Source organism: Microcebus murinus, chromosome X (assembly GCF_040939455.1).
Source record: "Microcebus murinus isolate Inina chromosome X, M.murinus_Inina_mat1.0, whole genome shotgun sequence".
NCBI lineage: Eukaryota > Metazoa > Chordata > Mammalia > Primates > Cheirogaleidae > Microcebus > Microcebus murinus.
Window position 1 is genome coordinate 121,060,467 of NC_134136.1, and position 140,417 is coordinate 121,200,883.

Below are 140,417 nucleotides of genomic sequence, written 5' to 3' on the forward strand. Positions count from 1 at the left end.
CCATCTTCATACTTATGTACAGATAATAATTGTTGATTCCCAGCTGCCTGGCCTGGATCCTGGCCGTTCAATTGGCCCTGAATTCACCCCTCTGACTCACAACTGCATGTACATAAGTATGAAGAAACAGGCAAAAATTCCAGCTCTCTTGGAGCTGATTTCCAGTGTAGGAGGAGAAGCAAGATGGCGGACGAGAAACACCGCCAGACAGAGTGTCTCTGCAAAAAAGACAGATTCTAGCAAAAATTAGAAGAAAGAAGCAAGAAGACAAGCAAACATCAGAAAATGGTCGCCTGAGACCATGGGAGAGCTTGTGGAGGAGAACTGGAAGCAGAGACCTCTGGAGCAGCCCGGAGACCAGTGACAAGGGTAGGTGAGGTGATTAACTTTCTCCCAACTCCCACAGGGCACTTCCCTGTGCATAGACCCGAGCCGCGCAGCAGGCACCATATTGCCTCATTCTCCCCCCCGCCCATCCATGGCTGAAAGAGACAATATAGCCACCAGCCAGAGGCACCTCCAGGGAATGGGACCTTCCCTTTTGGGGCCCTACAGCTGACTGAGAGGAACTCAGATGGTGAGCTCCCTACCCGCCAGCCCTCCCAGGAGCTGCTGGCTCAGTGATCCCAGGAGAATGGGGCAGACCCTGAGGCTGAGAGACATATACCCAGCTTGGGCTCCCCATGGGAGAATTGGGACTGGCACTCCTCTCCCTGGTGGGGATATATTTTGAACTCTGGGACCCAGAGTTCAGACCTGCAGACCAGATCCCGTGCACCCAGGTCTCACATTGCCCGGGACACAGAAGGGATAGATGCTAACAGCCTACTGAGGTGCGTGTGCCTTCAGAGGCAGATCAGCGTCCTAGAGGGCAACCCTCCCCCCAAAGGGAGGCCGTGCGCCCAACCCAGGTGGCTTTCCTGCATAGGGAACCTCCCGGCTGGCATCACAACCAGGGGAGGCCCAGTGGTGTGAGGTCTGGCCTGCTGGCAGAGGCCCAGGAGTAGCCACGGAGTTGGGAGGGTGGAAAGAAGTGAGGCCCGCTCCAGACTGTGGGTCTCAGACAGCCCCACCCCCACACGCAGACTCTCTGACTGAACGGGGCCATTCCAGCCCCTCCTTGGCAACTTTTCCCGGAAGCAGAAAACAGAACTTTGACCCCTGCTAACGACATTGGTGGTGCCCGAGGGCAGGCTTACCCAACCCAGCTCTGCCCAGACTCACTCCCAGACCAGCCCTAACTGAGGGGGAGAAAAGGACACACCTGCAAGTCCCAGGGCCCCACCCACCACCTGAGGCACTAGAGTGCCTCTCCAGAGGAACAAGAGCTGGTCACAGGCCACAAAAACAACAGCATAGCCTGTTCCTCCAAGCAAGCGCCACCTACTGACAGGGAGGACATACTGCACACCCTCTTCAGGGCACCTACTGACTCATCATACAGGGAGTGGTCGAACCTCACCTACAGACACCACCTACCGGCTCAGAAACTAAATAAGGCATGTGAATACCCAAACAAAAACCTAAAGGAAAGAAGCAATAGTTGATCAACATGAGAAGAAATCGGCAAAGGAACTCCGGAAATATGAAGAACCAAACAGAAACTACACCCCCAAAGAGGAGCACCAGCCCCTTAGAAACGGATACCAACCAAAATCAAGGCAACCAAAATGACAGAAGAGGAATTCCGAATGTGGACCATAAGAAAATTCAACGACCTGCAAGAACAACTCAATAACCAACACAAAGAAACCACAAAAAGCCTCCAGGACCTGGAACGAAAGTTCACTAAAGAAACCGATACAATGAAGAAAAGTTTAACCAAACTCCTGGAAATGAAGAATCGATTCAGGGAACGACAAAATACAGTGGAAAGCCTCAAGAACAGGATAGATCAAACAGAAGAAAGGATCTCAGAGATTGAGGATAACACCTTCCAATTAAATAAATCAGTGACAGAGATAGAGCAGAGAAACCAGAGAAAAGAGCAAAGCCTACAAGAGATATGGGATTATGTGAAGAAACCTAATGTGAGGGTCATAGGGTTGCCAGAAGGGGAAGAAGACAACACTCAAGGGTTGGACAAGCTATTTGAAGATATAATAGAGGAAAATTTCCCAGGCCTTGCTAAAAATCTCGATATACAAGTTCAAGAAGCTCAGAGGACCCCTGGGAGATTCAATGCGAACAGGAAGACTTCACGACATGCAGTCATCAGACTGACCAAATATCATCTAAAGAGGCCCTTATAAGAGCTGTAAGATGAAAGAAGCAAGTAACATACAAAGGAAAGCCAATCCAAATAACACTAGACTTCTCCACTGAGACTCTACAAGCAAGGAGATACTGGGGCCCCATTCTTACTCTCCTGAAACAAAGCAATGCCCAGCCTAGAATCTTATTCCCTGTAAAACTAAGTTTTGTATATGAAGGAGAAATCAAGACATTCTCGGATAAGCAAAGACTGAGTGAATTCACCAAGACAAGACAGCCCTTCAAGAAGTACTCAAAACAGTGTTACCCACAGATCAGCACAATAAACACTCACGAATGTAAATCTACTCAAAGCTAAAGATCAAAGCCCAGACTCTACAATGGCTCAAGAGAGAAAACAAAGCAACAACGTTCAACCCAACATAATGAACAGAAATCTTCTTCACCTATCAGTTATCTCAGTAAATGCAATGGCTTGAACTCCCCACTCAAGAGACATAGGCTGGCTGAATGGATAGAAAAACACAAGCCAAGTATCTGCTGCCTTCAAGAAACACATCTAGGCCGGGCGTGGTGGCTCACGCCTGTAATCCTAGCTCTAGGGAGGCCGAGGTGGGCGGATTGCTCAAGGTCAGGAGTTCAAAACCAGCCTGAGCAAGAGCGAGACCCTGTCTCTACTATAAATAGAAAGAAATTAATTGGCCAACTGATATATATATAAAAAATTAGCCGGGCATGGTGGCTCATGCCTGTAGTCCCAGCTACTCGGGAGGCTGAGGCAGAAGGATCGCTCGAGCCCAGGAGTTTGAGGTTGCTGTGAGCTAGGCTGACGCCACGGCACTCACTCTAGCCTGGACAACAAAGCGAGACTCTGTCTCAAAAAAAAAAAAAGAAAGAAAGAAACACATCTAACCTGCAAGGGTATTGGCCTAGGCAAAGAATTTCAGAAGAAGACCCCAAAGGCAATCACAACAGCAACAAAAATAAACAAATGGGACCTAATGAAATTAAAAAGCTTCTGCACAGCCAAGGAAACTGTCAAGAGAGCAAACAGACAACCCACAGAATGGGAGAAAATTTTTGCAAGCTACATATCTGATAAAGGGCTGATAACTAGAATGTATTTAGAACTCAGGAAAATTGGCAAGAAAAAATCAAACAACCCTATCAAAAAATGGGCAAAGGACATGAACAGAAACTTCTCAAAAGAAGACAGAATAATGGCCAACAAACATATGAAAAAATGTTCAACATCTCTAATCACCAGGGAAATGCAAATAAAAACCACAATGAGATATCACTTAACTCCAGTGGTAATGGCCTTTATCAAAAAGTCCCCAAACAACAAATGCTGGCGTGGATGCATAGAGAGAGGAACACTGCTACACTGCTGGTGGGACTGCAAACTAGTTCAACCTCTGTGGAAAGCAATATGGGAATAACTCAAAGGGTAACAAAATGAGACTCTGTCTCAAAAAAAAAATGGCTTTTATCAAAAAGGCAATAACAAGGCCGGGCGCTGTGGCTCACGCCTGTAATCCTAGCTCTTGGGAGGCCGAGGCGGGCGGATTGCTCAAGGTCAGGAGTTCAAAACCAGCCTGAGCAAGAGCGAGACCCCGTCTCTACTATAAATAGAAAGAAATTAATTGGCCAACTGATATATATTTAAAAAATTAGCCAGGCATGGTGGCGCATGCCTGTAGTCCCAGCTACTCGGGAGGCTGAGGCAGAAGGATCACTCAAGTCCAGGAGTTTGAGGTTGCTGTGAGCTAGGCTGACGCCACGGCACTCACTCTAGCCTGGACAACAAAGTGAGACTCTGTCTCAAAAAAAAAAAAAAAAAGGCAATAACAAATGCTAGAAAGGATGTGGAGAAAGGGGAGCCCTTGTACACTGTTGGTGGAATGTAAATTAGTGCAACCACTATGAAAAACAGTATGGATGTTCCTCAAAAAAGTAAAAGTCATCAGTCCACTGAGGCGCAAACAGGGCTGCAGTGAGGGCTGCAAGAGAGGAGGGTTAGCCATGTCATCCTTGATCAGAAGGGTGATCAGCACTGTGAAAGCCCCAGGGGCCTTCTGCCCCTGTAGTCAAGCCGTATTAGTTGATAGGACCATTTCAGGACAGATAGGCATGGACGTGTCAAGTGGACAGCTTGTGCCAGGAGGGGTAGCAGAAGCAGCTAAACAAGCTCTTAAAAACATGGGTGAAAGTCTGAAAGCTGCAGGCTGTGACTTCACTAATGGGGTAAAAACAACTGTTTTGCTGGCTGACATAAATGACTTCAATACTGTCAATGAAATCTACAAACAGTATTTCAAGAGTAGTAGCCCAAAGGAGGCAGAATTGAAATTGAAACAGTTGCTGTCCAAGGATGTCTCACAACATAAATGGGTCCAGTGTTTAGTCTGGAAATTTTAACGTCTTAAATTTTACAATTGATGAAAGTGTAATCTTGATTAAAATATCTGAAGTTATTATGGAACTACCACATAATCAGGGTAGTTGAATATGAATTGAAGATTAGATAATGAATCCAGTTGCTGATGTAAACTACAGTTATGTACACCCATATTACTGAATGTGGGAGGTACTTATTATATAGTCAAATATATAAATTAATATATATAAACATATATGTTAATATATAATAAATTATATAATCAAATAAAAGTAAAGGGAAATAACAAGTAGGAAAAATGAGTTATCGTTCCTGAGAAATAATCAAAAGCACACCTAATTCAACCTAATTTAATGACGTGAAATATTTAGTTCTCATGTCACATTTGTGATTCTGCTTTTATTTGAGTAAAATTAAAGTATTTAAATTTGAATGGTAGAGATCTAGGAGACGGAAGTGCACCAAAATTTTATATAGATAATATTTTTCTAATGGTAATAAAACGTACATGCAGGTTAAAAAAATAAAAAACTAGAATTATCATATGACCCAGCAATCCCACTGTTGTTTAGATATCCAAAGGAGGGGAATTCAGTATATTGAAAAGGCATCTGCATTCCCGTGTTTGTTGCAGCACTATTCACAATAGCCAAGATTTGGAATCAACCTAAATGTCCATCAATGGATGAATGGATAAAGAAATTATGGTACATACACACAATGGAATATTATATAGCCACAAAAAGAATGAAACTCTGCCATTTGCAACAACATGGATGGAACTGGAGAACGTTATGTTCAGTGAAATAAGCCAAGCACAGAGAGACAAATCTCACATTTTCACTCTTATATGGGAGCTAAATATTACAATCGATTCATCTCATGGAGACAGAGAGAAGAATGATGGTTACCACAGTGGAGAAGGATAGCGGGGAATGGTAGCAGGGAAGGGGAGATAAAGTGGGGATGGTTAATGGGTGCAAAAATACAGTTAGAAGGCAGGGCGAGGTGGTTCATGCCTGTAATCCCAGAACTTTGACAGGCTGTGGTGGGGGGTATCACTTGAGGCCATGAGTTCAAGACCAGCCTGAGCAACAGTGAGATCCCATCTCTACTAAAAATAGAAAAATTATCTGGGCGTAGTGGCGTGCATCTGTAGTCCCAGCTACTCAGAAGGCTGAGGCAGGATGATGTCTTGAGCCCAGGAGTTTGTTGCAGTGAGCTATGATGATGCCACTGCACTCTAGTGGAGGCAACAGAGCAAGACCCTGTCTCCAAAAAAAATAATAATAATATTACAGTTAGATAGTTAGAATGAAAAATATTTAATAGCACAACAAAGTGACTATAATCAACAGTAAGTTAGGGTATGCCTTTGTATGTTTTTTTCGAGACAGAGTCTCGCTTTGTTGCCCAGGCTAGAGTGAGTGCTGTGGCGTCAGCCTAGCTCACAGCAGCCTCAAACTCCTGGGCTCAAGAGGCAGCTCAATCCTGCTGCCTCAGCTTCCCGAGTAGCTGGGACTACAGGCATGTGCCATCATGCCCGGCTAATTTTTTCTATATATATTAGTTGCCAATTAATTTCTTTCTATTTTTAGTAGAGACTGGGTCTCACCCTTGCTCAGGCTGGTTTCGAACTCCTGACCTCGAGCAATCCGCCCGCCTCGGTCTCCCAGAGTGCTAGGATTATAAGCGTGAGCCACCGCACCCGACCTAGGGTATGCTTTAAAATAACTAGAAGAAAGAAAGAAAGAAAAGAAAGGAAGGAAGGAAGGAAGGAAGGAAGGAAGGAAGGAAGGAAGGAAGGAAGGAAGGAAGGAAGGAAGGAAGGAAGGAAGGAAGGAAGGAAGGAAGGAAGGAAGGGAATTCGAATGTTCCTAATGCAAAGAAATGATGTGTCTGACATGATGGATACCCCAATTACCCTGATTTGATTAATTCACATTGTATGCCTGTATCAAAACATCATATGTACCCTATAAAGATATACAAGTCTTCTGTACCCATAATAATTAAAAATAAAATAAAATTGGAATTAGATCAACTCAGGTGAATTTCTATTGAGAATGTTTGCCCTGATGTGAATTCTCCTGAGCCAATTTAATTCCTTGATCAATGCCATACAGTGGTGCAGTTAACCAAAGCCAATTTTTGCCATTTTCATTTTTATGAAATTTTTTTCAGTGGGATTAATCATTTTCTGGTTAATTTTTATAGTGATGGGGCCAGGCGTGGTGGCTCACGCCTATAATCCTGGTACCCTGGGAGGCAGGAGGATCGCTCAAGGTCAGGAGTTCAAAACCAGCTTGAGCAAGAGTGATACATCGTCTCTACTAAAAATAGAAAGAAATTAATTGGCCAACTAAAAATATATAGAACAAATTAGCTGGGCACGGCGGCACATGCCTGTAGTCCCAGCTACTTGGGAGGCTGAGGCAGGAGGATCGCTCGAGCCCAGGAGTTTGAGGTTGCTGTGAGCTAGGCTGATGCCACGGCACTGTAGCCCGGGCAACAGAGTGAGACTCTGTCTCAAAAAAAATATATAAATTTTATAGTGATGATTCAATCCACACATCACTTTCCTTATCTGTGTCAAATTTAAATAATAATAGCTTCCTCTAGATATTTCCTTGGCCTCAGGCTGTTCCTTGAATATCTCAGGCACATTTTTTTTAATATATATTTTTTAAGAGATAATTTCTCTCTATGTTGCTCAGGCTAGCCTCGAACTCCTGGGCTCAAGCAATCCTCCCCCTTCAGTCTTCCAGTCCCTCCCCCCGGGACTACAGGCATATAACGCCATGCTGGGCATCAGACACATCCTTGCTTCAGGGACACTGTACTGGTTATTCCTTCTGCATCTGTGTAGCTCATCTCTCACATCCTTCACATTTTTTCCCCTCAAATAATCACCTTTTCAACAAGGTCAAGGTGACTACCCTATTTATTTATTTTTTATTGAGTTTCATTGATTGCTTTTATCTTGGTATATTTAGAAGATTATATTGATTTTTCTCTTTTTTAAAACCTGTTAGTACAGTACATTTCTTTTTTTTTTTTTTTTTTTTTTTTTTCACTCCTGTGACAGCAGGAATGTACAGTACATTTCATTGAAAGTTTTATATTGACCATCTTTGCATTCATGAGAGAAACTTTACTTGATTATGATACATTGTTTTGTGTATACATACATACATTTATACTATACTTGTTACCGAAAGCTCAGCACTTGTCCCCGAGGCTATGTTGAAGTAGATAAAGAAGACTCCTGTAGATCTAAAATGGAGCCAGTCTTGCTCTAACTATTAGTAAAAGGTCCCAACTGTGTAGGAAAGTTCCCAGAGGAAGTTCCCAGAGGAGGGAGGAGGGAGTCTATGAGGCGTGTTCTCAAAAAGAATAGAGCGGTCCTGTTCCCTGAAAGTCCCTTGTCCCTTAATGTGCCTTTCCATTGTTCACTTAACTAACGGCTAACCCCAAAGTTCTGCTTCTGTGATTGCTTGCTTGCATAGCTGCCAGCCCCCAGGGTATAAGAAAACCTGCAAAGGCTTTGTTTGGGGCAGCTTCTCCCTCCTTGCACGGAGTGGTGACAGCCCCTGCGCAAGTAAAAATAAATTAATTTGGGTGATTGGATTCTGGTGGAGTCTCCTTGATCTGCTGGTTTACAACAATGTCAGAATAATAAGGACAAGTGGTTTGAGGAGAAGGAAAGAGAACTTTATTAATTTTCCAGCAAATTAGGAGGTTGGCAGACTCCCATCTTAAAGTAGCAACATCCTTGTGACTACCCTATTTAAATTTAAGCTCCCCACCCCAACTGCCTGACCTCCCTCTTACTGGATTTTAGTTTAATGCATTCCTTTATTTATTTTTTCTTAATTTTTTTAAAAAAATTTATTTATTTTGAGACAGTCTCAGCCTCCCCAGTAGCTAGAGCTATAGATGTGCACCACCACGCCAGGCTAAATTTTTCTATTTTTTTGTAGAGGTGGGGTCTTGCTATATTGTCCAGGCTGATCTCAAACTCTCAGGCTCTAGTGATCCTCCTGCCTCAGTCTCCCAAAGTTTTGGGATTATAGGCCCTCCTTATTTTCAGTCTGTGAACAGCTATGTATTAGTTCTTGTATTTGAGGGGTTCATCCCCAGTATTGGGTAGGGGGTGTCAGTGTGACCTGGAACATACCTGGCCTAGGTATGTTCTCTGCAGGCCCCAGGGCAGGGTGGGGGTCTCAAGGCTTAGTCCCTCCACCTTGCCTGTCCTCCCCAGCGAGCAGCTGATGCAGCTGTACAGTGCACACCAGTGGAGGTGGCTGAACTGCCTAATGCATTCTTTTAACTTTAATTCACAGCCGGGTATGGTGGCTCTGGGCAACATAGTGAGACTCCATCTCTACAAAAATTTTTTCCAGGCCGGGCATGGTGGCTCACACCTGTAATCCTAGCACTCTGGGAGGCGGAGGCGGGCGGATTGCTCGAGGTCAGGAGTTCGAAACCAGCCTGAGCAAGAGCGAGACCCCATCTCTACTATAAATAGAAAGAAATTAATTGGCCAACTAATATATATAGAAAATATCAGCCGGGCATGGTGGTGCCTGCCTGTAGTCCCAGCTACTCAGAAGACTGAGGCAGGAGGATTGCTTGAGCCCAGGAGTTTGAGGTTGCTGTGAGCTAGGCTGACGCCACGGCACTCACTCTAGCCTGGGCAACAAAGCAAGACTCAGTCTCAAAAAAAAAAAAAAAATTTTCAAAAATGAGCACACATCCTAGCTACTAGGGAGGCTGAAGCAGGACTGCTCGAGGTCAGGAGTTCCAGGCTGCAGTGAGCTATGATCATGCCACTGTACTCCAGCCTGGGCAACAGAGTGAGACCCTATCTTTAGTAAATGAATACATACATTTTTAAAAAATGTGCCACCTCCTAACATACATACAATGTACTAATTGATTGTGTTGTTTCTTTTTTAGAAATCAGGCAGCCCCCAGAACCAGAGTAAGTTCAGAGTGACTCCCTGTGTTATTTTATGTCTCTCCTTGCCAGCATATAAGCTCCAAGAAGCAGAAATTTTTAAATCTTTTGTTCCCTGCTGTATCTCACTTCCTGTAACAGTGCCTGGCACCTAGTAGGCACTGCAATAAATATTTGGCGAATTAATAGCTCTTGCCATTCTGAGCTTTATTTGTGGCCAGTTCCCATCAAGTCTAATATTTCAGGATCGAAATTTGCAGGTCCACGTTTTGTTGAGAACATTGGATTCTTCCATCAATTTTCCCTCGATACATTTTTAAGTTCACAGTTTTAGCTGCTGTCAATGTATTCTGTGGTGCTTATGGCTATTAGTAATAGTTGTGAACCTGGTAAGATATTTTGTTTTTATATCCTGAGAAATCCATGAGACAAACTGTGAGCAATCCCCCCTAGACACTCCAGAATTGCTTGGGATGGGCTTTGCTGAGTTTTCAGTAAGCTTCTGGTCAACTTTGTGGAGTGTGTGAAATCAAAACTCTTTCTAATCATGCCCATGGGGCCCTGTGGATCTGGCCCCTAACAACTTTGAGAAACTCATCTCTAGCCACTCTTTCCTCACAAAATCCCAGCCACCCTGGCCTTCCAGTGGGACTTAGCTCATCTGTCGATTTATGTTCACCCTCTCTTGCCCACCACCCTGTGAACACCTTGAGGACAGAGACTGTCTTAGTTTTCCTCGCTCCCCCCAAAGCAGACCCTAGACAAGGATTGAAGTAGTTTATTTAGGAAGTGATTCCAGGAAGCACCTGTAGGCCAGTGGGGAAGTGAGGAAGTGAGACAAACAAGAGAAGGCAGCTGATGAAGAATGTTATGGAGTGACTATCCCCTGTGGGCAACTGGAGTGTATTCCTGTTCTGGGCCATACGGAGTTGGTCTGTCTGAAGGGTAAGGGGTGTGGAAGGGTATTTACCTATCAGCGCTCATCAGTCAGAGGTTGACAGCTGCTTCCGGCGCGGGGGGGGGGGGGTTCATTTCCAGCAAAAAGATACAGACTGGGGGTCCAGGCTACCATTTGACCCTAAGGTCAACTGGAAATTGGCCAACACACACTGAAGAAGTGAGGCCTAAAAGCTATGGGCAGGGAACTGACAATGGCTGCTACAGGGACTGTATCTGTCTTGTTCACTGACTGGGCTTTGCACAGAAGAAATGTTCTATTAGATTGAAGGATGAAGGAGGTTGGTATCTGTTATGTTGGTGGAGCAAAGCTGCGTCCAAATGTACAAATGTCCCTGGGGTCCCTGTCACCCAACAGCAGGGTGACAACATCTCGTTTAAGTTCTCTGACCACTCACACCAGCCCCCATTCCCACCCTGGGAAATTCCTGTGGGCAGAGATCCTGGTATCTGTCTGGAAAATTGGCATGATTTACTAAAGCCAATCACATGTCTACCCCATGACTTAGATTCCGTTCCTAGGTATATGCCCAAGAGAAATGAATGTGTAGGTTCATTAAATGATGTGTCCAAGAATGTTCGTAGAATTATTCTTAATAGCCCCAGATAGAAAGCTATCCAAATGCCCAGCAACATCAGAATGGATAAAGTATGGTCTATTCATAGCATGAAATAGAAAACAGCAATGAGGATGCACAAACTACTAATATACATGACATTGTGGAGCAGTCTCACTAACATTGTGCTGAATGAAAAGACTGATACAAAAATGTATGGCCAGGCTTAGTGGCTCACACCTGTAGTCCCAGCTACTTGGGAGGCTGAGGCAGGAGGATCACTTGAACCCAGGAGTTGGAGGCTGCAGTGAGCTATGATCACACCACCGCACTCCAGCTTGGGCAACAGAGCAAGACCCATGTCACACACACACAAAAAAAAAATTGTATGATTACACTGAAAAGAAGTTCAAAACCAGACCATAGTAACCTAATGTTGTTAGAAGTCAGGAACCACCTTTGAGGGGGAAGGAGGACCTGAAGGGAGCTTCTGGGGCTTGTTCATGTTGTTTCTTTTTGTTTGTTTGTTTTTGTGTGTGTGTGTGTTTTTTGTTGTTGTTGTTGTTTTGTGACAGGGTCTCACTTTGTTGCCCAGGCTAGAGTGAGTGCCGTGGCATCAGCTTAGCTCACAGCAACCTCAAACTCCTGGGCTCAAGCAATCCTGCTGCCTCAGCCTTCCGAGTAGCTGGGACTACAGGCATGTGCCACCATGCCCGGCTAATTTTTTCTATATATATTAGTTGGCCAATTGATTTCTTTCTATTTATGGTAGAGACGGGGTCTCGCTCTTGCTCAGGCTGGTTTTGAACTCCTCACCTCGAGCAGACCGCCCGCCTCGGCCTCCCAGAGTGCTAGGATTACAGGCGTGAGCCACCCCGCCTAGCCTCATGTTGTTTCTTGACCTGGGTGCTGATAACGGGTGTGTCTAGTTTGTAAAAAAGTAAATGCGCTTTGTATATTTTTCTGTATGCATATTTTAATTCAACAACCAAAAAAAAGAAAAGGCAGGCTGGGAGCGGTGGCTCACATCTGTAGTCCCAGCACTTTAGAACCGCCGTCCCCAACCTTTTTGGCATCAGGGACCGGTTTCATGGAAGACAAATTTTCCATGGACGGAGAGGGAGGGCGGCGAGGGACAGGCAGGCAGGGTAGGGGGCAGGACAGGAGGCGGAGCTCAGGCAGTGATGCGTTGCCCTGTTTCCCTAAAAGGCCACGGACCAGTACCGCCCCTGCCCATGGGTTGGGGACCGCAGCTTTAGGTGGGGGCGTTCCTAACATTCTGGGAGGCCAAGGCAGAAGGATCGTGAGCTTTGCTTTAGCTCAGGAGTTGGATACCAGCCTGAGCAGGACCGACACCCGTCTCTACTAAAAATAGAAAAAATTAGCCGTGTGTGGTGGTGTTTACCTGTAATCCCAGCTATTAGGGAGGCTGAGGCGGGAGGATTGCTTGAGCCACCGCACTCCAGCCTGCCTGACAGAGTAAGACCCTGTCTCAAAAACAACAAAAAAAAGAGGCAGCCTGTGTGGCTAGGCCACAATGAGGGAGGGAAAGGTAGTATTGCTGCAGTCAGAATGGGGGCCAGGGCATGGATTTTAGGATTTGGTCTAAGTGCAGCCTGGTTTTGTTTTGTTTGACCAGAACAGAGCTTCTTGAGAGCCTGAGAGCTTGATAAGGCAGAGCTAGGGGAATGGGAAGTGTTTGTCATCAGGAGCAAGACCCCCTCTCTTAAAAAAAAACAACGTATGCCTGAAGGCATAGATGGGCAGGGGATATCACCTTCACCAGCGGTATCGATATCAAATGTTTATCAAGCACATGCTGTACCAATCATTGCTCTAAGTGAACATACCTGAATACCTGCCCTTCTGGAGTTTACATCTTGGTGAGGGGTAAGTGAAAGAAATGTGTTCTCTGCGCCACAGGCTGCCTGCCATTCATTATAGGGGGTTTTACTCCAATATACTCAGGTACTTAGTGGCTGGGATAGCATGCCCCTTTCACTTCCATAGTTCCGGCGACTGCAGGTTGGTGGATGGAGAGTGCTCCCTTTCCACGTTGTTATTCTCTGCTTTGAGGCCAACCCTTGAGTTGGGAAACTGGCCCACAGGAAGCACTGGAGGGAAGCACTCAGGGTTCTTCTCACAGGAAGGCACTTGTGGATATGGCTCCTGCTTCAGCCACACCCAGGTAGACCCAGGCTCCCCTGGGACTCAGCAGCTAAGAGCAGAGCATCAACCCTGGTGGCGAGTCCAGCAGGCCAGAATTCTTCCGGTAGCCAGTGGCTGGTGACGCCTACACCCTCTGAAGCCCCAGGTAGGGACAAGTGCAGAGATGGTAGCAATGAGTACATGAGGTGGGGATCTGAATCTGTGTGAGCTGTGGAAGCAGAGCCACCAGGGAGAGGGCAGAGGTGCCAGGAGCACGAAGGGCTAAAGCCAGGACTCAACAGAGATGCCTTAGAAACAAAGACAGTCAGAGCCAGAGCCAGTCCCTACTCCACCTGCCAGACTGAGAGTGACGAGACCCTGATGCAAGCAGACAGCCTATTTCCAGAGACAAAGTAAGTGAGGGTGGAAAGACTTCTTACTGAGAGACACAGGAAGACAAAGAGGGAAGAGTCAGGGAGAGAACGAGACACACATGCACACACACAGAGATGTGTATCTTGAGTCAGACCATCTAGATTTGGGGCAGAAGGGAACAGAGGCATCCAGACTCACCAAGACACAAGACAGAGGCAGAAACCCCAAAGCCTAGAGAGAAGCAGAGAAGGCAAGGAGGGAGGCAAACACCCACCATCAGCAATAGAAAAGCCCTGCTCTGACCCTCCACCCTCAATCCCTGGTCACCCTGGCCCCTCTTCAAATGTAGGTCCCAGTGAGGTGGTTTGGCTCTAAAGATGGCTGCCACTAATTTCTTCCTACATGCTATATCCCCATCCAGAGGAGCCCTGAGCCACCATATTAAGAAGTGAAGGCTATTCTGCTGGACAGAGGCCATCTGGAAGACGACTAAAGTGCTAGACATGTGAGTGAAGAAGCCATCTTGGACGTCCAGCCCTAGCCACCATGCAACTACAACTACCTGAGATCCCAAGAAGAACCACCTCACTTAGCCCAGTCAACCCACAAGACCATGAAAGATAATAATGAACTGTGGTTTTAAGCCACTAAGTTTTAGGGTATTTTGTTACACCACAATAGACAACCAGAACATACAAGACAGGCTGCAGTGGCTCTTTTAAGGCTTCACCCCCACCCCCAAAGCCCCTTCACAACAACCAAAATCAATACTAGCCAATTAGACGTTCAATCCCTTTAATTAGGTGCTCTGAGGAGAGGACAAAGTGGCAGGCAGGGGTGAGGAAGGTGGTGCTTCTTGAGCCCCACTCAGCAACTGGTCAGTCCTCATCCTCTGGAAGCTGGATCTTGCTGGGGTCGAAACAGTTGGATTCCATGATAGGGAGGCCATTAGCTTCTCGGTATTTCACAAGCCTCTCTGCTTCCCGGCGGGACCACTCCTGCATCCTGGAGGCAGTAGCAGCAGGGGAAGATGTTGAGGGAGTCTCACTGGACACCAATCCCCCATTTCAGGTCCCCATTCCCCAACGGTGCAAGGACAAGATTCCTGGCAAAGTCCCCCTCAAACTCCATCCCCACCTCCACCCCCTACCCATCCTACTCTCTGGGACACCCCACGAACTTGTAGTCAGGCAGATAGGCCACAAAGGTGCTGCCAAGGACCATGACAATGGAGAAGCCAAAGAAGAAGACAACCCGCATGTTCCAGACGTCCAAAACAGGGTCCTTGTCATAACCGTGGAAGTCTGGGTTCTGTGGAGGAGGAGAGGTCAGTGAGGGCTTCCTACTGCTCCACAAAGCCTTATGCAGGCTCTGTAGAACTTGGTCTCCAAACTCCCCTCCCTCAATAAATTCCTCTTTCTATTCTTAGGATGTGTCAAGCTACCTCCCACCACAGGGCCTTTGCACTTGCTGTTCCCTCTGCCTGAAAAGCCTTTCTTCCTGATCTAGTCATGGCTGGGTCTGTCTCATCTTGAAAGTTTTAGCTTCATCACCACTTCCTTTAGCAAGGCATTCCTGAGTCACTCTATTAAGTTGAACCACAGGAAACTGCTATTTTTATAGGTCAAAAATGGTTGCATATTGGCAATTTCTTATGATGTAACCTGATAAAATAGCCCCCTACACCCAAGTCACTCTCCATCCACTTATGCTGCTTAACTTTCTTTTTAGCATTTGTTTACCAAAGTAGCACCCCATACCTTCTGTACCACATTATCTTACATTATTATTTATATTATTCTACATTATTATTATTATTATTATTTTGGTAGAGACAGGGCCTCGCTATGTTGCCCAGGCTGGTCTCGAATTCCTGGCCTCAAGTGATACTCCCCCCTCAGCCTACCAGAGCACTGGAATTACAAGTGTGAGCCACTGCACCCAGCCTATATTACTCTATATGTTTATTTTCTGTCTTCCCCACAATCATGTAGGCTCTATGACAGCACAGGCCTTATATGATTTCCACATTGCTGTACCCCTAGGTCCCTGAACTGCACCTGGAATACAGCAGCCCTCAATACATATCTATAGAATGAACAAATAAATGAATAAGCATCCTATATATCCAAGCCCCTTAACCAGAGGTTAGTATTGATTAAGTACTTACTATGTGCCAGGCCTTTTCACATACACAAACCTCACAATACCTCAGTGAGGTGGAACATGACAATAATAGACACCTTCTAATGCTGAGTGCTTATGAAGTGCCAGCTGCTGTTCTGACCATTTTGACTCATTTAATTACATGAGGCAGGTGTGTAGTATTTTATTTTTTAGAAGCTGTCCTAGGCCGGGCGCGGTGGCTCAGGCCTGTAATCCTAGCACTCTGGAAGGCTGAGGAGGGCGGACCACTCAAGGTCAGGAGTTCGAAACCAGCCTGAGCAAGAGCGAGATCCCATCTCTACTAAAAATAGAAAGAAATTAATTGGTCAACTAATATATATAGAAAAAATTAGCCGGGCATGGTGGCACATGCCTGTAGTCCCAGGTACTCAGGAGGCTGAGGCAGCAGGATTGCTTGAGCCCAGGAGTTCGAGGTTGCTGTGAGCTAGGCTGCAGCCACGGCAATCACTCTAGCCTGGGCAACAAAACGAGACTCTGTCTCAAAAAAAAAAAGAAAAAAAAGAAGCTGTCCTATTACTTTTCCCATTTTACAGACAAGGAAACTGAGGCACTTTCTGTGTGACTGGTACACAAGTTAAAAGAAAAAAAGAAACTGAGGCACCAAAGGGTTAAGCTATTTACTCAAGGTCACACAGGTGGGTAACTGTCAGTGCTTGAATTCCAACCCGGGCTGCCTGACTTCACAGCCTTTGCTATTAATACAGCACAGCAGACCTGGTAGCCCTAAGTTCAAATACCGGTTCTACCACATATTCAGTTATGTGAGCCTGGGCAATCCACTTAACATCGCTGTGCTTCAGTTTCCTCAACTGTAGAATGGGTATAATAAATAATAGTGCCTACCTCAAAATCGAGTTGTTTTGAGGATGAGTTAATGTACTTGAAGTGTTTAGAACACAGACAGCACCAAGCAACTGCCTTATCAGTATTTAGTATTATCGTTGTCCTGCTATATTGCTTCTCATGTGTTTTGATCGCTGCTCACTTCAAGTTTGATTTCTGTCTGCAAAATAAGGCCAATCCCACCTCTGGCCATGGACCGAAATCAGGGGACAAAGGAGGAAAACAAGCTATGCAAAATTCCCAGGTCTTCGAAGATTTCGCCAGTTGAGCAATCCTAGGCCGCCTAAGAACGTCCTCTACTGCAGCCCGTCTGCCGGGCCCCATTTGACCCTTCCGGCGTTCCGTTACCCCTCCCTCTCACCTTCTCGTAGGGGTTTTCGTCCTCGGTATCTGGGTCCTCCTGCCAGCGCATGGTCGGTTCTGGCGGCCGCTTTCCCGCCACAGGGGACGGGGCGACCACAGCCCTGGAGGAACCGGATTCCCAGCGAATGCGGGCAGCCGGGAGCCCTCGCGTCGCCACTGCCACCAAAAGGCGGCGAGCGCACAAACCTAACAGCCCGCCCGCCATGACAGATCGTGCTGCAGGGTTTGAGGGGCGGGGACGGAAATGCGACTGTGCGCAGCTGCAGTTGGACCGAGCGCGATAATTATCGCTCCGCCTCCGCCACACTAAATAGGTCCCGGGTCTGATTTTATTTTCAAATGAGGCGGGGCGTTTAGGAACCCACTCTCCCTCCCGTTGTCATGGTCTCGCGGGACGAACCATTCTCTTATCCTCTCGGTCAGGCTGAGAAATCTCTTATTGATAGGTCTCCTCATTTCCTTGCTAGGAAGAAATTGGTGACATTTCGGTGGATAAAATTCCCAGCCAATGGCCCAGAGATTTCCCTTGCCCTTTGGGGAGAGAGGTGGAGCTTCCTCTAGTCTTTCATCTTCAAAGGAAGTCAAGCTTCTAAAAAGCGGGCCTTGCCGGATTGGCCAATAGCTCCTCTTTTTCTCTACTTGCGGGGCGTTTGCTCGGGCAGTGGGGAGGTGGCAAATGCTTGCCAATCAGAGCAGGCCAGGGCTGGCCAACGGCGGCCAGCGACCAATCGACGAAGCCGGCCAGAGCGCGCTCCCTTAGTAGGTGGATGGTGGTCGGAGCGCCGGCTCCCTTCTCCTCGTCGCCATTTTGTGCTGGTGACTGCGGCCGGCTGGAAGTAGGTGGCAGAGGGTTTCCCTGGGAGGGCAGCGCGCTTGGCGCTTCTCCCCTCTCCCTTCCTCCCTTCTGCCTCCAGCCTCGGACTTGGTTGTTCCGCGCACCGGCACCGGCTGAGCTGGGAGAGTTCAGGAGGTGGCAGCGGGCCGAGGTGATGTCTGGGAGCCCTCCCTTGACAGCCCGGGCCGAGAAGGTGAGCGTCGACGCTGGTCGTGGGGGCGGAGGTAAGGGGCCTGGGGCGGGGGGGAGGTGCATAGAGGAGGTGCGAGGGCTGACTGTGGGCCGCTGGTGTGCGCGGAACAGAGAGATACGTGTGCACCGTCTAAATCTGGGATGGGGGGGGTGTCTTTTTTTTTTTTTCCTTTTTTGCGAGAGCAAAGGCGCGTGCGCGATTGGGACACGGGATGGGTGCACGCGGATTGGGGGAAGGGAGGCTACTGTGTCCGCTATACCGAACTTTATCCATGTATCCATGCAGAGTCAGGTTTCTGCGACTTTGGTGTGCTGGCAACTCTGTTACTTTGGTGGTTATCTATACACTGGGAAACGTTCTGTGGTTCTGGTCCCTATTCATGGGAAGGGGCGGCAGAAGAAGAATGTGTGACTCTAGTCTGGGGGGGTGTCTATGACTCTGGTCCTTACCCATGGGTGGGGTGGAGGGCGGCTGTCTCGTTACTGGCCCTAACTTACTGGGTGGGAAGGGGAATGCAAGGAATGTGTGTGTGACTTATTGCACTTTCTTTTGAGGAGTTCTTATGTGTGATATTGGTGCTCATCCATTGAAAGGGGGCTCAGTGTGTGATTATGGCCCTTACTATGTGTTCCTTCTGTGATTTTGGCCCGTAGTCATTTGGGGCTTGTGTCTGTGACTCTGACTGCTTTGGCAGAGTCTGTTGAGGGTTTTGTATCTGGCTCTCAGCCACTGGGGCCCCTGGTTGTGATTATAACTCTTATCCATCTGGGAGCAGGTAACTCTGGTTCCCTGTGCCTTGAGGAGGAAGAGAAAATTGGTGTGTGTGTGTGTGTGTGTGTGTGTACGGAGGAAAGGTGTGGTGGCAACCTAGGGTTGGGCAGGTCCTGTTACCGGCTGGCTTTACCTGATTCCCGTTCAGAAGGCGGGGCATGAAGATTGTGAGATTCATCCTGACCCCTGGCTGTGGTCACAGGGCTCTCGAGACTCCCTTAGTTCTCAGTGCAGCCCTGAGGGTTGGATGAGGTGGCTGCCCCTCCATCCCAGAAGAAGAGCACAGTGGTTCAGAAGAACCTCCAAAAGGGCCCCTTCTGCCTCTGGAAAACTTGGGCTCAGAGCCCTAGGGGAAAAGCCACCTTGGGACCTGGCTGTACATAAGAGACAGGGCTCAGGGCTGAGCCAGTTGCCATGTGAGAGCCAAGGCTGTGTTGGCCAGGAGCCCAGGGAGGACACACACCCCCAAGAACCCTTCAGCATCTTTTGCTGCCTTGTAGGGGGCAGCCAGCATTTTGTTGGGAGGATGAAATGGTATCTTGGGGCCCATGGAAGGAACCTACTGGGTGCCGGGGACTCCCACCGTTGTGAAGTCTTACCTAATGTGCCTAATCTCAGGCAAGTCATTCAGCACTGAGAGCTCTCCTGGGCATTCGGCCTCAGGCTTGAACTTGTCTACCAGTCTCTAGTGGCAAAGCTCTGATCACACAGTGGGTGGCCCCACCAGGTCTCTCTGCAAGATTTCCCCTGTCTGATGAAGGCCTTGCTGTTTTCTAGGGCAGTGGGCTCTAGCCTCATGTTTGTGTGGAAAGGAAGGGCTTCTTCCCACTGTGATCCACAGGAGGACTGGGAGTTGGAAAACAACATCCCTGGGCTGAGGAACAGCAGAGAGCCACAACAACAAGGGTTGCTCAGGGAGTGCCTCTCTGCCCCAACTCCCTTGACCCCTTTCTTCCTTCTGCTCTCCCCAGAGTCCCTGCAGGAGGCATCACCCAGGCTGGCTGATCATGGTGGCAACAGCGGGGGTGGCTGGGAAGTGAAACGGAGCCAGCGGCTGAGGAGGGGCCCCAGCAGCCCCCGCAGGCCCTATCAGGACATGGAGTATGAAAGACGGTGAGTTATCTGCTCCCACCCCTCCCAAACAGCCTAGGCTTGTCTCTGTGTGAGAATTGATCCAGGAAGGTGCTAGTAGGAGGCTTCTGAGCAGAGGAAATAGCGTCACAGATGATTGGTTCCTTTTTAGCCAACTTGTATTTGGCACCTGTTGTGACCCAGGACCTGTGCTAGGCTCTGGGAGTGCAGTGATGAATGAGACAGATAAGATTACAGCCTCCTAGGTACTCAGGGTCTCACAAGGAAGACCATGCAGTTTATAGGTGATTACAAAACAGCTTTCTGGGTACCATGGTTGGATGTGAGGGTGAGAAAGGATCGAAGGGGAGGAGTCAAGGCTGATGCCCAGGTTTCCAGCTTTGGTGACCCTGATAGGTGTGTGGTGCTATTCACCCTGAAAGCAGCCACTGGAGGAGCAGTAGGAAGAGGAGAGGCAGAGGTCAAGGTTGGGGCTGTAGCCAGGTGTGAGTGATGGTAGGGAGTGGTGCCTTCAGAGTCATAGTCAGGAATTTGCCCAGGACGGGTATGGGACAAGCCAGGTCAGATAGTGAGAGATGCCCCATACACGATGGGCTGTAGTCAGCCTGATACTTGTCTTGAAATTGATACTCTTGTACAGTTATTTTTTCAACTCTGGTATGAACAAGAAACAGTTGGGACACCGAGTAAAATGTAGAGATCCTAATTAGAATTTGTTGCTCCCTCACCATCCTTGTAGGTCACCCCAGGTGATCCTGAGGCAAGTGATCTAGCTGTGACATTTTAAGGTTGCCAAGGAAAGCAGGCCTAACTCTCCCAGAAAGCCTCTATTAAGGGTCAATAGATTTAAGGCTGGGTGGGGTGGCTCACGCCTGTAATCCTAGCACTTTGGGAAGCAGAAGCTGGAGGATCACTTGAAGACAGGAGTTTGAAACAAGCCTGGGCAACATAGCGAGACCCTGTCTCTACAAAAAATAAAGAATTAGCTGGGCATGGTGGCACATGCCTGTAATTCTAGCTACTTGGGAAGCTGAGACAAGAGGATCACTCGAGCCCTGGAGTTGGAGGCTGCAGTGAACTATGATCACACCACTGCACTCCAGCCTGGTTGACAGAGAAAGACCTTATCTCTTTAAAAAAAAAATGAACAGGGAGAAAATAATTTTTAAATGTCTGACAAAGGGTTTCTTCTACCACCACACCTTTTAAAAATATAGAATTATAACATTTTGTTTTCTGAAAAGTGAGCCCAAATTTGAGATGTAGTCATCATCTACTGTTACTCAGTCTTGAAAATGTCTTTTGAAAGGCATTTGATTTTGGACAGTATTCATTAGCAGTGCTCTGTGGCCATTTCTGAATTTGAGTAAGTGACATATGTACTTTGTTCAGATTTTATTACCAAAGCCACTGGCTTTCTTTTGGCTTTTGAAAATCTTCAAGTGCAGAGGTTTGAGTTACTAATACTTTCCAGCTCAGAGTAGGTTTTTATCATAGGTCAGCATAAGGCCTCCTCTTGCCCTGTTTATTTTTTCATTTTTATTCTCAATTCCCACCTCTATGAGCAGCTGCTCTGTCCTGTTTGATATATATCCTAAAATATGTAGTGTTGTTTTAAGTGTCTGTGTTTTCAATTTACACAAATGACATAGTGCTAAAGTCTTTGTTCTACTTCCTGAACTTTTTACTACTCAGTGCTGTGTTTTTAAGATGTCTATATTGCCACGTGTATTTTAGTGCTTTGCTTCCAGTTGCCACCAAGGGCACCATGGCGTGTGCTTATTGCCTTTTACTTAACAATTCCCCCAAGGATGGGTACTTGTTCTTAATTTTGATGTGCTAAAGTCGTCTCTCTTTTTTACCTTGTAATTTGTGCTTTCAGAATCTTCTTTTTTCCTATCCCAAGTCATAAAGATTCTTTAAATCTAAAGTTTTACCTTTTACATTCAGGTCTTTAATACATCTAGAGTCTATTTTTTAAAAATTTATAAGGACATTTATTTCTCATAGTTTTGAAGGCTGGGAAGTCCAATACCAAGGTGCCAGCATTTAGTGGGGGCCTTCTTGCTGCCTTGCTGTATCATCCCATGGCAGAATGCAGGAGAGTGAGAGAAGGAAAGAGAGAGGGAGAGGGAAGTGAGACAGAAGTGGAAGAGGAGGGAGGGGGAGACAGAGAGACATATTAGGTTCTGGTTTTATTTTCCTCCGTAGAGTGGGCAGTTTTTCCAGTACCACCTCTTAAATCATCCATTTCTTCTCTTGTTTTATGGTACCTCTTCTGACTTTAAGTTCCCTAATGTACATGGCTTCATCTTGAGCGATATAATTTGTTCCATTGGTCTATTTGCTTATTCTTGTGCCAGAACCTTATTTTTACTATTAGGGCTTTATAGAATATCTTAATAGCTCCCTCTTTACTCTTATTTTTCAAAGTTGATTTAACCTTTTGTGGAGCTTTATTCTATATAAAAATTTTATCAAGTACCTCAAAAAACACTTAAGAATTTTGATCTATATTTCATTGAATTTATTAATTTGGGAAAGGTTGTCATCTTTGTGAGTAATCATCTCATCCAAGACCTGTGGAGAATATTTTAAAATTTGTGTTAAGGGCATAAAATTCTGAATAAATGAAAATACAGGTCTTGCGTATTCTTTGTTAAAGTATCCCTAGGTACTTCAGTGGTTTTCATTGACATCTTTTTTTTTTTTCTTTTTTTTTCATGCTGGTATTTATTGGGGTAGAGGAAAGCTGTTGATTTCTGTAAGTTATCTTATCCCTGCTGTACTCTCTTGTTATTTCTAATAGTTCATTGTTGATTCTGATGTTCTAAGTAGTTGGCCATGTTGTATGCAAATCCATCCTGTCACTTATTTTTTTCTTCACTTATAGCATTATCCAGGACTTTTAGTACCGTGTTAAATAATATCAGTAGTGGCCGGGCGTGGTGGCTCACGCCTGTAATCCTAGCACTCTGGGAGGCTGAGGCGGGTGGATTGCTTGAGGTCAGGAGTTCAAAACCAGCCTGAGCAAGAGCAAGACTCCATCTCTATTATAAATAGAAATTAATTGGCTAACTAATATACATAGAAAAAAAAATTAGCCGGGCATGGTGGCACGTGCCTGTAGTCCCAGCTATTCGGGAGGCTGAGGCAGGAGGATTGCTTGAGCCCAGGAGTTTGAGGTTGCTGTGAGCTAGGCTGATGCCATGGCACTCACTCTAGCCTGGGCAACAAAGCGAGACTCTGTCTCAAAAAAATAAAATAATGATAATATCAGTAGTACTGGGTGCACAAATTAAGATTCACTTTGGCTGGTTGTGGCTGAAAATCCAAAGAATAATGGCTTAAACAAGATAGTTTGCTTTTCTTTCACATAAAATAAAGGCAATCTGCAGATAGGCTTTTAGTCCAGGGCTGATAGGCCCCTTCTGTGTAGCCATCCTCAACACATGGTACTCGATGCAACAAGAAGGAAGCAAAATAAAAGGGAATGTGTTTAAAGTTTCTTCATTAAGTATGACATGTGCAATAAGTTTTTAGAACATAGCCTTTAATAAGTCAAGAAAGTTCTCTAATCTGAGTTTGCTAAGCGTGATCCTAAATGAGTATTAAACTTCAAAGCCATGTGCTTTTTTTCCCTCTTTTGTGCATTAATTTCGTAATTTGTATTAAATTATATTCTTGGCATTCTTGAGCTATACCCTGCTTAATCGTGGTGTATATGTATATTTTTATTATAATATAACTTATTTGGAAAATTTAAATCTATGGAAAAATTGCAAAAAAGAATATAATGAACTCCCATATATCTTCCACCCAGAATCACTAATTGTATTTTGCCACATTTGCACATTTACTTTATCTAACTATACTGTTACATAGAAACACACAGTTTTTTCTGAATCATCTGAGTTAGTGGCAGACATGACCCTTTAAGTCCAGCAACACATATGTCCTAAGAACAAGGACTTTATCTTCCATAATCATAGTACACTTTTAATATCAGGAAATTTAACGATGATACGATACTTTATCTTGTATAAAGCCCATATTCAGATGTCATCTCTTGTCTCAATAATGTCCTTTCTTTTTTATTATTGTTTTTTAGAGATGGGGTTTTAGACAGTTTTAGATCTTAATGGTTTTTAGAGATGGGGGTCTCACTCTGTCACTCAGGCTGGAGTGCAGTAGCACAATCATAGCTCACTGCAGACTCCAAATTCTGGGCTCAAGTGATCTCCTGCCTCAGCCTTCCTAGTAGCTAGGACTACAGGCATGCCACCACCATGCCCAGCTAATTTTTTTTTTTTTTATAGATGGGGTCTTGCTGTGTTGCCCAGGCTGGTCTTAAACTCCTGGCCTCAAGCGATCCTCCCACTTCAGCCTCACAAAGTGCTGGGGTTAATAGGCATTAGCCACAGCGCCCAGCCAATAATGTCCCTTATAGCTGGGTTTCCCAGATACAATCTCCAATCCAAGATCAGGTATTACATTGTACTACTTTGTATTTTTAGTCTTTAATCTGTAACAGTTATTTAGTCTTTAATCTGTAACAGTTATTTAGTCTTTAATCTGTAACAGTTATTCAGTCTTTCTTACTTTTTTATGACCTTGACATGTTTTAAGGTCAGTTGTTTTATAGAATGTTTCTCAATTTGGATTTTCCTAATGCTTACTCATGAATTTTTGGCAGAAAAGTTATTTAAGTGGTTTATGTATATTTTTTAAACACAATCAGATTAAATTAGCTATTAGATTTAGGATATTTACATCTGTGGTTATTAGCAAAGTGCTCCTATGGTTTTCTTTCCTGTATTTATCTGACATTGGAAGCAAGGTAGCCCCATGACATGAATTGGGCAGCCTTTGCTATTTCTCTTTCTCTTTCCCTCCCTCCCTCAATATAGGGTCTTGCTCTGTTTACCAGAGTAGAGTGCAGTGGCACGATCATAGCTCACTACAACCTCAAATTCCTGGGCTCAAGTGATCTTCCTGAGTAGCTAGGACTACAAGCACACACCACCACACCTGACTAATGTTATTTGATGTAAGAAGTGAGGTAGATAAACAACTCTATTTTCTTAGGGGTCAACACATTTTTTCAAGGGCCAGGTAGTAAATATTTTTGACATTGCAGACTATACTGTCCCTGTTGCATCTGAAAGCAGTCATAGACAATATGTAAATGAATGGGTATAGCTGTGTCCAATACAACTTTATTTAAGGAGACTGGATTTGGCCCACTGGCTGTAGTTTGATGATTCCTGCCAGATAGTTATCGCATCTATTATTTATTGACTAATCCATTTTCCCCTTGTTGATTTGAAATAATAACCTTTGGTTTATACTAAATGTCCATGTGAGTTTTTGAGTGCTACTGACTCTATTCTGTTTCACTGATCTGTCCATTCATGTTTTAATTGGTCTACTTTTATAATATGTTTTAATATTTGATAGAGGAGCTCTCTCCTTGTTAAGTTGTGTTTTTTTTTTAAAAAAAAAAACAATTTTCTCAACTCTCAAGTTGTTTCTTGTCCTTTGTTTTTTAAAACAATGCCACAATAAATAACATTTCTGTACATGTGCAAGTATATCTGTACATTAAGTTCCCAGAAGTAGAATTGTGGGTCAGAGGATATATAGATTTTTAGTTTTACCAGCTATTGCCAAATTCCCCTCCATAGAGATTGTTCCATTTTTTACTGCTACCAGCAGTGAGAGTGCCTATTCCCATATAGCCTTGCCAAGGAAGTTTGTTGTCAAACATTTGGACTTTTACAAATCTGTTAGGTTAAAAAATGTTCTATCACAAATCTTCCTTACAGAAGAATTCTAAATAATAATTATTATTTAGTGATAATTATGATTATAAAATCATTTATAATTATAAATATAATAATTATAAATAATAATGCCAAATAATGTAGATACTCCTCCCTCCAGGAGGTAGAGCTTAAGTCCTCTCATCTTGGGTATGGGCTGGTCTTAGGGACTCGCTTCCAAAGAATATAGCATGGAAAGGGGAAAATAGACATTTTACAAGGCAAAAACCTGGCAGACACTGCCTTAACCAGATAATCAAGGGTTATATCACCGTAAGTCACATTGTTATCATATACTCCCTGCTATGATATGATCAGAAGGGTATCTAGCTTCTGTTGTATGCTACTCAAAACAAAATAAGAATACCCCTATAACCTCAAATCTAATCACAGGAACACATTAGACAAAACCAAGTTGAGGGGCATTCTATAAAATACCTGACCAGAAGTATTCTTCAAAACCATTAAGGTAGGCCAGGCATGGTGGCTCACGCCTGTAATCCTAGTACTCTGGGAGGCCGAGGCGGGCAGATTGCTCGAGGTCAGGAGTTCAAAACCAGCCTGAGCAAGAGCGAGACCCCATCTCTACTATAAATAGAAAGAAATTAATTGGCCAACTAATATATATATAGAAAAAATTAGCCGGGCATGGTGGCGCATGCCTGTAGTCCCAGCTACTCGGGAGGCTGAGGCAGAAGGATCACTTGAGCCCAGGAGTTTGAGGTTGCTGTGAGCTAGGCTGATGCCATGGCACTCACTCTAGCCTAGGCAACAAAGTGAGACTCTGTCTCAAAAAAAAAAAACAACAAAAAAAAAAACAAAAAACCATTAAGGTCATCAAAACAAAACAGGCAAGGAAAGACTGGAAAACTTTCACAGGCCAGGGAAGACTCAGGGGGCATGACAACTAAATGGTATCCTGGAATGGAAAAAGGATATTAGGCCGGGCGTGGTGGCTCATGCCTATAATCCTAGCACTCTGGGAGGCCAAGGTGGGAGGATCACTTGAGCTCAGGAGTTCAAGACCAGCTTGAGCAAGAGTGAGACCACGTCTCTACCAAAAACAGAAAAAATTAGGCAGGCATGGTGGCGCACACCTGTGGTCCCAGCTACTCTGGAGGCTGAGGCAGAAGAAAGAGAGTGTCTTTTTACTCTCTTGAGTAAAAAGACACCCCACAGAATGAGAGAGCATATTTACAAATCATATATCTGATAAGGGATTAATATCCAGAATATATGTAGAACTCTTACAACAACATAACCCAATTCAAAAATGGACAAAGGCCTTGAATAGACATTTCTCCAAGGAAGATATACAAGTGGTCACTAAGCGTATGAAAAGATGCAAGATAATAAGTGTTGGTGAGGATGTGGAGAAATTGGAACCCTGTGCATTACCAGTAGGTGGGGATGTAAAATGGTGCCACTGCTGTGAAAAACAGTTTGGCAGTTCCATAAAAAGTTAAACATAAAATTACCATATGATTCAGCAGTTCCACTCCTAGGTATATACCCCAAAGAATCAAAAGCAGGGACTCATACAGATACTTATACACCAGCATTCATAGCAGCATTATTCACAATATCCAAATAAAAAGTTTTAAAGAACCTAACCTTTCAGAAAGGGCAACCCCTAATCCCTCTCTTTCCTTCTTCCCTTAGAGGTGGTCGTGGTGACAGGACCGGCCGTTATGGAGCCACCGACCGCTCACAGGATGACAGTGGGGAGAACCGCAGCCGAGACCACGACTACCGGGACATGGACTACCGTTCGTATCCCCGAGAGTATGGTAGCCAGGAGGGCAAGCACGACTACGATGACTCATCTGAGGAGCAGAGTGCAGAGGTGAGGGCAGGGCTCCTGAAGGGCCTCTGTGTCTGGCTGCAGCACCACGTGCAGGCAGCTCTCTGCTCCTGTGCCTCTTCAGACTATGCTCGGTGGCTTTGCATCACCTGAAGGGGCTGTCCCTATTCCCCTCTCTGAGGGCTCCTCTCCCAACCTGGGTCTCCCTGGCTTCCACATGCTTGGCTCTATACTTCTGAAGGCCCCTGGCCACCACCTCTTTCCCTTTTTTTCTGTTGTTCAGTTTGGGCCCATGGTCACTGTGAGCCCTGTACTGCCTGCTCCAGCTGACTTGGGGCAATCAAAGAGCCTCTTCTGTGGGACCCGACGTCTGGGGTTGGCAGGGCAGCCAGGGCCCTGGATAGCACCAAGCTGAGCAGTTGTGGGGGGCCAACTATAGGCATTCCCAATGGTGACAGAGCCCCTAGAAAGAAGGGAAGGACCCTTTAGGGGAGCCATTGCCATGTTTGGTAGTTACCCTTACACTGAGGGGTGACGCATGATGTTTGCCATCAAGGAGCCCCCATTGGAGGGGAAGAAACAGCCTTGCCTTAGGGGAACCCCAGTTGGAGAGTGTAGTCACGGTCATGGTACAAGCAAGCAAGCAGCTCTCCTGTCCAGCAGGGTGGGAGCTGCTGCCCTCTGGAGGGTCCAGTGCAAAGACCTCTAAAGTGAGCCACCAGCTTCAGTGGGGGACGAGGGGCTGAGGGCAGCCAGGCTTCCCCAGTGGTAGCTATAAGCTGTGCCTGGATATCTTTGGGAGCACTGGGTGGGCCCTGGCCCTCTCTGCACGGGCAGGGTGTGGCCCCAGGGTTTGCCTGCTTAGTCCTGGGATGGATGGGTTTGCAACAACCAAAAGCCCAGCAACCACACCCTGTTTTGAAGTGGGGACTGATGGAGGAATGGCTGGGGCTGGGGCTCTGGCCAAGATCTAAAGCTATTCCTATGCCCCTAGCTTGGTTGCAGGGCCCAGATCCAGGCTGGGAACCATAGGAAATGTGTGGCCTTTGGTGGCACAGGGAACAATTGTGCACATACCAGCTAAGCTGATGAAGGAGGACAGAAATCAAGGGTGGGGTCTGGTGTGCTGACTCCAGGCCATTTTGCTTCAGGCCCTTTTGCCCCAAGGAGGCTTAAGCTGTGTCTTGTCACCTACCTTTGGGAGTTCCCCCACACTAGTACTGCTACCTACTTCTCCCCACCCTCGAAGGCAGCCCCAAAAATATCCCGTGGAGCAGGGGTCCTCAAACTATGGCCCGTGGGCCACATGTGGCCTGAGGACATTTATCCGGCCCCCCTGGGTGTTTTTGCTGCCGGTGCCTGTCCTGCTTAGCAGCCGACTCATCCCCGGCCCACAGTGCGCATGTGTGGAATGTGCGCCACACTCTCCAATGGCCCTCCAACGGTCTGAGGGACAGTGAACTGGCCCCCTGTTTAAAAAGTTTGAGGACTCCTGCTGTGGAGAATTTCCAGCTCCAGAAGGGTTGCAGTCCAGGGCCTACCCACCTTGCCTGTCTGAGCCTTTAGCCGGAGCCCGCTCACCCCTGGCTTTCAGAGCCTGCTTGCCTCAGAGAGCCAGTGGCCAGCCCCTAGGCCCGCCCAGGCTGATTGCCCGTCTGGTGTCTCTCATCTCATTCTGTCGGCCAGGATTCCTACGAGGCCTCCCCGGGCTCCGAGACTCAGCGTAGGCGGCGGCGGCGGCACAGGCACAGCCCCACCGGCCCACCAGGCTTCCCCCGAGACGGCGACTATCGGGACCAGGACTATCGGACCGAGCAAGGGGAGGAGGAGGAGGAGGATGAGGAGGAGGAGGAGGAGGAGAAGGCCAGTAACATCGTCATGCTGAGGATGCTGCCACAGGCAGCCACTGAGGATGACGTACGTGCCCCCCCCATGGCCCTGGGCAGGAGGCCAGGCTGGGTCTCCTCCAGGGCCCTCAACTTCTCCCCACCCCTCCCTCACCCCCAACCTCAGCACCTTTCATCCCTTCTCCCTCACTGGCTCCTGTTCCCCAGCACTGATAGTCCTTTGTGGACAGGCCCCATCGGCTCCTGGTCTGGAGGAAGGAGTTCCAGATAAGCCAGCTTGGCCAAGGGGTGACAGCCGTGGGTGTGGGAGGGAGAAGAGCAGTCCTGCATGTTCCACTGGTCACCCAGCCATTCTGCATGTATGCATCGAGGGCCAGCTGCTCACCAGTCCCAACGCTGGCTATTGCCAGTGGCAGAGATGACGCTGGGACCCTGCAACCATTGGCCGAGGGCATGGGATTTCTGAAATTTTATTCTCATTCTTCCCCATCCCCTTTTGTTAGCAGCATCAAATCTCATCACTGGCCTGGCCACAGAGCCTTGGGTGGCTGCTAATAGCTTCCCCACACTCTTTGCCTTTGTGACATTTTCTCCCTTCCATCTTCCTCCCTTTATTTTCTTTTTCTTTTTAAAATGTTTTAGCTGTTTCTTTCTTCCCAAATGGGTCACTGGGAATGACCATCTTCTCCGTTTTCTCCTGTTTCCTTTTCATACGGACTTCTCGTAAGGAGCCACATTAAAACCCCAAGAGGACCATTAGAATAGCGTCCCTACCGGCCTCCCTGACTCTAGTCCTTCTTAGTCCACTCCCCCATGAATTCTCTGATCAGCTCCCGTCTGTAATCTTCCGGCTGCCTGTTTTGTAGCAGAGAAAAGCCCACGTGTGTATTTGAGGGCTTCTAATGTCTGGCCCACCTGCCCTGTTCAGGGTGAGACAGTAGCTGATTGCTGACATTGGTTGAGGATATATCACAAGGTGGCCACATGCTGGGTCTGATTTAATCCTCACAGTGGCCCTATAGGGAATGTACTCTTTGTATTCCATCCTATGGGTGAGGAAACCAAGTGCTGAGCAGTGAAGTAACTTGCCCCAGGTCCCACAGCCAGTGGGTGGCAGAGTGAGTGGAGGCTGGTGTCTGACCCTGGGCATCTGGACCCAAGAGCCTACTTGCCTGCCACTTCCTGAGCCTTCCCTTAGTATTTGGAATCCTGATAAGCTCTTCTGTGTATTTTTCCTTTTTATCCGTGTGTGTGTGTGTGTGTGTGTGTGTGTGTGTGTGTGTACGTACGTGTGCATGTGTAAGGCTTATCTCCTATTTATTTAACCTGATGAGGAAACTGAGGCCCACAGGCATGAAGACTCCTTCCCGAGAGTGCCTGGCATAGACTCCCAGTCCTCCATAAGAGGCCCCACTGGCCTAGAGATCTTGCTTTACCTGGTCCAAATCCTCTGCAGCTTCCCTCTGGCCTACTTCATCCAGGAAGCTTTCCAAACCCCACGACTATGCCTTTTTGTCTCCACCCTAAGTTACTGCTAGACTCATGGTCTAGGGCACACAGCTGGAATTTGCTCAAACTCCTGTCCTCCCCAATTGGTGTTTGTGTCATGGGTCTCTTTTGATGCAAGCTGGGGGGTGGGGTGGGCAGTAATCCCCTTGCAAAGGACAAATTGCATCCCAGCCTTCCTTGCTTTGTGGCTGCCACCAAGCCTTTTGTCAGATCACCCTGCCCGCCCTTCTTGAGTTGCTGGCTCTCTGGCTCTCCTACTGTTCTCTGTGCCCCCAACAGTCATCTCGCTGCCATTCTTTACCTTGCTCTGTGCTCCTTTCTTCACTTTCTGACTCACGTTCTGCAAGTCTGGGACTAAAAGCCAAGACTAGGGTACTGGTGTGGGTCTGGGGTTGTTGTCACTCAGGGAAAAGGTCCGAAAGAGGCAGAGGAGACTGTACACATCACTAATGACCCCTCTGGGTCTAGAGGCCTCCAGCCGGCCCCAGTTCCACAGCAGCCTTATGCTGAGCCTGCCCCACTCTCTGTCTCCATGTAGATCCGTGGCCAGCTGCAGTCCCACGGCGTCCAAGCACGGGAGGTCCGGCTGATGCGGAACAAATCCTCAGGTGAGCTTTTGTTCCCAGTGCCCTTGCCTTCCACTGGCCAGCCTCAGCCTCCAAATCTCCCTCCTGCCTCTGCCTTCTCAGTCCCCCTCCCTCCCCTGCCTTCCTGCCACAGCTGGGAATGGGCAGCTTGGGGGGTACCCTCTCTTCTTCTCTCCCCCTTTCCCCACTCTTCACAGCTCTAGCCAGCAGCCTCTCCCAGCACCCCCTCTTCTACTGGGGAGGGGGTACAGCTCTGAGCTGAGCTGAGCACTCCCGGGGGCAGGGCCAGGGCCAGGCTCCAGGGAACCTCCTCTTTGGGACTCTGATGAGTATCTGAGATGGTAACCCCTTCCCAGTACACTCCCTTCCCTCTCCTTTCTTCTTCCTCTGCCTCTTGCTCTCCCCCACATTTTTCTGGTAACAGCCTCTGACCAGAAAGTAGGTCTGACATGGCCCCACCCATGTGTCCCAAGAGGGGAGGCAGGGGATGGCTCTTTTCCAAGGGCGCATCCCAAGGAGCAGCCGGGACTTTCTGGCGTCATCTGTTCCCTCCCTCCCTCTTGCAGGCTGCTTGGAGCTGGCCTGAGGTTAGCAGGGGGGTGGTGGGGGGGGTTGTCTCTGCAGGACCTCTGCCCAGGCTTCCCAAGGCAGGCACAGTGGGGCCTCACTCTGCCTGGGCTTCTCTCTCCATCTTTCAGTCTCTCTCCTCCCCATACCTCCATATATATCTCTTTCTCTCTCTTTCTATCTCTCTGATTATACCATTCCATCCTCCTATGCATCCTAACAGTCATTTCTTTTGAAGATCAAGCATGCCCCCCAATCCCTGCCACATCCAAGCCCCCCCTCCCCCGTGTATCCGCCTCTGAAGGAGATGCTTTCCTGAGGCCTCAAGCCCTGAATCCCTCTCCCAACCCTGACCAGGCCTGGAGTCTCTCTTGGTTGCATGTAGGTCTTGCTGTGCTTCAACCCAACTAGACCACACGCTGACAGATTCTGGATCTGTCTCTCTCCCCAAGGAGGCATCCCAGGTGCAGCCTCTCGATGGCCCTGGGCACCTCTCCCAGGTACCCACTGATTCTTACCTGGCCCTCCTGGCCAATCCCAGCTGCCATTCTCCTTCTGTCTAGGAGGACCTGGACTGTTTGTGGCTGTAGTCTCCCCACTGCGGCCCTGAGGTGGCTCCCTAGCGAGGCTCATCTCCCACACACTGTTGTGAGGCTGAGATGAGATGGTGTCCCTAACCACCCCTGGTTCCCAATGGGCCAGGAGCCTTCCTGGTCTCACAGAGCAGCCTGGCCCAGCTTCTCTTTTGCTCCTGTGATTTAACACCTGTTATAGGACCCCTCCTGGGTGCCCCTGGCCTTGTGCTGGGCCTGCCTTTGAGTTAAGCAGCCTGCCCACTTCCCCCTCTTTCCTTCTCTGGAGGCAGAGCTCTCCTTGTACCCTTTTCCTCCCAGCTGCTTCTCTCCGTCTCTGTCACCCCAGGCTAGCTGGGCAGATCTGCCTGAGCCCCATCTCTCTGTCTCTCTTCCAAGTTGTTGTGTGTGTCTCTCCTCCCACCCCGACCTCTCTCCTCCTCTGTTTTTCTCCCTCCCTCTTCCCTGTTTTCTGCCCTTCCTGGCCATCTATACCTTGCCTCCTCCACCCCCTAGTCTTTCTCTCTCTGATTGTTTCTTTCTCTTCCTTTCTTCCTTTCTCCTCTTCCCCCTTCCCTCTCTGCCCCTGGTCCTCTCCCCTCGGGTCCCGCCCCCGGGAACGCCGTGTGTCCAAAGCTGTTGACTAACCCACTGCGTCTGTATCTGAATGCTGTCTCCAGGTCAGAGCCGGGGCTTCGCCTTCGTCGAGTTTAGTCACTTGCAGGACGCTACACGATGGATGGAAGCCAATCAGGTTGCTTTGCCGCACTTGAACCCCCCCCCCAAACAAATACTACTTTGTAATCGAGCGCTCCCCATCGCCTGATTCTTACGGACACAGTTCCCTGCCCTGTGGCCCTGTGTCCCGTCCCCCTGCCCCCCTCTCCCCTTCCTGACCCTCACTATCTCCTCTTCCCATCTCTTGCCACCCTACTGGGCTTCCCATCCAGAGCTCACACTCGCCACTGGCCCCTTCCTACAGCCAAGCACTAGTGCTGCCTCTCCACCTCCCCCAAATGAGCTTTCAGAGAAGGAGCTGCCAGGGTGGGTTCTTTCACTCAGCTTCGTACTCCCCAAGGGACAGGGTGGGTCCCAGGGGACCGCCCTGCTCTGGGCTTAGCTGGAGCTAGGACTTCTTTCTGCTCTCAGGACCACTGGAAGTCTCACCACTAGGGAACTTAGCTGTTGGCACACTAACTAGCAGGACCCGTTTTGTCAGCCCTCTCCCTGCATGTGAATGTTGCCCTTTAATTTCCATGCAGGGTGACAGCACTGCTCTGTTGATCTAAAGTTCCAGTCGAGTGTGATAGTTCTGTTGACAACATGTACTCACTTCTCTCGCCCCTACCCTTCCCTTGCACCTCCGCACTCCGGGAGGTACCACCTCAGGCAGCTCGTCTTCTCAGTGAGGACCTATGTGCAGTCAGCATCAGAGGGAGCCTGCTCCCCCTGCCTGGCACAAGATCCCAACCCAGCAGCTTTGGGACCCTCTGAGACCCAAGGATCTGCTCTGGTCACCCACTCCCTGCCCATATCGTTGGTGTAGGGCACTGAAGAAAAGCTTCAGGGGAGGAAGAGGCACATGTGGTGAAATGGGGGATCCTGGCAGAGGCAGCCCTGGGACTGTCTCTGCAGGGTTGATAGGCTAGTGCCATGGGCCCAGGACCCAGCCATCCATGGGAAGACAGCCTCATGGCAGGAACTTCCATCTGTTCAATATGGCTCTTTCTTTTTCCCCTTCTCCAGCACTAGCGCACCTGCGCGCTCTCTCTCTTTTTCTCTCCCCTCCTCCTGCCCCTCCCTGTCTCCCCTCACCCCCAAGTGTAGCCTGTGTAGTGCTGGCCCGGGGTGTGGCCTGGCAGCGTCAGGGCTGATGGGGAGTTCTCCCCACTGTCCGGCAAGCGTCGGTCAGCCAAGCACTGTGTGCCTGGTGGTGTGTGTTCACGTGTGTGCGTGCGTGTGCCCGGAAAAGCAGCAAACAGCTGCGCCCGAGAGCTGTGGCGCTTTCCCTCCCTCCCTTCCTTCTTCCCTCCATCCGTTCTCCAACCTCCCTCCGTTCCCTGTCCCTCATCCATCCAGCTGAAGGGCTCGCTCACTCTCTTCTCCTGTGCTGAAACGGTGCGTGGGGCACTGCTGCCTGGGCCTCACTGCACTCTACTTTTTCCCACAGCATTCCCTCAACATCCTGGGCCAGAAGGTGTCCATGCACTACAGCGACCCCAAGCCCAAGATCAATGAGGACTGGCTGTGCAATAAGGTACAGGGGCGGTGGGCAGCGGTTGCCATGGAGAGAAGCAGCAACAGCAGTCGTGGCAACTTCTCTCTCTCCCCCCCCTTTTCTCTCTCTTTCTCTCTGGGCCTGTGAGGCGGTGTAGGTGTTGAGGCCTGGCTCAGCTCAGGTAGCCACATTCCTAGCCAGTCAGCCATTCACAAATGTGGGCTCAGCGTCCACTTGGTGCCAGGCTCTGTCCTCATAAAACTCAGTCTTGCCTGGAGTCCCAGTACACTTCAAAGAAGTATTTACATAGATGGCAAATTAGTGACAGCATAGGTCTGGAGTGGTGTGTGGAGTGTGGGCTTCAGAGCCAGACTGGCTAAAATGAGACTAGCCTGGGTTGGACTTGATTTTAGCCAGGTGCTTAGCCTCTCTTTGCCTCATTTTCCCTGTCTCTAAAATAAAAATACTAATGCTAACGTCTCCCAAAAGGTGGTTAAGGGGATTAAACTGTATTGTTAAGAGGGTAACACTTAGAACAACACCTGGCCCACAGTTGACACAGTCTGACAGACCTGCTATCATGAAGAAAAAGCATGGAGTGTTCTGAGAGCTCATATCAGGGAACTCAGCCTTGAAGGCCACTCTGACAAAGCCATGTCAGACCTGAGACCAGAAGGTACAGGATGTAGATTTTGTCACTTCTATATTCCCTGAGAGAAGCTATGGTTCAGAGAGGTGGAACTGTGGGTGAGCCTCTAGCCATGACTTGCTCCTGATCACAGGGACCACAGATGCCACAGTGGATCCAGGTCTGCCCTCAGGGTCAGCTTTGCAGTGCCACAGCCCCACTTCCCACGGGCATCTGTCCTGAAACATAAAAGTTCTATCAGAAGGCAGGTGCTCAATGTCTCTGGAGAAGTAGGGACAAAGTGACAGTGGAACTCCATCTCTCCTGTATTTCCGGATAGTCCTTGAAACCAGGGAATTCTCTTCTTAACGCCTTCCCCTCTATACCCCATATTCTGTTGGTCACCAGATCCTGTTGTTTCTATCATAGAAATGTCACCCTCCCTCCCTTGCCATTCCCACTGCTGATGCCAGTTGTCACGCCCTCTTACCCACTTGCCATGGAGCCCTCTCTGGTATGCTGGCCTCTTGACTCTTTCTCCCACCTTATCACCTGGAACATTCCTAAAAACCACCTATGACCATGCTCTCCTCTGCTTAAAAACCCCTGTGGCTCTGAGGTTAAGCATAAGATCCTCCCTAGTGTTGGCTTCCCTCCGTTGTGGCTTTTGCTTCTCCCCTTACCCTCCTACACCAGCTGTGGAAAATCCATTGTTCATTTTTGCTGCTAGCAATCCCTTCCCAGCAAAACTAAACTAAAACTGTGCATCCCAGATCAAGCATCCTTGTTTTTGTGCAGCCCTCCTTGACGGTCCCCAGCCCAGTGAGCTGTGCCCCCTGCTGGTGGACAGTCCACACAGACTGACCTGTTCCTCTTCATGCTACATCTGTGCCCCTGCTGTTAGGCCACGAGAGTGGAGGCCACATCCTTACCACCTGGGACAGCCTGGCATAGGAACAAGGCTTTGTACCTGACTCTGGAATAGAGATAGAATGTAGTAGGCTGGGTGCGGTGGCTCACGCCTATAATCCTAGCACTCTGGGAGGCCGAGGCAGGCGGATTGCTCGAGATCAGGAGTTCGAAACCAGCCTGAGCAAGAGTGAGACCCTGTCTCTACTATAAATAGAAAAAAATTAATTGGCCAACTAATATATATAGAAAAAATCAGCCGGGCATGGTGGCGCATGCCTGCTACTCGGGAGGCTGAGGCAGGAGGATTGCTTGAGCCCAGGAGTTTGAGGTTGCTATGAGATAGGCTGATGCCACAGCACTTCACTCTAGCCTGGGCAACAGAGTGAGACTCTGCCTTAAAAAAAAAAAAAAAAAAGAATGTAGTAGAAGCTGGGGGATCTCTGGAGGCTGGGGTAGTCAAGGAAAATTTCTCAAGAGTAGCAGGATTGGCAGAGGGAGGGGTGGGAGGAAAAAATTGGTAGCAGGATCCATCCAAGTCCTAAAGGTAAAGATGGGGGTCAGGGGAGTCTGGCAAAAGGCGAAGCATTGAATAGAGAAAACTCCTGAATAGAGAAGCAAGTTTTAGAGAGAACCATCTACTAAAGGGACTGGGTAGGGGTACAGTCCTGGGAGTTGGTGGCCCTGAGAAGGCAAAGGGAGGGGAGGAGGCAGTAGTTATAACAGGTGGGAGAGTTGTTGATTCCTGAGCTGAGGGGGTAGCACTGAGGACAAATTTGAGACTGTAAAGGGAAAAGTCACAGGACTGAGAATGACGGCAAAAGTTCCAGAAGGCACCTGCCACCCCTCATCCTGGGACCTTCCTTCCCAAGGCATTGTGGGATTCCTAGGAGAATCTCTGGATCCATCTTTAGAGGGTGTGGTGGAAAGCCCTGCCCCCTCTAACAGCCTGGCCTGTGCTTCACAGTGTGGTGTCCAGAACTTCAAACGCCGTGAGAAATGCTTCAAGTGTGGCGTGCCCAAGTCAGGTGAGGCCCACTTACCTTCCCCAACTCTACAGGACATGGGGGCTGGGGAGAGGGGTGAGGGGCTAGTGTTCAGGGGTTGGTGTGGGGAGGAGGGTGACCAGTCATGGAGCCTCTCCCTTTGTCACCAACATGTCTCCCACCACCCCTGACAGAGGCAGAGCAGAAGCTGCCCCTTGGCACAAGGCTGGATCAGCAGACACTACCGCTGGGCGGCCGGGAGCTAAGCCAGGGCTTGCTTCCCCTGCCGCAGCCCTACCAGGCCCAGGGGGTGCTGGCCTCCCAAGCTCTGTCCCAGGGCTCAGAGCCAAGTTCAGAGAACGCCAACGACAGTGAGTCAGTTCTTCCCTTCTTCCTCTGTGCCCTGGGGTGTCTGGGCTGGGCTTGCCAAGGCCAGAGAAATGATAGTGAGCAGGAGGACTTCGTCCTCACAGGTGTTTCCCCCATGGGGTTAGACGCGTGATGTAGGGTGGGCAGGGGAGGAGCATCACCCGACTGGCTTTGGGGATGTGTTGGGAAGGTTCTCGGCAGATGAGCAGCTGGGCTGGCACCTGGACTGACAAGCAGAGTTTATCCAGGAGGAGGAGGAGGTGAGAGGGAGCCACGGGGGCAAAGGCATGCAGGCCAGAGGAAACTGAGCAGTGGGGAGCCCTGAAGGGTGGGGCTGGAGCAGAATGTGGGGGTGCCCCCTAACACTGGGCCCCTTCCCACAGCCATCATCTTGCGCAACCTGAACCCACACAGCACCATGGACTCCATCCTGGGGGCCCTCGCACCCTACGCGGTGCTATCCTCCTCCAATGTTCGTGTCATCAAAGACAAGCAGACCCAACTGAACCGTGGCTTCGCCTTCATCCAGCTCTCCACCATCGTGGTGAGGGCGGCACAGGGGGGGGCCGGGCAGCCGGGGTCCCGGCCCCCAGGGTGGGGAGGAGGGCCCTTCTCCCATACCCCACCGCGGCCCCAAGCCTGGAAACAGGGCAATGGAGCCGGGGGCCTCCCCGGGCCTGACCCTTCTGTCCCTGCCTCCCCTCCTCCTGCAGGAGGCAGCTCAGCTGTTGCAGATTCTGCAGGCCCTGCACCCACCGCTCACCATCGATGGCAAGACCATCAACGTTGAGTTTGCCAAGGGTTCTAAGAGGTCAGGGCCCCATCTGTGTCCCTTCCCAGATTGCCCCCCAGCTTGGGGCCGCCACCTGAAGGCCTCCCATCTCACTCCCAGTCTCTAACATCCTCCCCAGGGACATGGCCTCCAACGAAGGCAGTCGCATCAATGCTGCCTCTGTGGCCAGTACTGCCATTGCTGCGGCCCAGTGGGCCATCTCACAGGTACTAAAACCTTCCATCACACCCTCCAGTGACCCAAGACCTGGGCTCTGTCAAAGCTCCTGCACCCTATCTGCAAGCAGGAGGGCTGGCTTGCTATCTGTGGAAACAAAACCCTGTCCGAGTGGCTGGCATGGGCCCCTCTACCTTGCTTCTGACTTTCTTGACTCCCTGGTCCATTCCCATTCTGTCCTCACTGCAGCTTTTTTCCCAGCTGCCTCCCAGGCGTGCATTTGCAGTGCACCATCATGGCTGGGGTTCTGTTTGCTGGGGTTTTTTATGGTTGAATTCGTATATGTTACATATTCCTTATATATACATATAATTGTCATATGATACATGTACCATATGATACATGTATCATAAATATGGTACAGTATCATATGTTCCTGAGTAAAAAAGAATTTCTAAGTGGTTGAGAGAAATTGGATGAGAATGAAGTGGGAGGATGGTGTCTTCTTTAGTCGGACACCCAATACAAATACCACACATACCAGTATCAGCCCTGGGAGCATCTTGGAGTACATCTGTTTTTGAGTCTTGTTTTTGCCACTGCCCAGTTCTCATGGCGGCTCTCACATTCACTTAAGGCTGCATGCTTTTTTGTCAGGTAGAAACACTACCCCCATGTGTGGGACAGATGCTTCTAGCAGGTTCCCCCTCACCTCACCCCCTCCTGTTCTAATGAGCTCCTCCCACCTGCCCCTCAGGCCTCCCAGGGTGGGGAGGGTGCCTGGGCCACCCCTGAGGAGCCACCGGTCGACTACAGCTACTACCAACAGGATGAGGGCTATGGCGGCAGCCAGGGCACAGAGTCTTCCCTCTATGCCCATGGCTACCTCAAGGGCACCAAGGGCCCTGGCATCACTGGAAGCAAAGGGGACCCGGCTGGAGCAGGTGAGCCCCAGCATCTCTCCTGTACCTGGTGGGGGTGACCAGCAGGCATAGGGTCCTGGGCCCCGCCATTCACAGGCGTTCTCTCTCCCTGTCCCTCTTTACAGGTCCTGAGGCCTCCCTAGAGCCTGGGGCAGACTCAGTGTCACTCCAGGCTTTCTCCCGCGCCCAGCCTGGTGCTGCCCCTGGCATCTATCAACAATCAGCTGAGGCGAGCAGCAGCCAGGGTGCCACTGCCAACAGCCAGGTGAGTCCTGGGTATCCCGGGGAGGCAGGCAGGGGTGGCATTGGCAGACACTGAGCCCTGTTTTCCTGTCTGGCCCCATGACCAGTCATATACCATCATGTCACCTGCCGTGCTCAAATCTGAGCTCCAGAGCCCCACCCTTCCCAGCTCTGCCCTACCACCAGCCACCAGCCCCACTGGGCAGGAGTCCTACAGCCAGTACCGTGAGTAGCCATGGCCTGTGGGTAGAAGGTAGGGAATTTCTAACAAAGTAGGGAGAGTGTGACCTCTTCTCCCCTCACCTACCAGCTGTTCCTGACGTCTCCACCTACCAGTATGATGAGACATCCGGCTACTACTATGACCCCCAGACTGGCCTTTACTATGACCCCAATTCCCAGGTGATAGGGCAACCCAGGGAGGGGTTGGGTCAGGGGGTAGCTGGCCCTGCAGGTCTCCTTCCTGGAGTCTTCCCTCATGTCTCCTCTTCCTTGCTTCTCCTTCAGTATTACTACAACGCTCAGAGCCAGCAGTACCTGTACTGGGATGGGGAGAGGCGGACCTACGTTCCTGCCCTGGAGCAGTCAGCCGATGGGCATAAGGAGACTGGGGCACCCTCGAAGGAGGGCAAGGAGAAGAAGGAGAAGCACAAGACCAAGACAGCCCAACAGGTGAACACTGGGGTCCCGCAGTCACTGGCTGGCATTTGGTACCTTCCAGTGACTGCAATTCTGTCATCTCTTGCCCTCTACTGCTCAAGGGAGTGGGATGGTAGGTGGGTTTGGACATGGGCAGTAACTGCTCAAGCCAGACCGGGTGCCTGGCCCAGCTCTGCTCTTTACTGCATGGCCTTGGGCCAGAGCAGTCTCCTCAGTACATGGCAGGGCTGCCCACCTCTGTTAGGTGGCTTGTGCCATCCAAATGAACCCTGTCAGTTTTCTTCTGTCCCACAGTGGGAATCCTCACACACTGCTGATAGGTACATATATATGCCAGAGAAATTCTCACAGACCCATAGCGGGTGGGCAGGAAAGCCATTGCAGTGTTTTGTGGTAGTGGGCAGTTGGAGGGCACCTCAGTGTCTGTGGAGAAAGGGTGCAACATTCTGGGTATAACATTTAAAGCACCAAGTGTTCCCTCAGCAACCTATGAATTATAAAAGTGGTGATGTGCACAGGGCATGACACAGAATACAGAATATGGCATTGTGTCACATATGTAAATTAACATTATACATAGAGTCCAGTGCAGTGGCTTAAGCCTGTAATCCCAGCTACTCAGGAGGCTGAGGTGGGAGGATCACTTAAGGCCAGGAGTTCAAGACCAGCCTGGGCAATATAGGGAGACTTTGTCTCAAAAAAATAAAATTATACAAAGATAAGCAATCCTGTTCATTTTTAAATGATAAAATGGAAACACAGCAAACATAACAATGTGGATATCTGTGAGGAGAATGGACATGCCATGATAATCTGTAAGCTGGGAAGTCCAAGAGCACGGCACCAGCATCTGCTGAGGGCCTTCTTGCTGCATCATAACATGGTACAGGGATAGGGAGTATGCATGAGAGAAAGGGAGATCAGCTAAACTCATTCTTTTTGTCAGGAACCCACACTCAGTAATGGCATTAATCCCTTCGTGAGGACACAGTCCTCATGACCTCATCACCTCTTAAAGGCCCTACCTCCCAACACTGTTGCATTGGTGGGGATTAAGTTTCCAACACAAGAACTTTGGGGGACATATTCAAACAATAGCAGAGAGTGTGGCCAGAAAGGGGCTTGACAAGGAGCGCTCGTGACTGGTGACAGAGAAATAGGAACTTGTACCACTGTGTCTCTCACCTTTTGTTTGTTCTGCCTCAAACTCCCGTTGTCTGCCTCCTAGATGAGCCCTCCACTCTGCCCATACTGTTTCTGCTGCCTCGTCATTGCAAACTAAAGGGGGTGGGGGGCATGAGGGAGATGTTCAGAGATGAGGTCAGTAGGGGCCAGGGTGCCAAGCGCCTTGCAGGCTATGGTCATGAGTTTGGGTTTGTTCTTGGTGTGATGGGAAGCCAAGGAAGGGTTTGGAGGAAGTTGTATTGGGTGGGGAGTAGTTTATAGTTTGTAAAAGAGTCCTCTGCTGTGAGAGGTGTACAAGAGCCATAGCCCAGACCAAGCAAAGCCCACTGCAGTGGTTCACACTAGAGTTGATGGGCAACGCACATGCTCACATGCTCGTGGGCGGCCCGGGTTTTAGGCTTGAGGTAGAAGCATGGTGGGCTGCTGCAAGGGCAGTGGGTCAGCCAATGGAGTTGGTGGTCCTGGCAGCATGAGGGTTCTGGAAACCTCACCCCTACGCTCACCCCCAGATTGCCAAGGACATGGAACGCTGGGCTCGCAGTCTCAACAAACAAAAAGAAAACTTCAAAAACAGTTTCCAGCCTATCAGCTCCCTGCGTGATGACGAAAGGCGGGAGTCAGCCACTGCAGATGCTGGCTATGCCATCCTCGAGAAGAAGGTGTGTTGTGGCCACCCACCTGCACCCTGCACTTCAATCTTGTCCTTCCTGCAGGCCCTCCATGGAATCCCTGAATTTCTGTGTCCCTCCATTCCAGGGAGCACTAGCCGAGAGACAGCACACCAGCATGGATCTCCCAAAATTGGCCAGTGACGACCGCCCAGTGAGTGCCTGGGGCAGAAAGGGGCAGGGAGCTCTGATCTGGCCAGGCCTGACCACCTACCCTCACTCTCTACAGAGCCCACCCAGGGGACTGGTGGCAGCCTATAGTGGGGAGAGTGACAGTGAGGAGGAGCAGGAGCGTGGGGGCCCCGAGCGGGAGGAAAAGCTCACTGACTGGCAGAAGCTGGCCTGTCTGCTCTGCCGGCGTCAGTTCCCCAGCAAGGAGGCACTCATCCGGCACCAGCAGCTCTCAGGGCTCCACAAGGTGACTAATGGAAGGGTTGGCAGGGCACTTGGGGCCTTGCCCACCCCAGCCTGGCCTCTTACTCCTTGTACTGTCCCCCTTGCAGCAAAACCTTGAGATTCACCGGCGAGCCCACTTATCAGAAAACGAGCTAGAAGCACTAGAGAAGAACGACATGGAGGTGAGGTGTGACCCGCTCCTGGGGTCTGGGGTCCCTGCCCTCAGGTTCCTTCCAAGTCCCTGCCCCCTCAGGCAGCTGGAGTTCCAGTTCTCGTATTCTGTCCCCATGAGGCTTCTTCCCAGCACCCCCACCCCAGCTGCTTGCACCCACTGTGTCCTGACCCTCAGGATGGGGCTCCATTGGCCAGGTGGAGCTCCCTGTGGGACCCCGGCCCCATGCCCATGTTTCCTGAAAACAGCAGCCAGCTCCCCAAGATTCACACATACACACAAACTTTCAGCAAATGAAGTACCGGGACCGAGCAGCTGAACGCAGAGAGAAGTATGGCATCCCTGAGCCGCCGGAGCCCAAGAGGAGGAAGTACGGTGGCATATCTACGGCCTCTGTGTGAGTGCCCGGGGCCAGGTGAGGAGGCCTGGGGCCTGCAAGCCAACCACTCACACTCTACACTGTCCCCTGCAGAGACTTTGAGCAGCCCACTCGGGATGGGCTGGGCAGTGACAACATTGGCAGTCGCATGCTCCAGGCAATGGGCTGGAAAGAGGGCAGTGGCCTGGGCCGCAAGAAGCAGGGCATTGTAACGCCCATTGAGGTGAGTCTCCCGTGATCCCATGCCCATCCCCCAGTACTCCCCACAGAGTCCCTGCCAACCTGACAGAGCCTGCCTCCCTCGCACAGGCCCAAACACGGGTGCGGGGCTCCGGCCTGGGTGCCCGGGGCAGCTCCTATGGGGTCACCTCAACCGAGTCCTACAAAGAGACACTGCACAAGACAATGGTGACCCGCTTCAACGAGGCCCAGTGAGCAACTGCAAGAGCAACTTCTGCATATGTTGGGTTTCCATCCTGGGGCAGGGGAGGATGAAATGTTGGGTGGTCTGAGGGGGGCCCTGTTCCTGTCTGCCAGCCCACTCCCCATCCAGAGAGGCCCTGACCAAATCAAATTTTGAGTTGGTGACTTTTGTTGGAAAATTGGGCTGGGATCATGTTCTTTTTGTAATAAAAGCTGAAAAGTCTGCATCTTGCAACTCTTCTTTTTTTAATTATTTTTTAATTTCATCATATTATGGGGGTACAAATATTGTTAAGGTTACATATATGGCCCTTGCTCCCCCTTCCCCTTGCATCTCTTTTTTCTCATGCTCTAGTGTAGTTTTTGCCCACACAGAAATAGGGACACAAACATAGATGGACAGGGGCCTCATTAGGCCTAGGCAGGTGTGGCATTGGTGACATTCATGTTGTCTGGAACATAGTGGCTACCAGAACATGGAGTTCTGGCTGGGCACGGTGGCTCACGCCTGTAATCCTAGCACTCTGGGAGGCCGAGGCGGGCGGATTCTTCGAGGTCAGGAGTTCAAAACCAGCCTGAGCAAGAGTGAGACCCTGTCTCTACTATAAACAGAAAGAAATTAATTGGCTAACTAATACATATACAGAAAAAATTAGCCGGGCATGGTGGCGCATGCCTGTAGTCCCAGCTACTTGGGAGGCTGAGGCAGGAGGATTGCTTGAGCCTAGGAGTTTGAGGTTGCTGTGAGCTAGGCTGATGCCATGGCACTCACTCTAGCCTGTCAACAAAGTGAGACTGTGTCTCAAAAAAAAAAAAGAACATGGAGTTCTGACCTGTACCCCAACCTACAAGATTCTGGTCATGGCCCCTCTCGTTCGTTGGGGTCCAGCAAGTCATGCTGTAACAGGAAAGCAGTACTACTAGGCTTGAAGTCTCACAAGGTCAGAAGTTCCTAGCCAGGACTGGGAACCCCCCGTTCCCCATCTGTGCTACTCCCAGCTGCACTTGGCCTGCAATCCCAAGGCCAAACTCTTGCATTTTGCCATCCCTAGGTCTAGGGACAGTGACCTCAGGCAGCTCCAAGACAACAGGCACTCACTCAGACACCAGCTGGCCCAGGACCCTCAACATGTTCCTGATCTCAGAGGGATGAAGCTAGAGGGAGCTTGGGCTGTAAATCCCAGGTCAGGTCCCAGAGATGCCCCCATGAGAACCATTCAGGTCCACCCTCATCCCCATCCTCTTGTGGCTATTACCATAACACCCTACCCCTCTGGTCACTGCAACCTATGACTCCCAAGTATGTGCTCATGCTCTTGGCAGAAGTTCTGGGTATAGTGGACCATGAAGCTGGGGCTGCCCTCGTCCAGGCCTTGGAGGGCCAGAGAGTGAAAGGGAGGCACTGCTAGAAAAGCAGTTGGTGCAGATCCTCTCCCCATATATTAATATGCGCTATGACACTACCCTGTATCAGCTGTGGGAGGCAAAGTTAGAAACAGGCCTCTAGAGGTGGCATGGTGCTGATCTGGGTTGGGGGTGTTGCCCAGTGAATGAAGGGGATGAGAGAAGGAAGATGGAGGGGAGAAGGAGCAAAAATATGACTAAAAAGAGGCTGCCTGAGTCTCAGAATGAGTGTGCCTTTTAGCAGAGGTGCCTCCAAGTTTCACTCTCAGAAACCCACAAGGAACAATTCCACTCTTTGATATTTACCCAAAATAAATGAAAACATCAACAGAAAGACTTGTATATTCATAGCAGCTGTTTTCATAATAGCCAAAAACTGAACAACTCAAAAGTCCAACAAGAAGAGAATGGGTAAATTATAGTGTGCTCATACAGTGGAATGTACAACTCAGCAATGGAAAGGAACAAAATGCTGATACAAATAACAACATGGATAAATATCACAGATGTGAGTGAGAGAAGCCAGACCCAAAAAAGCACATACTGTATGACTCCATTAATATGAAGTTCTAAATCAGGCAGAACACAATTATGGTGATAGACCAGGGTTGAGGTGGTTATTCACTGGAAAGGGTTGCTTTCTGGAATGATGAAAAGGTTCTATATCTTAACTGGGGTTATGGTCACACATGTGTGTACCTATGTAAAAATCCAACAAGCTGTATAACTGAAATATGAGCATCTTGTCATAAGTAAAATATACAAGAAGTTGGGAAAAGACCACCAGAGCAAATTTCAATAAGTAAAAGGGAAGAAAATTAGCTGAGTGTGGTGGCCACATAGCCACTTGGGAGGCTGAGGTGGGAGGGGAAAAAAACAAACAAAACAGGCCTTGTAATCCTAGCACTCTGGGAGGCCGAGGTGGGAGGATTGCTTGAGGTCAGGAGTTTGAGGTTGACAGCAGCCTGAGCAAGAGGGAGACCCCCATCTCTACTAAAAATAGAGAAATTAGCCATACCTGTAGTCCCAACTACTTGGGTGTCTGACGCAAGAGGATCACTTGAGCCCAGGATCTTGAGGTTGCTGTGAGCTATGATGATGCCACTGCACTCTACCCAGGGCAACAGAGCAAGACCCTGTCTCAAAAAAAAAAAGAAAAGAAAAAGACAAAACAAATTGATGAAATAGGGAACAAAATGACAGATTAATAAAAATCAAAAGCAGGATCAAAAAGCACACGTGTGTAGTCCCAGCTACTCAGGAGGCTGAGGCTGGAGGACCACTTGAGCCCTGGAGTTCAATTCCAGCCTGGGCAACATAATGATAACCAAACTCTTAAAAAAAAGAAGAAAAAGATTAAATAGAGCAATTAGTAATAAAGAAATTGAAAAGGTAGTCAAATGCTTTCTTCTCCCCACCGAAAATAAAAGGGCATTCATTTTATGAAACTCCCAAGAACAAAATTGTTCTAGACAATAGAAAAAGAACAAAAGATGTTTATTTTAGAAGGCTAGTGTAAACTTGATCCCTGAAACATATAAGAAACAATTTCAAGCCCGTTTCACTTGTAGATGTTAAAATCCTTAATAAAATGTTAGCTAATGGTCAAGTTAGAAAACTATGGATAGTAAAAACTAGTGGGTTAAACTTTGATGAGGAACAGGATATTTATATAGACTCAAAGTACCTCCCCACTAAATACTTATTAATTCCAAGGGGAAAAATAGTAACTTTATAGGAGAGAAACCAGGCAGACACCATTTTAATGAAGGAATCAAAGTGAACATCATTGGCATTAAAACCATGTGCCACCTTCTAGGATGAAATGACACAGTGTCGCTTGTGTGATCTTCCTGTGCAAGGTGCAGAACCTGAACCCAACCATGAGGAAACATCAGACAAACCCAAACCAAGGGGCAATCTACGAAAGTGTCAAGATCATGAAGGTCAAGGGAAGGCTGAAGAAATGTTCCAAACTGAAATATTCATGCCATCTGAATGTTGAAATGGCACCTCTTTAATGAGGCCTGCTCTGGCCACTCCATTTCAAATTCCCAACCCTCCCTATGCCCCTTGAGTTAATTTTTATTTCTGTCCTTGCTGTTTATTTAATTGATACATAATAATTGTATATCACATTACTTTTTTCCATAGCAACATACTGTAACTTAACTTGCAACATGATATTTTCTTTATTTTTCTATGCTGTTTCTCTCCCTCACTAGAACAAAAGCTTCAGGACAGAAGGGACTTTTGTCTGCCTTGCTCACCACTGTGTCCCCACTGCCTAGAACAGGGTTTGGCACATAAACCTTGGAAGCAGGAATAAATGCACACACCATAACTGTCCAAATCACTCTCACTTTCAAGACTCCATTTTTAAAAGGCTAATATATAAAGAGTTCCTAAAACTCCATAAAAATCCATACCCTCAGTGAGGCTGCGAAGGGACAGGCACTCTCGTACATGGCTGGAGGCGATGCAACATAGTACACCCTCTTCCACCCACCTTCTCCATCTCTTTTGTCTACTTTCCTGCTGCTACAGAGTTTTGCTCAAGTTGTTCCCTCCAACTGGAATGCCCTTCTCTCTTGCTTGTGAAAGTCCAAATTCTGCCCCAATTATTCCCACTGATACATTTGAAGACCATCAATTCTTCAGAGAACTTGTTCACACTTATGGCTTCAGTTACAACCTCAGATGATTCCCAAATCCATATCTCCAGTGCAGACCTCCGCCACCCCCTGAATTTCAGACAGTCTTCAACTATTCACTCCACTGACATTCTCTACTTGGATGTCTAACAGGCATCTCAAATGTAACATGTTCAAAAGCAAATGCCTGATCTTCCCCACATCTGCTTCTAATTGAATATCTCCCATGTCAGTTTATGGCAACTCCATCTTTTCCAGCAGCTCAGGCTAAAAACGTGGGGTCAGCTAAGACTCCTCTTGATTTTTCACACCCCACATCTGATCTCTTGGCAAATCCTGGCATCTTTACCTTCAGAATCAATCCAGAATCTAATTCATTCTTACCACTTCCACTTTCATCACCTGAGGCTGATCCTCTATCATCACTTCCTGGACTCTTGCAGGAGCCTTTCCCCCTACAGTTCGTTCTCTCTGCACACAGAGCAGCCAGACTATGTATTCTAAAACATAATTTATATTATGTGATTCCCCATGGATTTAGAATTAAAAAACCAAATATGTAGCCTAGCTTACACTGCCCTACTTGACCTGGCCCAGATCTCTTCTAATGCTCTCTCTTCCTCACTCCTCTCCAACTAGACAGACTGCTCTTCCTCAAATGTGCCAACTCTTTCCAACCTCAAGGCTTTGCACCTGATGTTCCCTCTGCCTGGAATACTTTCCCCCATGTCTACACATGGCTTACTTCCTCCCTTTGCACTCTGTCACTGCTCACATGCATTCCCTGACCACTTTAGATGGGTTGCCAGGGAAGGTCTCTCCGAGGTAAAGCAAGGGAGAAATAAGAAGGAAAAGATCTGAGAGAAGAGGGTTTTTCCTGCCTATTACAAGGGTAGTCAGCCTCCTTGTTATGTTCCTTGCTATGTCCCCAGGGCCCTGCACTTAGTAGGCACTCAACAAGTCTTTTTCAAATGAACAAATGTGAAGGTTATTGGCAAGATATGAGATACAGATTTGGGGGTAAGGTGCTAAAGGCATTCTGTGTTAAACACCTTGTTCAAACATCACCCTCTCAGTCAGGCCTTCTTTGACCACACTAACAAAAGTTGCAACCTCCTTTGTGCTGACATAATTACAATAAAGAAAAGAAAAAAAATTGCAACCTGTCTCCACAAATTTTTCCTTACCTTGTTTTATTTTTCTCCATAGCATTTAGCAGTTATCTGATACATACACAATACATATTTACTTATATGTCAATATTTCATTATATAATACATATTCACATATGGATATATAATATACATAATATATTAAATGGCGTATTTACTATATACAAACAGTTGCAAATTAGTTACATATTGACACTAGCTATTATGTTATATAAAACATGTAGTCCTTATATGTACATTTGATTACAGTCATGCTAGCTTAACACCGGACATACAGAGATACATTCTGAGAAATGCCTCGTTAGGTGATCTCCTCATTGTTTGAACATTGTATAAGGTACTTTCACAAACCTAGGTGGTATAGCCTAGTGCACACCTAGGCTATAATGGTGTAGCCTCTTGCTCCTATGTTACAGTAACAGCATGTTACTGTACTGAGTACTGCTAGCAACTGTAACATAAAGATATCTGTATATCTAAACGTATCTAAACATAGAAAAGAAACAATAAAAAAAAAATCTGTGGGTTGAGTGTCATGGCTCATGCCTGTAATCCTAGCACTCTGGGAGCAGAGCTGGGAGGATCATTTGAGGTCAGGAGTTCGAGACCAGCCTGAGCAAAATGGCGGGACCTCTTCTCTGCCAAAAAATAGAAAAATTAGCTGGGCATGGTGGCGCATGCCTGTAGTCCCAGCTACTCGGGAGGCTGAGGCAGGAGGATCGCTAGAGCCCAGGAGTTTGAGGTTGCTGTGAGCTATGATGACACCACGGCACTCTAGTTGGGCAACAAAGGGAGACTCTGACTTAAAAAACAAAGAAAAAACATGGTGATATATGCGGTCCCTTGTTGACTGAAACATAGCTGAGGTACATGACTGTATATATAATTTACATTACTGTATATAGTCACAGATATCTAGTATAATACATAATTATATGTGAAACTCTACTTTTTACTTATTTGTTATGTTTATGGTCTGTTTCTCTCTCTAGAATGTGAGCTCCATGAGGGCAAGGAAGAATTCCCAGCATCTGGCCCAATGAGCTCCACAAATGTTAAATGAATGAGCTCCTTTGGGCACTTCAGCTTCTGTCTCCCCATCTGTAGGATGGTTATGCCGTTCCATCCGGAGGGACGACTGCATTCCGTTCCCTTTTCCCACTCGCCAGAGCATGGCTCCCGGAATGCCAGAGCCCGGGTTTACATTTTTCCATACTCGGGGCGCTGATGTCCACCACGTGCACCAGGCACTAGCCAGACAGAACTACCACCCCCAGCATGCCTGGCGCAGTCCGGACGTACCACAATCTGTAGGGGTATCTGTGTCTGAAATAGGCCCGCGGCACGGCAGTACGGGCAGGGCGCCCCTTTTGCAAAGCACCCGTGGTACGTCCCACACCCGGGGGCCCTCCAAGGCCCCGCGCTTCCGAGCTCCGCGCAAACTCTGGCTCCTCTTGTACGGCGGAGGTGGTTTGCTCTTCCGTTGCCCCGTGGCTTCTGCTCATCTCCAGCAGGAAGGCGAGGCTTCCGCCCGGCACAGGGGGTGAGCTGGAGCATCGTGCCCCCACAACCCTGAACAGCATTTGGAGGAGGGCACTCCCCTAATCCCAATTTTGGGATCCCCTAATGGGCATATTTGGAGGCTCCGGACCCCGGGGCAACATTTACGGAGTGTCTGCTTTAGAGGAGACCCCTAGGAAGTGGCGTCTGGGGACTCCTAGGTGGAATTTGGGGGTCCGTTTTGGGAGTACTCCTCAGAAGCAGGTTTAAACCCCTCGGGGGCAGGGTTTGGGGGGCTGGGGGGATTCTTAGGGTTCGTGTATGGCTACTCTGTCTGTGGGACAGGATTTGAATTGTTCAAGGGGAGAGGCGAACTTTGAGGTTACTAAAGTCAAGGCAGAATTTGGGGAGGGCTTGTTTCAGGACGGGTCCTGGAGACAGAACATTCGGGACCGACGTGGCATTCTGAAGGTGTCCGTGGCGTTTGTGACCTCTGGTTCTGTGATGAGGTAGCCCCCTCCCCCGCCGTCCGTCGCTTGGATGTTCAGGACTGAGAGACTGGACACGTCGGGGCCCACACATTTTCAGGGATAGGAGCCCCCAGCTCAGGCTGGGGAAGGGACGCTGGAGCGGTGTCTGCCAGACTCTTCCTGAGCGGACGCAGTGCTGCCGAGCCTTCGTTGGCGGTGGCTTTATTCATTATTCATGAGGAGGTGGGGCTGTAGTGGAAAGGCGATTTTGCCTCTTTTGCACCTGGTCCGCTAGAGGTATAAGCTTGTGAATTATTCACAAGGGGCGGATCAGCGTGCTGAAGGGGCGTTCTCAAGTTTGCCGCGCAAAGTAGAGTTCATTGATTATTCGCACAGGTGAGTAGCGCCTTGAGTTTTCTGTGGCTTTTCTAGGGGCATGTACATAATTCATGAGGGGCGTGGGTTTACAGCTTTATCTGCATGATCTACGGGAAACCGTGTAGGCTCCAGGGTTTTAAGCCTTGTGGCTGGCGAAGGGATGACACCTGCAGTGCTCATTCCTTATGGCGCAGTAATCCCAGATTATCAGCTGAGCCTCTGTATTCAAATCCCATCGATCCTTGCCAGTTGTGTGATCTCTGGCAAATCTTTCTGTGAGCCTGAAAAATGGGTATGAGGATAATGATAAGATTAGTTTACACTCATTTAGCCACTTAGTCCATTTAATCTTCACAACAATCCTAGGAGATAGGTTATTATTATCCTACTTTATAAATGAGGAAAGTGGGACACAGGAAGGCTAAGTAATTTGCCTAAGGTCACACAATCAGTGAGCAATTTAGCCAGGATTCAAACCCAGTCAGTCTAGTTACACAGTCTGTAGTCTTTTTTTTTTTTTTTTTTTTTTTTTTTTTTGAGACAGAGTCTCGCTTTGTTGCCCAGGCTAGAGTAAGTGCCATGGCATCAGCCTAGCTCACAGCAACCTCAAACTCCTGGGCTCAAGCAATCCTGCTGCCTCAGCCTCCTGAGTAGCTGGGATTATAGGCATGCGCCACCATGCCCGGCTAATTTGTGTGTGTGTGTGTGTGTGTGTGTGTGTGTGTGTGTGTGTATATATATATATATAATTTTTATTTTTTTTTAGTTGGTCAATTTATTTATTTCTATTTTTTTTAGTAGAGATGGCGTCTCGCTCAGGCTGGTTTTGAACTCCTGACCTCGAGCAATCCGCCCGCCTCGGCCTCCCAGAGTGCTAGGATTACAGGCGTGAGCCACCGCGCCCGGCCCAGTCTATAGTCTTAACCAAATGCCATAATGTCCCCCTCTCCCAATATAATAGTACTACTACTAATGTTAGTCATATAGCACTTAGTATGTGCCAGGCACTCTGTTCGAAGCCCTTTCTACATATTTATTTATTTAAACTCCATCACAGGGTAAGTTACTATTATCATTTCCATTTTATGGATGGGGAAACAGTGGCCCAAGTTGGGGGTTTCTCTAGTGGCTGAGTATATCTTCACTCATAACTAATCTTATATTGATGAAATTTATATTTACATATTACCTTAATATTATATAATATTTTAAAAATTTAACAGTGCCTTGTGCCAGCACTGTTCTAAGGCTCATTTTATAATTCATATTCTCTGATTTTCATAATAATGCATTTCACCTCTATGAAGTGGATGAATTATATTACTATCCTCATTTTACAGTTGTGGAAACTGAGGCATCTGCCAAAGGTATATATAGTGAGTCTGGATTTGGTTGGATCAAGGCAGCCTGGTTCCTAAGTTGGTACGGAGGTGGCCTAGACTCCTCTTGGGTTTCCCCTGTGGTTCTGCAGCAGCATATTTCATTGTTTGTGAACAGGAAAGGTGTGGTTATATTGCTAGGCTATACTATAATAATCCCTATTTGCTGGTAGGTCTGTCTTTTTAGTATTTCAGACCATCTATCCTCATGCATAATTCATGAAGTGGGTGGGACCTTTCTTGACCTCTCTGAGTTTCCAGGTTGAGCTGCTGCAGTAGCATCATTAATTATTCAGGAGCCAGGGAAATGTGTTTTCCCTGCAGTAGCCCTATTTCCCTGCTTACAGGGTATTAGACGCAGCAATAGGCGGGCTTGCCCCTTTTCTTTCAGCCCACTGGGCCTCATGCATTATTCACAAATAAGATGTGGTCTTAGTCTCCTCGCTTTCCGGGCCGCCGTAAGATCATTCATTATTCATGAACGGGGGTGTGGCTTCCATATTTTAACATCGGCTTTCAGTTTGCCGAATTAACCAACCACTCGGCTTCATGTATAATTCATGATCAGGAGACGCGGCCTCGCCATCCTTTCTTGGTTTCCATGGCAGCCTGGCTGCAACAATTAATTCATTATTCATGTTCCATGGGGCGTGGCCTCTGTTTTACCTGTTTGCCTGGTTGTTGCCATAGTAGCCACCAGGTGGTGCTGTTCCCCTTCTAACCGAATGAGTCACAACCGTGCAGGGAACTTTATACATGATTCTTGAGTGGGCGCGTCCCGCTTGCATCCGGGTTCCTGGGGGGGTGGGGCCCAAGGTTTTGTTCCGGCCCCAGCCTCAGCAGCCGCCATCTTGTGTCGGCACTGAGGTGAAGGAGGTGGCAGGGACAGCCACAACCACATCGGCCGGGGGAGGAGAAGGCGGCGGAGGCGATTCTAGGCAGCCCAGGCGGCGGGGAGGAGGAGGAGAAGGAGGAGGGTGGCGGCCGGGCTTGGCTTCGGCTCCTTGAGGAGTTGGCGGCGGCGCGACCCGGGGAACCGGCATTGGTAAAAAACGGCCTTTCTCGGTGCCTTGCCTGGGGCAAGGGTTTCGGGAGGCTTTGGAGGGTCCTGAGCCGGGCTGATGTCGGGGTGAGCCGCGGTAACTTAGACACCAGGGATCGGCGGAGGGAGGGAGGGGAAGATTCTGGGGCGGGACAGACTTTTCCTGTGCGAGACCACCCTGTTCCCTTCGGCTCGGAAATCTGACCTTGGGGTCGGAACTCTAGGATCTGATTTTAGAGACTCAGGTCCAACATCACTAGTCTGAGACCTGAGCTCGTCCCAAACCTTGTATCTTAGATCAGAATTCCCCCGAGTCTTCCAGCAGAGGCTTAGCGTGATCAGCATTGCTGGTCAGAGCCCTCACCATTGTATGCCATTAAAGACCTGCCCCAGAATCTCTCCTGAGACACCTCCTAGCCCGTCAGTATTTGCCTTCATGGCTTCCAAGAGGGGCCAGATCTCAGGGAGGGTCTATATGGCCTTCAATTTGGAAAGAGCTTTCTCTAGCATTTTTCTTTCAGACCCTCCTCCCCCTGCACACACTAGCTGCCCTAGGAGCTTCCACGGGGACTAGACTTGGGCTTCCCGTTGGAGACCCCTTTCTCACATCTCAGGTCTCCCAACCCCATCATGGCCCTGGCATCTTCCATCAGAGAACCTTCTGGGCCCAGCATTTCTATTCAGAGACCCCTCTCTGCATCTGCCTTGAGAAACTCCTTCAATTCCTACAATCTGCCTTTATAGAGACTTTCTCTACTTTTAGGGAATTCCTTTTTCAAGCTGCCAGTATTCAGAGATTACTCACAGGCCTCAGCACCATCCCTATTGGACACCCATAACCCCTAAAGCCTCCCAGGGGACCAGACACCAGGGAGGAACTGTTGGAATACACAATTCTCCATCAAAGATCCCCTGCCCACATCTGCTCTTGCAGACCCTATTGGCTTCTAGCCCCCTCCATCAGAGACTCGCCTCCCCAACCCCACCCTACACCCAACCTTTGCCTTCACAAGGTGACCAGAGTTCTAGCTTCTCTTTTTACAAATGTCTTAACCTCACATCAGGCCTCAGAATCGGTCCCCAGTCAGAAGCCCTCAGGTTCTGCTTTCAGCCTCATAGGACCCCAGTATCATTGTTAGATGTCCCTTCCCCCAACGGGCCCCCTTGTCTTCCATCAGAGTAGAAAACCCCCCTTCTCAGCATCTACTCTCAGAGCCTCTGTGGAGTCCAACATAATTGGTTAGAGAAACCCAATCCCAGTTGGGGACGTAGCTAGTGTTTGCTTACTAACCTGTTTAAGGCCTGAACTATTTGGGCTCAGCTTCCCCTTTCCACCCCTTCAGAGCAGCTGTGGTACCTAGCATGTCCTGTTGGAGATCAACACAGGGCCTTTGTGCTCCATTAGAAATCCCTCCCCAAGGGTCCGTCCTCAGAGACTTTTCCCAGCCCCTTGGCATCCACCCTCACAGGCTCCTGGGGCTCTATAGCATGAATATCAGAGACACCACTCCCCCTGCAAGCCTCTTGTTTTTGGTTAAAGATTTCTCTTTGTTACCAGTATCTGTCCTTAGAGACCCCCAGAGCCCCAGCGTCTTCCTGAGGGGGAATATTCCTCACCCTACACCCCCAGCATCTTCTAGCTGCCTACTCAGGTTCTAGAATCTCTCCCATCCATTCCTCTTGGCAGCTTCCATGGGGTCCATCAGCTGTCCTCCTGCCTCCTTGCAGCCTCTGGGGGCCTCTACTACAATTTCCCAGCCCTTCCCCCAAAGATCCTTTTCCACAGACCCAGATTTGAGTCTTCCCTAGCACCCTCACCCATCTCTCCATCCCCCAGTACTTCTAACATTCCCTTTCCTATCTCCCTCAGAGGCTCCTTGGGCTCAGACAACCACTTCCTGAATCTCCTCTCTTACATTCCCAAGGATTTCTTGGTTAACCCCTCCTAGGAAGCATGAGAGGCCTCAGCTTCTCCATCCTGATAACCTGACCCTGTGTCTGCCCCCTCAAACCTCCAGAATTCTTTCCTCAAACCATCTTCTCTGGTTTGGGGCCGAATGCTTAGCCTTCACAATCACCAGTTTGGACACCCCAGGTATGTTTTGAAACTCAAAGCCCCATTTCAACTTTGCCAAACAATTCTCAGTATATGTGTTCTAATAGAGACTTGAGCATATGTTGAGAGAGAAAGGATATGGATTTATTTTCTGTTGGGGATGGGTGATCTTTAGTTCCTCTCTGGGGTTTCTGCCCCAGATTCCCTCTGCTTGCCTTGCAACAGAGCTGTTCCAAACCTTTACAGTTGAAATCCACTGGAACAATCATCCCAAACTTGCTTAGACTCTTGATGCCGGCGCTAGTGGTCTCGAAGTGAAAGGTCTAGGTGTTAAAGAGCTCTCTGGCCCTGGATCATCTCTGATTTAGGGAGCAAATAGATCGTGTGTCCCAAAAAAACTGACCAATGACAAGGCAAGCAGATAACTAAATAATGAAGTATGGGGGCCACTGCAGGTGCCCATGGAGGAACTCAGGTCCTCAGGTTAGTGAGTTATGACCACAGACCTTGGCTTCTTTAATTCTTCCAGCAGCCCCTTGAGGATAGTTAGGTGTGTTCCAGCATTTGGAGAAAATGGGGCTCAGAGGAAATGAGATCCCTAGCCTGGGTCAGAGAGTCAGTAAATGGAAAATATGGTTTGCCTTTGTTTCCCTACTGACTCACCAAGCCTCTTCATACCCAGGTTGGTTCTTGGCATTCCTAGAAGTTTGCCTGGCTGTGGCAGTGGCCCTAGCCATCCTGCTGCCTCTCTCATTCCCCATCCCTTAGCCCTCTGGGTGGGCCCTGAGCCCACCTGGCTCTATTCACTCCGGAGACATTTGGCAAAGTCTCCCACCATTCGTGTGACTCTGGGCAAGTGAATGGAGTTCTCTGAGCTTTTGTTGTCTCATTTGTGATTTGGGCATAGGGTTATCTGCTTCATGGGCATTGTTAACATTAGACAAAGTCCTTTACCTTATGATTGACAGGCAGTAAGCTCTTGGTAAATGGTAGGAAGCTCTTGTCATTACGGTTAGTGCTAGAGTGACAGGTGCCAAGGTGGAATCTTAGGTACATAAGGGTACTTAGTGTCAAAAATGGCTTGGTGTAGGAGGACTTGTGTGAACAGAAGACTTGGGTTTAAGCAAAGGCTTGATACTTAGAGGAGCCTTAGGGGTGAGGAGAAATGATTTAGGGTCTTGTCATCTCCAGCATCTGGATCCAGTCACCTCCCACCACCAGATTTTACTTTCACACTGGGCTATATTGTTCTATCTCTGGGACCTAGTATGTGACCCTTGGCAAGTTACTTGGTGTCATGAGCTCAAGTTTTCACATTTGTCCAGCAGGGACGCTAAACCCTGCCTTGCCGGGTCAGGGCTATTGAAGGGATGAAACACGATAATACTGGTGGGAGGTAGCTTAAGCCTCAGAGTCAGCAGGTCCTAGTCTGGTCCCAGCTCTGCCACTCACACTTTGGGAACCTTGGTAAAGCCACCAAACGTTCCCTGAGTGAATTTTTTTCCTCCAGTGTAACTTGGGTGTTATGATAGCTTTCCAAACCCCCCAGGGGTGCCCTCAAGACAGAGTGACACAAGGCTCATAAAGTGCTAGTATGGCCATCTGGTACAGGGAGAACTCATAATAAATACTCATTTATCATTATTGTCAGCTTATTTACGGGACTCCACATGCAGATGAGGCTTGGGAAGTGTGTTTTTTCTCTTTCTGCAACTTTTTTATTGGCCTGGGTCAGTTTTACCATCCCAAAGCTGGGGGAGCAGTGTTGGACTTTGTAAAACATTCCTCCCTGAGCTCCTCTGGGGACTGGGTTCTCAGCAAGGTATCTCTTCTGCTATCATGCCATCCTGATGGATGTCCAAGCCTCATTTCCCTCCTGCACTCTCCCCTTTCCCCCCACCGCCCCTGGGCTTAAGGGAGAGGAGAATGGCTGCTTGTTGTTGCCTACCTACTCTGTGCCAGGCTCTATGGTCTGTGTTATTTCTCATCTCGACAGCCCCATGGGGAAGGTAAGTGGTATTATCACCCCTATATTACAGGTGAGAAACTGAGGTCCATAGGGGTCAAATGTTGTCTGTCCAGAAGTGGCAGGGTCAAGATTTGGAACTGGGTCTGTCCTGGATCCACATCCCTCCTCTGACCTTCCCATAAGTACATCGTGTCATTCCTCTTACCCAGCAGGATTACAGTCTCTTTCTCTCTCATTATCCTGGGCTGGGGAGAGACAAATGACTTAGTGGTCAGCAGCATGAATGTGTAAACCGGACTACTTGGGTTCAGATCTTAGCTCTGACAGCTGTGTGACCCTGGGCAAGTCACTTCACCTCTCTGGGCCTGTCCCCTCTTCTGTAAAATGGGGGTACTAATACGTAAGTCTTCCCTTTCCCTGCAGTTGCTACTAATAAACAGCATAAATTACCCACGTGCCACTGGCTCACCTCTGACCCTCCTTTTTCCCTCTAGATGTCCAGCTCGCCGCTGTCCAAGAAACGTCGCGTGTCCGGGCCTGATCCAAAGCCGGGTTCTAACTGCTCCCCTGCCCAGTCTGTGTTGTCTGAAGTGCCCTCGGTGCCAACCAACGTGAGTGTCTTCTGCCTAGAGACCTGAAGGTGGGGTGGTGGGTGGGAAAGTCTTTTGTATCACGGTCCATCTGTCTATGCCCCTCTGCTGCGTATCTCCCTGAAACCATTATTTCCCTCCATCCCTAGGGAATGGCGAAGAACGGCAGTGAAGCAGACATAGATGAGGGTCTTTACTCCCGGCAGCTGTAAGTGGGGCTGAGGCTGGGATGGGATGCTGAGAGGATAGGATTGGGTGGGGCAGGCCTTGACCCTGGGTACTCCCTAACCTGACAGGTATGTGTTGGGCCATGAAGCAATGAAACGGCTCCAGACATCCAGCGTACTGGTGTCAGGCCTTCGGGGCCTGGGTGTGGAGATTGCTAAGAACATCATCCTTGGTGGGGTCAAGGCTGTCACTCTACATGACCAGGGCACTGCCCAGTGGGCTGACTTGTCCTCCCAGGTACCTCTTCCCATCCTCCTTTCCCCTGCTAAGGAACCAGCACCCTATGGGTGCTATGGCCACTTCACTTTTTCCCCTACTACACCCCCTTGCAGTTCTACTTGCGGGAGGAGGACATCGGTAAAAACCGGGCTGAGGTATCACAACCCCGCCTTGCTGAACTCAACAGCTACGTGCCTGTCACTGCCTACACTGGGCCCCTCGTTGAGGACTTCCTTAGTGGCTTCCAGGTATCTTGGGGCACCACCCAGCCTCCTGCCCAATTCTCTCAGAGTTCATGTCTGGTTTGTTCAGTATTTTTCAGTATCTATTTAATGGGTCAGTCACGGATACCAGGTTTCATGCTGGGGGAGCCTAGAGGATGCAGACAGGATATAGACCCTGGACCTGCCTTTTCAGGGGGAAGATGTATACAGAGAGTATAGCACAGTGGGCATCAGGACAGACTTTGGAGCCAGATTGCCTTAACTGTGAGCTTCCAGCTCTACTAGTGTGACTTTGGACAGGCCACTTAATCTCCTGTGCCTTAGTTTTCCTGTTTGTAGATTAGACATGGTAGTAGTACTGACTTCATGGAGTTTTTGTGAGGGTTAAGCATGTAGTATAGGCACATGATAAGGACTATATGAGTGTTAATTAAAAAGTCTAGGCCAGAAAGAGGAGCTCTGAGAACTGAGATTCTGCCCTGGGTTATCCCAGAGCCAAGGCACTGGAGCTAAATCCTGATGTAGGAGTAGGAGCTCACCCTGGTGGGGAAGGATGAACATTCAGGCAGAGAGCAAAATCCCAAAATTCATGGCTGAGCAGGCATTGTGTCTTGAGAATTGGGAGCAGGTGGGTGTGGTAGGAGTGAGCTCAGACTTTGGCAGGGGACAGAGTTTTACTGCTTCTCTGTCTTGCAGGGCACGGTTGGCTTGTAGGCAGACAGCATTGGGTGTTTGTCAAAAAAATGAATCAGTTCTCCAGACTCTGTCCTTTCAGCTACCTTTTAACCTTTCCTGGTATGGCCTAGGGATTCATTTTTCTCTTCACTGAGCTTCACCTTCTTGGAGTCTGACACACAGTAGATACTATGTGTTTGTGACAGAGGGCTGGACCAGCAAAACCCCTAGACATCTCTGCCTTAAGGAAGGACTGCCTGAGTCTTCCACACCAGCATTCCTCCATTATTCTCTCCCTTTTACTCCAGTGTCAGTCTGGCCTGAGCCTCTCCCTCTCCACAGGTGGTGGTTCTTACCAACACCCCCCTGGAGGACCAGCTGCGAGTGGGTGAGTTCTGTCACAGCCATGGCATCAAGCTAGTGGTGGCAGACACACGGGGCCTGTTTGGGTGAGTGCCATCCCCTACCCCTTTTTCCACCCACCCCCTAACAGACCCAGGCCAAGACCCCCAGGTTCTCACTGCCCTCTCCCCATGTGGCTCAAGCACCATCTGATTTCCCAGCAGTGATGGGCTGAGTTTGCTCAGCAAGTATCCACTGCATCTTGAGGGCCACGTGGGGGTCTGTATATGCATGGGACTCGGCCATCAGCCCTATTGCCTCCCTCTACAGGCAGCTCTTTTGTGACTTTGGAGAGGAAATGATCCTCACAGATCCCAATGGGGAGCAGCCGCTCAGTGCTATGGTTTCTATGATCACCAAGGTAAGGAGACCAGCCTCAGGGGGCCTGGCAGGCACATGGGCAGCGGTAGTCCTTCTCGTCTGCTCCTGGTACCAGGAGCCTGCCTCTGAGGCTCACTTCTCCTTTAACCAGGACAACCCCGGTGTGGTTACCTGCCTGGATGAGGCCCGACATGGATTTGAGAGTGGTGACTTTGTCTCCTTTTCAGAAGTACAGGGAATGATTGAACTCAATGGAAATCAGCCCATAGAGATCAAAGTCCTGGGTGAGCTAGAGCCATGGGGGAATCAGAGGGGAGCTAGGAGATGATCTAGGGTTCAGACCGAGGGGAAACACATCTTGAGTGTCTGAGATAAACCAAAATCCTCTGGGGTCCAGCCAGAACTTGTGGGCATGGGGGAGAGGGGCTACCTGTGTTTGAGCTGTTTCTGGGAGAATGAGTCCCTGGTATCTGAGCTAAGGGGGAAAGGTTTCTGGTGTCTGAACAGGACAAATCAGAGGATCCACTCCTGTGTGAGCTGATTTGGACATGAAACAGAGAAGGTCTTCCAGTATAGACTAGGAGCCAGTGACATAGGGTCTTATGGGGTCTGAGCTGGGTCTGAGGCAGAGGGGAGGTGGTTTCTGATGTCCAAATAGACCCTGGGGCAGAGAGGAGATGGCTCCGGATGTCTCAGCTTAGTCAGGGATAGTTTTTTCCTTATCTCGTAGGTGTGGATTTTAGGGAGGGTGGGTAGACTGACAATCTTCCCATCCACTATAGGTCCTTACACCTTTAGCATCTGTGACACCTCCAACTTCTCTGACTATATCCGTGGTGGCATCGTCAGTCAGGTCAAAGTACCTAAGAAGATTAGCTTTGTGAGTGTGTTGGCAGGGAGCAGTGGGCTGTGGAGGGTGGTTGTAGGCATTTCCAAGTTCTCCATTTCTCTTCTGGTTCTGATGCCCTGCCCCGCTACAGAAATCCTTGGTGGCCTCACTGGCAGAGCCTGACTTTGTGATGACAGACTTCGCCAAGTATTCTCGCCCCGCCCAGCTGCACATTGGCTTCCAGGCCCTGCACCAATTCTGTGTTCAGCATAGCCGGCCACCTCGGCCCCGAAATGAGGTGGGTGGGTGCGTGAGCCAGCTAGGGCACACATCCTTGCTGCTAAAGGCCCACCATGCCTCTCTACCCTTCCACTCTCCCTCCCCCTACAGTGGTCTGACAGGTCCTCTCTTGGTTTCCTCTGGCCCACCAGGAGGATGCAACAGAACTGGTGGCCCTAGCACAGGCTGTGAATGCTCGAGCCCTGCCAGCAGTGCAGCAAGACAACCTGGATGAGGACCTCATCCGGAAGCTGGCATATGTGGCTGCTGGGGACCTGGCGCCCATTAATGCCTTCATTGGGGGCCTAGCTGCCCAGGAGGTCATGAAGGTTAGCATGGGTGGGGAGGGGTGGGCAGGGTTATGGGTGGGCTAGGTGCCTCACTGACTCCATAACTTGCTTATCTGTGTTAGGTCCCGATTAACTGCTGACCACCTTCCTCTCTCCTTACCCTGCCCAGGCCTGCTCTGGGAAGTTTATGCCCATCATGCAGTGGTTATACTTTGATGCCCTTGAGTGTCTACCTGAGGACAAAGAGGTCCTCACAGAGGACAAATGCCTCCCGGTATGTGAGTGGGGTCTATGGGGAAGGCATCACTGGGGGCATTTCTGGAGAGGCCTCTTTCTGATCTTCCTCCCATCGCATTCCTTAGCGCCAGAGCCGTTATGACGGGCAGGTGGCTGTATTTGGCTCAGACCTACAGGAGAAGCTGGGCAAGCAGAAGTACTTCCTGGTGAGTGATCCCCTTGGACACCTGCTACCTTCACCTCCCCTGGCCACTGGCCATCTCTTCCAGGGCTTCCTTCTGCATCCCAAGGGAGGGTCTTCTGGTTCTTGTACCCATATTACATTCCCTTTGCTGTTTTCATTATCTTGAAGGAAAGCCTGGTGTGTCCTTCTGTCTCCCCCTCTAGTGCCTCCTTTCTCAAATGATAGGGTTATTTCTTACAGCCCTGGAACCTGAAGATGTGGCATTAGACCTTCCCCTTTACTGCTGCCTCCAGGGAGAATGAGGAGTGATAGGCAGCTTTGTACTAACCTGTGTCACCCTGACCAGTTTCTTTCTCTCTTCTTGGCTGCTTTTTAGGTGGGTGCAGGCGCCATTGGCTGTGAGCTTCTCAAGAACTTTGCCATGATTGGCCTGGGCTGTGGGGAGGGCGGAGAGATCGTTGTCACAGACATGGACACCATTGAGAAGTCAAATCTGAACCGACAGTTTCTGTTCCGGCCCTGGGATGTCACGGTGAGTGGGGTGGGGGTTAAGGCGACGGGGCTTTGTCATCTTACTTTCCTCTTGTCTTTTTCTTATTCCCATTCTTCCTGGCAGAGAGCTTTCCACCTCTGCCAGAGGCCCTTTTTTGACCCTTCTTTCGCTCAGTTTCTGTCATTCCTTCAACAGTCATTGAGTATCCTTCCTTTGAATGTACTATTTTATCTCCTTTTTCTTCTTTTTCTTTGACCTCTTATCAGTTTGGGTTGGGACACTGTTAGGGGTCCCTCAAACCACATAAGCTCAGTGATTTACCAGGAGGATTCACAGGACTCAGCATATATCATACTCATAGCATGATTTATTACAGCAAAAGCATATGGAACAAAATTGGCAAAGAGAAAAGACTCATGGGGTAAAGTCTGGGGGAGACCAGGTGCAAGTTTCTAAGAGTCTTCTCCCAGTGGAGTTGCATAGGACATGTTTAATTTCCCTGGCAACAGTAACAACAGTAACAAGTTGTAACAATAGTTGTTACACTTTCCTTGTGCAATGTTGCCAACCAGGGAAATTTTTTAGAGACTCAACACCCAGGGCTTTTTCTTGGGGCTAGTCACATAGGCGCCCTCTGCCTGGCATGTACCAAAATTCTAGATTCCCAGAAGGAAAGAAGGTGTTCAGCACAAACTGTATTGTTTGCATGAATGGTTTAGACACAGTGCACCACAGTTATTAGGTAGGGAATGGTGGGAACCTTCCCAAAATCCAAGTTCCCATACTCTAGACAAGGGCCTGCCTTGGAAGCAGGCCTTTCCAAGGATTGCAATTTAAATGCACTAGGCTCACTCTTCTCTGCATAGATGGAAACTAGGTTATACAGAGATCTATCTGGGAAGGCTTCTATAGGGGACAGTGTCATTTTTGCTTGCCCAGAATTTATTATCCTTTTCATTCATTCATTCATTTTATTTACTAAATACTTACTGAGGTAGGTGCTATTCTAGGTCCTGGGGATACATCAAGGAATAAAACAGATTTTAGTGGGGGAGGACAGATAATAAACAGTAGCCACACTACTGTAGTGAGGTAAGCAGTTAATGTTAGTGATAAGTGCTCTGCCAAGGAAACAGCAAACACCAGATCAGGGAAGTTGGGGTGCCAGGGAGGTTGGTTTGCAGATTTGATTTACAATAGTTAAGGGAAACCTCCTTCCTGCAGACTTCAGATGTGAGGGACTAGAGTGCCCTCTTCTGGGAAAGAGTGCTCCAGGCTGAGATAAGGGCCCATGCAAAGATACTGAAGTGGGAGTGGTAAGAGATGAGGTGGTAGAGGTAATGGGGCCAACTCACTTTACCCTAAGTGGAGGTGGGATCCAGGGGAGGGTTCTGAGCAGAGGAAGGATGTGACCTGACTTGGGCTTTGAAAGGATCCTGCTTGTGTGCTAGCATTTGGTTTTGTTTATGGGGAATCTATTCCAACCCTGGGTGATATTACCTGAAAGGACAGTAGATGTTGGGTAGCTAAAAGAATACATGTCTGGCCCATTGCCTTCAGTCTGTGCCTATCCTCAGTTTCCCTTTCCACTGAGCCTTTGCCACATCTGTCACAGCCCCAGCCATTGACATTGTCACATACTGTCTTCTCTTGCTAAACCAAGAAGCTTCCTGAATTCAGGGCCTGGTTCTTCTAGCATTACATAAATCAGTCCTCAGAAGGACAGTTCTCTATAGATACTTGTTGGGTGAATACACAAATAACTGAGCTCTGTTCCCCCATCCCCACCCTGAAATTGTACTCTCTCACCCGCCCCCCCCCCTAGAAGTTAAAGTCTGATACTGCCACTGCAGCTGTGCGCCAGATGAATCCACACATTCGGGTAACAAGCCACCAGAACCGGGTGGGTCCCGACACGGAGCGCATTTATGATGACGATTTCTTCCAAAACCTGGATGGCGTGGCGAATGCCCTGGACAATGTGGATGCCCGTGAGTTTAGAGGCGGGTGAGGAGGTCAAGGGCAACGTTGGGTGTGTTTGGGTGTGTATGTATGAGGGGGTGCCTATCTTCTTGTCCTCTTCTGACATTCATTTCCCACTGCCCAAGTTTTCCCTATAACCTCTCCACAGGTATGTACATGGACCGCCGCTGTGTGTACTACCGGAAGCCACTGCTAGAGTCAGGCACACTGGGCACCAAGGGCAATGTGCAGGTGGTGATCCCCTTCCTGACAGAGTCGTACAGCTCCAGCCAGGACCCACCTGAGAAGTCCATCCCCATCTGTACCCTGAAGAACTTTCCTAATGCCATTGAGCACACCCTACAGGTGATCAGCCAAGGGGGGAAGGGAAAGAGGGCAGGCACTTGGGCTGCCTGTCAGCTACTAGGCCTCTGGCCTTCAGGTGTTGCATGCCTAAGTGTAAGATGTGCCTTTTCTCCAAACCTCCCTCCCACACTTCCCACCAGGCAGCCTAGATTTCTAGAATGACTCATTCTTCTTTCACTTTTATTTTGAAATTTTTTTCAATGTGTAGACAAGTATAAGGAATATTACGGCGATTACTCAAATACCACTTCTCACTTAGATTTAAGAATTGTTAATGTTTTGCCACATTTTCTTCTTAGATTCATATAGTTGTTTCTTCACTGTGCTTAGTTTGTCACAGACATCACAACACTTTACTGGCTGCTATTTTAGTATTCTACAAAGTAAGGATATGTCCATGAATAACAGGGTCTCAACCTCAGCACTATTGACATTTGGAGCTGGATATTTCTTTGTTGTTGAGGGGGGAAGGTGTCCTGTTCAGTGTAGGATTTTTTTGCAGCATTCCTGACTTCTACCCACTAGATGCCAATAGCACTCCCCCTCTATTGTGACAACTAAAAATGTCTCTAGACATTGCCAGATGTCCCTAGGGGGACAAAATCACTCCCAGTTGAGAACTACTGCTGCCTAACCTAAATATCATTTTCATGCTGAACAAAATTAACAGTCATTTCTTGCCATCTCTTCCAATTATTTATTTATTTGTGTTTAATGCTCATTCCATATTCGGGTTTCCCTAGCTGTTGCTCACAATCAATGAGTTTAATAGCTGGTTCATCAGGATGATTCTATGTGTGTGGTGCACAGAAGTGCAGAGCAGTGCCTGTATCATCTAGCTGAAGTTTTACAAAGTGAACACACAGGTGACCAGCACCCAGGCCAAGAAACAGAACCTAAGGATAACCATTGTAGTATCAGAATAATTCTTAGTGCAGTGTTTGAGGCCCAGCCATTCGGAATATTTAGTAGGAGTATGAGGGTGGAAACAAACTAGGGAGAGGGAAAAAATCAGTTCTATCACTTTCCCTTATGACCCTGCAGTTCCAGAGCCATGAACTTAACATCTCTGTGCCTCATATTCTGCCTCTATAAAATGGGGGTGATGGTGTCTGGGCGAGGTGGCTCACACTTATAATCCTAGCACTCTGGGAGGCCAAGGTGGGAGGATCGCTCAAGGTCAGGAGTTCGAGACCAACCTGAACCAAGAGTGAGACCCCGTCTCTACTAAAAAATAGAAAGAAATTAATTGGCCAACTAAAAAATATATAGAAAGAAAAATTAGCCTGACATGGTGGCGCATGCCTGTGAGGCAGGAGGATCACTTGAGCCCAGGAGTTTGAGGTTGCTGTGAGCTAGGCTGACGCCACAGCACTCTAGCCCTGGCAACAGAGCGAGACTCTGTCTCAAAAAAAATAAATAAAATGGGGGTGATGGTAGCATATACCATGTTTCCCCGAAAATAAGACAGGGTCTTATGTTTATTTTTCCTCAAGAAGATACCTTAGGGCTTATTTTCAGGGAATGTGTGTTTTTTTTTTAAGTATGGTACAACAATCTACATTTATTCAAATATAGTTAAGTCATCTTCTGGAACATCATCATAACTCTCCAAACTCTGAATTCCATCCTGAATTTCTTGCAACTCTATTTCCTTTAGCACCATTGGCCCCAATCTCTCATATCGAGCAATAGAGCTCTCATGGGGCAGATGAGAAGGGCTGCTCTTTGTCTTTACCGCTCCATGACAAAATGCATGGGTTGTGCAGATACGCTGCGTAGGTCTTATTTTCAGGGTAGGGCTTACATTGCACAAATGCTTAGAAATCCTGCTAGGGCTTATTTTATGGGCAGGTCTTATTTTCCGGGAAACACTGTACCTCACAGGGCTGTGGTAAACACTTAGCACTTACTAGGTACCTGGCATTATTTTAAGTAAGCTTTAAATGTATACATATTTGCTCCTTCCTTCTTAGCAATCCTATGAGGTATAGGTATTACTATTGTAGTATCTGTTATAGAGATAAGGACACAGAGGTAAGGGTGTTATCTTGTGTGCCTAAAGTCACAAAACCAAGTAATGTGGCAGAGCTGGAATTTGAACCTGGATCTCTGGCATCTTCGTACTCCAAACCACCTCATTGATGACTGTATTTACTATCCTAGGAATTCTCAGAGGACAGAGTCTCTGTCTTGTTTTCTGCCGAGTCCCAGGGCCTGAATAGGGGTCATTTTTGGTTTTTATCTTGAATTTTTTCTTTTTTATTGAGTCATAACATACTTAGAGTAAGGCACACAGATGTTAATAATAAGTAATCACTGCCCAGATCAAGTTTATTGGTTTTTCAATTGAAGTGTTGGGTATAGATAGGAGTGGAGAACATTGGGGAGCAGTGGGGCAGGGGGCTTCCCCTCTCCCAGAGCAGCTGTGTACTTCCTACTTGCTTTATTCACGGATGGTCATTCTAATGCCTGCACAAACCCATTTTGTCAACCATTAACCCATGTAATCTGTTTGCTCTGTCTGCAGTGGGCTCGGGATGAGTTTGAAGGCCTTTTCAAGCAGCCGGCAGAAAACGTCAACCAGTACCTCACGTGAGTAACTCAGATGCCCTCTCATCCCATTCCCTCACCACCAGCCAAGGCCTCCTATCTGCTTTCCTTACCACGGTAGCACGTAGGACCAGGCATGTTTTTCAGATGAACTACTGAGTGCTCAGGCCTCCTTCTGTTGGCAGTCAGGACTAGCTTTCTGTGGAAAAAGTAGGATTGCCCTGGAGCCCACCGCTGGGCCCGATGTGTGATCCTGTTCCTTTGCACCCACCAATTCCTGATAGAGACCCCAAGTTTGTGGAGCGGACACTGCGGCTGGCAGGTACCCAGCCATTGGAGGTGCTGGAGGCCGTGCAGCGCAGCCTGGTGCTACAGCGACCACAGAACTGGGCTGACTGTGTGACCTGGGCCTGCCACCACTGGCACACCCAGTATTCTAACAACATCCGGCAGCTGCTGCACAACTTCCCTCCTGACCAGGTAATACCCACTTGCTGGGTCTATTTGGCAGAATGCATTTCCTTAAAATGGTATCTGCTATGGGCTCTGGATGTGGCTCCTCCCAGCTATTACTCCAGCTGTGTCAGGTGCCTTGAGGCATGGGAATCTCAGAAGAGTTATTAGGCCTGACCTATTCACCCCCCTCCTCTTTGTTCTTTTGAGCAAGAGACTTGGTTTCGGCCGGGCGAGGTGGCTCACGCCTGTAATCCTAACACTCTGGGAGGCCGAGGCAGGTGGATTGCTTGAGGTCAGGAGTTCGAAACCAGCCTGAGCAAGAGCGAGACCCCGTCTCTACTATAAATAGAAAGAAATTAATTGGCTAACTAATATATATAGAAAAAATTAGCCGGGCATGGTGGCGCATGCCTGTAGTCCCAGCTACTCGGGAGGCTGAGGCAGGAGGATCACTTGAGCCCAGGAGTTTGAGGTTGCTGTGAGCTAGGCTGATGCCATGGCACTCAATGTAGCTTGGGCAACAAAGCGAGACTCTGTCTGAAAAAAAAAAAGAGAGACTTGGTTTCTGTTTCCCTTACCTGTGTTATGGGCTGAGTCATACCTGACTTCTAGTCAGTGCTGATAGGGATTATGGGGAAGAAATTCTGAAGTTAAGGGCACAAGAATCAGTATGGATTCAAATTCCAGTTGTATTCGAACTTGGGCAAGTCACATAACTTTTCTCTGTACCTTAGTTTCCTCTTCTGTGAAGCAGAAATAATGATCTACCTCATGCAGGGTTTTGTGAGGATTGCTATGTATTTAGTTCAGTGCCTAGTAATCCATAAGAGTTTATTAAATGGCTATTTAGCACAAAATGAGTGCCCAGCAATTGGTAATTGTTTTCTCAGCCAGATCTCTGGTTCAGCCTGGCTTTGGACCTTCCACCTACAGGACCCTACAGTCTGGGTCTTTTATGATTGAGCTCCCTTTGAGTGCCCAGCCAGGGATAGTGAGTGGGAGCACATCTGGGGCCAAGGTGAGGAGTCAGGATCATCAGAGAGGCCTTCGTTCTCAGGTCCCGCTCCTCAAAAATCTCTCCATCCCTTAGCTTACAAGCTCGGGAGCTCCGTTTTGGTCTGGGCCCAAACGCTGTCCACACCCTCTCACCTTTGATGTCAACAATGTAAGTCTCCTCCCTGGGATCTTCTGGGGTCAGGGGGAGGGCGAGTGGGTGGGAAGGAGGTGGCAGCTCCCCACTTGAGGGCTAATGTGCTCACCCTTCCCTGCCCTGCCTCCTCCTAGCCCCTGCATCTGGACTATGTGATGGCTGCTGCCAACCTGTTTGCCCAGACCTACGGGCTGACAGGCTCTCAGGACCGAGCTGCTGTGGCCACACTCCTGCAGTCTGTGCAGGTCCCCGAGTTCACCCCCAAGTCTGGCGTCAAGATCCATGTTTCTGACCAGGAGCTGCAGAGCGCCAATGCCTCTGTTGGTGAGGGTGTTTGGCCATTTGGCCAGGAGTCACCCCCCCACTTGTCCCCGGCCTAGTCCAGCCTCCCCACCAGTCCTCTACCCCTGGCTCTGCTCTGTGACTCCAGGCCTGAGGCTTACCCACACCTTCTTTGAGTTTCCCTTTCTCTGTGACATGAAGAGGGTCAGTTGGGGCAAATTATCTCCCTCCCTCCCCCTCCTTCCCACTCTCTGGCCCTTAGGAGAATGAGCTGTTTGTTTCTCTTGCTCTATGTGTATTTGCCTTGGTTTTTTTCTTTCCTCTGTTTCTTCTTGATCTGTTCTTCTAGGGGATATGCTCTCCACCAGTGGTCTCTCCCTTGATACCTGCCTGCTTTGTTTCCTTCCATATCTGTCCCCATCTCCTCATTCGTACAGCTACCCCCATGTTTGCCTGTATGCATCTTCACCCTCCATAACTTGGGGTTACAGTTTACTGGTAGTACTGGTCTACATACTTATCTACCTCACCTTCCTTCTGTATACCTGTAATGCATCTGTAGCTCTGTAACTTCCCCTTCACTTACTTCCATCTATCTCCCCCATCTTCCTCTGCATAGATCTCCTCCCATGTCCCTGTCTTCCTTCTGAAATATCTACCCCTTCACGTTACTCTCTTTGTATTTCTTCCTATCTTTCCTTCCACATCGCCCATTATCTCCTCTATACATTTCTTCCATCTTTCTGCTTCTACCTGTTTCACCCTTTGCATATACCCCCACTCTCTCCTCTTCATATCTTCTCCATCTCCCCCTCTATATCCACATCTGTATGCTTCCCTCCAACTTCCCCTCTGTATCTTTTTCATCCCCTTTCCCTCCTGTATCCTCAATGTCTCCCCATCTCCCTCTACATTACTCTCCCCAAGATCTATACCTCTCCCTTCTTGATCTCCATCTCCACTTTCTCCTAACGTCTTCATTTCTGTTCTTTGGTGTCTCTAGAGAGATCTCTCTTGATATCCTCACCTCTTTGTCTTTTTCAGGTTTGTACTCTGTTCTCCTACTTTATCTTTCCCCCTTGCCCCTCCTCTCTCCCAGGATGTCTCTCCTTTTCCAAATCCTTTTTCTGCCTGAATACCTTTTGACCCACACTGGGCTCCTGTTTCCACTTCAGATCCTAGCCTGAGATCTGAAGGGCTGACAGTGTTCCTCTCTTCATGCAGACGACAGCCGTCTAGAAGAGCTCAAGGCCACCCTGCCCAGCCCAGACAAGCTCCCTGGATTCAAGATGTATCCCATCGACTTTGAGAAGGTGCTGGGGGAGGGCACCCTGGGCAGGGCAGGGGGGTGGGCTGAGCACAGATGGGCTCAAGAGAATAGGTCTCTGGGGGATCTGGACCCAGCCCCAGGTCTTTGTGGGGGATCAGATCGTGGGCCTATCACGTGGCTCTGAATGAACAGATGCTCCCAATCATCCCTTTGTGATCTGGGAGAGTCCAGCAGGCAATTGCAGTGAAGGATACTTGTGTCCCTGGAGGCCAGGAAACTTCTTCCTCATCTGTTCCTCTCCCCACTCATAACAGGATGATGACAGCAACTTCCACATGGATTTCATTGTGGCTGCATCCAACCTCCGAGCAGAAAACTATGACATTCCCCCTGCAGACCGACACAAGGTGAGGGGAATCAAGATCTAATGTTCCATTCCCTCCCAGGTTTGAGTTCCCCACTTTTGGCCCCCTGTGTAGACCCTGAGACTCTTGCAACTTAACTACCATGTTCCTTGGTCCCTTCCTGTCTCACAGAGCAAGCTGATTGCAGGGAAGATCATCCCAGCCATTGCCACAACCACAGCAGCTGTGGTTGGCCTTGTGTGTCTGGAGCTGTACAAGGTAGTGCAGGGGCACCGACAGCTTGATTCTTACAAGAATGGCTTCCTCAACTTGGCCCTGCCCTTCTTTGGTTTCTCTGAACCCCTTGCTGCACCACGTCACCAGGTGAGGGGGTGAGGGCCCACAGCGGGAGGTAGGTTTATGAGTTGGGGGGGGGGTGTTACTAGAGCTGGCTCAAGTTTGCATCATACCCTGTCACCAGGTGAAGGTTTCAGTCTGTGTGTACCTACTCTTTTTGTGTACCCTTTATTCTTTTATTCATTAATCACATTGAGTACCTGCAAAAAGATGGGATGTTTGAATTGTGCCCTGGAATATTATTAATAACTATATAAAAGTAGCCAACATTTATTGAGTGCTTACTATGCTAAGTGCTTTACTTGTTTCATTCATTAATTCTCTTAAATGTTTATTGAGTACCTGCAGTATGCGGGTATGCCCTTTTTCAGATGCTAAGGTTCTATTTATCAAATAGGTGATGTAAATAACATGTTAAATGATTTTGGAACCAAAAAAGGATAAGGAGGAGTTGAGAATACCAGGGAGCAAGGGGATGGGTTTGGGATTTTAAATGTGGGATGATCTGGAAAGGCCTTGCAGAAAAGACGACATTTGAGTTCAGACTTGGAGGAGGTGAGGGGATAAGTGACACACACTTGGTGGGTGGGGATGCATTCCAGGTAGAGTCCTTGCAAGGGTACTGAGGTAGGGGCATGGGGTGTACCTGGCATGTTCGACGTATAAAAAGTCAGTAGAGCAGAGTGAGAGAGAGGATGAGAGGGTAGGAGATGAGAAGAAAATAGGATTCCAATGGTGTAGGGCATGTCAGTCATAAGGGTTTCAGTGCTAACTCAGGGTAAGATAGGAGCCATGAGAGGGTTTTGAGCAAACTAGGGTTGTGATCTGACTTAACATGTCTGCTTGAGCATGAATGTGGGGGGGATAGAGACAGATGGGGCCTGGACCCTCTGGGGTGGCCCCCATCCTAGTCTCCCCTCTTTGTCCCATAGTATTATAACCAGGAGTGGACATTGTGGGATCGCTTTGAGGTACAGGGACTGCAGCCTAACGGTGAGGAGATGACCCTCAAACAGTTCCTTGACTACTTTAAGGTAAGGCCCCTTCCTCACCCTCTTACCCCATCTTAGGGGTGAGGTGTGCAGGTGACTGCTGCCCTATCCACCCCCATGACATCTCTGTGCCCCCTCCCTCCCTCTCCAGACAGAGCACAAATTAGAGATCACCATGCTGTCCCAGGGCGTATCCATGCTCTATTCTTTCTTCATGCCAGCCGCCAAGCTCAAAGAACGGTTGGATCAGCCGTGAGTTGGCCAATGGGCAGGCTGGGGGGGGCCCTGTGTGGGTTGGGGAGCCTCAACTTCCAGCTATCCCACTCCTGTTCACTGCCCTTCACCTCCTCTGCCCCCACCTACCTGCCCTTCCTCTCTTGCTTTCTGCCTTCCTAACCCCCCACCGCCACCCCCACTCCCTAGGATGACAGAGATTGTAAGCCGTGTGTCGAAGCGAAAGCTGGGCCGCCATGTGCGGGCGCTGGTGCTTGAGCTGTGCTGCAACGACGAGAGCGGCGAGGACGTCGAGGTCCCCTATGTACGATACACCATCCGCTGACCCCCATCTGCTCCTCTAGGCTGGCCTCAGTCCACCCTTCTCCAGACCCCTTCCAGCCCAGGGCTCCTGTTTGGTTTCTGGCAGTGGCCCACCTAGCCAAGCCTGGTGTTCCCTTGTCATCCCCCTCCTGAACCCCTCCTGCCACTGCTTTCTACCTTGTTTGGAATCCGAATCCTAATAAAGAATTATTAACCCTGATATGGCTTGCCCTGCTGGTTCCAGGGAAGGAAGGGGCTTCTTGGAGCTGTCTGGTTCAGACGGTAACCCAGAGGCTCAGTCCCACCCCAGCTGCCAGTTTCCTGGGCAGAAAAATGTGGGAGTCGCCACCTCTCCTGCCCTCTCTGCTTATGAAGAAATGAAGGCACCTGTGAGGCCATAGAGAGCAGGTACCTGGGTTCATGTGACTTTATTAATTTAAGCTGGGTTCAAATTCTCACCTTCTCCATGTCCTGACACCCCCCCCCCTCCAGAGGAAAGTTGTAGTGATCAGGATGCCAGGCCTTTGTTAGCATCCCTTATGTCCTTGGGGCAGATCCCTTCCCACCTGGCTCAAAGCACTAAGACTCTGAATGGGCCTTTACAATCATGGTTCCTGGCACCAGGAATACCTGTGGTGCTCTTAGTTCAATTTCCTTTCTACAAGGGGTGCTTGAGCAGCTCTGCTGGGCTGAGGAATGCCAGTGCCTTCAGTAGTACTTGGCAGTTTTTATGCAAATACTTGGCCAAGAACATCTATATAGGAAAAGCCTCTTCCTACCTCACCCTGCCCCCTTGGCCCCAGGTCTGCCTGTACTCCTTTGAGGGTCTTCAGGCCTACCTTGGTGAGGAGAGCTGGTTATCGGGGCTGAGGGGGATGTGTTCATCTCATAGAGCAAGTAGCAGGAGACTTACCATGAGCCCCACCAGGACTGCAGAGCTGCCATGCCCTGTCCATGGTCTTGGTTGAGTACTCCAGACAGCTGAAAGCACCAGTCTGGCTGGCCTGTTGCACATCTGTACTTTCCTCCATTGGTACTGGCTCCTGGAGCCCAAGCTTAGCATTCATACCTCTGTCCCTCACCTAGCCAGACACCAAATTTTCTAATCCTACTTAGAAACAAGATCCTGTATTCCTCCACTCAAACCTGAGGGGAATAGCTCAACCTGTTTCTGAACCTGGCCTGATGTGCCCCTCACAGCCTATGCCCACATCTACCTCCTGGGGTTAGCTCCAAGCTTCAGGCACAGTATATGCCTTTGCCCACCTCACTCTCCTGACCACTTTTTTCTTGGCCTGCTCTGCTTAGGTGATCTCATCCTTCCCTAGTTCTTTGTCCACCAGGACACTGGGAACAGAAGCACTTTATGTCTGTTATCTATTTAGTGGTGATGCTAGCTGTCAAGGTTTTAGAGGAGAGAGAGGTTTTCCCATAACAGACACGTTCCCATTATTATTGCTCCAGAGTGCCCCAGATATATCACACCTCTGTCCACTGTCCCCACCATTATAGCAGCTGGGCCTTGCACACAAATTTTATTCTTCTGCCTGCCTTCTCCATTATTTCAGCTTCTTCACTGGTATTCTATCAACACCTTGTTCACTGTACCTCCCCCATTACAGCTTCTAATTTTCCACATAACTTTTCTTCACCACCACAGCTCCTGGGTCCCCTTGATGTCTTACACCTGACACCCTTCTCCATCAAAACCAGCTTCTAAGTCACCTATGAATCTTGGTTGCATTATAACACCAGCCAGGTGTTATAGGAGGCCAGGGCTCACCAAGTGGGGGTTGGTTTACTGCACTAAGCCCCTTGCACCCAGAGGGCACAAAGAAGAGTGGGACAAGGGTTTCTCTTGTCAGTGCCTGGAACTATGTGTCATTCAGGCATTCAACAAACATTTGTTTAGTGCTGTATGCCAGGCACTTTCTAGACATTGGGATACAGCAGTGGATAAAACAAAGATCCCTGTCCTCCTGGGGCTTGTGTTCTGCTAAGATGAGACCCAAGATAGAGATAAACACAATAAGTAAATTGTATGTTAGAAGTTGATCAGTGCTATCTTCCAAAGGTAAAGAATAGGGCCAGGTCTGGGGATCTGGAATGATGAGGGTGCAGGTAGGAATTTTTTTATTTTTAGAGATGGGGTCGCTAGGTTGCCCAGGCTGGCAGGCTGATCTGGAATTCCAGGCCTCAAGCAATCCTCCCACTGCAGTCTCCTGAGTAGCTGGGATTACAAGTGCTATCCACCGCGCCCAGCTGGAATTTTTAAAAAGGGTAGTCAGGGAAGGCTTCCTAGAGAAGGTGACTTTGAAGTAAGCACTTGGAAGAAGTGAAGGGATGAGGCATGTGGATCTAGGGCAAGAGCTTTCCAAGTAAAAGGAACAGTAAGTGCAAAGTCCCTGAGGCTGGATTGTGCTATCCTTATTCAAGAACAGTTACAAAGGAAGCTAGTATGGCTGGAGTGAGTGAGAGGAAGGGTAGGAGATGAGGTCAGTTAAATGACCCAATCTTCTAGGCTGCGGTGAAGACTGGTCTTTGTCAAGTATTTCCACTCCCATCATGGCCCAAGAAAACTTTGCTAATATAAATCTCACTGAAAATCCTAACTGGTAGGCCCAGGCTGCCATAAAGGGAAGTCCAGAAGAGGCGTGGTGGCTGCCTTTGAACTGGGGAGCAGTATAAGTATGTTCCAGAATGTCTGCGGAAGGCTGCAGCCATTTGAGCAGGACTTGGGAATTAGTGTAGGAGTTAGGCAGAGAGGAGTGAGGGATTAGGTCTGTTTGACAGTGCTTAGCACGCAACAGGCACCCAATAAAGAAAACGGAAATAAAACCGCGGATTGGGGGAGCCACGGGAAGGGGCTGTGGTGGGCAAGAAGAGGCAGTTGAGAGGTAGCCTGAAAACCCTATTCGGGTGCACAAGCAAATACTCTAGTGTGGTGGAAGGAAGCCCCACCCCAATCCAAAGTTACAAGCATGCGCAGTAACGAAGCCCGCCCTTCTAAGGGTCCGCCTTTCTTTCCTCTCTTCTCAGCTTAGGTTCCGCCTCAGGAGGACCGCTGTATGAAATAGGGGCATTTAAGGGGGGACAAAACCCAATTGAGCGCTCTTTTGGCCAATCACCTTGCGGAATGTTTGGCCTATAGTGAAACGGAAGCTCAGAGTAAAAAGTAGTCGCCCCCACTGTAAAAACCAATGAAAACCGGGCGGGGGCGGGGAGGGCGTGAAATCACGCCTCTTCAACTCAGCCACGCCCTTCATTCTTGCGCTGCCTCACCGCAGGGAGCAAATTTGATTGGCTGGGTGACAACCTCAAAGGGCGGGGCTGCACACGTTCACAGTGGGAATGAGCTAGCGGTGGAGGGCGGCAGTTAGGCGGGGCTAGACCGTCCTATCTAAGGTGGTAAAGGCCAATGATTATCCAGGCCGCCTCTCCTAGAAAAGTCATCTCGCGAACCTTTAAAATTCCTGCCGTCCAAGGCACCTCGAGAGACTAGAACTTACTGCCTCGTTTCTCTTCCTCCTTGCAAAAGTCCCGTTTGCCACCATGGGGATGTACCAAGTGAGACCGAGTAGGGGCAGCGAGTGGTGACTAGCACGCCAGGTTATTGGCTGCTGCTCACCTCAGCGCTAGCAAACTTCTGGCAAGATTGGATCTGGGTATCAAACCGCCTCTACACTTCCTCCTGGCGCCGTTCGAGGGTCAGCGCCACATTCCCTTGCAGGCGCGCAATGGCCGCGCCCCCTCCCGCTGCGGACGGGTCTTTTGGTACACCCAGTCCGAGGTGAGTCCCCTCCTTTCCACTTCACCCTTTCCAGCGCGTGCGTGCGCATGCGCGGACCGCGGCGCGCGCGGCAGCTGGGCCGTTGGCTGTTCGGTCCTGGGATCCGCCGCGTCTCCGCGAGCAGTCGGCTCCAAGCCGCGAGCCGCCGTGAGCACTCGGATTCGAGCCGGCGCCAACGAGCCCGGGGGCATCGCCCGCAGCGGCCAAGCTCATGGCCGGCTGAGCGGGACGCCGCCTCCGCCTCAGCCGCCGCCGCCGCCGCCTCCTCCTCCTCAGCCGGCGGCGGCCCGGGCCCAGCAGCCATGGCCGAAGACTACTGGGACGGGCGCCTGCGGCGAACAGGAGGAGGAGGTCGCGCGGCCTCATCCCGGGCCGCCGCCCCAGGCGCCGCCGCGCCGACCCCGCGGCTCTGAGGCTGCTCGCGCGCCCCCGCCGGTGAGCGCGTCCCCGAGTCGTGGGTTGGGGGCTGCCCCACCTCCTACAGAACTAACCCAACCCCAAGCACCGCCCGGGGGTCAGGGCTGCCTGGCTGGCAGGTGCCCCCTCCCCCAGCGAGTTTCCCAGAATGCATCGGGGCGGGGGTCATTTGGGGCCTCCCTGACCTTGGCCCCGCCCTGGGCCCGTCCTGGGAGCTGGGAATGGGAAGTGCTATGGGTGCTAATGGGGAGCAGGCTGATCGAAGAACTAGAGGGTGTGGAAGTGGGTGGCAGAGTGGTGAAAGATTCGAGGTTTGCTAAAGGGGACCCGAGCTGTGCAGGGGTTGGAGCATGTAGTAATACGCCTTATGGCTGTGTAAAGTTTAAGGCCCAGTGTGTGCTAATGGAAGGGGGAATGCAGGGCAGGCGGTGGCACCTGAGGGTGTATAAAAGGGGTAGGGTGTCGAGAAGTTCCAAGATACGCTAATAGAGGTTATGGCTGTGGAGAGGCCCAATGTGTATTAATAAGGGATAGGGTAGTAGAGGTACCAGAATGTGCGCTAATAGGATCAGGGCTCTGAGGCCTCCTGTGTGGTGATGAGGATCGGGATGGTGTTAATGCTGTGTGTTTTTCCATGAAGGGCTGTGATGTGTGAGAGTACAGGGTGTGCTTATGGAGGGCAGGTAGTTGAAGGACTGCAGGGTTGTGTGTGCGCTAGTGGGGGTAATGGCTGTAGAGGGTGTGTGCTTGTGGTAATAAAAGTCTGGGTAGTGTGAGGCCCACTATATGCTAATGGGGTCAGAGTGGTGGAGGGACCTGAGGTTGTATAATGGGGCAGAATGAACCAGCGCTGGTATGAGAATTGTGTATATAGGTGGGGAGGAAAGGGGTGGTGGTGAGGGAAGTGCCTTAGCACTGACTGTTAAGAGGCTCAGTGCACTAAGGGTCAAGGTGGAGTGAGTGTGTCCATGAACACAGGGACTGTGAGACTCCAGGACATGCTAGGAAGGGGCAGGGTAACATGAAGTTCTTAGTAACTGCTAATGTAAGTTTAGAGCCATAGGGACACTTAAATGTGTGTCACTGGGGGGAGAATCAGCAGTGTGAGGTCTGGGATATGCCAGTGAACATCAGAACATTGTGAAGACTGTCCATGAGTTCCCAGGGAGTGCTAATGGGTGTAGAGCTGTGGAGGGGATTTAGTGTGTAACAAGGTAATAAGGGGGATCAGGGATATAAAGGGATCTAAGTGTGAACTAACAGGGGTTATAGCTGTAGGGGGGTTGAAGCAGAGGACAGAAATATGTGATGATTTGGGGGTGTGAAAATGGATTAGAGCCATGGAGGGCAGAAAGTATGTGCTAATAGGGGTCAGGGCTGAATGAAGACCTGTATGCACTAATGAAGGTCAGACCATTATAGAACAGTGTGTTTGTGTGTCCCTGGGGAATAGGATTGAGTAAGGATTCAGGATGTGCTAATAGGGAGGCAGGACTGTGAGACCCAGGGTGCCCTAATAGAGCTCAGGGTGGAGTGCAGGTCCAGCTTGTGTTGATGGAGGGGACAGGGTAGTGGAAGGAATGGAATGGGTGTTAATGATGGTCATAGCGATGAAGGGGCCTCAGTGTGGGCAAACTGGTCGGGGATCTTATCTGCAAGGTTCACTTTGGGTTAATGGGATTCAGGGCAGTGTGAAGGTCCAGTGACTGCTAATGTGGGTCAGCTGTAGAGTGCCCCAAGTGCATGTTAATAGGGGTCAGAATCATGGAGGGGGAACAATGGGGGGGTGTCAGTGCTATGGAGAAGTTAACCTGTAGCTAGGCCAAGGATAGTCCCAAGAATGGTGGCAAGAGTAACCTACAGGGGGCTGAGTGTATGCTAACAGGGTTCAGGTGATGTTATACAGCTTTGAATGCTGATATGGAGATAAATAGGGAAATGGTGGGTACTAGTAGGAGTTAAGATGTAGTGGGGCTTTCTTGAGGGTCTAGTGTGTGCTAATGGCAATCAGGACAGAATGAGGAGGTTTGTGTTTATCGGAGCAGTAGAGTGTGATGACTGAGTCCTTAGTAGTTGTAGTATGAACTGGCAAGAATCCTTGAGTATGAGAGTAGTCTAAGGATGGTGTGTGTCCTTGGGGATCAGGAAGGGCATGTGCCCTTTTTGAGGTGAAGTTGTATGTCCAGCTTCTTCCTCCTTCACTTATTCTGAAATCCAAAAAACTCAAGATAACTGAAATGATAATATTTAAAAATCTTGCTACATATAAATGTTCAAGTGTCTCTGTTCACAGAGACTTGGCTGGGCCCCCCGCCCGCTGTGAGTGCTTTGTGATATACAGATATTATACCCCATTTTCCTAAAATCCCCCCAAACTGAATTCTGGAACGTGTCCCACCCTTGGAGTTTCCAGTTACAGATCATGGACCCATGGCTCCTTCTGGTTCTCTCCCCATCCCCCATTCAGTTCTACTTACAGTATCCCCCAGCCTCTCCAATTCCTTGTCACAACATGCAAAGCAACTAGGTATCTGTGCCATATGGGGAGATTACACAAGGTAATCTTTGGGAGCTGGCCATGCTTCACCTACCTCAGCCTTAGGTCTAGTGTTCAGCCTCCCAGGTTGGAATTTTTTCTTGTTATCCTGGGTTCTTTGTAGATGGATCTCATCCTCTATTTGAGGTCTTTCTGTTGTACTGGCCCCTCTACCCTTCCTGGAGGCAGTGAAGCCAGGGGTAGGAACTGCTGGAGTAAACACCTGATTTCATGGTAACAGATGACCCATTTCTCTCCTTGAATCCAGCCCCGGCCTCATCCTCGACCTCCTATCTAGCTCTACTTCCCTTGGGCCCAGGGCCATCTTAGGCCCTGCTGTGAGTCCAGATGGTTCCTGGGCCAGGTCTTTCCCCCTCCTTGCTGATCCAGTGCCCAGGAGTAAGCAGAAGAAGGCTGGCCTAAGCTTTTTAGTGGCCCCATTCCCTCCAGCAGCCCATCTAGGTCATCTTCCTGTTCATGCCAGCATCACTGGGCCACCTTGTTTAGGGTTGTTCATGAGTAGCAGGGACTCACCACCTCAGCAGAGGTTAGTCCGAGGCCCTCAGACCCCTGATTCACTCATTTCTGACAAGAGCATTTTTTGAGCATCTACTCTGTGTCAGTCACTATTCTAGGTCCTCAGGATATAGCTGTGACCTAAACAGAAATGTACCCTGGCGGAGCTGATCTTCTAGTTGTGGCAGTGAGGAGACAGACAGTAAAGATTAAAGAAACCAATAAGTAGATGGTGTCATTTCTGAGGAGGTGATGAGTGCTGGGGGGATAATTGCCAAGGTGAGGGATGGTTGAGTTTTAAATAGAGCTATTTATGGGGACCTCATGAAAAAGGTGACCTTTGAGCAATGTCCTAAAGGGGAAGAGGAGTGAACTATTTTGAAATTTGGGGGAAGGGTGTTCCAGGTAGTGGAAATGGCCAGTGCAAAGGCCCTGAGGTGAGATTCTGCTGGGTGTGGTTGCAGAACAACTAGGAATGATAAAGGGGGAAGTGGGGCTAGAGGTAACATGGGCCAATGGAGTAAAGACCTGTGAAACACTGAGGACCAAGACATTTATTTGGGTGATAAGGGAGATCTAGGACATTCTCAAGTAAGGAGAAATGTGACCTGGCTTGTAAAAGTCTGGGCTAGAGGCCGGGCGCTGTGGCTCACGCCTGTAATCCTAGCTCTTGGGAGGCCGAGGCGGGCGGATTGCTCAAGGTCAGGAGTTCAAAACCAGCCTGAGCAAGAGCGAGACCCCGTCTCTACTATAAATAGAAAGAAATTAATTGGCCAACTGATATATATATAAAAAATTAGCCGGGCATGGTGGCACATGCCTGTAGTCCCAGCTACTCGGGAGGCTGAGGCAGAAGGATCACTCAAGCCCAGGAGTTTGAGGTTGCTGTGAGCTAGGCTGACGCCACGGCACTCACTCTAGCCTGGACAACAAAGTGAGACTCTGTCTCAAAAAAAAAAAAAAGTCTGGGCTAGACCCTAGGGGTTCTAACCCAGTCAAACCCTTCCAGCAGCCCTGAGGACAGCTGATGTGTATTGAGACCACCCCCCCACAAATCCCACCCAGTGGTTGGGTCTGAACAGGACCTTTCTTCCGGAACCCCCTACCTGGGTAGACCAGTGGGGTGGTCCACTAGTTGCCACGACAATGGTTACTGGGGGAGTTAAGAGGGTCCCTGTGGCCACTGCTTAAGCAGTTGGGGACGATGTGGAGCTGGTACCATCAGAACATGCCATCCTATGGGCGTCCCGTGTGCCGTATCAGTAGTACCACACTTCTCAACGAGCCCATTATCCCATCCTCGACTGGGTTCGTCACTGTTGTTGCTCCTGATGACACCTGCTGTGGAGTCCTCTGTTGCCCCAGTGATCCTCTCCCACCAGAGACCACCAATCTACCAACTGGGCCCTTGCCCTCAGCCAGCTCAAGTCTGAGCCAGGTGGGCTACTTAGGAACGGGGTCCCAAGGGACTGGCTGTGGGTTTCCAGAAATCCTGAGTGGTCCAGGGGTCCATAGTGGTTGGGTGGGCCCTGACATAAGTTCATGTCAGTATCCCCCACTAAGTTGTCATGGGTTTTAGGGAACCCATGGTGGTCAAGCAGATGCTCATGTGAGACCCATTCCTATTCATGCCCCTTGATCAGGTCACCATGGATCGGATGAAGAAGATCAAACGGCAGCTGTCAATGACACTCCGAGGTGGCCGAGGCATAGACAAGACCAATGGTGCCCCTGAACAGATAGGCCTGGATGAGAGTGGTGGTGGTGGTGGCAGTGACCCTGGAGAGGTCCCCACCCATGTTGCCCCTGGGGAACCTCGCTCTGGACGAGGCCCACTCAGCTCTGCACCAGGTGAGTCCACTAACTGCTCCCTCTCCCCTGCCCCCTGGCTGGTTCCCAGGTGCTACCTCCTGGCCAAGTTCCTTTTACTTAGACTTGTGTTATTTTCATTTTCCTTTCTTTATTTTCTTTCCCTTTCCTGCCCCCCATGTACACTCTTCTTTACTTTATCTCCCATCCTCTCTCAGTACCCTCTGTCTGTTTGTCCATCTGTGCCTCTTTCCTTGGCTTTATGCCCAGGCCCTAGGCATAAGGCCTTGACTGTCACAGCTGCCCCAAGGCTCTCTTTGCCCTTCTCCTGTACTCTGTAGTGGTTCCCTCAGGCCTTCCCAGGCCCATTAGCTACCTCTGATACCACCTATCTACTGGCTCTGGGTCAGTTACAGCCTCAGCTTGACCCTGGAATGGGGTGCTCCACTAGGTGACTTTTGTTGTCTTGAGCTTCCCTGGGCCCCACTACCCTCTCCCTGAGGGACTTCCGGCTGCTACAGGAGCCATGTGCACATATGTGTGTGATGATGGAATGTGTTGTGTGAGGGTGGGGGTGTCCTGGGCTTCCTGACCCCACCTGGCCTGCCCTCCCCCTCTCCCCGCCACCAGAGATTGTGCACGAGGACTTGAAGATGGGGTCTGATGGGGAGAGTGACCAGGCTTCGGCCACATCCTCGGATGAGGTGCAGTCTCCAGTGAGGGTGCGCATGCGCAACCATCCCCCACGCAAGATCTCCACCGAGGTGCTTAACCCCCTGTCTGGGTGGTGGAGGAGCTGGAAAAGGGGTTGGACCTGAAGAGGTGGAACTCATGGTCCTGTTTCTCCCCTGTCTTGCATGCTAGGACATTAACAAGCGACTATCGCTACCAGCTGACATCCGGTTGCCTGAGGGCTACCTTGAGAAGCTGACTCTCAATAGCCCCATCTTTGACAAGCCCCTCAGCCGCCGCCTCCGTCGAGTCAGCCTGGTGAGCATATTCTGTTCCTGTTCTTTCCTCCACCTCTCCCAGTCCCTTCCCCTGAGCCTGCTTCAACTTGCCTTCTTTAATCTACAGTCTGAGATTGGCTTTGGGAAATTGGAGACCTACATCAAGCTGGACAAGCTGGGTGAGGTGAGAGGGATAACCAGGAGGCCCATGGAGGGGATGGGGGTTAGTAGGAACTCTCTGCAATCTCTTAGCACCTCTCCTATCATACTTCCTCACACTCTAGGGTACCTATGCCACAGTCTACAAGGGCAAAAGCAAGCTCACAGACAACCTTGTAGCACTCAAGGAGATCAGACTGGAACATGAAGAGGGGGCACCCTGCACCGCCATCCGGGAAGGTATAGACCCATATCCCATCTGCCCCCGGACGCTCCTTGTGGTGCACACGCACATACACACACACACACACACACACACACACACACACTCTCTCTCTCTCTCCATGCTGAGAATAGAGACTGGGGGTTCTGGGATGCCCCCTCCCCAACACTCTGGCCTTCATGAGAATGTCTGTCACCCATATATTCAAGTAATAATCAGAGTAACCAGGATTTCATTCTTGTTTGGAGAAAAGGTGGAGGAATTGCAAACCAGGTACTTTCTTTGGTTCTGGGAGCATCCTTGAAAGTGCTCACCAGTTACTTGCCACAGCAGTTTCTAGTCAGAATATCACATGAAATGGATTTGAATTGCATAGAAATTGAGTGTGCCAATCCAGTTTCACACAATGCTGTAGGCCTGTGTACTGAAAGTTGGAGCAAGGCCCCTTTCCAGAAACTAAAAATAGTCTGAAGATCAAGTGTCACGAGTCTGGGGGCTGTAATCCCAGGTTCTTGCTTGGTACTCTTCTCTGAGCCTTATTTTCCACATGTGGAACATGGAGACACAATTTCTTTCTGGCATAGGGTGGGTTAGAGCCTTTGGCTGTGAGGCATTACCCCAAAGTGCCTGGGGAAAGAAGGAAACCCTGACTCTTCCCTCATCCCACTCCCATGCTTCCTGCAGTGTCTCTGCTCAAGGACCTCAAACATGCCAACATCGTTACGCTGCATGACATTATCCACACGGAGAAGTCCCTCACCCTTGTCTTTGAGTACCTGGTAAGGTTGGGTAGCAGTGGGTCCCATGGTGGGAGGTGGCAAAATGACCAGGAGCCACAGGATGTAACCCTCATTCCTGTACCACCTCTTCTTTCCTCAGGACAAGGACTTGAAGCAGTACCTGGATGACTGTGGGAACGTCATCAATATGCACAACGTGAAAGTGGGTATAGGGCAGGAAGTAGGGGGAGAAGGGGGGCCTCACCTACTCCACCTCACAGATCTCCCAGAAATGGACTTTTCCCATTTGGCTTTTTTCCTGGGAGCCCTTGGAGGGCACTGGGACTCTGTCCTCTTTTGTGTGTAACAAGGCTCTGGGCTCAGCTGGGTGCTGTGACTCACGCCTGTAATCCTAGCATTCTGGGAGGCCGAGGCAGGCGGATCACTCAAGGTCAAGAATTCGAAACCAGCCTGAGCAAAAGCGAGACCCCGTCTCTACTAAAAATAGCAAGAAATTAATTGACCAACTAAAAATATATATACAAAAAATTAGCCGGGCATGGTGGTGCACACCTGTAGTCCGAGCTACTCCGGAGGCTGAGGCAGGAGGATCGCCTGAGCCCAGGAGTTTGAGGTTGCTGTGAGCTAGGCCGACACCGCAGCACTCTAGTCCGGGCAACAGAGTGAGACTCTGACTCAAAAAAAAAAAAAAGGCTCTGGGCTCAGTGTCTGTGTTTGGGAGGGGAGCAGTGCCTGCTGGGGGTTGGGCTTATGAATATTCTTTGACCTCTGCCTGCCATTCCTGGGTCCCCAGCTGTTCCTGTTCCAGCTGCTCCGTGGCCTGGCCTACTGCCACCGGCAGAAGGTGCTACACCGAGACCTCAAGCCCCAGAACCTGCTTATCAACGAGAGGGGAGAGCTCAAGCTGGCTGACTTCGGTACTGTCAGCCTCCCCCTTCTTACCATTGATCCTCCAGCCTTACTATCCCAGCTTTCCTGCTCCCCGTGACCACATAGTCTCATTCCCTTCAGCCTCTCCAGACTTTGCCTAGGGTGCCCTCAGTCTCAGCTACACTTTCCCCAGACTTGCCAACAACCTCCTCATTCTGGCTGCTTCTCTCTGCTTCCTAGGCTTGGCACGGGCCAAGTCAATCCCAACAAAGACATACTCCAATGAAGTGGTGACACTGTGGTACCGGCCACCTGACATCCTGCTTGGGTCCACAGACTACTCCACCCAGATTGACATGTGGTGAGGACAGGTGGAAGTGTGGCAAGGGATATGTGATAAAGGGGGTGGTTTGGTCATAACAGCCACCCAGCCAACTGCCTCCCTGTTCACTGTGCCCTCTCTGCCCAGGGGTGTGGGCTGCATCTTCTATGAGATGGCTACAGGCCGGCCACTCTTCCCAGGCTCCACAGTTGAGGAACAGCTGCACTTCATCTTCCGCATCTTAGGTGAGGAGGCATGACCCTAGGAGTTGGAGGTACATGCAGGGAGGACCTGTGACATGTTAGAGTTAACTCCTCTTCCTGCCAGGAACCCCAACTGAGGACACATGGCCAGGCATCCTGTCCAATGAGGAGTTTAAGACATACAACTACCCCAAGTACCGAGCCGAGTCCCTTTTGAGCCATGCACCCCGGTAAGGCTGGTGGGTTGGGCACATGGGCATTAGGGGCCAGAGTGCCCAAACTCAATTTAATGCAGGTTCTTCTTGTCCTTGTGATAGACTTGATGGCGACGGGGCTGACCTCCTCACCAAGCTGCTGCAGGTGAGACCACCTTCCTGGGTCAGCCTTGGGGGTAAGGGATTCCAGGTGTAGGGGAACAAGGACCCCCCCCCCCATAGGGTCTGAGGTGGACAGGAAGAGAGACCTACTACTTGAACATTCTAATACTCCCCTCCCTCTCAATTCAGTTTGAGGGTCGAAATCGGATCTCTGCAGAGGATGCCATGAAACATCCATTCTTCTTCAGTCTGGGGGAGCGGATCCACAAACTTCCTGACAGTGAGTGGAGCTGGGGAAAGGACCAGCCAATGCAGGGACTGTGGGGAACAGGATTGCTGGGGACAGCTGGGTGGGTTGTGTAGGGTTCTGGCTATGCTGTCTCAAGCAGGGGGATATCCTTGATCACATATGTGATGGATTATGTTTATTATGAAAAAATTAATTTTTAGTTTTCATTTCCTTTTACTTTTCATGAAAATTTTCAAACATACATAAAAATCTTTTTCTAAATAGACATTTCCTTATATATGCTAAATATGTACAAATCTTAAGTATACAATGCAATGAATTTTCATAAACTAAACACACCCATGTAACCAGCACACAGATCAGGAAACAGAACGTTAGGATCCCCTTCCCCCCCCAAGCTCCCTTGTATCTCCTTTAGTTATTCCTGGCCGCCTTAACTACCATTTTGACTTCTAAAAGCATAAATAAGTTTTCCCTGTCCTTGTACTTTATAGAAATAGAATCACACAGAATGTTCTCTTTTTATATCTGGCTTTTAAAAACTTTTTAATATGGATATTTTTTAATTTAAATATAATAGACAAGTTAATGAGTCCCTAAGTACTCTAACAAGTCATCAATTTGTGGCCAATCTGGTTTTATCTATATTCTGATTATTTTGAATCAAATCCAATCCCATATATCATATTCATCCATAAATAATTTCAGCATATACCTCTAAAATATTTTTTTAAACATAACAGTATTACAGCTAAAAAAATTGACCCACTTTCCCTATCTCCCCACTAGATTAATATATAAATCAGATCCCAAACATCATCCCTCACCTAGACTTAACAGGTGGTAACTACAATACCATTAGCATACTTGACAAAATTAATAATGATTTCTTTGTGTCATATAATGGTCCATATTCCCTCTTCCCTAGTTGTAGCTGGTTTGTATATGGAATTATTTGACATATGAAAGTCAAGCCTCTCAATGGGGCAACTTTTTCTAATTCTCCCAATGGGATCATATGGGGGCTGGTCCTGGATGGCTCCATGGGTCATTCCACTTCTGTATCTTCTCCACTCACAGCTACTTCCATATTTGCACTAAAGGAGATTCAGCTACAAAAGGAGGCCAACCTTCGGTCTTCTTCAATGCCTGACTCAGGTAGGTGTGGCCCCTTGTTTTCTCCCTGCCCTATCCACCTACCTGCTTGCCCAACAACAGCCATCCGCTCTGCTTTCCCCCGCAGGCAGGCCAGCTTTCCGCGTGGTGGACACCGAGTTCTAAGCTGAGTTCTAAGCCACAGACCGAGGCCCCAGCAGGCAGCAGCTGGAGGGATGCCACACCCCTCACAGGGCAGCCCCAACTGTATCATCCCTGCTTGCTGCCTGCCTACCTGCCTGAGCCATGTTCGCCTGCCCACTTGTCCCCTGTTGCCCACCCGAACACCCGACCATTGGCCTGTCAACCCACCCATTGGCCTGTCTGCTGGGTGCTAACAAAGCTCTCATCACTCCTTCACCTGGTCTGTCTGTTTGTCTCCGTCTCAGTAGTTGCCGGCGGACAGCATGGCCGTGCCAGCCTCCCACACTGAGGCCAGGCCTACCCCTCCTCGTCATACCTTACCCAGGACCACTACCCCACGGCCAGCCAGGGTTCTGGAGCTAGCCCAGGCTGGGGACCTCAACTCAGACAAGATGGTGGTGATGCCTTGGGTCTGAGGCATCCCCTGTGCCTGCTTTCCTGCCTGCCCCACCTGCCTCATGTTGTGTGAGCCTTTTTTGTTTGTTTGTTTGTTTCATTCATTGTTGTTTTTTTTAATTATTTTAAATGAGGTTTTCATTTTTTTAAATGCAATATCTCTGTATACAGACTGGCTGGGCCCCACCCCCTGTGTGTGGCTCTCTCACAGTATTTTGTGCAATGAAGCCCCGCTCCCAGCCTTTCAGAGGCAGGGATACAGCCCCTATTTGGAACCCTGACCATCACCAGACCCTGGGATCGGCTATGGGAAAGCATGCCACAGCCACTCGCCTTCCTACCCCCGCCTGCCATCCCCAGCTGCAGGGGGATCTGGGGACTACCGGAGACTCTGGGAAATGGACAAGGTGGGGGGCCCCACTCTTTCCCTCCTGCAGTCCCGTAGCCGGGGCCTCCTTCCTTCTCAGGGTCTCCCCAGCCCAGCCCTCTTGCTCCCATCCCACTCGGTGCTGTTGAGTAGGGGCCCTGCTAGGAACTGACCAACTCAGTGAGGAGCCATAGTGTGTATATGTACACAAGCAGGGTCAGAGGGATATGTGAGGGGTTGTGCCCAGGTGTTGCCCTCTAACCCCTAGGGAGGGTGAGACAGGGCAGGGACAGTCTCTGGGGTCAGTTCCTGGATGGGTGGTTACCTCCCCTTCCTCCACCTTAAGCCCTGGGGCCCTGAAACGGGGTGGGAGGGCAGGGGTGGGAGCCCTCCTAATGGGGATTGGGGGGTTGGGTTCCTGAATGCACCATATTCGCTGTATGAAATATTAAAAAGTCTAAAGTGAAAAGCCTGATTGCAAATCCCTGTGGGGGGATGTATTAAGGAGTGTATACCTCAAGCTGGGATGATTACTGGGACCTTGTAGAATTCATACCTGGTCCCCATTGTCTAGGAGAGCACTGAAAGTGGGCCCAGGGACACATGAGAGGTATGAGAAAGGCATGTGAGGGATTACACACGTAGCAGTGGAACATCAAGTTGAAGCAGGTAGGGCAGGCTGAATAGTGATGAGCTGAATCAAGCAGAGAGGGGAGTTAGATTTACTCTAGAATATTAGGAAGACAGATAGAGGGTGTAGGCAGGAGTGTGTAGAGAGGCTGTTTGAAAGATACCGGAAGGTCTAATAGAACCAGGGACAGGGAGATGAGACAAAAAGACTCAGTATGACCACCACATATCTGACCAGAACACCATGAAGAGGTCTAATTGGAGAGGGAATGTGAGAGAAGGGTAGAGGGCAGATTTTGGACCACTGAGTAGGTATCCTTTAATACATGGATCAAATTTGGGAGTGGGGCCATAGATGGAGCTGAAAGTTTGGATTATTGGTGTCTAGGAAGTAATGGAAACCTTGGGTGTGGGTGACATGACCCCGGGAAGGATGGAATAGTGAGAGGCCAGAGATCAAATGGCACAGCCTAGGACTTGCCCTCAGGTATAAGGATAGTTGAGGCTTTGAGTTCCTTTGTCTTATGAGTTGTAGCCCTAGTTCCACCATCTTGGGCAAAGCCAATGATAGCCTTCCGGACAGAAGTGGGGTGTGCAGGGCCAGGCAAATGCTTGAAGAGCAGGTATCTGCCATGTGCCAGACCCAACTCAAATGCCACTTTATTTGGAGACCCTTAAGTCAAAGGGCTGTTCCCCTTTTTCCTTCAGGGCTTACACAACTGGGTTGTAACCCCTCATCTGTGCCAGGTCTGAGCTAGGGGCCAGAATCACAGTAATAAAGACAATTCCTGCCCTGCAAAGGTTAACTGAAAATAAGAGGTAAATTATGAGATTAGGGCCAGGGGAGAAGGGAGGGTTGAAATTATGCAAGGAGAGAGACCTGAGTATGCATGGGCCTAGGGGTGTGGAAAGGCAAGGTTTATTCTTGTCTGTGGGCAAAGAACCACTGGGGGATGATAGCAAAGGAAGTCGCTGAAACAGCCCCAGAATCATGAGACTGTCTTGGGGATTTTGTAGGATGGCCAGGTTGGGGGAGTCAGAGGGAAATATAAAGGTCATTGCCAAAAGGGCTGGGAGCCCTAGCAGAGAAAAGGATAGCATAGCCTAGTTCAGTGGTTCTCAACCAGAGACAATTTTCCCCCAGAGGACATTTGGCAAAGTCTGGAGGGAGACACTTTTGGTTGTCCTGAGGGGTGCTACTGGTATCTAGTAGGTAGAGGCCAGGGATGCAGCTATACATCCTGTAATGCTCCTCATAACAGAAATGACTATAGTGCTGAGGTTGAGAAACCCTGGCCCAGTACAGTGGTTCTCAAACTTTTGGTCTCAGGATCCCTTTATAGTCTTAAAAATTGAGGACAACCCAAAGAGGTTTTTTGCCTATGTCAGGTAGCCTCTGGATAATTCCACTGTACACGGATAGAGAAAATGACAGTGAAGTATTGTGAAAACAGTTTTGACTCTCTGAATCCCGGGAGGATTCCTGGACTGGAAGACAGCCTGGGAACACAAAGTTTGAGACTCTCCAGCCTGGTGTTTAAGGTCACGACTCTGGAAGCAGATTTTCTGGGTTTTAACCATAGTTCCACCACTTACTACCCTACTACCCATTGTTTTCCATGGGTTACAAGGATAGTACCTGAGCCAACTATTTAAGTCCAATAAAACACTTAAACTGGGTAGACTATTATCTTTGCCCTGACTTCAACAAACAAACACACAGGGCCTGGAACTGTCTTGCCTTCAACAGGTTTGTGGAGAAAATGAATCTAGTTCAGGAAGGGAAAGAATGGCCTGCAGGCCTATGTGAGTCTCTGGGGGTAGAGATGGCTTTTGCATTGGGTTTTTATAGATAAGATGGGTACTGCAATGAAGGAAGGGCAGTTCAGTCAGGCTAACAAAAACGCTGCTCCTGGGGTAGTGATCCTCGCCCACTTCGGGAACCTCAACCTCCGCTTTCCACGCAACCTTTTCCCCTAACTCAACGTGGCGTTAGAATCCCACAAGGCACTTTTGTCTTAGTTCCCACCGAAAGTCCTACCCCACCTATTAGTCACAGACATCGCTGCCCACGGTCCGATGCCCGCTTAGCCCTTTGAGGCGTTTGCGCTTGGGGCCCATTTCCAATATGGCAGTAGCCTCGCGGCTGTTTGGGGGGCTCTGCTTCCGTTTCCGGGACCAGAATCCGGAAGTGGCAGTTGGGGGGCGTCTTCCTATCTCCAGCTGCGTTGGCTGTGAGAGGAGGACAGACGGCGATGGCTGCGGTCGCGGTGAATCCAGCCGCTCTTGCGGTTGCGGCTGAGAACAGACAGCCACAGCGCGAGATGGTGCCAGGCCTGGACAGCCAGCGGCGCCAGATCGAAAACGGCGAGAGTGGGCGAGAGCGTCCACTGCGGGCTGGCGAAAGCTGGTGAGGCTGGGCTGCAGTGGAGCCTCAGTTTAGGGGACAGAAGGGGCGTTGGCGACCGGGGAACTGCCGTGGGGCGGGGGAACTGCTGTGGGGGCAGGGGACCGGTTGGTGGGACCTAGGGCGAGAGGGGCGGGGAAGTGCCTGTGAATGAATCGGAACGACTCAGAAGGAGGCGGGGCCTGTGTGGTGCAGTCTGACGCCAGTGAACAAAATGGGGTTCGTTGTTAGGATCGCGGGGAGAGAGGCCTCAGAGAAAACGGCCATGGGGGTGGGGCCGAGCCTGCGTGGAGGATCTTGGAACCTGGGAAGGAGGCGGGGTCTTTGACGCAAGCTGTGGGGCGGGGCCTGCGCTGCGTAACAGCGTCTGGGAGCGGGAGCAGCCTGGGATTGTTCCGGGGCGTCTGCGAACTGGGCGAGCCTTTTGACGTCAGCAGAAGAGCAGACTCGGAGCCAAACGGCTGTGAGCCGGGGGAGGGAGCAGGGAGCCTACGTGGTGCTGGAGTCTGGCGCCTGGGAACGAGGCTAGGCCGTGACGTAAGGGCGAGGGGCGTGGTCTGAGGTTGAGGGAGGACGGCAAAGGGGAGGTGGTGCCTATGAGACAGAAAATGGCGCTTGCGGATGAGCAAAGTTTGTGATGCGGCGAGGCTTTTCCCGGGTCGGGAGAAAGTGCAGGTGATTAGCACGGGAGGGGCCTTCAATATTTTGTTTTCTGTTTCAGGAGTGTTTTGTTTTTAAAACGAGGAAAAAGTCGTTATTTTTAAAAATCAATGCGTATTTTGATAAATCGCCTTGTTTTACTGATTGCTGACCAGTGCTGCTTGAAATTTACTGCCTCTGGGTTCATTTTATTTCTCGCCGAGTTGCATCTCGTTTTTTAATTGTGAAATAAGTAAGACCTAAAAAGATTTATAAAACGTTTATGCTGCCCAGATTGACGGACATCCTATTAAACAGCCTGTACGCTTCAGAAATGTTAAGGTAGTGAAAGACAAAGGCTGAAGAACTGTTCCAGATTGAAGGATTTAATGCGATTTACTGAGTCTTGATAACTAAATGAAACGTGATCCTCCATTGGATCCTGGAACAGGAAAAAAATAAGTTATTTTTCAGGATTTTTCTCATAAAATTATTTTTTTCTCCTTTGCTGTAAAAAACAATGGAAAATCAGTGAAATTTGACTAAGGGATAGATTAGCCAATTTCTTGATTGTGGTCATTGTAGTATGGTTAAGAAAGAGAATATCCTTGTTTTTAGGAAATACGTACTGAAAAATTTAGGAGTAAAGGAGCATCATATATGCAACTTATTCTCAAATGGTTGAAAGTTAGCATATGTGAAAATCTACGTGAGGGCGATATGTTGGTCGAAGAATACGAAATTTCAATTAGACGGGGAATGAGTTCAGGAAATCTATTGTACAACATGATGATTATACTTAATAATAATGTATACTTGAAAATTGCTAAGAGTAGATTTTTAAATGTTCTTACCACAAAAAAAGATAAGGACGTGACGCAATGGGTGTGTTGATTAGCTTGATTTAGTCATTCCATAGTGTATACCTGTATCAAAACATCATACTGTACATCATAAATACACAGAATTTTTGTCAATTTTAAAATAAATAAAAATTCCAAAAAATGCATATAAAGAAAACAATTGTGCAAATGGGTAGAATGTTTGATTTGGAGGATCTGGATGAAGGACATATAGGGAAATTCTTTGTATTATTTTTGCCATTTTTGTGAGTATTTCAAAGTAAAAAAAATTAAAGAATAATAAAAATGTGTGAATTTACCACCCAGGTTAAGATATTACCTTAAGAAATCCTTCTGTACCCCTCCTAGATGGAAATTTCCCTCCCTGCTCCATGGGAAACTGAAAACTGTTAACCTGAATTTTGAGTGAACAGTTTCTTCCTTTTGTTTAATGTTTTGCCACCACTGTATGCATCCCTAAATAATACTTGTTGTCTGAGCTTTCACTTAATATATATGGAGCATATATATGAAATCATGCTGGATGTATACTGTGATCCTTATGTGATCATATTAAGGTACCATAGTATCCACACGACATGATTGGTCACTTGGTTACGGTGGTGTCTGCCAGGTTTCTCAACTGTAAAGCTACCATTTTCCTCCTTATGTATGTAGTAATTCTTTTTCAAACATAGATCATGTCTATTCCTCAAACCGTTGTCACAGTTTCCCATCTCCTGCTGTGTAAATGCTAAAATCCTTACAGTGAGTGACTAGCAAGTCTTTATGAAGCTGGTCCTGTGCTTCCATTCTGATTTCTTTTCTGATTACCCACTCCCTCCGTCTCTCCATTCTGGGCTGGCCATATTGGACTCCTGTTCCTGAAACACATCAAACCTTAGGGCCTTTTTGAGTGAGGTTTGCTCACTTTACAGAGTGCTTTAATAACAGTACCAGTAAAATGTGTATCCCTGTTATTGGGAAGATAAATTGAGATTCCTCAAATCGGGAATATAAACCCAAGCCATGTTTTTCTACCATTACGTCATAGCTTTCCAGTAAGGAAAAGTCTCATTTCATCCTGAAAATAAACAATAACTGGAACATTTTATAGCCCATCAGAAGATATTCAAAAGGGCCTCTAGGCTTCAGTTCTTGCCTTCTACCTTTACAGCCTTGATTGTATCATTGGTAGATAGGACATGAAATCCTGTCATCTTTGACAGTACTCTTTAAAATTACCCCACCCATGCTGTATTTCCTTTTGGGGTGATGAAAATGTTTTGGAACCAGGTAGAGGTTGTGCTTGTACAACATTGTGAATGTACTAAATGCCACTGAATTGTTCACTTTAAAATGGTTAATTTTGTTATGTGAATTTCACCTTATTAAAAAAAATTACCACACCAGTGTTGGTTCAGTACTGAAGCCAGTTTGTCTCTGCTATGATGGTGGGTATCATCATGAAGCAGTTTTGCTAAACTCTACCTTTTTAATGCTTACCTATTTAGATAAGCACAAATCATCTCAAGGTTCTTTAATTTGCTGTTCATTTTGTAGAGATTTGCAGCAGTGGTCAGGAAATAAATGTTTATAAAGCATTTTGCAATCACACACTAACCCTAAATCATATACTTTGTCTCAGTATTAACATTTGCACCTTCTGTCTTTTGTCAGCTTGCAGATCTGGGCAAGGGCAATTAATAAATTTGGTCATCTGAACTGATTTATTAATTTCTGGGAGAGGCTTATATTTAAAGAGTAAATTTGTGGCCGGGAGCAGTGGCTCACACCTATAATCCTAGCACTCTGGGAGGTCAAGGCAGGCGGATTGCTCGAGGTCAGGAGTTCGAAACCAGCCTGAGCAAGAGCAAAACCCCGTCTCTACTATAAATAGAAAGAAATTAATTGGCCAACTAATATATATAGAAAAAATTAGCCGGGCATGATGGCGCATGCCTATAGTCCCAGCTACGTGGGAGGCTGAGGCAGTAGGATTGAGCCCAGGAGTTTCAGGTTGCTGTGAGCTAGGCTGACACCACAGCACTCACTCTAGCCTGGGCAACAAAGTGAGACTCTGTCTCAAAAAAAAAAAAAAACAAACAAACAAACAGTAAATTTGAATCTGTGATAGTATAGCCTCCTTGGAAATTTTTAGTTTTTATGGATGAACCATCTACAAACACAATTCAAAAACAAAAGCAAAAAATACAAACAATTAAATCAGGGAAAGCCAAGAGAGTCTCTACCAGGTCTGCACAGGATGTGAATAGTTTTCTAACACCGGTAAACCGTCATGGGTTCTTCCTGTTGAGATAAAGGAAGGAGAGTGGCTGGGTTAGAGTTCTGCAGCAATGGATAGTGTATATGAAGAGGAAGCAACAATGTGTTGTAGGAGATTAAGCCTAGATGTGTTAAGGAAAGGGATATATTAGCATATCTAATAATCACATATATGTGATTAATCTAGGAAGTTAAACTTTTTGATTTGTCATGTTTTTTATATTTGAAAGGTGAAAGCTCTTAGACTGATTAAAATTTGGAGAATTTTGGGTAAATGTGATATTTCTATTGTCATTTTATGGGTGAAGGAGCAAATCTCCAAAAAATAGTTTAGGCATAAAAGACCATTTAAGCAGAGTTATCCTGAATTTAGAAGACAACTCAAGAATAGTTGGAAGAGACAAGATGTAAGTTGTAAGTAAAGACGAGATATTTATAGTCAACTTTGTAAAAACACAGCAATAAACAACAAAGGTTATTAGGAACTTAACTTTTTAAAGCAAGAAATCCCTTCAAAACTGAGTTAAGATATTTTAAACAAGAGTATATCAAAAAGCACCAAGGATTAATAGAATAGAATAATTTGGTGACAAAGAAGGAACATAATCATTTTGAGAAAAAGACCCAAATTCTAATTATCCTCCTTTGGTACATAATTCATGTAACAATTTACAGCAAAGGATTTACTAGTATGTGTTTAGGCTTACACAGATATATAAATAATAAATTTAATAAAGCATTGTTACATTTACTATCTGAACTGACAACCTTTTAATAAACAAGTAGGAAATCATATTTTCTAACATCCATATTTCTATGTCTCTAATTATTGTACATGGTATAGTCATTAATGTAAATTATTAGCTTAACCAAAATAACCAGTTTTCTCCAAACACAAGAGAAAAACTAGAAGACAGAAAATAATTGTTTAGTAACTACTTTCCATAAGCTCATATTACATATCATTTTAACAAATTTGATGAAGCACAAATAAATATAAGTGACTTTATCAAGATCAGTTGTACTTCTTTCTTTCTTTCTTTCTTTTTTTTTTTTTTTGAGACAGAGTCTTACTCTGTTGTCCTGGCTAGATGGCTAGAGTGCCCTGGCATCAGCCTAACTCACAACAACCTCAAACTCCTGGGCTCAAGCAATCCTTCTGCCTCAGCCTTCCTAGTAGCTGGGACTACAGGCATGTGCCACCATGCCTGGCTAATTTTTTCTATATATTTTTAGTTGGCCAATTAGTTTCTATTTTTAGTAGAGACGGGGTCTCGCTCTTGCTCAGGCTGGTTTCGAACTCCTGAGCTTGAGCGATCCTCCCACCTCGGCCTCCCAGAATGCTAGGATTACAGGCTTGAGCCACCATGCCCGCCCTAAAATCTGCTCTTAAAAAGAAATGGAGCAAGGCTGATCACTTGAGCCCAGGAGTTTGAGGTTGCTGTGAGCTAGGCTGATGCCATGGCACTCACTCTAGCCTGGGCACAAAGTGAAACTCTGTTTCAAAAAAAAGAAATGGAGTAGTACCTCTCTTGGTTTGAAGGTACCATTAACCAAAAATTAGCTTTACTGAATAAATTAACCTTGTAGGCTGGCTATGAAGGCAGGTAAAGCCACAAAGGGGGATGAAGGTGTGTTTGGTTGCAGGGTAGGGTTGGTGATAGGGGGAGTGCAGCCAAAAACAAAGCCAGCAAAAACCCTGCAGAAATGTGTGCCTATTCAGGTGACTTGTGACTATTCAAGATTTATCTATGCCTCTGTCCTCCCACCTCTGATCCTTTTATGAACAAGGGAAAGTTGACATTTTAAAGAGTTAACATTTATGAGGTTAAATTGCTAGAAAACCAAACAGTAGGATGTTATGTATATTTCATCAATTTTGTTGGTTTTTTTAATATTTATTTGAGGCACTTAAATAATCGGGACAGCCTTTTATTTGTCAGAAATATTATAGCAGAACAGGTTTGTATATGTGAAAGGGAGGGGGTTGTGGGTATGTGAGCTTTTGTGTCCAAGCCCTAGGATCAGAACAATAACAGGCAACATATGTCTGGACAAAGTGAAAGTTTTTAAAAAAAAAAAGAAAAAAATAAATAAATAAATAAAACAGGCAACATATGTTTAGCACTTACTGTATGTTGAATATTTTCCAGACTAAGAATTTCTTAACATTTTACAAAGGCATAGTCCTAAATGTTTCTCCTTGGAGGGCATACGTTTCTACTTTAAAAGAGAGCTAACAACTGTATGCTAAAAAATGTGTTAAGGGAGTCAGAAGCTCTGAAATCTATTATAATGCCAAAACAAATCCTAAATACAAAAATGTTGAAAAATGGTGATAATACAGTTTTTGAAGGAAAATCTTATGATTCTTTTTAGCATTTTAAATTCTTTTCAATGTCTGAGCAGATTTTTACAATTTATCAAATCTAATTTTTAGCTGAAGAATTATGCCTCCATTGATACATGCTCTAGAAATGGTACACACTTAATGAATCGCTACAGCCTTTTAACAGCTGCAGGTGACAGATTCCTTGAGCCTGATTTAACTGTGTTATCTCATAGACTAATACAAATGAATTATTTTTTATTCTGTAATAAAACCTCATGTTTCCTAGCATTATGGGTATGGGGTTTTTTGTTTGCTTGCCATTGAATACATTTTCTGTTTTTAATCAAGTCTCTTAGAGTAATCTAACATATAAATCTTGAGTTTCAATGAATAAATTTTGCTTCTGATTTATTTATTTTTACATAATGCTGAAACTTTTCATCTTGAATTATAATGTATTGATACTTTTAGTCTCATATAACAACGTAACACTTGTGTTACTTGTCTGGGCCCCAGGTTCCTTGTGGAGCAGCACTGGTATAAACAGTGGGAGGTGTACGTGCAGGGTGGGGACCAGGATTCCAGCACTTTTCCTGGCTGTATCAACAATGCTGAGCTCTTTGAAGGTATCAGGCCTCTGCCTCCCCACATCAACCTAGCCTCTGAGTTCTTGTCTCCTCTGTCCCTACAAATGGTCATAAGCCCGTTCTCTCTGCTAGGTCACTGGGGGGGTGGCCAGAGTTATTCATCACTTTCCTTCTCTGATTCTTCCTCTGCCACCCGCACCCCTTCCCCACAGATCAGATAAACTGGCGCCTCAAGGAGGGACTGGTGGAAGGCGAGGATTATGTGCTGCTCCCAGCAGCTGCTTGGCATTACCTGGTCAGCTGGTATGGTCTAGAACATGGCCAGCCACCCATTGAACGCAAGGTACAGTGGGTGGGGAGGGTGCTGGGCAGCGTAGATTCCATGAACAGTTGGGTGAGGTCAGGTAGGAGGAAAGCTTTGTAGGCCCAGAACGGGTCCAGATCCATGTATACACGTGTATCCATGTATGCTGGGTAGATATGCCTATGTGTGTGCTCCTTCCCCCTCATAGCTCATTATACAGGTATCTTGTGTGTCCACTGTGTGGCTCCTTTTACAGGCCATTTTGTATATGTGGCTTTGTATGCTATGTGTGTTAGCCAGTGTGTGTCCTCCTCTAATCTCAGAGGTCATAGTGCCTGTGTCTGTGTGAGTATACCTGTGTATACACCCCTCTGCCCTTACAGGTCATTGAGCTGCCCAGCATCCAGAAGGTTGAGGTGTACCCAGTAGAACTGCTGCTTGTTCAGCACAGTGATATGGACACACCTCACACTGCTCAATTCAGCCACGCAGATTCACTTGGTGAGTCTTAGGGTCATGGAATGAGTTGGCATTCCCAGCTATGGGTCATAGCTCAGTGACCTGAGGATGCATGGGATTGGACTTTGGCTGGCTGAGAAGGCATCGGTCAAGTTGTGCAGAGGCACTGAGAGTGTATGTGAGCTGCGTTCTAGTAGCTTGGATGGTGTGGCAGAGGATGTTTGTTGGCGGGGGGCTTAAGTCCTGAGTGTGGGTCAGTCATTCGGAGATTGATTGGGAACACAGGTGTTGACCAAGTATGTGAGGACTGTAGGGATGAGTCAGCGATACCAAGATGGGTCTCATTTTGAGCCTCAGGAAGACCTTGAATTGTGCTCCATCACCCTCCACAGACCTAATATTGCGCACAGCTCGGGAGCAGTTTCAGGTGGACCCCAAGGAAGACACACGGCTTTGGATCAAGAACTCAGAAGGCTCCTTGGATCGGTTGTGTGACACACACGTCACAGTGCTTGACGCCGCCCTCGAGACTGGGCAGGTGAGGGTGGGAAGGGCTTTTTTGCTTTGGTGGACTGGCAGATTCACCTGGCAGTACTCAGGTTGGGGGAAGTGAAATCTAGGTGCCCATAAGGCCCTCTGGTGATGCCTTTCCTTCTCTTCTTTCTCTTCCTCCAACCCAGTTGGTCATTATGGAGACCCGAAACAGAGACGGCACTTGGCCCAGTGCACAGCTGCATGCCACGTGAGCCTTTGGGGTATCTGGTCCAGAGTTGGGGTATCCCACAGTAGGCAAAATGACTGAACCTGTAGCACATCGCACCCACATGTATCATAGTAGGCCCTCAGCTGATAGTTTTTCATCGAACTCTAGGAACAACGTGTCAGAAGAGGATGAGGGCTTCAAGGGCCAGCCGGGCATCTGTGGCCTCACCAATCTGGGCAACACATGCTTCATGAACTCGGCTCTGCAGGTTGGGCCATTAGAGCTATGTTTGGCAGAGATGTGGGGGTGGGCTTGAAGAGCTGTGGATTGGGAACAGACCCAGGGGACCTGGGGGGACTGCAAGGCAAGGGGTTGGGTAGAAAGCTAAGGCCCCATAAGTCTAAAATGACATGCTGGCCGGGCGCGGTGGCTCACGCCTGTAATCCTAGCTCTCTGGGAGGCCGAGGCGGGTGGATCGTTTGAGCTCAGGAGTTCAAAACCAGCCTGAGCAAGAGCGAGACCCCGTCTCTACTATAAATAGAAATTAATTGGCTAACTAATATATATAGAAAAAAATTGGCCAGGCATGGTGGCACATGCCTGCAGTCCCAGCTACTCGTGAGGCTGAGGCAGAAGGATGGCTTGAGCCCAGGAGTTTGAGGTTGCTGTGAGCTAGGCTGATGCCACGGCACTCACTCTAGCCTGGGCAACAAAGTGAGACTCTGCCTCAAAAAAAAAAAAAAAAAAATTTAACCATGCTCAACATTCATTCCTGAAATATCAATACCTTCTCCCTCCGCTTGCCCTCACTTTCCCTCTTCTCTCCTCTGCTACCACATTCTTTCTTCTCATGAAATACTAATACTGCCTCTTCCCCACTCTCCTGATCTTTTCTTTTCTGCCTCTCTCTTCTATCCCCCATTTTACTTTCTCTTCCTTCCTCACTTCCTTTTCTCTGTCCTTACTTTGGCTACTTTCTGTCTCTCCTTCTTTGCCCCATTCACCTGGCCCCTGCCCCGTGCAGTGCCTCAGCAACGTGCCGCAGCTCACCGAGTATTTCCTCAACAACCGCTACCTAGAGGAGCTCAACTTCCGCAACCCACTGGGTATGAAGGGTGAGATCGCAGAGGCCTATGCGGACCTGGTGAAGCAGGCATGGTCTGGCCACCACCGCTCCATTGTGCCTCATGTGTTCAAGGTGTGACTCAACCCTGGGCATTCCCCTGACCCCTACTTCTCTTGGTTCTCCTAACCTCCTCTCACTCTGACGGCCCTGCCCATCTCAGACCAAGGTCGGCCATTTTGCGTCCCAGTTTCTGGGCTACCAGCAGCATGACTCACAGGAGCTACTGTCATTTCTCCTGGATGGGCTGCACGAGGACCTCAATCGGGTCAAGAAGAAGGAGTATGTGGAGCTGTGTGATGCTGCTGGGCGGCCAGATCAGGTGGGTTGCTTCTGAGAGTCCTACTGAGACCACTAAGGCCTTAGGGAGTCTGGCTACCTTGGATATCCAACAGTCCATTTTCTGTTAAGTTCCTCTACCCTGACCTTACCTCCAGCCTCAGTCCCAACCTTAGCTCCAGTACCACATCTGCCCCCACATCCAACCCAATGAATCATAGCCCAGTGTCCTGCCCACATCAACCTCAGTCTTGACAGAGAATGTAGTCTCCAGGTATCCCTAGCCGTAACTGCCTCTGGACTTAACCCCATATGAATCCACCCCAAACCATAGTTTCTCCCTGCCCCGGGCAAGCCCCACCACCCATCATAATACTGTCTGTCAACAGGAGGTGGCTCAGGAGGCATGGCAAAACCACAAACGGCGGAATGATTCTGTGATTGTGGACACTTTCCATGGCCTCTTCAAGTCCACACTGGTATGTCCCGATTGTGGCAATGTGTCTGTGACCTTCGACCCCTTCTGCTACCTCAGCGTCCCACTACCTGTCAGCCACAAGAGGGTCTTGGAAGTGTTCTTTATTCCCATGGATCCCCGCCGCAAGCCAGAGCAGGTATGAGGGGACATGGGAACACAGTGAAGGACATGTAGTCAGAATTTGATTACTCTGCTATACCTCAAAGTTTCCTGCATTAACTCACTGTAAGCCCTTTTGATCTTTTGTGGATGCTGTTTCTCCCTCAGCACCGGCTCGTGGTCCCCAAGAAAGGCAAAATCTCGGATCTATGTGTGGCTCTGTCCAAACACACGGGGATCTCTCCAGAGAGGGTGAGACATGTTGACGGAGGCCGGGTGGGATTCGGGCAAGGAGGCAGAGGAGCTGGGGAGACCGTGTACACTGATGAGCCCCCTCTCTGCATCTCGTTCCCAGATGATGGTAGCTGATGTCTTCAGTCACCGCTTCTATAAGCTCTACCAGCTGGAGGAGGCTCTGAGCACCATCTTGGACCGAGATGACATCTTTGTGTGAGTGAGGGGACCAAGAGAAGATGGTGGTTCCTTAGGAACTTTGTGTGCTTCCTTTTGTACAGCCCTGCCTCAGCCACCTTCTCTCTTCCCTCCTCTGCCTCATTCACTGGGCACCTGCCCTGCACAGAGCTTGAGCCACATGCCTTGGCAGGGCTTGGGGTTGTCAATGAATGAGGTGACAAAGCCTTATACAGGGTATCTTTGAGCATTACCCTCCTCGTTACCAAAAGGAGGTTACTGCTAAGATACTTTCTGAACATAGAATGTTCAGAAAAATCGTTAAATCTTTGGGTAACTAAGAACTAAAATAGTGCCTTATGAGTAGAAAAGGTCTTTGTAAACCAAGCAGTATGTTCCAAAAAGAAAATGGTTTTTAAATCCCTTTGTCATTAAAAATGACACTCAGCACTCTGATAACACCAAAGTACTTTATAAAACAACACATAAACAAAGTGCTAAACAGATCATCTCACAATTTGGAAAGCACAAAACATATGATGACTTTCAGACTCTTTTAAAAATATTTTCAGGCTGTGAGGGGTGAGTGGGTGGATCAACTGGAGCAGAGTCAGGGAGTCGTCTTGGGGAGGCCCTGATCAGTTATGACCTGCTGTTACCTCCCCAGCTATGAAGTGTCAGGTCGGATTGAGGCCATCGAGGGCTCGAGAGAGGATATAGTGGTTCCTGTCTACCTGCGGGAGCGTACCCCTGCCCGCGACTACAACAACTCCTACTATGGCCTGATGCTTTTCGGGCACCCGCTCCTGGTGTCAGTTCCTCGAGACCGCTTCTCCTGGGAGGGCCTGTATAATGTCCTAATGTACCGGCTCTCGTAAGTGTCTGCTTCCCAGGGACGGGGGGAGGGTCGGAACTTAGAGCTGGGTGTTTAGGTGCTTATTTGACACCTCCCCTTCAACATCCAAAAGACAGTTCAAACAACGTGGCCATAGAAGAATGGGTAGGGTTTTTCTTTCTATCGACCTCTGGCTTCGCTGCTGATTCTCTTAGGTGCCGGGGTCACAGATGTGAACAAGACTGACAAAACACACACAACTCCGCCTTATATTCATTCAGTTGTCTCCTCCTGGGAAAGATTTGGTTATTTGTGTTTTTGCCAATAGATTTTCATTGTGTGTAAAATCTAGAGTCCTTACCATGGCAGACAAAGCAGTACCTGTCTGGATTAGCCTTCTCTTCCTCATTTTACACTCAAAAGTTCACTCCCCAGGGGCCTTCCCTAATAGAAAGTTACAGCTGGTTGTGTGTGTGTTCACCTACGGCTGATTCGACTGAAAGTCCACATTCCTGGCTGGCACCCGAGATCCTGCATGCTAAGGCCCCTGCTCACAGCCTTGGCCTCTTCCTGCATTTACACGTTGGCCCCTTGGACCTCCCAGGCCCATAATTAAGAACTGTTGACATGCGATTTACCAGTGGCTTCCCATCATCACCAAAGTAAAATCCTGGGTTCTGTCCCTACTGTCCTTGTGCCCCTGCCTTGGGAGTCTCCTGTGCTCTGTCGCAGACGCTACGTGACCAAACCCAGCTCAGATGATGAGGACGATGGGGATGAGAAAGGTGAGGGAGAGAAGGGAGAGAGGATTCACAAGGATGATGAGGGTCTGTACAAGTGGTCCCATGGCCTGAGTGGGGGTGAGGGGCTGAGGGTCGGTGGGGAGCTGGGATAGGTCTGACCCACACAGGGTTTGTCTAGGTGTGCATTGCAGCTGAGCCCTTTGGGGCTCACATCTTCCCATCTCTGACATCCTCCCTGTTCTAGGAGACGAGGAGGAGGAGGAGGATAAAGACAACATCCCTGGGCCCTCGACTGGGGGCAGCCTCCGAGACCCTGAGCCAGAGCAGCCTGGGCCCAGCTCTGGGGTCACTAGCAGGTGCCCATTCCTGTTGGACAACTGCCTTGGCACATCTCAGTGGCCACCAAGGCGACGGCGCAAGCAACTGTTCACCCTGCAGACGGTGAACTCCAATGGGACCAGCGACCGCACGAACTCCCCTGAAGAAGTCCATGGTATCTGCTTTGGCTGTGAGCCAGGGTCAGGGAGGTGGGAGGTGGATTTCCTAGCAACAGCAGGCCCCATGACCACCCGCCTTCCGCTCACCCCCAGCCCAGCCGTACATTGCCATCGACTGGGAGCCGGAGATGAAGAAGCGTTACTATGATGAGGCGGAGGCTGAGGTAAACGGGATCCCAGGGAGGGGGGCGCTTTCAGCTCTTGCCCCTCAACTCTTCCCACATCCTCCCCCCAACTCCTCCAGCCGGAAACAGAGCCATGAGATCCAGGTCCAGGTCCAACCTGGCCGTGGAACCTGAACACTTGCTGACAGCTCCAGGGCCTCAGGTTCCTAGCTTCAGAATCTGTGCTCTGACCCACTCAGCATGTCTCCCACCCCCACTCCCCATTTCTCCACCCCTCCTCATACCCGGCCATCCGGCCTCTGCTCACCCACCTCAGGGCTACGTGAAGCACGAATGCGTTGGGTACGTGCTGAAGAAGGCTCCGGTGCGGCTGCAGGAGTGCATTGAGCTCTTCACCACTGTGGAGACCCTGGAGAAGGAAAACCCCTGGTGAGGGGCCAGAACGGGGTCTGTGGGGGTTTCACTGGGTGGCACTACCTGCCCAGGCCCCTGTTAGCTCTCTAAATGTACCTCCTTCCACTGTCCTCTGCCCTCCCACCCTGGCCGGCAACACCCAAGCATACTCTCACCTCAGACCCTTTGCCTAGGCTGTTTCTTCTCTCAGGAGTGTCTTCCCCCCAGGTATCTACAGACTTCACTCCTTTGTTTGCTCAGGTCTCTGAGAAAACGTGACCTCTTCAGGGAGACCTCCTCTGACTTCCCTGTTGAAAGTCATGCTCCCGTACTGTCACCTCTCCATCTCCTCCGTGCTCTTTTCTTCTTAGCCGAGCATTCCTTTCTTTCTAGCTCAGTTAATGCCACTTGACGTCATGTCCTATGTGTTGTCATCTTCATTTGAGTGTAAACTCCTTGAGGGTGGAGATTCGAAGGTCACTGTGTTTCGCTTCTGACTGCTTCTAGTACTATTGGATGTTCAATAGATGCTCAGTAGAACGTGCAGAGTAAACCAGAAGAGAGAACCAAAACCATGAAGCCAGTCTCAAAAATAAGAGCAGCATCTCCATGGGGCAGAAATGGAACAGAAATAGAAAATAGTGTGGAAGGATTAAACAGTGGGCAGTCATTAAATACCTGGTGAATGATGAATGAATGAGTGACTGAAATATGAAGAGAGGAAACTACAGGGATAGAGGCAGACTCTAAAATAAGACTAGCATCTCATGGACCAGAAATCAAACAAAAATACAAAATAGTATGAAAACACATACAAAAGGCAATCAATAAGTACTTGATGAGTGAATGAAAGGCTTTTAATGGGAAGAGAGTAAACTAGAGTACCAGGCAGGCTGACAGTAAGAGCAGCATCTCTGCGGGCCGGACACGGCGCAGGAAGGCCCGTCAGTACAAAGGGCGTGCGGTAGGTTTCCAGGCAATGTCTGCTGACTCGGGCTCTGTCTGTAGGTACTGCCCCTCCTGCAAGCAGCACCAGCTGGCCACCAAGAAGCTAGATCTGTGGATGCTGCCTGAGATTCTCATCATCCACCTGAAACGCTTTTCGTATACCAAGTTCTCCCGAGAGAAGCTGGACACCCTTGTGCAGTTTCCCATCCGGTCAGGGGCGGGGGGGGGGGGGTGGCTGAGGGGTGGCAAGGGAAGGGCCAGGGGCTGGGGGCCACCAATATTAACCCTCTTCCCCACCACAGGGACCTGGACTTCTCTGAGTTTGTCATCAAACCGCAGAATGAGTCGGCTCCAGAGCTGTACAAATATGACCTCATCGCGGTTTCCAACCACTATGGGGGCATGCGTGATGGACACTGTAAGTGCCAGGCAGTGGGCAGGGGCATGCCCTGGGTGGGGGGTCTGGACTGGGAGGTCAGGATATCCCCAGTAGATGACTAGGTATGTGAGCCAGTGGCAAGGTTATCAGAGTGGGAGGAGTAAGAGAGTGGGTCTGGCTGGGTACCTCTTAGGGGCAGGGGAGGAGCATGGGTAATAATCACTCTCCCTCCCTTTCAGACACCACATTTGCCTGCAACAAGGACAGCGGCCAGTGGCACTATTTTGATGACAACAGTGTCTCCCCTGTGAATGAGAACCAGATTGAGGTGCGACTTCTGTCCTCCCTTCTGCCTTTTTTCCCTTATCTTGGCTCCGCCCCTGCCCCAGAAACCCACACTGATTCCTGTCCTCTCCCCGCAGTCCAAGGCAGCGTACGTGCTCTTCTACCAACGCCAGGATGTGGCACGCCGCCTGCTGTCCCAGCCCGGCTCATCTGGCCCCTCAACCTCCCCTGCCTGCGGTTCCCCACCCAGCTCTGAGTTCATGGATGTTAACTGAGGGGCCCTGGGTCATGCCCCAGGGAAGGAAGCCCTCTCTGCTATCTTCCTTCTTGTGTCCCCCACCCCAATTCTCTTACCTGTGTCAGGAGCCCCTGCCAAGCATTGCAGGCTTAGTCGTGGCTGCTGTTGTTTTCCTGTGCCGCTGCATTGCTCTCTCCGGGAAGAAGAGGTCCTGTCTCCTCCCGGCAGTGTGCTCCCGCCTGTGTTTGCCCCTTAGAGCAGCAACCCTCCCTCCTAGTCTTTATTTATGGTCATCCTCTTCCCTCTCCTCAGCTTGGAGTGTTCTGCGTGGGTGATGATGGGGGTTCACCTGAACACAGAGTGTATTTTCTTACCGAGACCCTGTCCCTTCCACTGTGTGTGTATATATATAAAGTGCCAGTCTAGTCCTCACTCAGCAGCGTGGGTTTTTATTTCCCGTGTACTTACGAAGCAACGGTTTTATGCCTGTGTTCTGTGTGCCTATCGAATGCCAGGTGTGTGATGGATGCTGCTCTGAGTGCTTTTTGAGAACCAAGCATGTGGCAGGTTTTGCTATTCTAAGTTCTTTTAAAGCACCATCTGTGTGCCAGGCACTGTTCCAAGCACCAACAACTGTGTGCCAAGATTTTTCCAAAGCATTTTACAAATATTGACTCATAATCGCCACAGCACTTTCACGTGGGAGTTGTCATCTCCAGTTTCAGATGCGGAAACTGAGGTTAAGGAATTGCTTGGGTTCTGTCAGGAGGTCAGTATATCTCACGCATTACACTGCAGTCAGTCCCTGGAGGGGGTGTTTTGCCTATCTGGACCCAGGACTGCAAAGCTTTCTATGGCCATGAGCCGCTCATGTGGAAAGGGCACAGCTAGAGCAGAAAGGCATCTGTGTGGGCAAATGTGATGTCTGGGGATGTAAAAATATTCACCAGACCCCCAATTGTGTCCTCTGAGAAGGAGTCCCCCTGAGGAGAATTCTTATGGAGATGGTACACATACTTGGCCAGATCGGCCAACCTGACAGGACAAATGTGCTGTGTCTGTGTGGCCCCTGTACTCAACCCCCTCTCCCACTATGACCCCCATTCTCCCACCAGGGAGGGTCCCTCCAGCTTCACCCCAGAGAAGAGTGAGATAGAGTACCTACCACAGGACGGATACTGAACAGACAAGCATGGTGTGAGAAAAAGTTGCCATTTAAGCACTAAATGTCTCCCAACAGATCCCTTGCAGAGGAGCCAACTGTCACCTCTGAGAAACGGAGCCCCTCTGGGAGCAGCTGTGGGGTGGAATAGAGTGGACGTGTGGCCTCTGGACATAAATGAGCCACCCAATCCTGCACACCTAGGGAGGGAATCCTGCTCAGTGGCGACTGAGGGACCATCCCCACAGTCAGGGCCTCAACATCCCCCCCATCTGCTGCCTTTGCAGTGGGTCTGGCAAGACTCAGTCAGGGTCACTCAGCCCCAGCATTGCCACTCACGAACCTCCCAGTCACTCTGTTGACACAGGCAGGAATCAAGGCAGTTGCTGTGAGGAACCCAGCTCAAACTGACTTAAGCCAAAATTAAAACAAATACTAGTTTTAGGTATGACTGGATCCAGGAACTCAGAGGCTGTCATTGACTCTTCATGGAGAAGACTATGTGATTAAAGCACTGTTATCACCCCAGTTTGCAGACGAGGAAGCAGGCCTGATGAGCTGGCTTAGGGATGGGCTGTGAGTACAGGCCTGCTTCATTACCTACTGATAATCCATCCCGGGTCCAGCCCATTCACTTCTGTGAGTCCAATGACAATAACATCCCTGAGCTAACCAAAGGCATCTTTGAATCAAGACATGAGGGAGGGAGGGAGGAAGAAGAGAAAAAAAAAAAAAAAGAACATGTGGACGACTCAAGAGAAATAAGAGACAATAGACACAGTTGTACAGAGACTCTACATATTAGAATGATCAGACATCCATGTGAAACAGTTATGCTTGCTATGGTCACAGAGGGGAAAATGATTAAAATCGAACAAGAAATTTAAGACTTTCATTTTTTTATTATTATTTTTTTGAGACAGAGTCTCACTCTGTTGCCCAGGCTAGAGTGAGTGCCATGGTGTCAGCCTAGCTCACAGCTACCTCAAACTCCTGGCTCAAGCAATCCTCCTGCCTCAGCCTCCCTAGTAGCTGGGACTACAGCCATGTGCCACCATGCCTGTCTAATTTATATATTTTAGTTGTCCAGCTAATTTCTTTCTATTTTTTTAGTAGAGACGGAGTCTTGCTCTTGCTCAGGCTGGTCTCAAACTCCTGAGCTCAAAACGATCCTCCTAGCCAGGCGCGGTGGCTCACGCCTGTAATCCTAGCTCTCTGGGAGGCTGCTGCCTCAGCCTCCCAAGTAACTGGGTCTACAGGCATGCGCCACCATGCCCGGCTAATTTTTTCTATGTATTTTTAGCTGTCCAGATAATTTCTTTCTCTTTTTTTAGTAGAGACGGGGTCTCGCTCTTGCTGAGGCTGGTCTCGAACTCCTGACCTTTAGCCACCCAGAGCCTTAATAAACTTTAACCTGTATTCCAGTTCACACAAATCCCCTCTTCTGCTGTGTCTCATGTGTTGTTAAACTCAGTCCACTGTCTTCTCAAATTTTGTTGTATATCTCAGGTCTATCACTTCTACTTGGTTCTTTCTCACCCATTTTCATCTTTGAAAGTTTTACGGCTGGGCGTGGTGGCTCACGCTTGTAATCCTAGCACTCTGGGAGGCCGAAGAGGGAGGGTCGCTCAAGGTTTGGAGTTCTGAGGCAACACAGTGAGACTCTGTCTCAAAAAAACAAAAACAAAAGTGTATTAAGGTATGTATCTTCTAAAAGATTTTACATTAGACTAATATTTTGTTAAGGATATCAAACTAAAGAACAGTAAGTATAAATTTCAAACAAATGGGGTAACAGAATAATGGATAGTCAATCCAGAAGATGGCAAGAAGAAAGGAACATAGAACAGGTGGGCAAATAGAAAGTATATACACAACAATTTGCCAGGAAAGTCTCCTCTATTCCCTTCAGGTTCAATTCAAGGGAGGGAACTGGGGACTGGGTGGCGACTTCCAGACCAACCAAGACTGCCACCATGCCAGGGAGATGGTGGGGCAACAGCAAGTAAAAATGCCAGAAAACTCTCCTCCCATTTTGAAGATGGCTTTTTCTTCAAACTGGACACTTGCTTGGTTGCTGGAAACCTTTGACTGTTTTCCAAAGCTGTTTTCCAGACACAGTCTGACAATTCTGCTTATTTTTTTGATATTTCTGTTGGAGAACCAGAGCCTGGAGCTTCCTAATCTGCTATTTTGCTGATATCACTCCCTTTGTGTGTCATGTTTTAAGTGTGTTTCTTGTAGGTAGCATGTAATGGCAGCTTATTTTTTATATCTTTTATTTATTATTTTAATTTTTTTTTTTTTTGGACAGGGACGGTGGCAGCTCCCAGCACGGCACCACACCCCTCCCAAATTATTTTTATTTATTTTTTTATTTCAGCATGTTATGGGGTTACAAATTTTAAGGTTTCAAATAATGTCCTTTCCTCCCCTTCCCCCAAAAGTCTGACCTTCCAGTCTTATTTTTATTTTTTAAACAATATTTATTGGCTGGGGTGGTGGCTCACGCCTGTAACCCTAGCACTCTGGGAGGCCGAAGAGGGAGGGTCGCTCAAGGTTTGGAGTTCTGAAACCAGCCTGAGCAAGATCGAGACCCCGTCTCTACTAAAAATAGAAAGAAATTAGCTGGACAACTAAAAATATATAGAAAAAGTTAGCCAAGCATGGTGGTGCATACCTGTAGTCCCAGCTACTCGGGAGGCTGAGGCAGGAAGATAGCTTGAGCCCAGGAGTTTGAGGTTGCTGTGAGCTAGGCTGACGCCACGGCACTCTAGCCCTGGCAACATAGTGAAACTCTGTCTCAAAAAAAAAATAAAATTTTTATTTATGTTTATTTTGAGAAAGGGTCTCACTCTGTTGCCCCAGCTAGAGTGTAGTGACATGATCATAGCTCACTGCTATCTGAAAGTCCTGGGCTCAAGTGATCCTCCTGCCTCAGCCTTCTGAGTAGCTGGGACTGCAGGCACGCGCCACCACGTTTCATATATTTTTGTAGAGATGAGGTCTCACTGTATAGCCTAGGCTGGTCTTAAACTCCTGGCCCCAAGCCATCCTCCGGCCTTAGCTGCCTAAAGTGCTAGGATTACAGGTATGAGCCACCATGCCTGTCCTTGCAAGGGTGGGGAAGCTGTGGTCTTCTGATTTCCAGATTGTTCTTTTTTAAGCACCAAAGGAGGCAAGAAAGGCTTTGTCTTTCTCTGCTGCACCCTTTTTTTTTTCAGCATATTATGAGGGTACAAATGTTAAGGTTACGTATATTACCCTTGCCCCCCTCCCCCATACCCCTTTTTTTTGTTGTTTGTTTTTGTTTTTGAGACAGAGTCTTGCTTTGTTGCCCAGGCTAGAGTGAGTGCCGTGGTGTCAGCCTGGCTCACAGCAACCTCAAACTCCTGGGCTCAAGCAATCCTGCTGCCTCAGCCTCCCGAGTAGCTGGGACTACAGGCATGCACCACCATGCCCAGCTAATTTTTTCTCTATATATATTGGCCAATTAATTTCTTTCTATTTATAATAGAGACGGGGTCTCACTCTTGCTCAGGCTGGTTTCGAACTCCTGACCTGAAGCAATCTGCTCGCCTCAGCCTCCCAGAGTGCTAGGATTACAGGCGTGAGCCACCGCGCCTGGCTCATACCTCCTTTTAATAAAAGGATTTGTTCTGTAAAATTTGGATTAATTCAAAAGGCCACCATCAAGGATTCAGAAGGCCACAGGTTACATTTAATATGATTCTTGATATATTTAAGTTTGGGTCTTTCATCTATTTGTTTTCTATTTATCTAATTCTCTATTTCCCTTTTCCCGCTTTTTCTCCTTTGTTTTGGACCAATCAAGTATTTTTATGATTATACTTTATCTCTTGTTGACTTATTAGCCATAACTCTTGGTTTTATTTTACTGATTTTATTAGGGTTTATAGTGTCCATCTTTAACTTATCAAAGTCTACCTTCAAGTGATAAATACCACTTTGCATGTAGTATAAGACCTTTACAATAGTGTGTTTCTATTTCTTCTTGCTCAGCCTTTGCTGTTGTTATCATGCATTTTACTTTGTCATATGTTATAAATCCCAAAATGCATTGTTATTTTTATTTGAACAATTACCATTTTTTTTTTTTTTGAGACAGAGTCTCACTCTGTTGCCCAGGCTAGAGTGCCATGGCGTCAGCCTGGCTCACAGCAACCTCAAATTCCTGGGCTCAAGCAATCCTTCTGCCTCAGCCTCCCGAGTAGCTGGAACTACAGGCATGTGCCTCCATGCTGGCTAATTTTTTATATATGTATTTTTAGTTGACCAATTAATTTCTTTCTATTTACAGTGGAGACAGGGTCTCGCTCTTGCTGAGGCTGGTTTTGAACTCCTGACCTTGAGAGATCCACCTGCCTCGGCCTCCCAGAGTGCTAGGATTATAGGCGTGAGCCACAACTCCCGGCCTGAACAATTACCTTTTTTTCTTTTTTTCTTGAGACAGAGTCTCTGTTGCCCAGGCTAGAGTGAGTGCCATGGTGTCAGCCTTGCTCACAACAACCTCAATCTCCTGGGCTCAAGCGATCCTTCTGTCTCAGCCTCCCGAGTAGCTGGGACTACAGGCATGCGCCACCATGCCCGGCTAATTTTTTGTATCTATATTTTTAGTGGACAATTACCTTTTAAAGTTCTATAATAAGAGAAAGAATCATATATGTTTACCCATGTGGTTACTATTTCCAGTGCTCTTCATTGCTGACTTCCATCTGGCATCATTTACCTTCTGCCTGAAGGATGTCCTTTAACATTTCTTATAGAACAGGTCAGCTGGTGATGAATTCTTTTAATTTTTGTATGTCTGAAAAAGTCTTTATTTCACCTTATTTTTTGAAAGAGATTTCCATGGGTATAGAATTGTAGGTTGACAGTTTTTATTCCTTTCAGTACTTCAAAGATGTTGTCTTTCTTCTTGTTTGCATTGTTTGGGGTGAGGAATCTGACATCATCCTTATCTTTCTTTCTATGTAAGTAGCATGTCCCTTTTTTCCCTCTGGCTGCTTTTAAGATTTTTCTCTTTAGCACTGGTTTTGAGCAATTTATGATATGCCTTGGTGTTGTTTTCTTCATGTGCTCAGGATTCTTTGAGCTTCTTGGATCTATAGGTTTCTAGTGTTCATAAAATTTGGAAAAATTTTGGACAGTATTTCTTCAAATTTTTTTTTCTGAAGTTCCCACTCTCTTTTCTTTTATGAATTCAAATCACTCTTGGATTAGCCTGCTGAAAGTTGTCCTACAACTCACTGATGCTCTTTTCATTTTTTTAAAATTCTCTTTCTCTGTGTGTTTCATTTTTAATTGTTTCTATTGCTATGCCTTCATTTGACTAATATTCTTCTGCAATGTCTAGTGTGCTGTTAATTCCATTCAATGTATTTTGTATATCCTCGATGTCTCTATTTAACTTTTTGAACGTATGGCATACTCTGAAGTGTTTTTACTCAGAACACTTCTGACACAAAATGTGTGTTTTTTTCCTACACCAACAACCAATTCTCCAACTCTCCAGATACCAACTGGAGTCCAGCAATTCAATTCAATTCTGACACTAACTACCTGGAGTTGGCATCAGACCCCACAAGTTTAAGGGTTTGGTCATACAAAACTGCCTCCATCTGAGATGCCAACTGAAAATCCCAGGCTTCCCATACTTCTGCCTGACCGGCTATAAATCACAGGTTCCCACAACACCTGCCCCCTACAGATTTGATAACTTGTTATAGTAGAATGGCTCACAGAACTCAGGAAGATACTTTACTTACTGGTTTGTCATACAGCATACAACTGAGGGATAAAGGGATAGTTACATTTCTCAGAATGTATCCCTCTAGTTAAATGGAAGAGCCATGTAGGGCATGATATGGGGGGGTGGGCATCCTCTTAGTGCCTTGATGTATTCACCAACCCAGATGCTCTCCTAACCCTCCATTTAGGGTTTTTTATAGATGGTTCATTACATAGGCATAATTGATAAAACCATTGGCCACTGGCGATTAACTCAATCTCCAGCCCCTCTCCCCTCCCCAGAGGTCCAGGTTGGGGCTGGAAGTTCCAACACTCTAATCACTTGATCGGTTCCTCTGGCAACTAGCCCCCTCTGAAGCTATCTAGGGGCCCACCAGCAGACACCTCATTAGCATAAACTCAAGTATGTTTGGAAGGGGCTTATTATGAATAACAAGATGCTTCTTTCACCTCATCACTCAGGAAATTATAGGAGTTTTAGGAGCTCTGTGCCAGGAACCAAGAATGAAGACCAAATATATATTTCCTATTCTATCACAATATCACATATACAATTATAATAACTGTTAATGGTCTTTTCTGCTAATTCAAACATCTTTAATAGTTCTGAGTCAGTTTTGATTGATTGATTATTCTTATAGGTCATGTTTTCCTGCAAAGGCATTCCTGGTAATCATTGCTTGGATCCCAGATGTTGTGCATTTTACCTTATTGGTTGCTGGATATTTTTATATTCCAATAAATCATCTGATACTAGCTTGCTTTCTTGCTTTCTCTCTCTCTCTCTTTCAGTAACAGATAAAATTGTATGTATTTATCATGCAGAACATGTTTTGAAGTACAGTCATGCGTTGCATAAGGATATTTAAGTCAATGATGGACTGCATATATGACAGTGATCCCATAAGATTTTTAAACTTTCTTTCTTTCTTTTTTTTTTTTTTTTTTTGAGACAGAGTCTCACTTTGTTATCCAGGCTAGAGTGAATGCCGTGGCGTCAGCCTAGCTCACAGTAACCTCAATGTCCTGGGCTCAAGCGATCCTCCTGCCTCAGCCTCCCAAGTAGCTGGGACTACAGGCATGCACCACCATGCCCGGCTAATTTATATATATATATATATATATATATATATATATATATATATATATATATATCAGTTAGCCAATTAATTTCTTTCTATTTATAGTAGAGACGGGGTCTCGCTCTTGCCCAGGCTGGTTTTGAACTCCTGACCTCGAGCAATCCGCCCGCCTCGACCTCCCAGAGAGCTAGGATTACAGGCGTGAGCCACCGCCCGCACCGGGCCTCATAAGATTTTAATGGAACTGAAAGATTCCTATCGACTAGTGATTTGTGTTACAATTGCCTACAGTATTCAGTATAGTAACATGCTGTACAGGTTTGTAGCCTAGAAGCAACAGGCTGTACCATACAACCTACATATGTAGTAGACTGTAGTATCTAGATTTGTATAAGTACATCACTCTATGATGTTCACACTATGACAGAATCACCTAATGCATTTCTCAGAATGTATCCCTGTAGTTAAGCACTGCATGACTGTATATATACATTGTGGAATGACTAAATATAACTAATTAACATATCCATTACCTTACATAGTTATCATTTTTGTGGTGAGAGCACTACATCCACTCTCAGCATTTTTCAAGAATACACTATAGTCATCATGTTGTACAATAGAGCTCTTGAACTTACTCCTCCTATCTAACTGAAATTTTGTATCCTTTGACCAACATCTCCCCAACCTCCCCGCCAACCATCCCAGCCCCTGGTAACCACTATTCTACTCCCTTCTACTTTGTACTTCTCTAAGATCAACTTTTTTTAGATTTCACATATGAGTGAGTTCATGAAGCATTTTTCTTTCTGTGCCTGGCTAATTTCACTTATTTCATCTCCAGGTTCATCCATTGTCTTAGTCTATTTTCTGTTTTCTGTAACAGAATACCTGAAACTGAGGAATTTATAAAGAAAAGGAATTTATTTCTTACACTTTGTGCACTGAGAAGTCCAAGGTCAAGGGGCTACATCTGGTGGTAGCCTTCTTGCTGGTGGGAATTCTGCAGAGTCTTGGGACAGCTCAGGGTATCACATGGCAAGGGCCGAGCATACTAACATGCTAGCTCAGGTCACTCTTCCTCTTATAAAGCCACCAGTTCTCGTCTCATGGTAACCCATTAATCCATAAATAGGTTAATCCATTCCTGAGGGCAGAGCCCTTATGATCCAGTCACTTCTTAAAGGCTCCACTTCTTAATACTGTCACATTGGAGATTAAGTTTCAACATGAGTTTTGGAGGGAACAGTCAAACCACAGCATCCATGTTGTCACAATTGATAGGATTTCCCCTTTTTATGGCTGCATAATATTCCATCGTGAATATATACCACAGTTTCTTCATTCATCCATTGATGGACACTTAGGTTGATTCCATATCTTGGCTATTGTGAGTAGTGCTGCAATAAACATGAGAGTGCAAATATCTTTTCAATATGCCGATTTCCCTTTTTTTGGATATATACCTAGCAGTGAGATTGCTTGGTCATATGGTAGTTCTAATTTTAGTTTTTTGAGGAATCTCCATAGTGGCTGTACTAATTTACATTTCTACCAACAGTGTGCAAGGGTTCCCTTTTCTCCAAATCTTTGTCAACATTTATTATCTTTTGTCTTTCCAATAATAGCAATTCTAATAGGTGTGAGATAATATCTCATTGTGGTTATAATTTGAATTTTCCTAATGATTACTGATGTTGAATTTTTTTTTTCATATACCTGTTGGCCATTTGTAAGTCTTCTTTTGAGAAATATCTCTTCAGGTTCTTTGCCCATTTTTAAATCTGGTATTTTATTGCTATTGAGTTGTTTGTGTTCCTTATATGTTAATATTTTGGATATTAACCCTTTGTCAGATGTACGGTTTGCAAATATTTGCAGACTATCCCATTCTGTGGGTTGTCTCTTCACTCTGTTGATTATTTCCCTTGCTGTGCAGAAGCTTTCTAGTTTCATAAAATCATTTGTCTATTTTTACTTTTGTTGCCTGTGCTTTTGGGGTCCTATCCAAAAAATCATTGTGCCCAGACCCATGTCATGGAGCTTTTCCCCTATGTTTTATTCTACTAGTTTCATAGTTTCAGGTCTTACATTTAAGTGTTTTTTCTTTTTTTCAGACAGAGTCTCGCATTGTTGCCCAGGCTAGAGTGAGTGCCATGGCATCAGCCTAGCTCACAGCAACCTCAAACTCCTGGGCTCAAGCAATCCTGCTGCCTCAGCCTCCCGAGTAGCTGGGACTACAGGCATGCGCCACCATGCCCGGCTAATTTTTTCTATATATATTAGTTGGCCAATTAATTTCTTTCTATTTATAGTAGAGACGGGGTCTTGCTCTTGCTCAGGCTGGTTTTGAACTCCTGACCTTGAGCAATCTGCCGGCCTCGGCCTCCCAGAGTGCTAGGATTACAGGCATGAGCCACCGCACCCGGCCGAGCATCTCATTTTATTAGAAACAGTTTGACCCTTTCAGATCTTGCTTTTATGATTTTTTAAGCAGTTGCAAAGAAGTAGTTAATCTAGGGCTAATTATTCCCCTTACTGAGGCAAGACTTTGAGTTCTCTATCCAATGACCTGCGAATTATTGTCCCTACCCGTGGGACCTTCTGTTACTCGCGGGGGTCAAGGGGGACCTTGCCTTAAAGAGATGAGCGAGAGAAAGGAACGAGACCAAGCAAATGGTTGTCAAGGTCTGCTTTACTTAGATTCTTAGTAGGTTTTATAAGCATACAGAAACAAGGAAGTAGAAACAAAAAATAGAGTGTTGACGATGAGGCTTGGGTCTGGGTTAATCAGCCCCAATCAGCGTCTTATCGGTATCCTGTTTTTGACTGGTTACTCATCTCCAACCTGGCAGGTGGTCAGGAACAATTGCAGTCAGCACACCCTGGAGCATCCCGTGGTCAGCACGTCATGGACTGCATTCTTCTCGGAGCTATAGCTGGAATTTTCCAGGGCGAAGTCCGTGTGTAGGACGAGTCATAGGGGAGTTGAGGGTCTTTGAGGGTCCTTGCCTCTAACAAATTATGAGTATTTCCAGTTTGGCTGGTGGGAGCAGGCACTGTTTGTTGCCCACTCTGTGTGAATGCCAAACACTATTCCCTATAATCTTTTTGGTTGGTTCCTGTCCCAGCTTCAGGTAGTTTCCTCACACACGTGCAATAATTGATACTCTGGAAAGACCCCTGCCTAGGGTTCTCTCTGTCAGCAGCTCTCCTCTCTGGTTCTCTATCCTATGAACTCCAGCTGTGCTGGTCTCCATTGACTCTCAGCTCTGTCTCCTCAACTTGGGGAGTCTGCTGGGCTCTGCATGGGTTCTCCTCCCTGAGAAGTGGCCTGGAAAACCCATCAAGGTCATAAGCTGGGGAATTCCTAGGGCTCACCTTGTTTGCTTATACTGTCCTTCATTTTCTGATGTCCATTGTTTTGAACACTATTGTTGCATGTATTTTATCTGGTTCTATTGTTGTTTCAAACAGGAAGGTAAGTCTTGTCCCTATTGCTCCATCTTTGCTAGAAGCAGAAGTGCTTTCTCAAAACGTATTCTTTTTGAGACAGGGTCTAGCTCTGCCACTGCTAGAATACAGTAGTGAGATCATGGCTCACTGCAACCTTAAACTCCTGGGTTCAAGCAATTCTCCCTCCTCAGCCTCCTGAGTAGCTAGGACTACAGGTGTGCCACCACACATGGCTAAGTGTTTTATTTTTAGAAATGGTGTCTTGCTATGTTGCCCGGGATGGTATCAAACTCCTGGACTTAAAGTGATCCTCCTGCCTCAGCCTCCCAAAGTGCTGAGATTACAGGCATGAGCCACCATGCTTGGCCTTCCCTCAACTTTTAAAAATGTACTTTGCTCTTCTTTTGCTTACTTCTTGAGATGGAGCCTTACTTCAAGTAATTGTTCAAACTTTTTGCTTTGATATATTTGTAATTCTAGATACTAAAAGACAGAAATATGGATTGTAAAAATTCCATATACATAGATTTATTACCTTTAACACTATTTGATTTTTAAAATTAAATCCAAAAAAGATAATATATTTGTGAAATGCTTACAGTTTTTTGTGTCATCAAAGCCCTCATCATTTCCCTAGCAAGCAGACTCAGAAAAAAAAAAAAGCCCTCATCATTAAAAATGTTTCCTTAACAGATGGACAAAAGTGGGTATCAACATGGGTATCTATATGTTTTTTTTAAACTTTTTTATATTGCACCTTTTAAAAACTTGTACATTCTTTTAGTGTAATAAGGAGATAGGAGAGAGAGAGAAATATGAAAATTCAAAAAAGATGAAGGCAGAAGAAAAAAAGGAGAAGGGGGAACGCAAAAGTAGCGACAGTGAGTAGCACATCAACAAGGTTTCTAGGCCAGGAGCGGTGGCTCACGCCTGTAATCCTAGCACTCTGGGAGGCCGAGGCGGGTGGATTGCTTGAGGTCAGGAGTTTGAAACCAGCCTGAGCAAGAGCCAGACCTGTCTCTACTATAAATAGAAAGAAATTAATTGGCCAACTAATATATATAGAAAAAATTAGCCGGGCATGGTGGTGCATGCCTGTAGTCCCAACTACTTGGGAGGCTGAGGCAGCAAGATTGCTTGAGCCCAGGAGTTTGAGGTTGCTGTGAGCTAGGCTGATGCCACAGCACTCACTCTAGCCTGGGCAACAAAGTGAGACTCTGTCTCAAAAAAAAAACAAAAAAAAAAAAAACAAGGTTTACAGAAATAGCATGTTTCTGGATCTTTAGTTACTGTTTCCATAGAATGCAGTGTATGGCATGGTCATGGTCTACATGCATTTGCCATCCACCCCACTGAACTGGTCACTGCCTTAGCTGCTCTATAAAATGGTAAAAAAAAAAAAAAAAAAAAAAAAAAAAAAAAAAAGGATGTAAAAACACTATAGAAAAAAACTGTCAATGTAACTTTTTGGTACTGTTAATAATGAACAGGCCAAACGTGGTGGCTCACCCTTGTAATCCTAGCACTTTGGGAGGCCGAGGCGGGCGGATTGCTCGAGGTCAGGAGTTTGAAACCAGCCTGAGCGAGACCCCGTCTCTACTAAAAATAGAAAGAAATTAATTGACCAACTAAAATATATATATACAAAAAATTAACTGGTCATGGTGGTGCATGCCTGTAGTCCCAGCTACTTGGGAGGCTGAGGCAAGAGGATCACTTTAGCCCAGGACATTGAGGTTGCTGTGAGCTAGGCTGACGCCACGGCACTCACTCTAGCCTGGGCAACAAAGTGAGACTCTGTCTCAAAAAAAAAATAAACAGTTTCTGGGCCAGGTGTGGTGGCTCACGCCTGTAATCCTAGCACTCTGGGAGGCCGAGGCGGGAGGATCGAGACCCCATCTCTACCATAAATGGAAAGAAATCGGCAGGGCATGGTGGCTCACGCCTGTAATCCTAGCACTCTGGGAGGCCGAGGCAGGCGGATTGCTCCAGGTCAGGAGTTTGAAACCGGCCTGAGCAAGAGCGAGACCCCGTCTCTACTATAAATAGAAAGAAATTAATTGGCCAACTAATATATATAGAAAAAATTAGCTGGGCATGGTGGTGCATGCCTGTATCCCAGCTACTTGGGGAGGCTGAGGCAGGAGGATTGCTTGAGCCCAGGAGTTTGAGGTTGTTGTGAGCTAGGCTGACGCCACGGCACTCACTCTAGCCTGGACAACAAAGGGAGACTCTGTCTCAAAAAAAATAAAGAAAGAAAGAAAGAAATTGGCCAACTAAAAATATATATACAAAAATTACCCAGGCATGGTGGCACAAAACTGTAGTCCCAGCTACTTGGGAGGCTGAGGCGGAAGGATTGCTTGAGCCCAGGAGTTTGAGGTTGCTGTGAGCTAGGCTGATGCCTCAGCACTCTAGCTCCGGCAACAGAGTGAGACTCTGTCTCAAAAAAATTTAAAAAAAGGGCCGGGTGAGGTGGCTCATGCCTGTAATCCTAGCTCTCCGGGAGGCTGAGGCGGGCGGATTGCTCGAGGTCAGGAGTTCGAAACCAGCCTGAGCAAGAGCGAGACCCTGTCTCTACTATAAATAGAAAGAAATTAATTGGCCAACTAATATATATAGAAAAAATTAGCCAGACATGGTGGCACATGCCTGTAGTCCCAGCTACTCGGGAGGCTGAGGCAGCAGGATTGCTTGAGCCCAGGAGATTGAGGTTGCTGTGAGCTAGGCTGACGCCATGGCACTCACTCTAGCCTAGGCAACAAAGCGAGACTCTGTCTCAAAAAAAAAAAAGGAAAAGTATTCCTATTTTTCAAAGCGGTGAGCCATGTTGGTAGGGTCAACTCTTTAGAAATCAGTTAATTATTTGTGTGTGTGTGCATGTGCCTGTTTATTATTTAAATTTAATCCTAATATCATACTAACAATAGTGAAGTTCTCTAAGTTGGACCTACAAAGCTGAAAGCTTTTGAGTTATAAATAACCGATATGTACTATAAACCACTTTTTAAAATCTTAATTTGATTAGGAAAAAAGGACAACTTCAAAGGCCTCAAATTCAGCATCATTGAAAAACAAATTCTGAAAAAACACCAATGGCTTCCTTATTACTTCTCTTTATGGACAATTAATTGGTCTGCAATGTGAAAAAAAAGAAAAGAAAGAAATTAATTGGCCAACTAATAATATATAGAAAAAATTAGCCAGGCATGGTGGCACATGCCTGTAGTCCCAGCTACCTGAGAGGCTGAGGCAGGAGGATCGCTTGAGCCCAGGAGTTTGAGGTTGTTGTGAGCTAGGCTGACACCAGAGCACTGTAGCCCAGGCAACAGAGAGAAACTCTGTCTCAAAAAAAAAAAAAAAAAAAAGGAAGAAAGAAAGAAAGAAAAAAGGATGAGTAGCTTGTACTTTAGCTTTAACTTGTCCTTTCTCTGCTTTTACAAGGATAGCAGCTGGACCACAAATGAAAATTTACAACTGGACAAAGAAGGAAGAGACAGAATATAAAAGCAACCTGCAATCTGAAAATGATGCAGATAAATCTGTCATTTCCAGTCACTAATTTTTTTTTTTTTAAGACAGAGTCTCACTTTGTTGCCCAGGCTAGAGTGAGTGCCATGGCATCAGCCTAGCTCACAGCAACCTCAAACTCCTGGGCTCAAGCAATCCTTCTGCCTAGGCCTCCCAAGTAGCTGGGACTACAGGCATGCGCCACCATGCCCGGCTAAATATTAGTTGGCCAATTAATTTCTTTCTATTTGTAGTAGAGACGGGGTGTCGCTCTTGCTCAGGCTGGTTTTGAACTCCTGACCTTGAGCAATCTGCTTACCTCAGCCTCCCAGAGTGCTAGGATTACAGGCGTTAGCCACCGAGCCCGTCCTCCAGTCACTAAATTGTATATTCACGTAAGACAGTAATCTTGGTACTGCTCCACTAGCATTAGTAAGGTAAGTTCCCACCTTAGAGGAGCACTTACTATGTACTTTCAGGATCTCAGGGAAGTTTACCAGTGAATTATTTTGCTTTACCTCTTTCTGTTACAGCAAGTGTTACAGCAGGTGGTCCCGAGGACAAACTGAGTCATGGAGAGTCAGAAAATCAAAGTTTATTTCACTGGTGGGCTCAGAGGGGTCTCGCCACCAAATTCTGAGAACCATCTACCCGATTTTTCCCACTTTTATTAAGTTGGGGTGATCCAAGGAATGGGGTGCCAGGTGTAGGTTAGTTGTTGTGAGGGGCAATAGGTTAATATTATGTTGATGCGCCAGGCAACAGATGCAGTGTTATGCTGATGCCAGGCATAGACTAGTTGATGGGCCAAGAAACAGGTTAGTGTTATGCTGATGTGGGTCTTCCGTGAGCGGTGGGGCTCTGCAGTGCCGGATGAGCCAAGTAATAGATTGGGGTTTCCCCTATCATTTCCACTTTGCTGTGGTGGGATTAATGCCATCCTAGTTTGGGAAGGGCTGGCCATCATAGGGTGGGCAAGGTGGCAGATGTTGCAGATTTGTGGGGATTGCTACTTTATCAGTGGTTCTGGCATGAGGTTTGAAAGTAACCAATTTAACAAAGCTGACTAACTTTCTCTAGGAATATTTTTTTCAAATTTCAGCTATTTGTGATAGCTCTTTGTCTTAACCCAGAATCAAAAAAGTAGAGGCTGTTATTCTGTTGCCCTAGTAGAGACAGACCATGGAACATCGCCTGCTTTGACGGCTACAATGTCATTCGTCTGTGTCCCCATTCCTATCTGTGAAACATTTTGAAGACTCCCAAAACGGAACCAACAACCACAGGGCTGCCTCTCTGTTTTTACAGAACATAGAGACACAGAAATCTTAAGATTGTGCTGTTGTGGGAATAGTGTAGTGTTCAGGTGAAGTCATTTTTTTTTTATAAGAAAAGTTAAAGAAATTTATTTTGTGTATTTGGAGAATGAAGAGAGTTTATAATAGTCATATACCAAAGCTTAAATCTCTCCTGATGTTAAAATTCAGCAGAAGCCAGGTATAGTAGCTCATGCCTATAATCTAGCTATTTGGGAGGATGGAGTGGGAAAATCTCTTGAGTCCAGGAGTTTGAGACCAGGCTGGGCAACATAGTGAGACCCTGTCTCTTAAATAAATAACAAGCAAGCAGAAAGCTCCAACAGAAAATTGGATATAGGCCAGAGAACCACCCAGCAGAGTCATTCCCTTCACCAAGTAGACTACTTTTATGAGATTTACTGGATTAAATAGATGACAAGGAATTGTATTCAATGCATGTGTCATTTGTCGTTGACCACTTCTGAAGCCCTAGTCTTTGCAAAGAGATCTGAGCATGCGGGAAGAGTGTACACTGAATCCATAGCTGGCGTGTGTTCTCCAGGGAACTTTTTGAAGGAAGAACAGGCATCTTTATTTTCTTATTGGAATGCTGCAACATTTCTTCCTTTTGCCATAGTACCCTTCTAGCATCCTGCCTTCTCCCTTCCCCCGCTTTTCCTCCAGCAGTCTCCTAAGTAGAATTTGTGGCAAACATGTTTGGTTAGTTTTGTAAGTTACAATTTTATGAGTCTTCCCAAGAAATCAGGAGTTGTGTCTATTTTGGAAGTACAATTTTAAAAACCGCAGCAGTCACTTATTAATTTCACTGAAAGTATAGCTTCAAAAAGTGATATTTGAACTTTTAAAGCATTCAGATGATAAAATTAGAGATAATGGAACAATTCACGTTTCAGAGCTTGGTAATATACTCAAAATTGTGCTTTATGTGTGATAGACGTCAGCGTCAAATGTCACAAGACACTTCCTTCATCTGAAGTTAGCATTTGCCAGGTGTCTCTTCCATGCCACCCTGCTCTCAGGAAAAGGAGCACGCTTGAGTTCTAGTCAGACCCTGCCTGCTCCTGACTTCCACTTCTGGCCTTGTCCTCATTCTCTGCAGCTGTAAGAGGAATATGTTGAATGATGCTCTGAACAGAGAGCTCTTGCTGCTCTGAGTTTTCATGGTTTCAAGCACATGAATGAAATAACAGTGTAACCTAAATTTTATGCAGATGTATTGCTTGACTGTGTTTAGCCTGCGTGTGCTTAGCCTGTGTGTGCATGTGTTTGCAAGTGTGTTTAGTGTTCTCAGAAGAATGTAATTACAGTGAGCATATTCCCAAGCAATGATAAACAATAAAACTGGGTACAATATGGCCAACTGTCTCTATGGCAACCTCTGCTGACTATGTGTATGCACATATTTTACTCATTTTGGTAAATCACATTTTAAACTATAAATAATCTTATGTTCATGATCATGCATTTGTGATCATCAGTTATTTGTGACAATGGTGACTCTGCTATTGTTTCTGTTCCAGAATCTTATAAAAGCTGTGGAGGAGGAGGGTGGAGAAGATACCAGGAGAGATGACTCATTTTAAACTTTTCTAGAACAAACAGATGATTACTTCAGAAAAAGATGACTTTAGTGTCTACTCCTGCCCACAATCCCTACAAACCTTTTGTGGTGATGTAAAAATGCCCATCTGCGTTGATCCTGCCCTTCTGGCCCTGCGGTCAGGCTAGGGCTTCTGTGTGGGCTTCAGGGCACTTTGCATTTAAGTGAGTCTGGAGGAATCGTTTTGGTAAGAGGTTCAGATGTCTTATGCTTGTTGGGGACAACCATTTGAGGTCCTCGTTTGCTAACATCCCATCATGGGAATTTAGGAACTGCTACAGAGCATCTTCTTGAGCCTCATGAAACCAGAGGGCCATAGAAACCATTACCATAGCAAATCTGAGGCTCGTCAGGGTCACAGTTAAGAAAGTCAGCTACAGGGCCGGGCTCCCTGGCTCACCCCTATAATCCTAGCACTCTGGGAGGCCAGGCAGGCGGATTGCTCAAGGTCAGGAGTTTGAAACTAGCCTGAGCAAGAGCGAGACCCTGTCTCTACTATAAATAGAAAGAAATTAATTGGCCAACTAATATATGTAGAAAGAATTAGCCAGGCATGGTGGCGTATGCCTGTAGTCCCAGCTACTCGGGAGGCTGAGGCAGGAGGATTGCTTGAGCCCAGGAGTTTGAGGTTGCTGTGAGCTAGGCTGACGCCACGGCACTCACTCTAGCCTGGGCAACAAAGCAAGACTCTGTCTCAAAAAAAAAAAAAAAAAAGAAAAGAAAAAAGAAAGTCAGCTACAGATTCAGGCATCTACAAAACACATGCGGTTGATAAAACACACAACATCTACAAAACACATGCGGTTGATAATTCGCTTCTCTCCGTGGCCCGCCACTAGTTTTTTATTTATTTATTTTCAGCATATTATGGGGGTTACAAATTTTAAGGTTACGTATATTGCTCTTGCTCCCCCCCCCCTTAAGTCAGAGCTTCAAGGGTGACCACCCCCAGATGGTGCGCATCACACTCATAGTGTATGTATGTACCCATCCCCTCCACCCCCCTCCCCTCTGCCCAACGCTCGATAAATGTTATTTCTATATGTCCACTTAGGTGTTGATCCGTTAATACCAATTTGCTGGTGAGTACATGTGGTGCTTGTTTTTCCACTCTTGGGATACTTCACTTAATAGAATGGGTTCCAGCTCTATCCAGGAAAATACAAGAGATGCTACTTCCACTAGTTTATATCATGGTATTAGAAATGCATCCATGTTCCCTGGTGAATTAGCCGGACTCACTATCTCCCCTGTGAGCTGTGAAATGCATATTATAAGAAGGATCTGGATGAAGCAGAGTCCTCTGTTTTCCATGGGCTGTGAGAAAGATGTCACGTTGGCCAAAGGAAGCATGATTTTATGCTATACAGGTGTTGTGGAGGAATCAGGATTGAATGAGTGACCTGACCTGTTGTCACAGAAGGTGGTGATTTTGGGTGCAGTGGTGTGCGCCTGTAGTCCTACCTACTCGAAAGGCCAAGGAGGGAGAATTGCTTGAGGCCAGGAGTTTGAGACCAGCCTGAGCAAAAGCAAGACCTAGTTTCTACAAAAAAAAAAAAAAAAAAAAAAAACTAGAAAAATTGGTCCAGCGTGGTGGTGCACACCTGTAGTCCCAGCTACTCAGGAGGGTGAGGCAGGAGGATTATTTGAACCCAGGAGTTTCAGGCTGCAGTGAACTATGATGACATCACTGCACTATAGTCCAGGAAACAGACTCTGTCTCAAAAATCAAAACAAAAAGGTAATGGTAACATAGTCAAGATTTTTCCTACGGTGTGAGGGTTCCAGCAAACATCTCTGCCATCTGTCTGCCTGCTTTTTCTGTCACTTTTGAAATTCTGATATCATGCCCATAGTCAAAGCAACTAACTCCTGTGGCTACTAGAACTTTCTTCCTGCTTTTCTCTCTCTTTTTTGTGCTGCTGTAAATTAAACTCAGCTTCTTCTTTTTTTTTTTTTGAAAGAGAGTCTCACTCTGTTGTCTGGGCTAGAGTGCCATGGCATCAGCCTAGCTCACAGCAACCTCAAACTCCTGGGCTCAAGCAATCCTCCTGCCTCAGCCTCCCGAGTAGCTGGGACTACAGGCATGCACCACCATGCCTGGCTAATTTTTTTCTATATATTTTTAGTTGGCCAATTAATTTCTTTCTATTTTTAGTAGAGAAGGGGTCTTGCTCTTGCTCCAGCTGGTTTTGAACTCCTGACCTTGAGCAATCCGCCCGCCTCAGCCTCCCAGAGTGCTAGGATTACAGGCGTGAGCCACTGTGCCCGGCCTAAACTCAGCTTCTTATTCGTAGACATTCTCATAGTGGGAATGAATAGGAGGTTTTGATTCTCAAGACACATAACCCAATTTTTTCTCTTGTTCTGACATATTTTTCCTTGTCCTTGTTACTATAGCTATATCCAGAAAAGTAACATTTTGTTTTGGATTCGTAAAAATACATTCTTTTTCCCCCAGAGCTATTTCACCACAGTTCGCTATTTTAACAGATAACAAGTAGCATGTACCACACATTCCTTTCCTTAGTCCTTGAAAATAATTTTCAGGTTTTGCTCGGCTGTATTGTTATTCCCAGCTACTTTTTTTTGAAAGGACAGCAAAATAACTTGCTACTCATTTAAAGCCATAATGATAAAAAATAAAAAACCCTCCTTTTTATCATTATCCCCAAAACCCTAACCCATGCAACAAAGATTATAAAATGGCCAGTGAACAGTTTGTGATACAGAAACTGTATCTACCAAAATGCTAGCATGTGGACACCTGTAACACAATAGGATTGTAACATACTTTCTTTCTTTCTTTTTTTTTCTTTTTTTTTTTGAGACAGAGTTTTGCTCTGTTGTCTTGGTAGAGTTCAATGGTATCATGATCATAGTTCACTTCAGCCTCAAACTACTGGGCTTGGCCGGGCGCGGTGGCTCACGCCTGTAATCCTAGCTCTCTGGGAGGCCGAGGCGGGCGGATTGCTCAAGGTCAGGAGTTCGAAACCAGCCTGAGCAAGAGCGAGACCCCGTCTCTACTATAAATAGAAAGAAATTAATTGGCCAACTGATATATATATATATAAAATTAGCCGGGCATGGTGGCGCATGCCTGTAGTCCCAGCTACTCGGGAGGCTGAGGCAGAAGGATCGCTCGAGCCCAGGAGTTTGAGGTTGCTGTGAGCTAGGCTGACGTCACGGCACTCACTCTAGCCTGGACAACAAAGCGAGACTCTGTCTTAAAAAAAAAAAAACAAAAAACAAAAAAAAAAAACAAAAAAAAACTACTGGGCTCAATCAATCCTCTTGTCTCAGTCTCACAAGTGGCCAGGACTACAGGCACATACATGCCACCACACCTGGCTAATTTTTCTATTTTTAGTAGAGATGGGGTCTTGCTCTTGCTCAGGCTGGTCTTGAACTCCTGAGCTCAAGTGATCCTCCGGCCTCGGCCTCCTAGAGTGCTAGGATTACAGGCGTGAGCCACCCATCCGGCCGTGACATACTTTCTCAACTGGGAAACAAAGTTTAAATTATATTCAATTTTAGTGCTAAATGGGTTTTTTCCACTTTCAAATTCTTTGAAAAATTAATAATCCAAGCGTAATATGAGTGGTATCATTTTAATAATTCGATTAATGGGCTTCCAAATCCTAATATTCCCCACTTTGCCAAATAAAAGAACTTCCCATAGAATTCTGCCAGACCAAGACAGGCCTTTCCTCTGAGCAATAGTGATACGGTTGTCTAAATATGTGAATTGGTGGAATTTTTGTTCTCTTCAACTAAAAAGTTAAAAAGATAAGTTGGATGATTTTGTGAACATTCTTTTTGTTTCTCAATGACTATTTTGACTCAGAGGGAGATTGAGGGATTTTCTGTGAAATGCCAAATCTGGCTGCTCTGAGAGGTGATGAGAGAGGGGCCACTGTCAAAAGTCAGGGAGGGGCCAGGGCTCGGTGGTGCACACCTGTAATCCTAGCTCTCTGGGAGGCCGAGGCGGGTGGATCGCTCAAGGTCAAGAGTTCGAGACCAGCCTGAGCAAGAGTGAGAGATCATCTCTACTAAAAATAGAAAGAAATTAATTGGCCAACTAAAAATTCATAGAAAAAATTATCTGGGCATGGTGGCACATGCCTATAGTCCCAGCTACTAGGGAGGCTAGCTAGAGCAGGAGGATCACTTGAGCCCAGGAGTTTGAGGTTGCTGTAAACTCACACCAAGGCACTCTAGCCAGGGCAACAGAGTGAGACTCTGTCTCAAAAAAATAAAAAATAAAAATAAGTCAGGGATGTAGAGGGCCACCTGTGGGGTCACAGCCCTCATCTGCTGAGCTTTGAGCAAATATGCAAGTGAATATTACTTCTGTCACTGGTATTAAAATACAACATTTTTATAAATGTTAAGGTTGGCCTTTTGAACATTTGTATTTCACTGAGTAATACAGCATATTAAAATGGTTTGATTTACAGGATTGATCCATTTGAAACTCCATAAAGTAAATATCTGCACCCCCCCCCCCAGTAAATATCTCCTCCTTACTCCAGTTTTGACACTACAGGGCAATATTTTTTTTTTTTTTTTTGAGACAGAGTCTTGCTTGTTGACCAGGCTAGAGTGAGTGCCATGGCATCAGCCTAGCTCACAGCAACGTCAAACTCCTGGGCTCAAGCAATCCTCCTGCCTCAGCCTCCCGAGTAGCTGGGACTACAGGCATGCGCCACCATGCCCGGCTAATTTTCTATATATATTAGTTGGCCAATTAATTTCTTTCTATTTATAGTAGAGACGGGGTCTTGCTCTTGCTCAGGCTGGTTTCGAACTCCTGACCTCGAGCAATCCGCCCGCCTCAGCCTCCCAGAGTGCTAGGATTACAGGCGTGAGCCACCGCGCCCGGCCAGGGCAATATTTTGAATTGAAACATTCCCTAATGGCCTATCCTTTTTACTCACCTGTAACAGTGTAAGCACTGAATTATAGTTGTATAATTATGTGACAGTGGAGATATGTTCAGAATGAGACCTTCCTTTGACATTTTTGTATTGTGTAAACATGATGGAATGAATACAATTTGGTTGCCATGGCCATATATTTTTCTCATCACTTATGGTTTTTGCAGTACCTAGCATAGTGTAAACCACTCTAGCACTGGGGTTAAAAGAACTGGTTTGAGTTCCAGCTTACTAACCAGGTGATGCTCAAAACACAGTGGTGGGCTGAGGGCCACGAAAGTCTGTTCTCTGAAGTTGGTGTGTGATGTGTAAATTTATAGCCTAATTCTCCTTTTGACTTCTCCTCAATGCACTAATTAAAAAGATTATAGCTGTAAAAGTGCAGCATTGCTAGTAAATCATCTAACACAAAAACATTGCTACACAAAATGGTGTACTGGGCCAGTGTTTGCTTCTTTCTTGACCACCTGGAAGGGATTAACTTGTTTTTTGGTTTTTTTGTTTGTTTGTTTGTTTTTTAAGAGCTTGTTGTGCACAGCTGGAAAAATACTGAACAAACAGCAAAAGAGGCATGTAGCCCCTTCGGCACCGACCAGACCAAGAAGTCACATAAGACTAGCCTAACAGAAAACAACTGCTCTGGAAAACAAACTGCCTTTTGCAATAACAACTGCTTTTCTTTATAACTCTAATAAAAAGGCAAGCTAGGCCAACCTCTGTGGCTCACGCCTGTAATCCTAGCACTCTAGGAGGCCAAGGAGGGCGGATTGCTCCAGGTCAGGAGTTTGAAACCAGCCTGAGCAAGAGCGAGACCCCGTCTCTACTATAAATAGAAAGAAATTAATTGGCCAACTAATATATATAGAAAATATTAGCCGGGCATGGTGGCGCATGCCTGTAGTCCCAGCTACTCGGGAGGCTGAGGCAGTAGGATCACTTGAGCCCAGGAGTTTGAGGTTGCTGTGAGCTAGGCTGATGCCACCGCACTCTAGCTGGGGCAGCAGAGTGAGACCCTGTCTCAAAAAAAGAAAAAAAAACAACCTATCTTAATCTTTAGTCAAGAATTATTTCTCAGCCTGTGATACAAGCATCCCTAACAAGCTATAATTGTCACCTTTGGAAGGATAACAGAGATCCAGAGACTCTGATACTTTTTTCATAATTCCCAGAGTTTTAACATGTAGGGTATGCATTAAAATACTCATATTTCAGGCCAGGCGCGGTGGCTCACGCCTGTAATCCTAGCACTCTGGGAGGCCAAGGCGGGCGGATTGCTCAAGGTCAGGAGTTTGAAACCAGCCTGAGCAAGAGTGAGACCTCCATCTCTACTATAAATAGAAAGAAATTAATTAGTCAACTAATGTATATATATAGAAAAAATTAGCCAGTCATGGTGGCGCATGCCTGTAGTCCCAGCTACTCAGGAGGCTGAAGCAGGAGGATTGCTTAAGTCCAGGAGATTGAGGTTGCTGTGAGCTAGGCTGACGCAACGGCACTCACTCTAGCCTGGGCAACAAAGTGAGACTCTGTCTCAAAATAGAAATAAAAAAATAAACATAAAAATAAAATATTCATATTTCATATTATATATGTTATATATGATACACACAAAACATACACATATAACAAGACAGTGCAGACTTCAGTACTTCACATACAACCACTTCTGCCCTATCCAAATACCAAATCAACATTATTTACTTAACATATTTCTTTATAGGATTTTTTTTTTTGAGACAGTGTCTCACTCTGTGCCAGGGCTAGAGTGCCGTGGTGTCAGACTAGCTCACAGCAACCTCAAACTCCTGGGCTCAAGCAATCCTTCTGCCTCAGCCTCCCGAGTAGCTGGGACTACAGGCATGCGCCACCATGCCCAGCTCAATGTATTTCTTTAAATTGGCATACATTTTAAAACTTGAATAAACTGCTGCTCAGTCTAAAGTGCAGAGTGCATTTATCCCTGGTGGCACTGATGGGCACAATACTAAATATCAGTGAATCATGAAGTGAGAGAAATGCTCCCTTCCCTAGTCTCTATCCGCCTCTGTGGTGTCATGGGAGGAACGCCTCAGTTTGGAACTAGTACATCTTTTGACAACAGAAGAGCAGATATCAGGCCCCGAGCATCCATCAAACAGTGGTATTTAGCTAGAATTCAGTAACTGTTTTGTTTTTATTGTAACCACAGAATATAAAGGGAAAAATCAATCACTTAAAAAAAAGTTTTGTGTTCAAATATTCTCCTTTAAGAACATGCATTGTAAAATAAAGTTAATTTTATTGAAAAAGACATAAGCAAACATGTTAGAATTTAGCATGTTGCTGCTACTTTATTTTTTTTAATTATTATTTTGTTGCTGCTACTTTAATCAAAGTAGTTCATGGTTATTGGAGGGATTTCTTCAAACAGCCACACTGAGACTCAGAAAAGAAACAGGAATGCCAGGTCGGAAAAAAAAAAGCCAGACCTTGGCCGGGCGCGGTGGCTCATGCCTGTAATCCTAGCACTCTGTGAAGCCTAGGTGGGAGGATCACTTAAGGTCAGGAGTTCAAAACCAGCCTGAGCAAGAGCGAGACTCTGTCTCTACTATAAATAGAAAGAAATTAATTAGCCAACTAATATATATAGAAAACATTGAGAGTACATTTGTAATGTAACTAACCATAAATAGCTATATAACTATGGAGCAATTATAAGTTTGATTAATGTGTATAATCAAGAACTGCAAATAAAATAAGCATTTGGTTCTCTTACTAATTTCCCTCCAGAAGCCCAAACAGACATGTGAATATGCGACAGGCAAGGGTTAGGTGACAGGCTCGGAACATCAGAACAGAGATTGGGAGTGAGAGGGTAGCCAGCCACAAAGAAGAAATCCTTACAAACACTAGCACAGGGGCGTGCAGGCAAATGGTGCCCTTCACATGTGGGTACAGAGAGAAAGGCTGTTACTTGCACTCCGGCAACTCTCAGTGCTATAGACTAGCACTGGCCATGTTACCAGAGCACTCCATAGAGTCACATTTTTAGGGCACACATTTTCTATAAGAGTGAAAATTTTCATCTCTTGACCTGCTTTAAGACTTCATTTAATGTAACTATATATATATATATATTTTTTTTTTTATTTTTTCTAGACAGAGTTTCATTCTGTTGCCTGGGCTAGAGTGCTGTGGAATCATCATAGCTCACAGCAACCTCAAACTCCTGGGCTCAAGCAATCCTGCTGCCTCAGCCTCCGGAGTAGCTGAGACTATAGGCATGCGCCACCATGCTTGGCTAATTTTTTTCTTTTCTTTTTTTAGTTGTTTTGCTAATTTCTTTGTATTTATAGTAGAGACAGGGTCTCGCTCTTGCTCAGGCTGGTCTTGAACTCCTGAGCTCAAGCGATCCTCCTGCCTTGGCCTCCCGGAGTGCTAGGATTATAGGTGTGAGCCACTATACCCATCAACAATACGTTTTAATTTTTGAAAGAGGAAAAGAATTGCAAACTAAAGACTGAGAACACAGGTGTAGCTGTTTGTTTACACCTCCTTACACAGCTTATGGAAGGAGCCCAACTTGTGGTGGAAGAAAGGGAAATTGTCAGTCTCTTTTTCACTTTTTTTTTCTTTACCAATTGAACATTGTCCCAGAGGGAAATTGTCAGTCTCAAGTCCACAATTAAGAATTTGGACAAGTCACCTTACAGTTCAGTGTCTCATTTCCTGAAGTGTCTGACAGTGTAGGGGTGAAGGGCAAGCTTCCCCTTCACTGGAAAATCAACTCGCAAAAAAGCAGATTAATACGAGAAAAGACATGCAAATGTCTTACTACCGCATGCGTGGGGAGAATCACAGAGTGATTGCTCAGTATCCCAGTGGGGTACAGATGCTTATATACCCTACTTTGTAGGGGGAAGGGAGATGGGGAAGTGTGGATGACTTTAGGGAGGTAGTAAATGATTTTTAGGCGAATTCAATGGGCTTGAAGATCATACAGTGGTCTGGGGCAAAGTCTTCACTGTATGAAGATCATACAGTATTTGGGGCCCATAGAGCAGACAATGGGTTGTGACAAAAGTCCGTTCAGGTTTGTTGATAGGCTTTAGTCTTCTTTCCTGCGATATGGATCGAGTTAATGAAAGTAAAGGGAAGAGACCAGAGGTAATTGTTTTCTTCTTTGGTAGGTCTGTACTTTAGGCAGATAAGGGAACTTCAGCCTGTGCTTCAGGAGAGGTAGAAGATGAAGAGACAGGAAGCGGAGGAGGAAAAACAATTGTTCTCCTTGGTGGGTCTGTCTAGTCCTTACATAGACAGGGGAAAGTTCTCTAGCATTCATTGATCTATAAGGGTCTTTAATTCAAAATACTCATTATACCAGGAAGCCATGTTTGGGAGTGAAGTTCCCTGCCCCTCTTCAACAGGTATAGGACTATATACCCATTTGATGTAGGTTTTTGGCCTAGCTAGTCTCCAAATACCCTTTGCACTGTGAAATGTCTGTGATCTGCATTCTTAGATTATATACATGCATTAATTTCTTTTCATTGGAGTTTTTTGCTAGGAAAGAAATGTACTGTTATGGTTTCTTATCTTCTCTTTTAGAATATCTTAAGTAACACTCTGCATTCAAGCTCCTAGTGGGTTCCCAATCACTAACATGGTGCAGAGTTCCGTAGTCCTCACAGGTGTTGGCGTGTTGGGGCAACGTGACACAGGAAGCTGATGTGGGAAATTGTAAGATAAGGTGATATTAGAAAAATGTTTCATCAAAATGCCAAAGTGTGCGAAAGCATATCCTCCCTCGCATCTGTGCACATTATGTCAAATGGTCAAGCAGTTCCTAAGCAACCGTGTGGTGGCGGTTGCTAGGCTGGCTTGTCACATGTCCCCATATCCAGCTGGTAGAGAGCAAACAAGCCCAAATGCATTCAGACAGTTTATTGCTTAAAGAGACGGTAAGACCAGCGTGGCGTCAGCTCCCATGCCCCTAGCCCCTCAAGATGACACTAAATCAGAAAGGCCAGGTGACAGACAGCAGGCAGCACAGGTAGTGATTCGCTCTGTCATTGAAGAGCCCAACTCTGAACTACAGCCGAGCAGTTTTATAATAGACTGTCACAGAAGCCTGCAGCTGTACCCTAAGTGTGGTCAGGGCAGAGAGCCTCAGGCCTCACCGCAGCCAGGGAGGCGGAGGAGAAAGTATCTCAAGGAGGCTTCTTGCCAGGCTGCTTATCTTGCCCTGTTCTAGGAAAAATCAAAGGATGTTCTGCCAAGAGTCAGTCAGACTTGAGTCAGGCCTTTGCCTGTGTGGCCTACGCGGAGATGAGCAAGGTCCTCATGGCGTCTTGGCAGAGCTGATCCCCCACAGCTGCGCCGCCTGAGCACCGTGTAACCTGCTAAGAATTCATTGTCGGCCGGGCGCGGTGGCTCACGCCTGTAATCCTACCACTCTGGGAGGCCAAGGCGGGCGGATTGCTCGAGGTCAGGAGTTCAAAACCAGCCTGAGCAAGAGCGAGACCCCGTCTCTACTATAAATAGAAAGAAATTAATTGGCCAACTAATATATATAGAAAAAATTAGCCGGGCATGGTGGCGCATGCCTGTAGTCCCAGCTACTCGGGAGGCTGAGGCAGAAGGATTGCTTGAGCCCAGGAGTTTGAGGTTGCTGTGAGCTAGGCTGATGCCACGGCACTCACTCTAGTCTGGGCAACAAAGCGAGACTCTGCCTCAAAAAAAAAAAAAAAAAAAAAAAAAGGCCGGGCGTGGTGGCTCACGCCTGTAATCCTAGCACTTTGGGAGGCCGAGGCGGGCGGATTGCTCAAAGTCAGGAGTTTGAAACCAGCCTGAGCAAGAGTGAGACCCCGTCTCTACCAAAAATAGAAATAAATTAATTGACCAACTAAAAATATATATACAAAAAATTAGCCGGGCATGGTGGCACATGCCTGTAGTCCCAGCTACTCGGGAGGCTGAGGCAGGAGGATTGCTTGAGCCTAGGAGATTGAGGTTGCTGTGAGCCAGGCTGACGCCACGGCACTCACTCTAGCATGGGCAACAAAGTGAGACTCTGTCTCAAAAAAAAAAAAAGAATTCATTCTAGAAGCATAGGCCACCCCACCAGATGCCCCAGTTAATTGTACTGAGAGGGACTCTGATGAAATCCTTCCTGTTTGTCATCAGATAGATGAGAGTGATTGTGGTCATCTACGGCTGTACCACCCTGAACACTTCCAATCTTGTTTGATCACAGAAGCTAAGCAGGGCCAGGCCTGGTTAGTACTTGGATGGGAGAGTAACTGTCGCTATGACCCCAAGTAGAATGGTCAGACCCACAGGGAGGACAGACCACGGCCAGCTAAGTACGTCATTAACCCAGGTGCAGCAAGAGGTGCTGGCAGTTGCACACAGCCTGTCCTGGCTGCCAGCGGAAGCCCAGACCACTGGGGAGTTTAGACTGGTCTGTCTGTGGCAGGAGAGTATAGGCCTGACATCCACATAAGAAGGGGTCCCTCCCCCCAGGCATAAACTGAAACAGGAGTATAAGTACCATTTATTACTACAGGAATAAACCAATTTTGTGTCCCTTATGGTACAGAGACTCTTCGAGCAGAGTTAAACAGCTCCTGCAAAGCAGGCTGGACAGCTGCCAAAGGGAACAATTAGACTCTTACTACGGTCTGAATATTTGTGTCCCCCTAAAAATTCATATGTTGAAAACCCCCCACCCCAAGGTGATGGAATTAGGAAGTGTGGCTTTTTAGGAAGTGATTTGGGTAATTAGGGACTAGTGCCCCTAATCAGCCCCTCCCCCACGTGAGGACACAGTGAGAAAGCATCATCTACGAATTAGGAACCAGGCCCTCACCAGACACTAAGTCTGCCAGTTCCTTGACCTTGGGACCCTAAAACAAATGGATCCAATAGACATTTACAGAACATTCTGCCCCAAGACTACTGAATACACATTCTTCTCATCAGCACATGGGACATTCTCCAAGACTGATCATATCTTAGGCCATAAAACATGTCTGAACAATTTCAAAAAAATTGAAATTATACAATGTATCTTCTCAGACCACAGTGGAATAAAACTAGAAATGAATTCTAAGAGAAACACCTAAATCTACACAAAGTCATGGAAATCAAATAACCAGCTAATTTTTCTAATTTTTTTATAGGGATGGGGTCTCGCTCTTGCTCAGGCTGGTCTCGCACTCCTGAGCTCAAGCGATCCTCCCACCTCGACCTCCCAGAGTGCTAGGATTACAGGCGTGAGCCACTGCACCTGCCCATTGCTCCACTAGGAGCTAAACCTTGGTTATGTAGTTTTTCTTTTACCAGTTCACTTGATTTAGTTTTAATGGATTTTGCACCTGTGTGTGAATGGGGCATGAAATGTTCAGTGACTGGCCCACTACTGGGTAATTTTTACTAAAAGGCAACCCCATTTGGTGAGGATTGTATGTGTTTGGAGAATCCAAGAATGAGGGATAGTCCATCTAGGCATCCTTGAATAGCATGTCCCCACCTGCTGTCCAGACAGGGATGGTGGTGCCATGTCCTGAAAAGGCACCAGCTGCAGTGGTGTCTGGCCAACCTCAAGAACAGGGGGTGCTAGAGAGAGTCTGTTTGTCAGGACTGGCCAGCTCTGGTGCCCTGGGACTCTGAAGTTCTCTTGGCGGTCCGACTGTGTAATGGCAGTCACATTTGCCAGGTGGTGATGGCTTCATGTGCTGAAATTGCAGGTTCTGCATTGTAGATGGGTTACCACACCCCATGCAAGGCTGTGTCGAGGGGCCAGTGCCCTTCCCTGAACAGTGCAGCTTGCTGTTGCTGCTTATCCTGGAAGGGTCGTGTGCTATGGGCCATCCTCACAGGTCACAAACAGGTGCATGCGTCCTGTGCCATCTGCTGCTATAGTGTTCGTGCTCATGAAGGCTGAGACCTAATGGTCCTCACTGCAAGCCTACTGTCCCCGGGTCCAGGGCAAGGCCTGGTGCAGCCTGCAACTGTGCCCTCTGTTCCGTTTTCCATGCAAAGCTTTTTACCTTTAAATTTTGAAATAATAATAAATTCAGATGAAGTTGTAAAAAAAAATTAGTACGAAGAGATTTCATGTTTTATGCAGTTTTTGCATAACTATAGTACAATATCAAAGGGAGGAAATTGATACTGGTACAATCCACCAAATTTTATTCAGATTTCATCAGTTTTACATGCACCAATGTGTGTGTGTGCGCGCTTGTGTAGTGATGTGCAATTTTATTATGTGTCAATTTGTGCACTGACCACTACAATCAAGATTGGAAACTCTTCCCTCAGCACAAACTGCTTGCTAGCCCTTCCCCCATCCCTGTCTCCTTGGCAACCACGAATCCCTTCTCCATCTCTATAATTGTGTTATTTCAAGAATGGTACATACGTGGAATCACACAGTAGAAAACCTTTGAAATTGGCTTTTTTTTTACTCAGCATAATTCCTCTGAGATCCAACTAAGCTGTCGCATTTAACAATAGCTCATTCCTTTTTGACTCTGAGTGTAATGTACGGAGCTACCACCTTTTTTTAAACTATTCACTCACTGAAAGACATCTGGGGTAATTTCAGTTTGAGGATGCTACGAATAAAACTGCCAAGACCATTTGTAGACAGGCTTCTGTGTGAATGTAAGCTTTCATTTCTCTGAGACAAACTCCCAGGAATGCACTGTGGGTCATATGGTAGTTGCATGTTCAGTTTTATAAGAAATTGTCAAAATATTTTCTCCCAGTCTGTAGTTTGTGTTTTCATTCTCTTCAAAGAGTCTCTTCATTCTCTTCAAAGAGGTTGCTCACGCCTGTAATCCTAGCACTCTGGGAGGCCGAGACGGGTGGATTGCTCGAGGTCAGGAGTTCGAAACCAGCAAGAGTGAGACCCTGTCTCTACCATAAATAAAAAAAGAAATTAATTGGCCAACTAATATATATAGAAAAAATTAGCCGGGCATGGTGGCACATGCCTGTAGTACCAGCTACTCTGGAGACTGAGGCAGGAGGATTGCTTGAGCCCAGGAGTTTGAGGTTGCTGTGAGCTAGGCTGATGCCACGGCACTCACTCTAGCCTGGGCAACAGAGTGAGACTCTGTCTCAAAAAACAAACAAACAAACAAACAAAAACATGGGAACATGGGAAGCATGTTTTTAAATAAGTAAGTGTTTAGACATTTTCTTGTTGCCTTTCTGTTTTTGAACTTTATTCTATATGATTAGAAGACATACTCTGTATGATTTCAATTCTAAATTGTTGAGGTTTGTTTTATGGCACAAGTTATGGTCTATCTTGGTAAATGTTCCATGGGCATTCAAAAAGAATGTGTATTCTATTGTTGATGGGTCAAATGTTCTATAAATGTCAATTAGATCCTGTCGATTGATGGTGTTTACTTCTATATCATTGTTGAATTTTAGTAGTTGTGTTTATAGCTGAGTGTTGATATTCTCAGTTATAATTATGGATTTGTCTGTTTCTCCTCTCAGTCTGATCAGTTTTTGCTTCATGTATTTTGAAGTACTTTTGTTTAGTGCATGCACATTTGAGATTACTATGTCTTCTTGGTAGATTGATTCTTTTATCATTTTATAATGTCCCTCTTTATCCCATAAGTTTATTTGCTCTGAAGGCTACTTTTTGAAATTTGTGCTTGCTTTGCCTATCTTTTTCCTGTCCTTTTACTTTCAAGCTAGCTGCATCATTACATTATATTATAAGTGAATTTTTTTATAGATTGCATATAGTTGGGTTTTGTTTTTTATCCACTCTGCCAATGTCTACCTTTTACTTGGTTTATTAGGCCCATTTACATTTTAAGTAGCTAGTGATATGTTTGGGCCTGTGTCTGACATTTTATTTTATTTTTATTGCAAATTGATAAATAATTGTATGTATTTATGCAGTACAAAGTGACATTATGATATATGCATGCAATGTGAAATGATTAAGTCAAGATGATTAACATAGTCATCACCTCAAATATTATTTTGTGGTAAGAAATATTTTTGGGGTCGGGCGTGGTGGCTCACGCCTATAATCCTAGCACTCTGGGAGGCCGAGGCAGGCAGATTGCTCGATGTCAGGAGTTCAAAACCAGCCTGAGCAAGAGCGAGACCCCGTCTCTACTATAAAATAGAAAGAAATTAATTGGCCAACTAATATATATAGAAAAAATTAGCTGGCCATGGTGGTGCATGCCTGTAGTCCCAGCTACTCGGGAGGCTGAGGCAGGATTGCTTGAGCCCAGGAGATTGAGGTTGCTGTGAGCTAGGCTGATGCCATGGCACTCACTCTAACTTGGGCAACAAAGTGAGACCCTGTCCCCAAAAATAAAAATAAAAATAAAAATAAAAAAGAAGTAAAAAAAAAAAGAAATATTTTTGGTGGTTAGAAATTTGAAATTTGGCCAGGCGAGGTGGCTCACACCTGTAATCGTAGCACCCTGGGAGGTTGAGGCCGGTGGATTGTTCAAGGTCAGGAGTTCGAAACCAGCCTCAACAAGAGTGAGACCCCATGTCTACTAAAAATAGAAAGAAATTAATTGGCCAATTAAATATATATATACAAAATTAGCTGGGCATGGTGGCGCATGCCTGTAGTCCCAGCTACTCAGGAGGCTGAGGCAGCAGGATTGCTTGAGCCCAGGGATTTGAGGTTGCTGTGAGCTAGGCTGACGCCACGGCACTCACTCTAGCCTGGGCAACAGAGTGAGACTCTGTTTAAAAAAAAAAAAAAAAAAAAGAAATTTGAAATTTACTGTCTTAGCAATTAAAAAATATACAATACACTATTATTAATTATAGTCACCATGCTGTGCAATAGATCTCAAAAAGCTTATTCTTGCTGTTTAACTGAAACTTTGTACCCTTTGACCAACATCTCCCCTTTTCCCTCACCCTCCAGCCTCTGGTAACCACCATTCTACTCTTTGCTTCTGTGAGTTTGATTGCTTTAGATTTCCTGTATAAGCAAAAACATGCAGCATTTGTCTTTCTGTGCCAGGCTTATTTCACATAAGCATAATGTCCTCCAGGTTCACCCATGTTATTGCAAATGACAAGATTTCCTTCTTAAGGCTGAATAGTGTTCCATCAGGTATATACGCCACATTTTCTTTATCCGTTCATTGATTGATTGACATTTGGGTTGATTCCATACCTTGGCTATTGTGAATAGTGCTGCAATGAATATGAGAGTGCAGATCTCTCTTCAACATGTTGATTTCAAAGTTTTTGGATATATATCCAGAAGTGGGCTTGCTGAAGCATACACTAGTTCTATATTTAGTTTTTGAAGATCCTCCATACAGTTTTCTGTAATGACTGTACTAGTTTATATTCCCACCAACAGGGTATAAAGGGTGAATTTTCTCCACATCCTCAGCAACATTTGT

At 47.4% G+C, this 140,417-nt stretch overlaps 5 protein-coding genes across 26 annotated transcripts; 4 read left to right on the plus strand and 1 right to left on the minus strand.

The window, feature by feature from the left end:
- Positions 1-14,393: 14,393 nt before the first annotated feature.
- NDUFB11 (NADH:ubiquinone oxidoreductase subunit B11) lies at positions 14,394-17,508 on the minus strand. The gene is made up of 3 exons (XM_012749713.2): positions 17,007-17,508; positions 14,796-14,926; positions 14,394-14,620 (listed from the first exon to the last, which is right to left on the minus strand). Exons 1-3 carry the CDS (start codon positions 17,211-17,213, stop codon positions 14,494-14,496), a joined length of 465 nt encoding a protein of 154 aa, XP_012605167.1. The 5' UTR covers positions 17,214-17,508; the 3' UTR covers positions 14,394-14,493.
- A 180-nt stretch (positions 17,509-17,688) lies between these two features.
- Positions 17,689-43,943, plus strand: RBM10 (RNA binding motif protein 10). 11 transcript variants are annotated; one of them, XM_012749704.3, is made up of 24 exons: positions 17,689-18,067; positions 19,779-19,920; positions 27,387-27,570; positions 29,215-29,445; positions 31,423-31,492; positions 33,291-33,364; positions 34,781-34,867; positions 37,333-37,393; positions 37,546-37,722; positions 38,104-38,264; positions 38,434-38,531; positions 38,632-38,719; positions 39,499-39,613; positions 39,718-39,857; positions 39,943-40,060; positions 40,146-40,237; positions 40,343-40,507; positions 42,190-42,339; positions 42,437-42,502; positions 42,578-42,766; positions 42,852-42,926; positions 43,207-43,313; positions 43,389-43,518; positions 43,605-43,943. In XM_012749704.3, the coding sequence occupies exons 1-24, from the start codon at positions 17,776-17,778 to the stop codon at positions 43,728-43,730; spliced, it is 3,138 nt and encodes a 1,045-aa protein (XP_012605158.1). In that variant the 5' UTR covers positions 17,689-17,775; the 3' UTR covers positions 43,731-43,943. The 11 variants fall into 11 exon arrangements, with proteins under 11 accessions (XP_012605158.1, XP_020140572.1, XP_075855596.1 ...); XM_020284983.2 differs by having other exon boundaries at positions 17,696-18,067; positions 38,104-38,261; positions 39,427-39,613; XM_012749703.3 differs by having other exon boundaries at positions 17,699-18,067; positions 39,427-39,613.
- Positions 43,944-50,360: 6,417 nt separating this feature from the next.
- Positions 50,361-73,202, plus strand: UBA1 (ubiquitin like modifier activating enzyme 1). Of its 3 annotated transcripts, none has more exons than XM_012749698.2 (26): positions 50,361-50,491; positions 58,237-58,353; positions 58,482-58,540; positions 58,629-58,797; positions 58,893-59,027; positions 60,021-60,127; positions 60,351-60,441; positions 60,553-60,685; positions 61,184-61,281; positions 61,382-61,528; positions 61,662-61,838; positions 61,969-62,073; positions 62,162-62,242; positions 62,597-62,752; positions 64,539-64,704; positions 64,845-65,041; positions 67,572-67,636; positions 67,879-68,074; positions 69,141-69,215; positions 69,335-69,524; positions 70,707-70,795; positions 71,067-71,159; positions 71,289-71,480; positions 72,386-72,487; positions 72,597-72,697; positions 72,869-73,202. In XM_012749698.2, the coding sequence occupies exons 2-26, from the start codon at positions 58,237-58,239 to the stop codon at positions 73,002-73,004; spliced, it is 3,177 nt and encodes a 1,058-aa protein (XP_012605152.1). In that variant the 5' UTR covers positions 50,361-50,491; the 3' UTR covers positions 73,005-73,202. The 3 variants fall into 3 exon arrangements, with proteins under 3 accessions (XP_012605152.1, XP_012605151.1, XP_012605150.2); XM_012749697.2 differs by lacking the exon at positions 50,361-50,491 and adding an exon at positions 53,514-53,720; XM_012749696.3 differs by lacking the exon at positions 50,361-50,491 and adding an exon at positions 57,171-57,782.
- Positions 73,203-76,310: 3,108 nt separating this feature from the next.
- Positions 76,311-88,615, plus strand: CDK16 (cyclin dependent kinase 16). Of its 10 annotated transcripts, none has more exons than XM_012749690.2 (16): positions 76,311-76,772; positions 81,885-82,092; positions 82,681-82,814; positions 82,915-83,040; positions 83,128-83,184; positions 83,285-83,399; positions 84,067-84,161; positions 84,262-84,324; positions 84,916-85,039; positions 85,233-85,353; positions 85,462-85,559; positions 85,642-85,747; positions 85,835-85,877; positions 86,024-86,114; positions 87,165-87,242; positions 87,629-88,615. In XM_012749690.2, exons 2-16 carry the CDS (start codon positions 81,891-81,893, stop codon positions 87,670-87,672), a joined length of 1,497 nt encoding a protein of 498 aa, XP_012605144.1. In that variant the 5' UTR covers positions 76,311-76,772; positions 81,885-81,890; the 3' UTR covers positions 87,673-88,615. The 10 variants fall into 10 exon arrangements, with proteins under 10 accessions (XP_012605144.1, XP_075855522.1, XP_012605146.1 ...); XM_075999407.1 differs by having other exon boundaries at positions 87,632-88,615; XM_012749692.2 differs by lacking the exon at positions 87,629-88,615 and adding an exon at positions 87,328-87,599.
- A 2,274-nt stretch (positions 88,616-90,889) lies between these two features.
- On the plus strand, positions 90,890-106,600 carry USP11 (ubiquitin specific peptidase 11). Its single transcript, XM_020284984.2, is given in 22 exon segments — positions 90,890-91,021; positions 91,023-91,186; positions 97,799-97,908; positions 98,082-98,212; positions 98,557-98,674; positions 99,025-99,170; positions 99,313-99,374; positions 99,504-99,603; positions 100,360-100,533; positions 100,622-100,780; positions 101,127-101,351; positions 101,483-101,566; positions 101,670-101,764; positions 102,393-102,599; positions 103,293-103,345; positions 103,548-103,796; positions 103,894-103,964; positions 104,242-104,354; positions 105,327-105,476; positions 105,569-105,684; positions 105,885-105,973; positions 106,068-106,600. Coding segments are annotated over 22 exon segments (2,871 nt in total). The 5' UTR covers positions 90,890-90,904; the 3' UTR covers positions 106,206-106,600.
- Positions 106,601-140,417: the final 33,817 nt, after the last annotated feature.

What these genes read in the sequence shown, in the direction of transcription:
- RBM10 (XM_012749703.3), top strand. Translation starts at nt 17,776, where the DNA reads ATGGTGGTCGGAGCGCCGGCTCCCTTCTCCTCGTCGCCATTTTGTGCT. An exon ending in CGCTGGTCGTGGGGGCGGAG is followed by an intron (nt 18,068 to 19,778) that starts GTAAGGGGCCTG and finishes TGCTCTCCCCAG; the next exon opens with AGTCCCTGCAGGAGGCATCA. An exon ending in GCATTGTAACGCCCATTGAG is followed by an intron (nt 43,519 to 43,604) that starts GTGAGTCTCCCG and finishes TCCCTCGCACAG; the next exon opens with GCCCAAACACGGGTGCGGGG.
- UBA1 (XM_012749696.3), top strand. Translation starts at nt 57,624, where the DNA reads ATGGATGTCCAAGCCTCATTTCCCTCCTGCACTCTCCCCTTTCCCCCC. An exon ending in GGTCTTTACTCCCGGCAGCT is followed by an intron (nt 58,541 to 58,628) that starts GTAAGTGGGGCT and finishes CTAACCTGACAG; the next exon opens with GTATGTGTTGGGCCATGAAG. An exon ending in CATAGAGATCAAAGTCCTGG is followed by an intron (nt 60,686 to 61,183) that starts GTGAGCTAGAGC and finishes CATCCACTATAG; the next exon opens with GTCCTTACACCTTTAGCATC.
- CDK16 (XM_012749687.3), top strand. Translation starts at nt 81,446, where the DNA reads ATGTGGAGCTGGTACCATCAGAACATGCCATCCTATGGGCGTCCCGTG. An exon ending in TCCTCACCAAGCTGCTGCAG is followed by an intron (nt 85,878 to 86,023) that starts GTGAGACCACCT and finishes CTCTCAATTCAG; the next exon opens with TTTGAGGGTCGAAATCGGAT. An exon ending in GATCCACAAACTTCCTGACA is followed by an intron (nt 86,115 to 87,164) that starts GTGAGTGGAGCT and finishes CTCCACTCACAG; the next exon opens with CTACTTCCATATTTGCACTA.
- NDUFB11 (XM_012749713.2), bottom strand. Translation starts at nt 17,213, where the DNA reads ATGGCGGGCGGGCTGTTAGGTTTGTGCGCTCGCCGCCTTTTGGTGGCA. An exon ending in ACGAAAACCCCTACGAGAAG is followed by an intron (nt 14,927 to 17,006) that starts GTGAGAGGGAGG and finishes CCTCCTCCACAG; the next exon opens with AACCCAGACTTCCACGGTTA. An exon ending in GCCTATCTGCCTGACTACAA is followed by an intron (nt 14,621 to 14,795) that starts GTTCGTGGGGTG and finishes TACTGCCTCCAG; the next exon opens with GATGCAGGAGTGGTCCCGCC.